The 144179-nt window shown below is 42.3% G+C and overlaps 2 protein-coding genes across 4 annotated transcripts; one reads left to right on the top strand and one right to left on the bottom strand.

The window, feature by feature from the left end:
* Positions 1-41419: 41419 nt before the first annotated feature.
* FTSHI1 (FtsH extracellular protease family) lies at positions 41420-122587 on the bottom strand. Of its 3 annotated transcripts, none has more exons than XM_087671847.1 (16): positions 122227-122583; positions 121360-122137; positions 121194-121278; positions 93620-94078; positions 93485-93538; positions 93321-93386; positions 64097-64192; positions 63650-63778; positions 63477-63529; positions 63097-63289; positions 62839-62953; positions 61812-62086; positions 61181-61264; positions 60984-61096; positions 42681-42930; positions 41420-42544 (listed from the first exon to the last, which is right to left on the bottom strand). In XM_087671847.1, exons 1-16 carry the CDS (start codon positions 122309-122311, stop codon positions 42296-42298), a joined length of 3084 nt encoding a protein of 1027 aa, XP_087527973.1. In that variant the 5' UTR covers positions 122312-122583; the 3' UTR covers positions 41420-42295. The 3 variants fall into 3 exon arrangements, 2 of the variants coding, with proteins under 2 accessions (XP_087527973.1, XP_087527974.1); XR_015689525.1 differs by lacking the exons at positions 41420-42544; positions 42681-42930 and adding exons at positions 60295-60435; positions 60524-60706 and having other exon boundaries at positions 122227-122587; XM_087671848.1 differs by lacking the exons at positions 41420-42544; positions 42681-42930 and adding an exon at positions 60353-60706 and having other exon boundaries at positions 122227-122587.
* On the top strand, positions 97960-99141 carry LOC148010546 (oxysterol-binding protein-related protein 1C-like). Its single transcript, XM_087671030.1, has one exon. The coding sequence runs from the start codon at positions 97960-97962 to the stop codon at positions 99139-99141; it is 1182 nt and encodes a 393-aa protein (XP_087527156.1).
* Positions 122588-144179: the final 21592 nt, after the last annotated feature.

Genomic DNA, 144179 nt, shown 5'->3' with positions numbered 1-144179 from the left:
AAATTGAAGACAGCACATCCTTTCCAATAGGACCAGGTATCTGCTAGGCAAACAAAGGGCATGAAAATACAATATATCCAGCTGTTGGGAATCAATGCTCACATTGACATTCATGCACAACTTTGGAATAGGCTTGGAATCATTATGAGAGTGCCTATGCATATACGCCAGCTACCAAGCAAAGTGAGCAGTTAATCTCACTGAGGGATCTGCAGACTGTGAATACTGTTGAGCAAAATGAACATAGTTCTGATAAGCTTGACTGGCATTTGTCCATTCTCCTGGAATTACTGGCCAATTGATCTGAGGTCCTGTAAGGGAATCATGCGAACTCCATCCCCTTCTTCTGGAAATCTGATTATCAAACCCGTCATAGTCACTAACCAACTGAGGTGGTTGAGATATAGAAGTGTTAGGAGAGGGTAGTGGAGTAAGGAAAAGTGGATGAAGTGAGGGATAGGCAAAATCATAAAAGGAAGAATGATTTAAAGAAGGAGTGGCAGAAATTTGTAGGGAATCACTAAGAAAGGGTGTTAACTGATAAATAGGAAATGTGGAAGATACATGAATGGATGGAGAAGGACATGGTGGAGAAGGGAAAAATACCCTATCCTCAATAAAGGAACAGTATGTAAAAACGGGAATTTGAGGGAAAGATGAAGGTTGGAAAAGAAGGGGTAAAATAGTGGTGGAATTAGATTGACAAAGGGAAATATATATATCATATCGGTGAGCCATTTGTTGGTAATAGAGGAGGGTAGGAACAGAAGGTCCTAAGAGAGATCGTCTATGATAGGCATCAAAGAAGGTAGAATCAAACAGATTATGTTTTGAAAGATAAGCTAAGAGATCCATCCTCAGTTGATTAGTACTCTGGGCAGAGGTAGGAGTTGTGTTTTGTCTTTGATTCAGAACCACAGAAGCAATCATGGGATGCCAAGAATTATCATGACAATCAGCCACTTTGGAGGAGTAACTCGGGAACATGTCAGCTATGCGTAACTCCAAATGGTTGACATACAAAACAGCCTGTAGGACCACATTCCCCACATACCATGCCATATCCACCTCATCTGGAATTAACAAGTCTCCCCGTAGATACATGTATGACATCAACATGGTATCTGGCGTGATAGAATCCTCAAACACCATCCTTACTACCTGTGTCAACAACTCAACAGACCAAGCCCCACTCCATCGATCCTCTGGAAGAGGTAAATCCATCGTGGAAAGCTTCATGTAGAAGACCAATTTCTGTAAGTGGTAGTGGACGAAGAAAGAATGGTTTGGTGGAACATATTCCTGAAACTGCTCAAATGTAGACCATAACAAGTCCATTCTGGATTGCAATCTTTCCACTTTATCTTGGAATAGAGGACACAAAGTAGCATGTCTCTGAAGAGCAGCCAAGTCCTGCGGTGAAAGAGAAGGAATCAAAGGAACATTAGGGCTTGGAGGAATAGACCGTGACTTTGCCAGTTGATCTTGCAATTGCTGAATTTGGGAGGCTTGGGAGGCCACTGTGTCATTAGCAGTCTGTAAAGCTGAAAGTTTGCCATCTAAGAGAGCTTGGAAATCCTACGCTTCACTGGACATCCTCTCCTTCTCCTCTAAAAGGCTAGTAACCTGGGATTGAACCTCTAGTAAAACTGGAGCTTCAAAGAAGAGATCTCATCGCTTTGGGTGGCAACCAGTTGGGTTTGTTGTTCCATTTGCTTAAACAAATCTGCTAGGGTAGCCTTAGCAGAAGCTAACTCGGATGTTGCCTTATGCAACTGGTCCTTAGACTGCATGAGCTCTTCATAAAAAGACGCGTACAGCTGTTGAACACAGGCTGTCACTGACAATTCAATGGAGCTTTGAATGTCTTTACAGAGGAAAGGAATTGCATCCCCCGAGACTAGACTGTGCAGTGAGGGAACTAATATGTCCAATGATCCTTCTCGATGTACTCTGAACAGGTTATTACAAGTGAGATACCCAGGGAGATCACTGCCAGAGGTAGCAGGAATGGGCACTGAAGGAAGTACTGAAGGAGCTTTATCAGCTACCCGCTTCAAGCGTTTGCGCTGGATAACCAAGGGAGGCGGAGAATCATCATCCTCTATGTCAATAGGTTCTGACTCATCTGAAGGTGGAGGAGGAGGTACTGGATCTGATGGAGGAGGTGGAGGCACAGTCTTCTGTAAACCTGAATAGGTTAAGAAGGTAGACAAATATGATCTATATGTGACATTGGTAACATTACCCCTGGTGACTTTGACGAAATGTTGATCCATTTTAGTGAGGAGGTAAGTGCTCCAATCAATAGCAACTCCTTTCAACACCATCCTGGAAGCTGTGAAAAGCTCTTTGTACAAATACTGGGATGGCGTTTTGGCAGGCATAAACCTGTCCTGGAGAAACTGACAGACCATCTTCCATACAGGATCAGTGATCATAGAAAAGGAAACTCCTGAAGAGTTGATTACCTTCTTAACATCCAGCATTTCCCTTGTCTGCTTTTGCAACAGCTTCAAAATCTCTTCATTAGAGAAAAGCTGACGAGTGGTAACAAAAGGTTCACCTTTGGAGGGAAGAGATAGAGCCTTCCCTAAGCCTCGAGGTGTCAAAGTCATAGAAATTCCCTGGACTAATCCTATCTTCTTGCTGTAGGAGGCCAGAAACTCATCACATAACGACGGATCCTTTGGAAGCAATGGAAAGGAAGTAGCCACAAAAGCAGCGAGTCCCGCTTTTGTGAGAGGCTCAAAAGTGAGGAGGGAAGAGTAATCCCTACTAACTAATGGGATGTACTGGATAGGGGGAGGAGCATGAGAAGGCGCCGTTCAGATGGTTACTTACATACCACAAACATAGACAATCAAGGAGAATGCCTGCAAAGCAACATACAAAAATCCAAGGATAAGAGAACAACCAAAACAATAAAACATGACTCGACCAACTAACCCCAAGCAAACCACAGCCTAGAAAAAAATTCGACATGACCTTGAGACATATGCGACCGAAAGCTTCATGCTATGCATCAGACAAACACCCAGAACCCCGTATCAGGCAATAAAAGAAAAAACTACACACCGTACCCTTAACCGTAACAAAGACAGGAAACCAAAACATCACCACATCCGACACATATCAAGACTACATCGTTGATAAACCAGTGTTGGACCATGGAAATAACTCCAATGACTGCGCATACCCATCCCACGAAACGGTTCGTTAAAAAGGGGAATTAAGTGCAGTGAGGGGGGATTAATTTAATGAAGGGTTTATTTTAAGAAATTATTAAGAATGGGTGAATTTTTATTAAGTGATAAACCTTAGCAAGAAAACAGCGGTTCCTTCTTAAAAATTTAATTACCAATTATTAGGTGAAAACGGTGCTTTAATTCGAACCCCGGACTGCGATACCCAGACTGGGTCTCTAAATGCAAGTTCATTGATTAGAAATTAAGGTGATGTGGAGCGCTTTTTTGCCAGCGCGTGCTCTTGTGACGGCTGGTTCATTTTAATTAAAAATATTAAAGTGCCTCTTTAGCGCACGTAGCGCGTGCTAAGTGAACGACAGATTTATTTTTATTAAAAAAATGGTGTGTTTAGCGCGAATGCGCGTGGAAACTGTGGGTGAATAAATAGGGCATTTTAACAATTAATTGGTGATTAAGGGGGAAATGAAAATAAATAAAGCACATAAAATAAATACCTGGAAGGGGTGTGTATGTAATGGCCTAAATGCGCATGGAAGAGTCCCCCAAAAGGAGTGAATCCAGTAAAAGAAAAGTAAAGGCCACTGACGAAACAACAAAGATAAGACCTTAGTGAGTTTGTTGATTGTTATTATTTGTGAGTATTGCATGACGAGTTATTAGTATGCTTTGTGTTGGTGTTTTTTGTGTGGTTAAAAAAAAGTGGTTAAGGTGATATTTGAGGGGTATTATGTGTGGAGTTATGTGTGGTTGTCTGGATGTGTTTTTTAATAAATTGTATGTGGTTGTGTACTTATTTTATTGTTTATTTTCAAAAGGAAGAAGAATTAAAATTGGATATGGGATGAAGGAAAAAGAAAATTTCAGCCAGTTAGGAAATATCCACAATTTAGTATATGAAAATAAGATGGAGATTTTTAGGGTGAAGTGGTGTGTGTTGGTCGTCTCTTTGTTTTTCATGGTGTTTTGTTTTTCTTTTGTGTGTTTTTTTTGTTTTGTTTTTTTTAAAAAAAATAGGGGTTTCATGTATGAAAATATTTTAAAGTGAAAAATGAATGAAAAAAGGTCAAGGGGGACGGGTGGAAAATTTTAGAAATTTTTGGGTATTTTTTACTAATTTTAAATAAAAATTTTACATTTGTTGGGAATTTTGGGATAAATTGGGAAATATTGAATTTTCAGAAAATTTGGGGGTGGAAATTTCCAGCTGACAAATTTCCAAAAATTTGCAAAAAGTGAAGGGAATTTTTAGAAAGTTTTCTGACATTTTTTGGAGTGGAAATTAATTTATAAATTAATTAAATCAGTTAAATCAGGACAATCAGCTTAGTTTGGTAAGTGAGGTCAAAGTAAGTCAGCTAAGGCATGGTAGTCTGTGTGAATCAGGTAAGTCAAATGAAGTCAAGTCAAGTTAATCAAATGGAACTAAGGTAGGTTAGGTTATGCAAAGTCAGGTAAGTCAACTAAGTCAGATTCTAACTAACTGAGGGTAAACTAACTAACCTAGGGTTAGTTAGGTTAAGGTAGGTTAGTGGAACTAGGCTAAAGTTAGTGTGACTAAGGTAGGGTTAGTTGACTTAGGTTTGGGTAATTAATTAGGGGGTGGGGTTAGTTAACTTAGGGTAGGTTAATTAATTAGGGGGTGGGGTTAGTTAACTGCAGTTGGGTTAGATGAACTAATTTAGGTTAATGAATGTAATTCAAGTTAGGTTAACTAACCTGAAGGTTAGTTAGGAGGAGGAGGGAGAGGGGGGGAAGGAGGAGGAAATGGCAGTGGCGAGGGCGACTGGCGTCCCGGCACTGGTGGCGACGGCGTATCCGCACCAGGCGGTGACTTCGGGCCCAGGCGGCGGCGGCTTCGGGGCCAAGTGGCAACTGCGGAGCTGGCGGCGGTGGCGAATTTGGGGCCAGGTGGCGACTGCGCAGGACGAAGGGCGGGCGGAGGGCGACAGGGGCTGGAGCAGGAGGCGGCGACTTAGCTGACGGCAGCGTCGAACAACACTAGGGCGGGGCGGAGACGGCTGCGCAGGACGTGGAGGCCGGGGCAGAAGAGGGAGAGGAAGGAGGGGAAGGAGAGGGGAGGGAGGAGGAGAAGGAGGGCGAAGGGGGAAGAAGGGGTGATGGAGGGTGGAAGCGATGGGGGAAGGAGCCGCGATGGGGGAAGAAGGGGCAATGGAGGGTGGAAGCCGGGAGGTGGAGGGAGGAAGAGAAGGGATCAGCAGGTGGGGGAGATGGAGGGGAGAATCGGGGAGAGAGAAAGAGGGGAGATGAAGAAGAAGAAGAGAGAGGAAAGAGAGAGAGGGATGGTGGTTGGGATTCGGTGGGGGGAGAGGGTGTCCATTGGGGGGAGGGGTGTGTGAAAATAAATTTAAAAAAATAAATAAATTAATTAATTAAAAGGAAAAAAGAGAGGGAAAGGTGAGACGCCCTTGTCCCGCGTGCATGCGCGGGGCGGGGGTAAATTTTTTTTTTTTTTTGCGGTAACGGCAGGGAAAGGGCGCCTGGATGCGGGGACGGAGCATGCGGACATGACCGAGGCTTGTTAAGACGCGTAAAATTGAAAAAGGGCGCGTTCATGCGCGGGACAGAGCGCGTAAAAACTCATAAAAATAAAGAAAAATTAATAACTCCCAATCCGGACGTCAAAACGAAATGACGTAAAAACAAAAAGTGGGTAGGACGGCAGGGGGAAGACAAGAAAAATATGCAATGGAGGTTCCGGGAGGGGTAAAGGGCGGTCACGTGCAAAAACACAAAAAATGGATCAAAAAACCGCAATTAAAAATTAATATCGAAAGATCCGTGCATCAGAATGAGGTGCAAAAAAAAGGAAAACTGTGCAAAAAGACGTGCCCGACAATTCTATCACATCAAAACATAGTTTTGACTAAGATAAGACGCGTTCACGTGGGAAAAACCCAAAAAACAAACCCAAAAATGGGATCGAAAATTAATATTGGACGAACCGTTCACCGGAATGATATACAGTAAGAAGGAAAAATGTTTGCAGGAAGGAATGGCACAGGATTGTCACGTTAAACCGCAATTTCGGTGGAAGTAGGAAGGGTTCACATGTGAAAAACACCAAAAATATGCCTGAAAACTCATTTAAAATTAATAATTAAAAATTCGAAAGTCGAAAAAGGGGGGAGAAAAAAGGAAAAAGGTAGGGGAAGGCGCGCAGGACATGGCTGTCAAATCAAATTGGAATTCCGATGCAAACAAGGCAGGTTCACATGGAAAAATGTCAAAAAGACGCACGAAAAAGTCTTAGAAAACCGGAAAATTAATATTGGACAAACTGTGCATCAGAATGACTCGGAGTAAAAAGGAAAAATATCAGGGGAAAAGTGGTTGTCAGGGCTATGAGTCAGATCACGGTTCCGAAGCAAGAAAAGTGAGTTCTTATGGAAAATCGGCTAATTTACGCAAAATGCATCAAAAATTAATAACTCGAAAATCATGCATCGGAACAGGGGTAGGTAAAAAGGAAAAATGGTCAGTTCAAAGGGAGAAACAGGGCTATAAGGTTGGATTTGGACTTCGGTGAACGTAGGATGCATTCACATGGCAGGACCTCAAAATCAGGGAATGAAGGAAAACTGCAAGGGAACAGCCCCAAGGGTGGGTGAAAAATGAACGGTCGGGTGGGAAGGGACCCTATCAGGGTAACAACAAGTCATGGCATATATGCATGAGCAGGTTGAGGCATATGCAAAAGAGTATGCAATGTAGACGCGCAGGGACGCGTCCCCACACTTAAGACCTTAATGGATAAGGTTAACCGAGCAACAGGGACCTAGAACCACGCCACAGACCATCCACTAACTTCCCCACACTTAAAACATGACCGTCACGGAGAAACAAAAGTGGTAGGGTTAGAAAAACTTGGCCCATTTTGTCAAGAATCAAGGTTGATTGTCGATGGCACATCCGGTGTCGTTGTCGGCTGCAGGAGGTACCAAGGCATCTTCTCGGCACACGTCCGTCATGGCAGGGACCATGTGGCAATACTCAGGGAGGTAGCTGGTTAAAGGAATCGCAGGAAATTCGTCGATGATGATGGATATTGCACTCAACTCACAGTCACTCAAATGGAATGAAAGAACAGTCACTCACCCCATGACTAATATCACTCGAGGAAGAATGATGGAAACCCATATCTCGTACCCAGTTGAGGAATCGATAAGGGGGAATGGTGCAGAAGGAGTATGCCAGGGTGGACAATTGATGGTGCATTGGTGCGTCGAACCCATCTGGCATAGGTGCAAGGAGGAAGGCAAGGGAGCCTTACAATGCAGTGTACAGAACAGGGTGACGTGTCCTGTGATGATGATAAAGACCCATCCCGTGGATGCATAGGGAAACGGGAACATACCTGACTCCAAGTGTCGTAACGTCCCTCAATCTCACCTCTCGGCAATTGATTGAAGAAACTCCAGTCATACTCAACCCACCCTTTGTCTCACGCTCGATTGATAGATACAGGAGGGCAACCATGTCCTGAAACCCATTGATGTAATCCTCACAGTCATGTGTGCAAAGGTTATATGCCTTGTGCGCATTTGATGGTGCAACTGTGCATCCCGCCCTATGCCGGCATACGGTGCGAGAAGAAAGGCCAGGGAGCCTTATAGTGCACTGCACAGAAACAAATTGTGCTTTGTGCATTGAGAGGCCCGTCCCGTGCATGCAACACTTCATTCACACTACTCACCTCTCATTTGATTTGAAGGGAAAAGACTGGTCTCTCGCCCCACCCTCTGTCTCACTCTCTGTTGAAAGTTACAGAGGGCAACCCATACTCACGTCCCCATCCGGTTAGGATGAAAGCTCACGTCACTCGATTGTGTGTCGATGAAGATCGCGTCGTCAGTTGTTGAAGAGGCGTACCCAGGGAGATAGCCATCAAATCGAATGTTGTGTTGGACAGGAACATGTCGTCTGCTAGAGGACATGTAGACACATTACAGAGAGACCCAAGACACAGCGTACCAAGGGAGGTAGCTTCGGAATTGGATCCTGGGGATATCAATTAATGAATCCGCTTTCTGGACTGCTGGGTGTTGCCACCTTTTCCACAGCCAGCTTCTCGCCGAAGGGTGTTTACCACCTTTTCTTGGAACGAGGCCTGCTATGACAGGGAATTGCTTCCTTTTCTCTCATAACAGATTGGTTTTTCTTATTATTATTATTTTCTTTTTTTTTTCTCTTTAAAAAAAAATATTTTTTTGTTTGTTTTCCCTTATTCCCGAGGGTGTTTCCACCTTTTCTCGAAGAATAGGTCGGCATGACAGGGACCTAAGTCCTTTTCTCCCATGACCGATATATATATATATATATATATATATATATATATATATATATATATATATATATATTCTCGAATTAAGCAAGGGAATGGTAGAAAGACCATGTATTAGAACCAACCTCGCCACTGTCGCTGGTGGAAAATAGAGGATAAGAGATCAAGGTTGGAAGGTGGAGTTGAGGGGACAGAGGGTTGCGTCCATCTCATCAGAAGTGACTGAAGAACGGCTATCAGAAGTAGCATCATAAGAAGTACAGTGCCGCGCCAACGAGGGAAAGGATCAAGTGACCGTAATTGTCAAGATCCCCAAGGAGGGAAGTACTTCTTCAGGCGATATCCATTGATCAGGAAGGGATCATCAGAGGCATCAACGGTCTGCACTTGGACATGCACTTGGACAGAGCCATTAGGGTTGACAGCAAGTACCTTATATGGGCCCATCCACCATTGTTGGAGTTTGCCAGGAAACTTGCCAAATCGTGAATCATAGGCTAGGACCAAATCACCTTCTTTGAACTCCTTGTGCTTGATAAAGCTGTCATGGTAAGCCTTACGTCGAGCTTGCGTGGCTTCCATGCAATGTAGAGCCATCCTACGAATTTCGTCCAAACATTCCAGGTGTAGGAGACGGTGTTGTAGTGAATCATCGTCCCCCCAAACGCTCTTTGATAGCCACTCTCAAAGGGGGTAATTCCAGTTCAACAGGGAAAACAACTTCTGTACCATACACCAGCTGGAAGGGTGTCTGTCCTGTTGCGGCTTTATGGGAGGTTATGTACGCCCAGAGGGCCTCTGTAAGTCGATCGTCCCAATCATGATGATGTGCGGCAATTGTTCTTGTCAGAATCGAGCAGAGGATGCGATTCGTGACTTCAACTTGGCCATTGGCTCTGGGGTAATACGGAGTGGATTTGCGATGGCGGATCTTATACAACTCTGTCAATTCTTCCATGACTTTATTAATGAAATGAGTGCCTCTGTCACTTACCAGCTCCAAAGGACTGCCAAAACGGGTAATGATATTCTCGTACATGAACAGGGCCACACTGTTACCATCGTCCCGCTTTAGGGCTTTAGCCTCACACCACTTTGTGACATAATCCGTACATACGAGGATGTATCTGTTCTGCTTCCTTTTGGTGGGAGGATCGATTGGGCCTACGAAGTCGATGCCCCACTTCTCAAACGGCTTTAAAGGAAGGATAGGTTGCAGTGGCATGGCACTTGTCTTGGTGGGTTTCCCCATTCTCTGACAAGCATCACATCTTTTACAGTAATCATAGGCATCCTTATGAATGGTAGGCCACCAGTAACCTGCTAGCAGAGCCTTCCTGGCTGTAGCTTCTCCTGCAAAGTGACCTCCACATGGCTCGTCATGGCAAGCCTTCAGAACAATCCCAATCTCATCTCCTGCAACACATCTTTTAAGCACTTCATCTTTGCCTTTCTTGTACAGTGCACCACCTAGCAGGGTGTAGGGGACTGATTCTAGCATAAGCTTCTTCCTTTCCTGACTAGAGATACCAGGAGGATACTGTTGGGTTGCCAGCAGATTGGCAATGTCTGCATACTAGGGAGTTATAGTTTCTACCAAGAATAGGGAAGCATCAGGGAGGTCTGGATCATCTTGCTCCTCGTCTGCAGTTTGTGGGATACGCGACAGATGATCAGCCAAAACATGGGAACGACCAGGCTTAGTAATCACCTCAAAGTCGAATTCCTGAAATAGAAGGAGCCATCTCATCATTCGTCCTTTCACGTCTGCTTTGTTCATCAGGAAGGATAGGGCCTCGTGATCCACATAAAATTTAAAGTGGGTAGATAGGAGGTAGTGGCGAAACTTCTCTAGGGCAAACACCATTGCCAAGCACTCCAGCTCTATCACTGTATAGTTCCATTCCCTATCAGTGACTTTTCGGCTTGCATAATAGATCGGTTGATCCAGCTTCAAGGAACCCTTTTGGCAGAGGACAACACCTAAGCCTTCAATAGATGCATCAGTGTGTACATGGAACTCTTTCGTCCAATCAAGAGGTTGCAGAATGGGTGCCTCAATCAGACACTGCTTCAGAGTGTGGAAGGCTTTGTCACATTCTTCCGTCCAAGTAAACTCTGCATCTTTCCTCAGAAGCTTGTGCAAGGAGGTTGCTTTTGTTGCAAAATGGGCTATGAATCTTCTGTAGTAACCCACATGGCCTAGGAATCCCCTCAACTGTTTGAGGTTGGTGGGTGCTGTCAAAGCTGCAATCTTTTCGATATTTGCAGGGTCTGTTGATATCCCTTGTGCAGAGACAATGTGGCCCAACAAAACTCCAGAAGAGACCCCAAAGATGCATTTGTCGGGGTCGAGGGAAATCCCATACTCCCGGCATCGATCAAAGCATTGTTCCAAGTGTCCCAGTATTCATGGATCAAACTATAGACACAGAAGTCATCCAAATATACCTCACTAAAGTTGTGCAAATGATTTTGGAATGCGGCCATCATGACTCGTTGGAAAGTAGCAGGGGCATTGCAGAGCCCAAACGGCATCACTCGGTAAGCGTAGGTCCCCCATTCTGTGGTGAAGGTTGTTTTGGATTGGTCCTCTTCTGTGATTTGGACTTGGTTGTATCCACTGAATCCATCCAGAAGGGAATAAAGCTCATGTCCAGCCATTGTGTCCAACAGTTGGTCTGTGAAAGGGATAGGAAAGTGATCCTTCTTCGTCTTGGAATTGAGCTTGCGGAAGTCAACACATATTTGCAATTTGCCATTCTTCTTGGGTACAACCACGATGGGTGAAACCCATTCACTATTTGCCACTGGATAGATGAACTCGGCTTCCAGAAGCTTCAACAGCTCTACTTTTACCAATGTGGAATAATTCGGGTTCATTCGCCTCTGTCGTTGCCGTACTGGCTTGGCATCAGGCTCCAAGTCAATGTGATGTTGACATATTGCGGGATCAATCCCCTTTAGGTCTTTGTAGGACTATGCAAACACGTCCAAATTTTCTTTCAACATGTACAAGGTTGACAACTCCTCTTCTGGGAGGCTGCTACCCACCTTCAAGTGGCGTTCAGTGCCATCTGCATCCACAAAAGTTAACTGCCTTTCACCTTCTACTTCACGGATGAAGGTCCCACGGACTGCTTCTGGATACAGATCCAACTCCTTCAAGGAAGTGATATCCTCTTCTGATGTCCCACTAGAACCAACTTCTTCTTTTGATAGAGACTTAAGTTGCCTCTTGAGATGTTGGAATGGGATTAGAGCCATTTCGGGTTTGGTTTCAAAATTAATTACCTCTTGGCTTGAAGCCTCATCTTCTAATGACACATCCAGGAACGTCACATAACAGGGACCCTCCGATTTCTGTTGGGTTTGTGGGACTGGTGCTTGTTGGCACGGTGCATCATCATCATCTTTTCTTGGCAAAGATGGGTTAGGACGGCATGAGCCACTGCTGAAAGACGGCTTGTTCTTCTTAACCCATGTCTTATAGAGATTTTGCATATGAGAAGATCCATTTACCAGACCAAATGGTACCATCACCATTTTGTCCCATAGCATGAGCTCGTCTGCTTTTGATGCTTTTGAAACTTCCTCTCCAAATGTATCCTCTGCAGGTGGGATAGATTCTTCTGGCTCACTTTCATAACCTTCTTCGTCCATATCATATTCATCCTCTTCTGTCTCTGTCTTTGCTTCTGCTTCTGCTTCTATCGCTACTTCTGTCTCTGCTTCTGTCTTTGCTTCTGTCTCTGTAGGAGCTCTGTAACAGAAGAACAGATTCTCTGTTTCCTCTTCTGCCTCTGTCTCTGTCTCTGCTATGGCCATGTAACAGGGAGAGCAGTACATCCATGCTTCTATCTCACTGTCAGAAGTGATTTCGGAAATCGTTTCTGGTTCAGGCAGGAAGTATTCACCCATTGATAATGGCTTTGCATCTTTTGGAAGTCGGCTTACAGTATCCACTGTTAAGGAACGTGCCACTGTTTTCTTGGGAAGGATCTATTTGACAGCATCTTCGTCTGCTGATGTTCCATCTATAGTCTCATTAGGGGAGTCAGAAGATAATTCCAAGGAGGTGGATCCATGTCCTTTTTGAGAACCATATAGCTTCAGCACCACTTTATTGGGCCCTCTACCCAAGGTCAAGGTTCCTTTGAACCAATCCGTCCTTGCTCGGGCTTCAAAAAGCCATGGTCTGCCCAGTAGCAGAGGGTAGGATGTACCATAAGAGTTTGGCTTCACCACCAGATAGGTTAGCCAATAATCTTTTCCAGCCACTGTAGTCTTCACATATGGGAGAATGCCCAAAGGCTTGATTCTGCTTTGATCCGCTAATCTGATGAGCCATTGGGTGGGTTGCACACCTTGTAGGCCTAGATCCTTCATTGTCACATCCGTCATAATGTTCACTGATGAACCTCCATCAATCTGTGCTTTTGCAATGAAGTCGCCTTCTATCCACATGCCAGTCTCTGGGGTACCCGGATCTAGGAAGGCGTTAGCTATGTCCACTTCTTTGATAGGCTCTGGAGCTTTATTGGACTTTGTTGCTGTTGAGGGAGCAATCGTTAATCCACGTCTTCTTGTCAGTATACTTTTGAACCTTTTTCGGCAATTGGGAGACAACATCAATAATTGTCAGAATGTGAGGTTTGGTTTAAAGGTATCTAGATCTCTAACCAGATCGTATTCCTTAATAGGATCCACTGGCTTCTCTAACCGGTTAGGGAATGGGGCAACACCCATTTTCATTTTCCCTCTTTCTTCCAACAGGGGAATCATGGGAACTTCTTCTGCCACTTGTGGCACTTCCTCCTCTTCTGTCTCCTGAACCTCTGGTCCTATCTCTGGAATTGTCTCTGTGACTCTCTGTGGCACTGTGGTGCTTTGTTCTGTTCTGTTCTTCTGGTGGAAGATTGAACTTTACTGTTTTGGCAGGAGGATTATTTTCTTTCTGGATAGGTGGTTCCTTCTTCTTTGCACACGTGATGGTAGCAACTTCCAATTCCACTAAATTGGAGGTAGGCTCTTGGGCCTTGGTCGGACTATCAGTAGATCTGTTTTTCACTGGGGTTGGACTTGGACAGTCTTTTGCAGTGTGGCCTTCTCCCTTGCATCGACTGCATAAGGGCTTGTAATCCACTGACCTTCTGGGATTTGGACAATTTGGTGAGATGTGTTCCTTTTCTCCACATCTATAACACTCCACTTCTGATCTCTGACCACCGCCAGACTATCTTCCCCTGTCACTTTGGGAAGGAAATCTTCTGGGTCCAAAATTAGGACCAAACTCTCTAGGCTTGGGTCCAATATCCTGTGTTGTCATTTTGGATTCCAGCAAGTTGAATCTTGCGTCTTCTTCCTTCCTTCTCCTATCATGCATCTCTTTCAGAGAGCAAATGTCCTCTGTATGGTTCTTCCACAAACAATAGGAACAAAAAGTGCCAGGGATGGTTGGTTTGCGTGTACATTCGGTGGCTAAATGTCCTGCTTGATGACACTTACCACACCAAGTATTTGACCGCATCACATCTCTTCCTGCTCCTGCAACGTTGGATATGCTAGTGGTGTTCACTTTCAGCGTCTGTAGCTGCTCTGTAATCACATCCATCAACTCCTTTTTGATGTTTGCAACTGAGTTGGATAAGTAGTCCTTCAAGCTTTCTCCTCCTGAGGCACTAGTAGGAGGGTTTTGAGGGTCTATGTAATCACTACATAAACAGGTTGGGCTGGTGCAGAGGAATCTCTGTTTTGGTTCTGATTCAGAGCTCCTGTTTGAACTGTTGGCTGTTGACTCCAGTTGGTAGGATTCCATTATTGCTGCTGATTTGGCATTGAGGAAATTGGTTGGGACCATTGTTGTTGTGGTTGAACCATCATTTGAGGCATGGATTGTGGCCACTGTGGATTTGGTGCACTGTACTGTGATACCGAGGGCATCTGTTGGTAGGGGTAGGGGACTGTCCCTGGGACTGCATTTGGTGGGTACATCATTCCTGGCATCAGAGGAGATAGGACTCCTCTTCTTGGATTCATCGCCAATCTAGTTTTCACTTCATCGTACAACCTTGCACCTTCTGTTGCAGCTTGCAGTGTAGCTGGTCTTTGCAGCTCCACAAACTTACGGACTTCTGGTTGTAATCCTCTGAGAAACACCCCCTTCTGAATGCTATCATCTAGATTATGGTTAGTCCATCTCTTCAGGATGGATTCCATTCGTGAGACATAAGCTTCTACTCTTTCTCTAGAGGACTGACTTAAATTCATAAATTCCTCTCGCATCCACTCTTCAAAACCTTCACGCCTGAATTTAGTGAGGAAGGCTCCATGTGCCAAAAGTTCCTGCTGCTTGTCTCTCATACCACTGAAACGCCGCGCCCTTGAAAGTGGCGGGGAATATTGCTAACCAATGCTTAGGGGTTCTGGCATTGTTAGCCACACATGCTACCATAAACTCTGCTACATGAAGATCGGGGTCTTCATTGTACTCTCCCTTAAAAACTGGCAATGGAACTACATTCGCTGGCCTGTGTCATCAATATTTCCAGGATGGATCTGGCTTGGAAGTGGACCTCCAGCAGGAGGAGGAAGGGCTTGATGTGCCATTGGGACTTCTGTAAAGAGTTCTACAAGGGCATCAAAGGCGGCTTCTGCTGCGAGCTCGTTCTCAGCCTTGATTTTTGCTTTCTCTCTTCTCATGTACCTTTGGACTCATTCTAACGCTTGCCTCTTTATTGCGTCATTCATTAGGGGGTTGGCTCCACTATGTTGTTAGTGCTCCACAGATGGTTAACAGAAGGCTTCATTCTCTAGAGGACTCTCTTGCCAACATTTCTTCTACTTCTTTCTTTTCAACGTCCCTGAATTCTACTTTCATTCCACTGCACAGAGGAAGGTATTGGGTTCTGAAGGTGTCAAAATGCATACGTCTGAGCATTGTGGTGGTGCCATCATCATAGTAATGCCAGCTTCTGATGGTTTCAACAGTGTATGTTGTGAAAAACACTCTATCTACCAACTTCCAGTGGGTTGCTAATTGAACAAACAAAAGATTATTAGTACACCAAGCATCCCATGTATCTCGCTGTTGAGCATCCACGAACAAATTCCAACTCTTTTCCTTCTTGTCTTTGTGAACCTCTACAGACCAAGACTCCTGAAGCTTCTTCACAATCTCCCACTTGATGTTGTTTGGAAACTTCTCAATGAATGCCAAATCTTCCATGGATGGTCATTCTCTCTGTTTTTGCTCTTCAGTTTATTCCCAAACAGTTTGCCACCAAGATGCAAGTTTCTGCTGCTTCAACAGGAAGAGGAAACTGTCCACCACATAGAGCATACATCATGATGGTGATGTGTTTCCGCCATTGTGGGATGAACTTCTTGTGGAAAGTGGCTTTGATTATGAGAAATTCCAACTCTTCAGTGGAAGAAGGAATTTTACAAACATCCATTGAATTCTTCTCTTCTTGACAATGCTATTTCCTTCATTTTCAGCCTCTTTTAGTGCTTGTTGATGGAAAGTTTCCTCTTAGATCGTGGATACCCCTCCCAAGAGGTATTTCTGATATGAAGAGTCACTAGAGCCACTACAATGTCCTTTCATAGCTCACTACTGTCACTTCACTTCAGTCTTCACTTGAGTCTTCAGCAGCTACTTCTTTCACTTCTTTCAGATCTTTTGTACTTGTATTCACCTCTTTCCAAGGCTAGAAAAATTTCCCAAGCTACACTCTCATCCATCAGAACACATACAGAAGCATACAGAATAGTCACAGAACAGTACTAGAACAGCTATAGTATAGAACAGAACAGAACAGAGACAGAGACTCTACAGAAGGCCTATAGAAGGTCATCAAAACCACTTAACTCATACTCAAACCATTCCAAACTCTCACAAACCATTCAATAAACTTTCACAAGATCTCAATCTTCATCAATTAATACTCCATCCCTCCTTACAGAAGACAATCATAACAAAACAGAACAAAACAAAAGCTATACAGAGCCAATCAAAACCTATCAGAACATCACAGAACCACTAATAAACATCATGAACTTCCAAAACACAATCAATATCATCCAAAAAACTCTCAAAACACTTCTAAACCAATCAATCATCTCATAAAATCAACCATTCAGCTCTCAAAAACAACAAAAATCAACCAAAAAACAAGTCATTTCAATACTCAACATTAGCACAATTTACGTTGTAGATTTTGGGGAAGTCGTATGATTGTGGACATTGGGGTCAAAATCCACTCCCATTCTTCGGGGGTATGGCATGAATATCCGCTGGTTGTTGCATTTGAATGGGAGGGTGTTGCAGAAAGCCACCCAAGTGTCCATATTTACATCATAGAGACGCCTTCTCCATGGAGGCTGGCAGTCATAGCATGGCACTGATCTCGGGACCTCAAAAACCTTGTTTTGCCAAAATTTTGCATCCTCTATGCCTCAGAGGGTGGGGTTTTGTTCTCTCTTAGTCAACCATTTCTTCCCGAGCAGAACCTTGTGCAAATTGGTGGGGGAATTGGAAGTTCAGTTTGATGGGGCTTCTGGAAGTTTTATGTTGTTTCCAAATTACCAAATACGCATGGAAGCTCACCTTGAAACTATCCTAGCTCGGTGGAAAGTTTTCTGTTGTTCCCAAATTACCAAATCAGTGTGGAAGCTCATTGGGAAACTATCCTAGCTCGGTGGAATAGGCATGGGTGGCATTGTACAAGTCTAGCATTTAATCTTCTCCTTGCTTCCTCAACCATTTGTTTTTTTTTCCCTTAAGTGTGGCCCTTCTTTTTTCAAATGTGTCCACTTGTTGTTGGTCTTTTGGCCGTGGTGGAAAATGAGGCTGTGGGGCTAGCTCTTCTTCACGGGGCCCCATATCAAAGCTTGGGCGAGTCTCGTCTCCTTGCTGGATTTCCTGTTGTACCCCTTTCGTGAACCCTACTACATCTATTTCCTGTGGGGTCAAGCCTGCCAATAGTAGATATCTTTGTTACTCTTCAAGGGCCAAGCTAACTCGCACAGGTTGCGGTGGCATCTACAGGCCTACTCTCAAGGTCCTGCGTGCAATCTGTAGCTTCTTCTTGATGGTTTCAACAGCCTTCCCTTCCTTCGTGTGGGTGACATCAAGCAGTGTATTGAGGAAGACACGCTGATGGGTTTTGAAGCCCAATTGGGTGGCCTCTGCTCGGCTTTCAGCTAGTACTTTATCTTTTTCAACCTGAGCTAGACGGCGTGCCAAGGTTTTGACTCTTCTTTCATTATGAGCTGCCCACTTGTTTGCTCTCTTCGTCATCTCCTCGAGGCTTTCCCCTGAGCTAGCATTGTTAGCCTCTGTTCTTGATCTTCCATTTCTTTTTTCAATCTCTATTTCTCTTCCTGTGTTGAGGTTGCTTCTTGTGTCAATTTCTCCACTTCTTTTTCATATCTGCGTGCTCTTTCCTTCCTCAGTGCCTCTAGTTCCTCTGTGGATTTATTGATCTTCTCCATCCCTGCTTGCAAGTCCTCATAAAGCCCTACGATCTCTTCATTGTGTCTTTGCAATCGCACCATGGCTTCAGTTTCTTCATCCAATCTTGCTTGCCATTCGGCTTCTGCTTCCTCTTTAGCTTGTAGCCATTCTTTGAGTAGCTTTGCCAATGCTATCTTTTTCTCTTCCTTGGCTTTCTCTAGTTGAGAGAGAAGCTCCTTGACATATTCATCGTACTCCACAGGTGGCATCTCTGTTGCGGGGATGGAGGTTGTAGAGGTTGCCACCTTTTTCTTCTTCGGGTCTTGTCTAGACTTCGGCATCTACTGTTGTCGATCTTTTGGTTCCTGCCAGAGGGATCCCTTCTCCTGCTCCTTGTCTCATTTCCTTGTTCACACAAAGTCCTCTTCATCCTCACTCATCACCATTTCACTAGATTGTGCCTCTTTTTCCTGGTGAGGTGGCAACTTGCTCGGCTTTTCATCAACTCCTTCTCCTTCTCCTTGCCCTTGCCCCAAGGCTTCTCTGATGATGGTGGTAAGGACCCCACCGAATCCAATGGTTGAGGCCTTTGAAGATGAAGCTTTCCTTTTAGCCTTGGTGGTAGGGGACTCTCCTCCGACGGGCTTTCCTCTTGTTGCCAAAGCCTTTGCCGAGGACTTGATGCTCTTTCTCACAAAACCGTTGAGGTTCACCTCATCCAATGATTGTGCTGCAATGCTCTCTAGTAAGGGGACATTAATGTGGCTCATGATTGTGTTATGTCTTTGCTGAAATATCTGCCAAGCTGATGCCATCATTGGTGTGGACCTTCACCTTGTCCATCCCCAACATGGTGTATACATCTCTCTTCGGTTTTCTCTCCACTTTGTTTGCTAGGACCAATGCTCTTTCTACCAACTCTGGGTCAATTCAATCTGCACTTGGATGAGTTTCCTCTACCTCCCGCATGGTCACGGTGCCGTGGTTCTTGTGAAGAGTTTGTAAGAACTCCACACAATGGATGTAATCAACCCCTTGGCCCAATGCTTCCATGTATTTCTGTAGATTGCACTGCCCAATAATCTACCTCACGGCCTGTTCTTCGATGACTACATCTTCTAGGTTGAAGACATGCCGAAATTTAAACTGGTTGAAGGCCCTCATCTCTACTGAGAGGGCGTATTTCACTTGTTCTTCTTCTGAGAAAGGCAACTTGCCAGTCTTTTCTTGGCCTACCATGATGGGTGCCTGTCATAAATCCATATCCACAATTAGTGTTCTTCAAAAGAATTACTCGCAGAAGGAAAGACATGCTTGCTTACCTGAAATGTTTAAGCACAATAGTAGACTTTTCCTTCAAGCAGTCCGTTTATTCCAAAAATTTATGACATTTTTCCTCAATTCACAACTTAATTTTTAATCTATTTTGGAAATTTATTGAGGCTTTTTAGTTTTCCTTGCACATTTTATTCACATTAATTGCATGTGTGATTTTACCTTTTGATTTCACCTTACCCCCTCTCCCCTTGAGAATGAGAAGGATCCTTCCTAGGATTAGAGGTTAAAGGGTTAAGGACATTCAGTGTGGCTGTGCACGGTGCTTCACGTCCACATAAGCCAAAGCATAGAAGTTTGGATTATATTCCATTTTAGCATACTGGTCCATGTCGATAGGTTGAATGCCTACATGAGTGATGTAGGTAAGGACATCCATTAGGAAGTCACTGGAATTGATTCTGGCTAGCAATATGTAACTCCTCCTCAGTTAGAATACAATCTAAAGATGGATGGGTCAGGAGGTGCTCTTCCAAGGGTCTGTTACGAATTGCTTTCAAAACCCTATAGGAGGTTGGAGCTACATAAGTAGGGTCATACTTTGAGGTTTTGATATCATGTCTCTTTTCAGCATTAGTTATGATTTGACAACCCTCAAATTCCCACTGAATTCGGAGAGTGTACAATTTCCTCAAGAAGAAAGAGTCATTGTCAGCAAGCTACTTCAATTCTTCGATTTCTTAGTCAATGGCATATACAGTGCACTTGCCATATGATGTGATGAGGCATCGTTTCTGTGCTTGCTCGCGGGAAATCTCGATGGCGATTAACTCCTCACCTGTTTCAGCAGCCTTAATGAATACAAATTTAGATTCTTCCCATGAGCAAGGTAGCATACGCACCTACATTGCTAAAGGCTCTTCCAAAAGGTCTAAGTCCAAGCAGTCATAGCTTTTAGCAAGCGACTAGAAGGTTGCATCTAAGCGTCTAAGGCAAGCAACCAAGTCATCCCCCATGTTCTCAGTGAAGACCGCGGCCAAGACTAGACTTGATCTTTGCTCATAAGAGGGTCTAAGGCATGTAGGTGACTGGTGGGGCTTGACTGAACTAGAGAGTTCAACAGTAGCTGATTGTTGCGGCTCGAGTTGCTTGTGAGGTTGTGGCTTGGCCTCTTGTTCAATAGGCTGGGGGCGACTGCTAATGGTGCTTTTGAGGTTTGAGGGGAATTAGTAGGCCCAGGTTGAGACAGTTTGTTAGTAGTCGGATGTTGTTTTGGCCTATAGGTTGTTTTAGATTTTGCAGGGCTAGGCTTTGGAGGTTCTCTAGATTTATCAACCTAAGTCTCTTGTTGCATGAGTGCCTGATCTGTTGTCGTGATGTTTTGTGTGATCGAGCTTGAGGGTGGCGTTTGAGTAGGGCCTTTGGCCATTTTGTCTTTAGGTACCCAGATCCAAGTGTTACCTACATAGTATCGTTGCGCTTGCAATAAGGTCTTGGGGACCCATCGCGGCTTGACCATATGTCAATATTTATGGTTTCGTCTTGGCCTCATAGGTTTTGAGTATGGGTCTTTAGCCTTGCAGGGTCAGGGATATGTGGTCTTAGGTGGCGGGTTTTGATATTTAAGTATCCATTGAAGGCTTGGTTTAGGGGTCATAGTTTTGGCTTCAAAGGTTTGCAAGTCTTTAGGTTTGGCAGGTGGTGGTGAGTCACGACCTCCCTCCTTAGACTTGGCAGTGGGTCTCTTGACCGGTGGCTTTGTGGACTTTGAAGGAGTCATGCACCCTTTGTTGAAAGCGGTGACTATATGTAGATTGCTGTGGCGAGGTGAATACGCTGGGACTCGTAGTTGACATTGCAATGAGTTTGCTTTTTAAATGTGCATCCTAATAGCGATTATGTACCATCATCTTTGGTGTTTGGCAACACATAGAAGATCAGTGGTATTCTTTCAAACTCGATAGAGACTGCAGCCTTGCACTTGCCCAAGAGTGCATATGATCGGCCCCCATATGGGCTGAGTTTGGCATTGGTGGGTTGCAAGTATGGTCCTGCCAATGTGAGTCCAATGATGAGTTAAGACATTAAAGTCAGCTCCCTCATTGATCAATGCATTGAAGGTGTGTGTTTGCTTGGCAGTGACCATTATGCTTAGGTAGGTTAGTTCTACTACTTCCTGATCCTCATCGTCAATCTCTATGATAGTGGCCACTTGCACATTGATAGGGGATCCCAGCATTGGTGGCTCATGCCGTGGGTGCGCGGGAGGGTGTTACTTCTTCATCCGTCTGCCACCATTGAAGAAGCTTATGCCCTCACCCTCTAGGGTTTTGAGTTCCACATTGCCTGTTCGACTGATGGTGTGAACTCGAAAAAAGGCCCTAGCCCTCTAAACTTCATTTTCTGCTTGTGTCCCTTGACTGAGCATATCAGTACTACTAAGTCTCCCTGTTCGAAATTGCGTTGCTTGATGTGCTTGTCAAACTAGCTTTTGCGTCTTGCCTTCTCGCATATTAGCACGTGGGTGGCTAGAAGTCGAGATTCCGATAGGCATTCTAGCTCAACTAGGTGCTCTGTCCATGCCTCCTTTCCATCTCATCTCTCTTGATGAGCGATTCTCAGGCTAGCAACAAAGAACTCTACAAGTAGAATTGCTTTAGTCCCTTAGGTCAACCTGAAGGGAGTCTATTCCATAGCGGTTTTATAAGCTGTGCAGTAGGCCCATAAGCCTGCAGTGAGTTTGTTATCCCAGTCACTGTGCGAAGCAGAGACTACCTTGGTCATGATGTTTACTAGAATTTTATTCGTAGACTTAGCCTGGACATTAGCCTGAGGATAGTATGGTGAGGATTTCTGATGGCCAATTATAAAGGTGGATAGAAGATGAGTGATCACTTAATTGATGAAGTGTGTGCCTTGGTCGCTAATGAGTTCAATGGGGCGACCAAATCTTGAGATTACCTACTCCTAAAGGAACTTGGTAGTGGTTCTAGTGTCATTCTTGCTTGTAGCTCGTGCTTCCACCCACTTTGTGAGATAGTTTGTTGTGACAATGATGTATTTTGCTTGTGAGTATTGTGCTGTGGGATTGATTGGCCCAATGAAGCCGATTCCCCATTTCTCAAAAAATGGTTGCCTTGCAATGATTGGACTCAACTCCATTTTGTCCTTGCGAACTGGTACCTTGGTCCTTTGGCACTCATCACAGTGCTTTACGAATTGTGTTGCATATTGAAAAAGAGTAGGCCACCATAGCTGAGACTGTAGCACCTAGCAGGATGTTGTGTCTCTACTGAAATGCCCTCCTGCTATTCCATCGTGTGCCTCTGCAAGTGCATCATTCATTTCATGCTCTCTCACACACACATGCGTAGTAATCTATCATGCCCTAGCTGATAGAGTTGGCTTGCTATCAATTGATAAGGTTAGATTTTGAGAATGAGTCAACTAAGTCGGGCTTTTTCTATTAGTCATTCAGGGAGTCCTTGCTCAAGCACTTGGACTATGTCATATACCCAATAAGGCATCAAATAAGCTCTAAACAAATGTCTTTTGCTGGCTAGGCTGAATAGATGGACATCAAGTAGTTCGTTTGCAATGCCTTGTCCAACGGCTTCTCCCATGGGGATGTGAGACATATGGTGAGTCATATAATGCTGTTTCCCTTACACATAACCATGGAGAAGTTGAATTCTAAAAGTAGAAGTAACATTGAGCTATGTGTCCAGTAGTGCATGATTTATTAACAAGGTAAAGCAAGGCCACCATGGCTAAACTCTCTCTCTCCATTGTCAAATAATTCATTCCATATTTGTGAGTTGTCTGCTAGAAAAGCTCACATGATAGTCTAAGATGTGTTCACCAGGATGGTAGAACACTGCTCTTATAGCAAACGTAGAAGTGTCAATGTGAACATGAAAAGTGATTGTCCAATTTGGGGCTTGTAGAATTGGTGCAGTGGTGGTTAGAGCACTTTTCAACTCCTCATACGCATGTTGGCATTCCTCGGTCCACTCGAATATAATCAACAAGTTGTATAGAGGTTTGGCAATCAATGCATAGTTCAACACAAACCATCGATAATACCATGTATGGCCTAGGAAACACTGAACTCCCTTGTAATCCATTGGTGGTGGAAGATCGACAATGACCCTGACTTTTGAGAAGTCAGTGGCAATACCGTTCTTTGACACCACGTGCCCTAGGATGCATCCATGCTTCACCTAGAACTGGCACTTTAAGGGGTTCAATGAGAGACGATATAATCAACACCGTTCAAAGGCAGCTCGGAGTTTGTCTAAGTGTTCCTTCCAAGTAGAGTGAATGCATAGATTGTCGACGAAAACCTCTAACTCCTTCCTAAGCATATCCTTGAATATAGCACACATGAGCCTCTGGACGGTAGTTGGTGCACTAGTCAACTCGAATGCCATGACTATGTAGGCAAAGACTTTCCACTCAGTGGCAAAGGCAGTGGTCCTGTGCCTATCACTAGGGTGCACTTGCACCTCATTATACCTTGAGAAGTTGTCCAGAAAATTGTAGGCCTCTTTACTAGCCACTCTCTCAAGCATGTGCTCGGTGTACGCGGCAATGGATAATTATCTCTCTTCGTAGTAGCGTTTACCTTTTTGTAGTTGATGCACACTTTGATCTTCTTGTTCTTCTTCAGTTACGATGATAATGGGTGAAACCCAGTCCACATGCTCAATCTCGTAGACAAATCCTACTCTCATCAGCCTATCAATTTCTTCCTTGATAGCGTGAGCATACTTTGGATTCATGGGATACGGTCGCTGCTTGATCGGCATTGCATCGGGTGTCATGGGAATATTGTGAGTCACTACTCTTGGATCTACCCCTTTGAGTTCCTCCAGGGACCAAGCAAAGACATCTATATACTCTCGCAAGAGAGCAATGAGACTTGCTTCCTCCTTCTCAATCAAGTCATTGGCTATAAAGACAGGTCAAGGTGTCTCCCCCTCCCTGGCTAAATTGACCTCCTTGACCTTGGCGAGTGCTTCTATTGGTTCGCTTGCTTGCCCCTGGTGTTCGGCCCCAACAAGATCACTACCCGATCGCCTTTCTTGAACTTAGTGAATCTCCTTGGTATGTCTTGTGGTGTTCTTTGCTCCTCTGCCCCTACGCTTCCTTAGGCTGCTTCCTTATTTCCTCCTTTAACCTTCGATGCCTGAGGTGGATGGATAAGTCCCCTTTGGTGCGTCTAGTCTTAGAAGGTTAAGATATTTCAGGATCACTATTTGAGCTTACTTCCGATTCGGAATCAAACTCTTCGTCTTCCCTAGGGAGAGAGTTTCTCCTGGTGGTTGGAGCTTTGATGGTGAATTTGTCCCAAGCAATGGCATGACACTTGGTTGGGCTAGGCCTTCTTGCTCAAAGTCTATTGAACCTATGTGCTCCAACCAGGTGCGATCACAATCCATGCATATGACTCCCCTTTCGATTCTAAAGGCATTTCCTTTGCATGGTTCGGAGTCTTCTCGTATTTGCTCTATCACCCATCCCTCAATGTTGTATTCTCTTACGTCAATTTCCCCTTCACTCTCGTCTCATTGAAGGAACATCAGTCCTCATATTCGTCATTAGAGCTATCTTCATCCAACTACTCGTCATCTCCTATGTCTTGATATGCCTCATCCTTCTTGTTTGTGACTAAAGCCCAATTGTACATCAAGTTTAAGTCGTGCACTTTGGCCCTGTCGCCACTTAGATTTGTTCAAAAGATATTCGAGTGGTTTAAGGTTTGTTTATGGATTACTAGCAAACTTGTCAGTTAGGTACTCTAAGATGCTTTCACTTGTTGTTTGGTACTTGGAATATGACGGGATTGGGTTTTCTCTGCACGGCTTCTAGCCATCGTGTAGATTGGCACCAATGAGGGCTCTCCTGAGTCTTGCCAACTACCTTAACAGCTTGCTTGCATTCTTCGTTATCCAAGAACGGTAGGTCGATTGTAGCAAGGATATGCATCCAGTCCCGCTCGTCCTCAAGACAAGGGATATACTTAATCAATGGCCTGTAAGATTTTCTATTCTGGTCGTCACCCTTCAGCATAGTGGAGATGGCATCTAGGTCTACTAGTGTGGTCTTCCAAGTGTCCATCTCTATTCTTATGACTTTTGTTCTATTGCCTAGGAAGACTAGATTGTTGCCCCAGTCTTCTATGACTCTCTCTTTCTCCATTGACCCTTCAACCCATTGTTTTAGCTCTCTTGCCACAATGGCAAATGTTGCCTAAGCAGATCTTCTAGGCTTAGCATCACAAGAGTGGTCACCAGTGTGGTGAGGAGATTGCTAGTTGCTTTTTGCTCTATTGTCCTTGCATTTCTTGGCCAATGGCTTGGACTCATTCGCTGGCCCATGGCGTTTAGGCTTTATCTATGCAGCACTACTTGTGGTGGAGCCGCATCTCTCAATTTTGGTCATGGAGGTGACACTAGTATGCTCATGCTTGAGAGATCATCGATCTCGTCCTCCAATATGGGCTCAGGTATTCTTGGGCTTCTTTCACCTACTCCTTCACCTTTTCGATGGCTTCGAGTTGGCGCTTTGGGTTGGGGTACTCCTACACCTTCACACTTCCCTTATCAACTGTCCTTGGAGCTAATGTTTCTGCTTTTGCATCTATCACTTTCTTTCTAGCAGGCTTTGTAGCACTTTCTGTTTTCAACGTGATCTTTGCATTTGGTTTCTTTTTTCTTCTCATGCGGCTTTTCTTTTCGATTGAGGTTGTGTGTCCAAGTTGCTAGGCCCTTGCAATGATATGTCAGTCTGCTTTGTCTGCGTGCGGGTTATGACATGCAATGGGATAGGTGTGGTCTGCCCGTCGAGTGTCTCGACACCGAACAACCCCAATGGGGCTGATGGCTCATTTGTTGAATTAGAGGATGGCTTCCATCTAGGGCAATCAACGAAGAGATGTGTCCGGGGGGTGACCGCAAGTCCAACATGTGATTGGCTCTTGGGTCTACCCTCCTAAGCCTCTACCTTTTCCTCTACCTAATTCCATCACTGGTACTGGTCGGTAGTCCATAAGGATTGCATTACCCTCTTCATCATACGAGACATAAGGGTGCATGTAAGGCTCTTTGTCGTTTGACTCCTCCACATCGTGGACTGGAGCATCACTCGGGGGATGGGTCACATAGGGTCCAGGTGGTCTTGGGATGCTCATAGGATTTATCTCCATTCTAGGAATGGTTGGCTTGGCATCATTGGGTGTCGGGAGAGCCAATGGGGCTCCCCTTCCAAAGAAGTTTGGTGGCCTATTCGCTAGGTAAGGTTGATTGTATGGTTGCTGATATGAAAGTCTCCTCAGCAGTCTACACAATGCATGGCATCGTGGCAGAACCTACCACAATTGGCACAAGGTCAAGACCAAAGGTCGTGACACTCAACTGGCAAGTGGTTTCCACCACAATACACGCATTGGACATGACGGCATGTTGGTCGTCTCATCATCTGTTGTAATCTAGCTAGCTCCATCTTCAGCTTTGCTAGCTCCTGGCTTGAGTCATTGCCCTTACCCTTATCTTGAGTACTTGGGCCTGATCTTTTGCTTGTTGTTGAAGCTCTCTCAAAATTCCTAGAGGTAGTCTCCTCTGAATTGGAGCTCTTGGAGTTCCTCTCCTTGAGCTGGTCACCCACTCTAATAGCCTCTTCAAAGACCCTAGCCAGCATGTCTCACTGCAAGCTTGAATTGCCTACCAAGGCCTTGTAGAGTTCCTCACTGTGTACCCCCGCACATGGGTGACATAGTCTCTTATGTCCTCCTTGTCTTTTTGCTTGACGTTCCCATTAGGTGCGCTAGAAGGTTATTGGAGTACCCAGGCTCAAAGAATCTCTTAATGAAGAGATTTTTAAGGCTATCGAAGTTGGCTCACTCAGCAACATCTAGACTTGTATAGCAAGTCCTTCCCTTATCGCTTGAGTAGGGTCAATGAGGCCGTTGGCCTTGTAAACCTACTCGAACTACTCCACAAAGTTGTATGGGTCGTCATTCAACTAGTATTTATCCAACTATTTTGCGAGACAACGGGGATTTTTTATTGGCTCTTGGAACCTTGGTTAACTCCTAGTCCTGCGAGTAGCGTCATTGCTAGTGCTGCAATACTCTCCTCTGCTACCATATTATCTAGTAATCGCTTCGCTCAGGGTAAGGTCTCCTTCTAGCGTGCTCTCTCTCTCTCTCTTTGTGTCTGATCTTGTCTGATTTTTGCTTGCTAGGGCTAGCACTCGCTAGATCTCTCGCATTTCCATGTTCTAATGTAAACTCCTAGTCAGCTGATCCTGGTTATAAGCCACTATGCCCTACAAAGTCTTGTGTGCTAGCTTTTTTTCCTCTTCGAGATCTACTATGACAGTCTCCATAGGTCTGTCATTGTGAGCGTCATATTCATTCACCATTTGTTGGATCTTCTCTAGAAAACCTCATAGATCAAGCTCCTTGTTATGTCTATCATCTGAGATGGTCTTGGCCATATTTGTGGTCTCGCACTCCAGCACATTGTTGATGAGATTGATTAGGTCGGGTAGATCCACTTCTCCGATGGAGACTATCCCTGCTACACCTGGCTTCTCTGTTGCATTTTTAGCTTGGTCCTATGCTTGGGGTTTCAATCACCCAACTATGCCTCAGGGTCTTCTCCTACACTGGTGGGTTCCTTCAGGTTATTATGTCTCAGTAAGTTCCTTGTTAATTAGAAGCTATTTTCAATTTACAGTCACTCAATGTGTGTGTGTGTGTGTGTGTGTGTGTGTGTGTACTCTTTTCCGTGCACCATGCACAATCAGGATTTTTGCTTTTCTTAAGTGCACTTTAAGTGTTGGAAAACAATACGAGTGCGAAAATAAGATGACCATTTAGCTTTCGCACTCCGCTTGTGTTCGTGGCCTAAATGGGCTCTAAGCTCATATCCTAGCCTTTCTTACTACTTGCTAAGGTCTCAATTGTATTGTTCAGTTTGTTTAGGGTCAATTTAGGGTTCGTTGGTCAGCCTATGGCTCTAAGCGTGTCAAATTTGGCGCTAAGTATGTTAGCACTATTCCCGGTAGCTCAGCTATAATTTCTAGGTCTAGAACTGCCTATAAGGCGTTCGGTGAATTCTCTTGGTGCGGGTTGCACTCTACGTCGTTCAAGATGTGTCAGATTTTCAAATTTATCTATCAATGTGTGTCCAATTGTGCAGGGTCTGATTTTGAAAATTAGACATTCGATTTACCTGTGCTTTGATTTGGTCTGGGTCCAATTCAGGTATGTCCAATTATCAAAACCAAATAGGTGGTGTTCGGTTGTCAAAATTGGACCGAGTGTGTCCGATTTTTGGGATCGGCCAGGCAGTGAGTCCGATTCTCACATGTCCGATTCTCGGAATCAGACAGGATAGGGTGGTCCGAGTGGTGATGTGGCAGCAATGTCTAATTTTAGTAGTCTGATTTTCAAAATCAAACAAGGCCTTTGGTCCGAGTGCCCGATTTTGGGAATCAAACATTGGTAACCCGTCTGATTCGAATGGCTGAAATGTGTGTTTGACTATGATTTGGTCAAAATCTACAAGTTCAAGCTATGATCATTGGCAAGACTTTCCAAAAATCAAATACGAGTGTAGGGCATACCTAAATCCCGCAAAAAACTCTGGCATGCTCTAATCAATCTGATGTAAGCTCATGGCATGCAAGCTCTCTCTCTCTCTCTCTCTCTCTCTCTCTCTCTCTCTCTCTCTCTCTCTCTCTCTCTCTCTCTCTCTCTCTCTCTCTCTCTCTCTCTCAAAGCTCAGATTGCGAATGAGGCTTTCCCTTGCCTCCTGGGGTCTTAAACCCTTGCTGGGCACAACCTTAATCTTCTTGATCACTCCCCTTGCAATTCCAACACATTTAAGCACTCATTTTTTCAAAAATTTCCCTGTTTATGCCTTGTTTGGGCTTGTTTTACAGTAGCAAACCCTAAGCTTTCCACTCCGATTTCTCGATCCTAACCTACTCTAAATGCAACAAAAATCAAAAGCAAAGTAGTGAAATGATTTCTCCTTTTTTACATGACTGGCCATGGCCTAGGCCCTCTTTTCCATTGTCCTCCTATCTTCCTAGCTTCCTTTCTATCGCCCATCTACCTTTACAATTTGCACAGTAGGAGGGACCTGTCGTTCTTTTACAAAAAATTTTAGGAGTGCCTTGCACTTAAGAATGTGCTTTTACCTTTGACTTAGCTTTTGAGGCTGCCCTTGCACTTTTGGCCATTTTCCTTCTTGCTTTTTCCATTGTCTGATTTCCTCTTGGGCCACCTCTTTTAGGTCCCAACTTGTGCTTGTCCACTTTTTTCGGTTTCTTCTTGTGCTGAGGTTAACATTATCTGTCAAATCATCTCGTTGAGTAGAGCATGAAAGGAACCATGCTAGATGAGGGAAGCACGTTGGATGACGATGGCGACACTAACTTGATGCACATGATGTAATGATGTCATGATCACGATGATGGCTCATGAAGGATCACAATCTCAACCAGTTTGATATATAAGCTCTCAACCAAAAATTTCAAAACAATAAAAGTACAAATCGATGTTTCCTCGTTTGCTTAATGGAAAAAGCACAAATTATCGTTTATTCATTTGTGTTTTCCTTTGTCATTGCATGAAGAACATGGAAAAATAGATTGTGTGACGAAGATGAAAAAATCAAAAAATAATTTTAAAAATTGATTAAATGAGAAAATAGATAAAAGAAAAACCTCCCTTAGCTACACATGCATGAATATGGGGCCTATAGTTAAGACTTAAGTGCTTGAAAAGCCATATCAACATCAAAGTTTCACATAACTTTATATTTTCTAATTATACGAAATTTAACTAACCTTTAGCAAAAGTTAATATAAGTTTTTGAATCCCCAAGGAGCATTATACATCTTTGATTGATCTTGCCATGCATCCTCAATAATGGAGCCGAACCTACAATACCACCACCTATTGAGGTCGAAGGACACCTAGAGTATGAATTTGAGACTATCCTTGATTCTCAAATCTCTCATGAAAGACTCAAATACCTTGATCATTTAAAGGGCTATGATGCTAATAAGAAAACATTGAAACCAAATTTTAACCTTTATTAAGTACCTGCTAAAGTGAATAACTTTCACCAATGACATCCATTAAAGACAAGAGTCATACTAAGAAATCCCACCACTCCTTCTTGAATTCATTGTTAAAGGAGGGAATAGTATCATGAACATAAAAAAAATCTAGTATCTTCTAGAAATTTCTAAATGATTCTAGAAGCTTCTTTGAAGAGTTCTAATAAAGCATTTATATCAAGATTGTTTATATTACCTCATATTAATGATGATTATGTCATTGATTATGTCATCATGCTTAGTCATCGTATACTTATGTCAATTGACATCTCAACAATTTTTGGTATTATGCTTAAGAAAACTAGGTTTCAAATATGCAAAATGACAAAGCTAGAGTTTAAAAGTGAACAAGTATGTCAAATTATCTTCTATACCCAGCTCTACAATCGAGATTCATAAAGATGACCATTTGAAAAAGTAGAGCAAGAATATTTTTATATACATGTGCACGTGTGTGTGTGTGTGTGTTTTTTTTTTCAAAAAATAGAGCAAGAAATATTTTTATATACATGTGTGTGTGTGTGTTTCAAATGTTAGAAGAATGGATTAGAGGAGGTTTACAATGAGGGTATATTCATGATACAATACAAGATCTTGATATAAGACTAGATGGAATATAAGAAAATACGAGAATTGGAGATACATGACTTGGAACTAAAACTAGAGAGGACTTACCTTGTAGGAGCCTCACAACTAGTGTTGGCAAGACTAAAGGTCTTGTAGCCTAACTCGTATTTATACTAAGTTAAGGAGGTTTAGAAGAAGCTTACTCTACGTGAGCTAATATCCACTACATATCTTAGTGATATGGCATGATATTATTTATTAACATGTTAGGTGATCGACATGAGGATGCATCAGTGATTTTACAGTCGGACTCCACCCACATAGTGTCAAGATTGTGGGAGAGAAGGAAGGAGTCTCACTTGTAGCTTTCTTGGTTGCACAATGGGGGAATACACACAAAGGTGGAGGCTGAAAAACAGTTTTTCTCTTCTTAGTTGTGTAAGCCAGAAAGAACTCAAGTACATAGAAATAGAAGAACCCTATATATGGGTCTCAAACCAAACTCAACTAACTAAGGTGGCATACTAATTGAGCCACGAACTAGAGTAGATAAGGATAGCTGTCATCTAGCTATTATTCATGGGCGGTGTACCAACCACATCTGCAACTGACAAGTTGGTGACATAAATGCATAACGGTCACCCTAGCATATCACGAGTGAAGCTCGATATCTCAACACTCCCCCTCGAGCTCAATCCCAATTCCTGCACACCAAGTAGGTCTCTGAACTTGCGCAGCTTCTCTGCGCCCAATGCCTTCATAAATATGTCAACTACCTGATCCTCTATGCTGACATAAACTAGATCAATAAGACCTAATAAAACCCTCTCCCGCACATAGTGATAATGCACCTCAATGTGCTTTGTTCTAGCATGATAGACTGGGTTATTTGCCAAGTGTATACTACTCATGTTGTCACAATAAATGACAACTGGCCCATCTGTAGGCTGATGCATATCATAAAGTAGCTTATGCAACCAAGCTACCTCACATGCAGCCATTGATGTGCCCCTGTACTCAGCCTCTATGCTCGACAAGGCAACTGTAGGCTATTTCTTGCTGCTCCAAATGATTGCAGCACTCTCAAAAGAGAACACATATCCATTGGTAGATCGTCTATCAGAAATACTACCAGCCCAATCAGCATCAGTGTATCCACGCAACTGTATCTGAACTCCAGTCTCATAAAGTAGTCAATACTGCAATGTGGACTTCACATACTTGAGTATGCGTCTAGCCGCATCCAAATGCGGTTTCCTTGGAGCCTGCATAAACTGACTTACCAATCCAACAGCATAGCTCCAATCTGGCCTGGTAATAGTCATATAAATCAAACTTCCTACTATGCATCTGTACATAGTAGGGTCTTCCAGAAGCTCACCTGCATCTACGCTCAGCTTCACATTCTGCTCCAAAGGAACTGAAATAGGCTTACAGCTTGTCATCCCATATTTGGACAGCATGTCCAATCCATACTGCCTCTGCAAGAGCCGTATCCCACTTGGTGATCTAATCACCTCAATGCCCAAGAAATAACACAGCTCTCCCAAATCCTTCATCTCAAACTTCTGCTTCAATAGCATTTTCACATGAAGGATATCTTTATCACTGTCACCTGTGATAATCAAATCATCAACATAAATGACAAGTAGCATAATATCTTTCTCTGTTTTTCTCACATAAAGTGAGAAATCTGCCTTGGAAATCTGAAAGCCAATAGTGACAAGATACTGTCCTATCTTGTCAGACCATGCTCTAGGTGCTTGCTTCAAGCCATACAATGCTTTCTTCAACCTGCAAACAAACTCAGGATGAATAGCATGCACATAACCTGGTGGCTACTCCATATATACCTCTTCTTGCAAATCACCATGCAAGAAGGCATTCTTTACATCCATCTGATGTAAAGACCATTCCTTTGATGCAGCCATAGCAATGACTACTCTTACGGTTTCCATCCTTGCAACCGGACTGAATGTTTCTTCATAATGAATGCCATATGTTTGTGCATACCCCTTGACTACTAATCTTGCCTTGTATCTGTTCACAGAACCATCTGCATTGTGCTTCACCTTATAAACCCACTTACAGCCAATTGCATTCTTACCTTTAGGCAAAGGTACCAATTCCCATGTAGCATTTGCTTCCAAGGCATCCATTTCTTCATCCATGGCTTGCTCAAAAGAAGTGGGTTCTGGTTCCTGTATCACTTTGACCATATAGGCATAGTGAATGGCTATAAATCCATCATATTTCAGCCTATCCACAGGATACCTAGCTCTGGTAGACCTGCGCAAAGTAGGTTCACTCCCAGGTGCTCTCAAAACATCCCTGGTCTTCCTTACTCGAGGTGTAACAATAGAAGAAATACCCAACTCATCATCAATGCTCTGTTCTGAGCCACTGGATTCACCATCCACGTAAGAGTGACCTGCATTCATATCAAACATGAGCTGATCTACCTTCTCTTTTCCTTTTCGTGATACCTAAATACCACTATCTGTGTTGCTTTGAGAAGATTCTCTTGATCTCAATCTGCCTATCCATGGCGAAGAATGTGAACCGCTGCAAGAGGACGTTCCAGGTCCACTAATATTTTGTGGCTGCTGCTGTGAATTCTGTACAGCATTACCATTTTGTGCATCTACATCATCAATCACATTTACTAGTTTATACCAGGTACTCATCTAATAAAAAACAACATCTCTGCTCACTGTAAACTTACGAGTAGAAGGGTTATAGCATCTATACCCTTTCTGCCTACAGAGAGTAACCAATAAAGATGCACTTCTCAGCTTTTGGATCCAACTTGGATCTCAACTCATCTGGCACATGAACATAGGCAATGCAACAAAAAATCTTCAAATGAGAAATATCTGGTTTCCTACCAGTATACCTCTCTGGAGTCATCCCATGTATTGCTGTAGTGGGAGTCCTGTTCATTATGTAGACTACTGTAGCAACTGCTTCAGCCCAGTAAAAATCTGGCAAGTCTTTTTCGTTGAGTATGGCAGGAGATAACCTCTCCAATATGCCTATTTTTCATTTATGCAATTCCATTTTGTTGTGGGGTATGACTGCATGAATATTGCTGCTTTATGCCATGCTCTTGCAGGAACCTTGCAAACTCATTTGAGAGGTACTCTCCCCCTCCATCTGACCTTAGGCAATTATTTGCAGGCATGTTTCTTTTTCAACCATAGCTTTAAGAGTTTTGAAATGCCCAAAAACTTCACTTTTCTTTTTCATAAAATACACCCAAACTTTTCTGCTATAGTCATCAATAAAAGTGACAAAATAATGACAGCCTCTAAGAGATGCAGCTTTAGTAGTCCACACATCAGAGTGGATTAATTCCAATGGCTTCTTACTCTCTTGAACATGTCTAGGAAATGGTTCCCTTGCCTGTTTTCCAAATTGGCAGGCTTCACATACCTTATGCATTTCTGCAACCTTGAATTTAGGCAATCCTGCAACAATATTTTGAGCATGCATTGATTTAAGTCGCTGTATATTAACACGACCAATGTGTTTATGCCAGATATCAATATCTGCAACTATACCGGTCCCATGTGCAAACATTGCTGCACTCAATTCAGACATGTCTGCATCCAACGTAAACATTCTGCCCTTCTTCTTTCCTTTTGCTATCAAGCGACCTTTATTTTTCATATCCTCAACAAAGCATCCATGAGGATTAAATCTAACCTACAAGCCCTGCTCAACCATTTGACCAACAAAAACCAGATTCTTGGTGATATTCGGGACATGAAATACATCGGACATGTATTTCTTTTTCCCATCCTGCATAGACAAATGAATTTTTCCAATCTGCACAATAGGATGTACAGTATCATCACCATCTCCATAAATCCTGGTTTTTCCATTTTCCTTGCATCCTCCATCCATTCTGCATGACATGTCATGTGGTTTGATGTACCTGAGTCAACATACCATACATCGTTGCTTTCTTTTACACTTATCACAGAATTGTTCATGTGCTGCACCATAAACAAATGCTCATTTCTATCATCACCTTGTCTACTAGAAGATGCATAATTCCCTTGTTGCAATTTTCCATTCATGATGTCATTCTGCTTTTTATAGCAGTCTTTAGCCATATTACCCATTTTACCACAGTAGTAGCATTCAACATTGCTATTTGCATTTTGGCCTCTTTGCCATCCACCACGACCTCTTTGGCTCCCCCTGCCTCTAGAGTTACCGTGTCCTCCTCCATAGGACTGGTTTTCTTGAGTTTGCTGCATATTCTGATTTCTACCACGGCCTCCAGATCGGCCTCCTCTACCTCTGCCTTTACCTCTTCTAGCATTTGAGTAGAAGACAGCTTCTTTTGAAGTTCCTCCTGAAGAAGATCATCCACCATTTCTTTGCTCCTCAGAAATTAGAAGAGAAATCAACTCCTCAAAATCATGAAATCTTTCACGGACGGAAATGGATGTTCGGAACTGTGCATAATCCTTTCCTAGACCATTCAAGGTCACAGAAACTAAATCATCATCTTCCACTGGCGACCCAATGGAAGCAAGTGTATCTGCAATCTTCTTCACTTTCATGTGGTAGTCATTGACGCTCATATTTTCTCTTTGCACATAATGCAACTCTTGCTTGAGCTGCATCTTCCTGGCTTGCGTATTTGTGCTATACATTTTTGACAAAGTATCCCATGCCTCCTTTGGCATACTTGCATCTTGAATATGCACAATCATAGAGTCTGAAATGCTGATAGACAGCCAGTACATAACTTTCCTGGCTCTCTCATGCCATGCTTTAAATGCCTGCATTTGCTATTGATTGGGAACATCAGGAAGAACTGGTTCTTCTTCATTTCCTGCAACAAATTCCCAATATCCTTTTCCCATAAGGAAATTCGTCATTCTAAACTTCCATGCTTGGAAGTTGTTATTGTCAAGCTTTTCAGTACAATCTGTGAAAGAGAATCAGACGCCATTACAGAACACTGCAAAAAATTCTGTCACTGCAAAGAACACAACTTCAGCCTCACAAGGGCAAATCTGCAAAACTAACGAAAGTGGTATTTGACCACACAGTCACTTTCTAGTGACGATTTTGCATCAACAGGCAACAAGGATGATTCTGTAACTCCCAATGTCTCTGCGCAGAGGCATACGATGCAATTTCTACAGTAACTTTTCACCGACCTATAGAACAGTGGTCGCACAGCATAAAACTGGGCCTTTTCTTGAGTGTGTGCAAAAAACTTCCGCCTCCAAAACAGGCCCCGAAATGGCCTCAAATCGAAAAAACAGAGCAACCAAGGGCTAAATCCCTTACCCGCAGCATATACTGCTCTCTTGCTACACCACGAAGGGCGTCTCAATCTGAGACAATGCACTCTTGCATGTTCCGGCTGTGCTACCTGTAGAGACTTTGCTCCCAAAACAGAAAAATGAATGCAACACTGGTCCTCTTACTAGAACATTGCGAACTTGGTTTGCTTTCTTGAGCTCCTTACCACGAACAAGGCTCTGATACCATGTCAAGATTGTGGGAGAGAAGGAAGGAGTCTCACTTGTAGCTTTCTTGCTTGCACAATGGGGGAATACACACAAAGGTGGAGGCTGAAAAACAGTTTTTCTCTTCTTAGTTGTGTAAGCCAGAAAGAACTCAAGTACATAGAAATAGAAGAACCCTATATATGGGTCTCAAACCAAACTCAACTAACTAAGGTGGCATACTAACTGAGCCACGAACTAGAGTAGATAAGGATAGCTATCATCTAGCTATTATTCATGGGCGGTGTATCAACCGCATCTGCAAGTGACAAGTCGGTGACATAAATGCACAATGGTCACCTTGGCATATCACGAGTGGAGCTCGATATCTCAACACATAGTCCATCCTTTGTTATGGCACATTCATTATGCCACCTCTTCTTTCCTTAGTTCGTTCACACTTAGTGACCATGTGTACATACATTGTGGTACTTTCATATTAGTATTTTATCATGTTGTAGACTTAGTTCTTTTGCATGGAAGAAAAAGAAGAAAGAATACAAATATTTCACCCCTATCTCTTTGTGCACTAAAGTCTCCATTACTTTTGTGTGTGTGGTCTTGGGTCCTTCACCTCTCTTCCTACTTGTCTATTTTCATGGTATTAGAGTTGTCCCATGGCTGCAAGGAGCTTGATTGAAGGTTGAGGTGAAGTCCTTGAGGCACGAGAGTAAGCAAGTAACGAACGAGTAAGAAGCTATTCCACCTTGCTCGATTTGCCTTGGATTATAGTCGTAGGAGGCTCTTGAGGCTGGAAGGGCTACAGTCTCCGATTGCAGTGAAACTTGGTGAGCATGAAGAATAGTGTGCATATTGCAGATTACAGTCTTTTGGGACTATTTGTTGCGATTTTTGACATCTGAGGTAATTTCAGCCTTCATTTTGGACCTATTAGTGGTCTTGACAGCAGTTCTTGGATATTTTGTAGTTTCGGTTCTATTGGCCATTTACAGGTGCAGACACAAAAGGCATCTGGATATAGATTGTAGATTTCAGGTGTAGACACAAACCATTTACAGGTGCAACACATAAGGCATTTGCATATAGATTGCAAATCGCAATTATTGTTGTGCATTCATCAGTGAAAAAGGCTATGTTTTTAGTTGTGGTGTGTCTTGTATCAACTTGCTTATAGATTGTACTCTTTTGCAAGTTGTTTATTTTATCAAAATGTATAATAACTTCAACCAAATTGTTAGCAAGAAGCTTGATGGAAGCACTTAACTTGCATAGAAGTTCAAGATGACAAATTTCTTGAAGGGCAAGGGTGTTTGGAATTACATTGAAGGAGACATGGAAATAGCACCTAAAGGTCTTGTACAAAATGCTACTATAGAATAGGTAAAGGCTAAGAAAGATTGGGAGCAAACACAAAGTAAATTCATATATTGGTTGTCTAATATCAGTGTCATAGATAGCATGATGGACTATTTGTATGAATTTGATATTCTTGCTATTGCATGGAAGAATTTGGCAAGGTTGTTTGAAGTGAACACAAAGATGAGAAAGCTGTAACTCAAGTCAGAGCTGGAACCAAGTGAAAAGAGAGAACCTATCTATTAATGATTATGTTTTGAAGATTAAGAGTATCATGGTGGAAGCTCTTGGATCTATCAGTGTGGTAGTTGATGATGATGATGTTGTGGGTGCATGCTTAGATGGACTTGGAGATGAACACAAGAGCTTCAAGGCACCTATGAATACGAGGGATAATATCCCTAATTTTGCAAGTATGATTTCTATATTGATACTTGAGGAGAAGAGCCTTGGCTTAGATTCCTCTTCTTCTCAAAGCAAGAATAAATCCAAACATGCATTTTACTTTGCTAGTAGAGGCAGAGGTCGTTGTAGAGACCTAGGTGGTGGTCATGGGTGGTCAAGGTTATGATGCACAACAAAATAGAGGAGGATAGTCTCGAGGAAGGGTGAGTCAAAGAGGGCAAATTGTAGATTCTAATAGGCAATAGAACTCTGGTGATAGCAGAGAGTGTTGACATTGTGGTAAAAAAGGCCACATTTCTCAAACTTGCTTCAAAAAGAAGGCTAAAATAAGAAATGGGAAAAAAGTAAAAGGTGATTAGAGTCTTCTTCTATGCCTGATATAGACACATTCTTCTTATTCTTCTTTTTCTATCGATGCTTGTTGAGGTATACCCATACTATTTTCTTTCTTTGCACCATTACTAAAACCTTGAGACAACAACATTTCTTTACATTTCTAAGGCCCATCGCAAACAAGTTGTTTCCTTCTTCCTTGTGTCTCATTGTCGTCTTTCTTTTTCTTTTGTATCTTATTATTCTTCTTTCTTTTCCTCCTTTCATCTCTCCCTCTTCTTCTTTTTGGAGTGTGCCACTCACTTTTCATTTCACTTCTGCATTAGGATATTGTATCACCAAAGTCTGCCTCAAGTTATATTTGTTGAGATTAACTATTTCCTCGGCTGCATACCAAAATGAAAGCAACCCTCCCATGAACAGAAACAACCACAAAATCGAGGACAAAGCACACAAAATCTATGTGTATGGCTTTGCCATTGATCTCAAAACTGAAAAGAAACCATAAATTTCTCTCTTAATGATAAACAAATTCGTCATCTTCATCATCTTCATCCATAGCTTCAACCATTATGCATAAAAGAAAGAGTGAAAGGGAAAAGAGGAATTTCTGCACAAAAGACAGAGGAGAGATGAGAAAAAAGATTGGCACCATATATAAGGAGAATGTGTGAATCTTGGAAGAAACGAGAGAAAGAGGCACATAATCAATCGTGCACTCCATCCCACCTTTTCTCCAAAAGACACACAACCCTTCATATTTTTTATTAATTCTTTGAATTTTGATACACTTGCATTTAGCCTTCACATTTTAATTCTTTCTAGCTTTTTTCAAATGCATGCACATACACTTTTGTGTGTACCATTTATTAATGATAGATGTGGATGTGGCCCCCTCGTGTAACGGTGTATTTTAGTGATTTTGAAAGTGTGATATATGCATGTATATTTTTATGCACTATTCTTGTGCTTCTTTTGGTGTCATCAATCATTATTGTATATCCTATCACATTGAAATTTTTCTTGTGTTTACTATGGTATGGGACACGATAGGCATTTTAAGAATCCGGATGGTGGCTAATTAATGAACCGTGCAAGAGTGTATAGTTCATTGTATAGATTGCCATGATATGAGAGCCCTACTTCACACTTATTATGGGCATGGGCACTATATTGTGCATTTCATGGGCCTTTTGTGGACACCACATTTAGACCATTGAGTGATCATTTACACTTGACCTAATCGTTTGGAGTCTCGAATTCACTATTCCCTAGTCCTTATATCATCATGTCATTGTCTAGGATCCTTGAAAAGAGAAAGATTGGACTCATTGTGGACGGTCATCAAGGTGCTAGTTACCTCATAGTATTGTACTCATTTTCATACTTTCACAATGGATACTTTTGCTTGTTTATGAGTTCTCTCATAGTTTGTGTTTGTGCCTCAAGTTTATTGCACTTGCTTCCATTGTGCACTCTTACATCTACCACAAGTGATATATACCCTCTTCAAAGTTGATGTAGGTTTGCTTACATATATAAATGTGAGATCTAAGTTAAAACAAGGTGAGCTGTATAGAAAGATACAACACCCCCACTCAAAGGTCTCTTGCCTTGGGGAGTACAAGGAAAAAGCAAAAGCTCCTACATAAATAAATATATAGATTGATTATGAGTGATTGTACAAAGTAAATTTACAATATGATCAAAATTCAAGAATTGCAACAACTCCAAGTCTGATCGCAATAATGTGACACGTGGCTTTTCTTATTGATTCCTAATGTTAAAGAAGGAAACATTTGAATTTAAAAGTTTTGCACAAAGATGTAAGGGCTCTCTCTCTCTCTCTCTCTCTCTCTCTCTCTCTCTCTCTGTGGTAATCTACACAATGTCCATCGTGGGAAAATTGCTCATTTTGCCAAGCACCCTTTAACAAAGATGGTGATGATCGTACAATACAAAGAGTAGGTATAATAGGGAAGGGAGGCTAATGTCAAAGATGAATGAAGAAACTTGTAGATACCCAATGAAGGGTAGAAAACACCTCTCAACCATGGATGTCAATGTCGCAAGAGAAAGAGAGACCAAATGTTGGTCTTGGTGTAGTACAAAGAACCATGAAAAAGAATGAGGATGATGCATCCCAACTAGAAGAGCTATAGAGAAGCAACCACAGTGAAAGCTATCAAGAGATATTGCAAGATCCACCTCGCAAGGGGCAGCCTCAATGCTATGTAGAAGAGTAAGCCTCCAAGCAAGATGAAACCACAAGGGAATGACGAGCAACCCATGTCTCCAGCCCAAGAAGGACCAATGCAAGCCTGCATGTTAGTCCTAAGCTTAAATACAAAACCCTACGAAAGAGACTAGAATTTGCAAATGAAACAAAGTAAAAATAAATGAAGAATAGAAGCACATAGCAGCTGGCATTTCTAGAAAGCTTATTGGCAAGGTGCAAGATTATTGGCAACAAATCAGTTTGGTATGTCGAGAAAGTAAGAGGCAAACACAAGCTTTTGCAACAGTGACACCCACAACAATCACACATACAACTAGACATCATCCACCCAAAAGGTTCTTGGTAAAGAAAGATAAACGAGAGGAGGCAGGAAACAGAGCACTTTTGGAAGGCAAGCCTCTCTCTAAAGACAGATTACTGGCATTACATAACCAGAACTTGGCTTTCCCTAAAACACCCCTTGCAGTCCACTGTTTGTTCTTTGAGTTGCCCTTTTGTACCCTTTGGTGGAGTTTGAAACCGCTTCACTGTTCTATTCAAGTGCAAAGAGTCTAGCTTTTGGAGGAAGAAGATCTAATATTTATAATGATCCATCATCCCATAGCCATATACATAGTTAAAGTTAGGTGTGCCAATAAAATTCTAAAGCTTGGAAATCGATCATTTAAGAACATTTCATATTATCATGTTTGGTGTAACCATAACTCTTTGTGTGTTTGCATATACAGAGAGTAACCATAATTGGTTGGTGTAACCATAACCCTTTGTGTGTTTGCATATACAGAGAGTAACCATAATTGGTTGGTGTAACCAGAACTCTGTGCGTTTGCATATACAGAGAGTAAGAAATGCTTAGAATCCCCTGCTGATATAAGAATCGGGAAATCATCCACTTCGATTTGACTAGATCATGTTGTGGACTTTATTTGTCATATACATCTCAGAGTATACCAGCTGGAGTACAGATGCCCAATTTAGTATTTTCACGTGTATCCATCACCCGGAACCAATAACCTTCTTTGAGCTACAGTAACTCATACTGCTCCATCAAGAGTGCTGTTTTGCCACCATGTATCCATCTGTGGACAGAGTCCAGACTGGGTAGATGCCAAGAATAATGTTACACAACAACTGACCAGTCCCAAGTAGATCAATTGCATCGTAGCGACTGTTGATCCACAAAATACCTGGTCCACTGAATAAGGACAAAATCAATGTAAGTTGTAGGGAGTTGGACTGTAGGCAAAAATTTGCATCCTCAAATTGCAGCTTTGAACACCTTTGAGAGCAATTTAGTCCTGGATGTATCTATGAAAGTGCTAGCAAATCTCCGGTCCAATGTTGATTTTCATGTAGCCTAATATTATTGCCTGAGACTGCTTTGTGATATTCATTTCGTTGTCCATTGGATTACTCGGTATTGCATATCTGCACTGCTTAGCAGAACTTGCCAATCTTAACTTAAAGACCAAGCGACAGCTCTTGTGATTGACCGAGTTAGTACACCAATCAGCCAGCCTCCCCTGCATCCTGTTCTTTCCTAATATTATCGAATTCTTCATATGAATTCCCTTGTGTGCCCACCAAAACTGGACTTGCTGATTCCAGCTCATTCCTTCGTCTTGTGAAGCTTTGCTCTGTGGGCAGAGCTGCTGGGTCTGTTTCACCCTCAACAAGCTCAACTAGACTTCCTGCTGGATATTTGTCAAGTATAAGATCAAGCTCCCAGCCATAGAGTTCTTCTTTTTCCAGAATGACCTATGGAAACCAAAGCATAAATACTCATTTTTAAAATAATCATTCAATTTCGACAATAGGAAAAACCAGCATAAACATGGAGACTAGAAGATCAACTACATATTAGTTGTTTTTGTTTGGAAGAAAGAAAACGTACATAGATGGCCTTTCTTAATGCTGCTTGGTGCTGCTGCAGCATGCTCAAAGTCTTTGCATACATTTTGCTCACTAAATTTTCACTGTACTTTACTACCCTGTCGTCCAAATGCGTATTTAGTGTTGGTTCTGTGAACCCATAATCATCATAAAGCCAACCCTCAAAATTTAAAGGAGGACCAGTGTATCGAGATGGACGATCCCATGCAGGTCGCTCTCCATGTACTGTCATTGGTCCTTCTAGATTCCAGCTGTAAATAAACAGCATAGCATCAATTATAAGTAGGACTTCTTGAGTTAAAAGACAGATCAGCCAATAGTTTTCAAGATATTAGGAAACCCCCACTTCAGACAGTTTCCATACAAAAGTACAACAGGAAGTTACAAAGACAAGTGACCCTGACTTAAATATCATATGCATTTCTGATACTTGACTTGTTCTTCCCAGGAAAAGATACACCTGTAGCATTCAGTGACAATGCAAACTCAGAACAACTCACAACTCTGACTTACACCACAAAATGATTGACATATGTCTGCAAACCACTCAAATCACCCCTGCTCAATGTCGAAGGGCGCCAAATAACCAAGCCCCTGCTACTACATATCGGAACTCCTCACCCATCACCAACAGACTACAAGTGTCAGGAGTGCCAACTACCATTAGCTATCTATAGAGCTTTATAAAGATCAAGTCCTCCTCATCAACCTCCTAATGCACACTCGCAACTTGAAGGTATCGACATTTATCTACACAACGCACATAAAGATTGTAAATAATAAATTGTAAAGTATAAAGTTGAAAACAACAAGTTGAAACTTGACTTATCATTTATGGTTAAGTGTTTACTTGCTTGGACTACCCATACCGAGCATGGCCCTCATCATGTGCAACTTAGTGCAGCCATAACACTAGCCTATCTAACTATTGTGTGCTAAGTCAATTCTGAATCTGTGTGAATGAGAGAATAGAAACTCTAGTTTCTATCACATGCACTTGAAGGTTGCATGGCTTTGGCATCCTCTATCTCATGCTCATCTCACTATCTCGCGAAGGGTTGACTAAATCTCATATAAAGTCACTCCAAAAGCAACCATGTGAAAGTGAATAAACTCGAAGAGGGCTTCTTCAACTGGAATGTGCTATGCTCACAATACATTGAAATCACCTTTACGATGAAGAAGGCGACAACTACATAGCTTTAAGCACCACCCTCTTCACCCACATGAGTTTGATGTCCTCCACGAGCAAGTTGCAACAATGACTTGCACATGGAGTCTATATAATCATGGGAAGCTCAACCTCAAGCAAGCATCCCATGCACTAACTATCGGATGCATTGCCAATAATGACTTGCACCACATTTGAGGGGCCCACCTACATTAATACTGCTTTGCTTAGAGAGAGAGAGAGAGAGAGAGAGAGAGAGAGAGAGAGAGAGAGATCATATCAATGTCCTTGGAAGGCCAAAATTGGCCTATAGGACTAATTAGATACATCTATTCTTATAATCCAATTTAGGCATTTTGTCATGTAGGCAAAAGGAAAACAGAAAAAACGATAAAACGATAGTATTGTACTCTTATGACTCATAAGAGTATTACTATAGCAAACATCATTGCATGTGTATAAAACATAGCTATAATCTCTCATAGATTCACGTCTTGGGAGGTGGGGTATGGAAGTCACTAATGATTGCTTTTCCTCCTCTACATACTCTTTACTTGCTATTCTTCCTTGCCTCTCTGACTTTAGCCAATTCTACTAGTTGATTCTTTAGTTAGAGTGAAGTCAGCTCCTCTACTATCCATATCTTCATCCCTTGGAGGGACTTTTTTTGCTTTATAACTGCTCTTTCTCTATCATATCAATATACATTAGTCTTTCCTATGTGCCTTGGGTATTATACCAATGTGCTCCCCCAAGTCTACAAATGAAATTGCTTTACTCAACTCACAATAACAGGGAATGGCCATCCTTGGGCCCCAGAAAGCGAGAACACCATCCCCAACAGATGTGCCAAAATGGGATGCATGACATCCCCTGTCTTGTCCCCAACAGCTATCCCCTATTAGGGGATGTTTTTTTTAAAAGAATGAGCGGGTCTCTTTTGGGGGGTGGTTTCAGGGTTGCATTCCGTGCAGTACCATACCGTACGGACGTTCCATACATTGCAACAGGTGCTGACCGGATATGACCGTTGGAGACTATTTGATTGTGCAATTTTCGAATTTTTGCCTGTTTTCTGCCCATTTTCCTAGCTGTTTTGGCTCATGCCTTATGTGAAGGGTGCAAACTTCTCCTCTTTCTAACTTCTCCTCTCCTCTCCCTCACCTCAGCCCACTATAAAGGGCCGTCCCCCCTTCTTACCTCTTCATCCACAAATCAGCCGCCTCCTTCAATTTTCCCTCTTCGGCTCAAGCCTGATTCTTGAAGCACCCCCAATACCTTCTCTTCCTCTTGAGTCTTCTCCCCTCTCCTATCCCTATCCCTATCCCTTGGTCCTCTACCTCGTGCTCTCCCTTTTCCTATCCCTTTCCCTCACCTTCTCTTCCTCTCCTCTGTTGGAATAACGGCCCTTTTTCACCTCTGTGTATAATACACATGCATTATTTAGTTGTACATGTGAATGCACCCTTACATGGCCATACTCCCTGCCCGTCGCGTCGCGTGAGCTACCCCTACCCCGATTGACTCGCTGCGCCACCATCGCCTGAGCAATCGAGCCCGCCTGATTGTTCCCTCTCCGTCACCTATCCCGTCACCCTTGTCTTCACCATCCGTCACTTGTCCCGTCACCTCCCTTGCATGCACCCGACCTCCCCCCCGCCTATGCTCCATCTCCCACCCCCCCCCCCCCCCCCCCGGGGATCTGCGCCCGCCCACCCCCGTTGCCCCCTTGTGCCTATCCCGCCCACCCTCGCTCCGCCTCTTTACCCTCTGGCCGCCCGTGATCCCCCCCCCCCCCCCCCCCCTTCCAGTTGCTCCCTCCCCCTGCAACAACTTCCCCCACTAATAGCACAGCAGCATGATAGGTAGGTTCTCAGCAAGGATGCGCAATGGAAACCTCTCATCAGACACAAACGCATTCTGCGAGTGGCCCCAGTCAAACACCTTGCGCATCATCCTCTCTGAGGAACAACTCTTAGCCATTCATGCCACAAAAATGGAGTTGAAAGAAACAACGATCTTTGGTAAGGTCGTTGGACACTCCCCATCGAGGGCCCAAGCTACGGGATTGGCTCCACTCCACGTTGCGCATTGGCACAGCGCAGATCGTGGAGGCAATCCTCATGGGCCAAGGGATTTTCATGGTTCGACTCACCTCTGTGGACGCAACTCGTGAGGTAGTAGAGAGCTCGCCCTATGCCCCACGAAGGGGGTCATTTACACGGTTCCCTGGTATAGCGGCTTCATAGCGGAGACATTTGTGCTCCATAACAAACTTCTCAAACATCAAGTCACCTTACTTTTCCCTGTACAGACGGTAGAGTACTGCTAGTTAGTGGAGGACTTTGGACGGCTCTTAGGCACAGTTCTTCCTGTCTCCTTCGCGGATGCAGTGACAGCTGCAGGACTCCCAAAGGTATGAGTGGCCGTGAAAGACACAAAGAGTATACCAAAGTTTCTGGAGATAGAGGCAGGAAGTCACTCCTTTAGGCAGCAAGTCATTGTGGCTCGACAACCAGGGCAGTGCTTGCGCTGCCACGACTTTGGGCATTAAGCAACAGATTGCACACATTTTGGAGCCAAGGCGGCTTCGCAAATAGGCCCGCATGTGGATGCTGACAGCTTCACATGGATCCAAAGATGGCAGAGAGGGAAACAGCAAGGGGGAGCCACAGCCAACTCCTCAGACAGCCTCGACAACAAGGAGCGTGTGGGCGAGCAACTCCCCCTCGGCAAAATACTTCGCAGCCCCCCCCCCCCCCGCCCCGCCGGCCCACCCGACAGGGACGTAGCCCTCCACATCCACCACCACCCGCACCATAGACTATCTCACCTGAGATCCAGCAATCCCCACACCCACCACCCACCTCCCATGGATCCCCCACTGAACCTGGCCCACTAGCCCCCTCCCCTTCCAGGGTCACTAGCCCCCCCCCCCCCCAACACCCACCACGTATCTCCGACCACCCCACCATCCCTCGATCTTCTTCCCCCCCCACCACCTCCCCTGCCGAGCACCCCCCTTGATCCGTACGCGATATAGGTGATCCCCCCCAGACCCACCACCTCTCCTCCCAGAGGAGGTGATGAGCCGTACACGCCTACATCCTCCTCGCAGCTACAGTCTTGCCCTCCCCACACAGCCACCAACTCATCTGCCCCTGCCACCCATCACACTTTCCCGAGATAGGCATAACTATTACCACAGGAGTTCTTCCACAATGGCCTATGGTCCTACCTGAGAGTTGTGGAGTGCATAGAGTTCCCACTACCTCTAGAGATGGGGATCTTCGTGGTTCGTAAGTCAAGGAGGGGCAAGGTCCATCTACTAGCACCACCGGATGGACCAAACTATGCATTTTTCCTTCAGTCCTCTCACACAAAGGATTGGACGACAACAGAGATACAAGAGGAGGTCAAGAGTCAAGTGGCAGACCACATCTCCCAGTGAATGGGAGAAGAAGAACTAGCACTGTTTGCACAACAGTGGCCAGATTGCATGATGGACATTAACTGGTAGGCTGGTGCCAAGGTCCCACACTTGAGCATTATCTTTCGAGCCCCTCCACAGTGGACAGCTCCGATGGATGTGATTGAGTGGCCCTTGGCATAAGCGGCTCGTTTCTACCACTGTACAGAGTCACGACTCTTGGCATGGTTGATAGATACATTGGTAGCACCACCTGGAGCATCTATCACCCCTATGGTCCGCCCCCCAGGGCCACCATGGGGGACTAGAGTTCGCCGTCTAAAGCATACTTGCATGCCCCATAGTTCTTCCTCCTCATCAGCAGCTTCCACACCGAACAGATGCTTGTTTGGTCAGTCATAGGTTTCCCCATGAGCTAGGCGTATGTCGAGCCTTACCGCCTGTGTACGGGATCATGGGGCGATTGTGGCAGGGAGGTTTCTATGGGTCACGTTGGATATTGGGGACTCGTGCCTCGGAGTCCTCAATGTCTATGCCCCCACTTAGGTCAAGGCACGCAGCAAGTTCTGGGTGGAGATTGCAGCAAGACTTCTAGAGGTGGACTCTTGAATTGTTGGAGGAGACTTCAACAACTTGGAGGCCTTAGAGACCAGCAGGGTAGAGGCAGAAACTTGGCATGGTTGGGGAGGAGCAAGAGACATGGGAGGTCTTCTTACTGGTAGTAGGAGCTCGCGATGCTTGGAGAGATCCAGCTTTCCATTGGAGGGAAAGGTCCTTGGACTTCTTGTGGGGATACACGAGGCTAGACGGAATCTTGCTGGAGTGGTTGGACAAGTTCTATGTGGGAGAGTGGGGATACTCTTGCGGAGGCCAGATAGGGCAGTTGGCCGGTACCACTATATCCCCGATCACTGCCCAGTTCTCTTGACACTTGATCCCTCAGCATCTTCCCTAGGTACACGATCCTATCGGATCCCTGACTCGATCTACAGGAGAGAGGAGGTGAAGAGACAGATTGAACAGATTTGGACTAGGGAGTGGAGTAGGAGGGACCGGATCGCAAAGGAGGTTGCAAAGGTCCTAGCCGAGTCCAGCAGTATCTGCCAGGAGGCAACCCTACAGGCTAGGCAGCAGTGCTGGAAGGAGGAGAGGGCACTCCGGCGGAACCTAGCAACCACGTACAGATTATTACAAGAGACACCAGGGGATCCCATCCTCCACACACACGAGGTGCGCGTACGAGTAGCCATCGCCCGCCAAGAGAATAGGTGCTCGGAGTTCTCATTCAGCAAATACGCAACCTTCGGTATCAATATGGGAGGATTCACTCTAGCCCAAACGAGGTGATGGAGATTGCCACCAACTACTACAGACGCCTTTTCTAGCAGGAGACAGCCTCAGCCAAAGGACAGCGTTGCAGACAGCAAGTCTGGGATCACATCCCGTGCCTCGTCATAGAGGAGATGGGACGTTCGAGGTAGTGGAGAACCCCTTACTACTAGCTTTCCAAGAGATTTCCAGTTCACGTCGGATGCCAAGGAGTTTATTGGCAAGTCTTATCAGTCTCCTCCCTAAAGGGGGAGACCAGTTGGTGCTATCCCAGTGGAGACCGATCACCCTGTTGCTAGTTGCCTATCAGGCAACGACAAAGATGATTGGTATGCGACTCCGCCCCATGCTTCCAAACATCATTCGTGACACATAGGCAAGCTTTGCCTAGGATAGAAGCATCCTAGACAATGTCTTTACCTTCTTTGAGGCAATAGAGTGGGCCCAACACAGTGGTCAAGGATTGGTTGTACTACTACTAGATTTTGAGAAAGCCTATGATAGGGTGGACTGGGACTTCTTGGAGGGCACCATGGAGAGGTTGGGCTTCCCTCGGACATGGATCCATGGGGTCTCTGCACTCTACAGATTGGCTACCAGCAAGGTTCTCATAGGTGGCAGGAGAGGGGAGGAGTTTCGGCTAGAGAGATCGGTATGGCAAGGCTACCCACTGGCCCCGTATTTGTTCCTACTCTTTGCAGAGGCCATGTCTCACTTCCTCAGATCACAAGTGAGTGGGTTACGTGGCCTCCGACTTCCAGTGAGAGAGGAGACGGAGCTATTACACTCAAAGTATACAAATGACACAACACTTTACATAGAGGACGATGAGTTGATGCTGGAGAGAGTGAGACTAGCTCTCGAGGTGTTCTGTACTACAGCAGGAGAGAAAATCAACTTGCGGAAGTTGATTAGTTTCCTTGCAGATGTGGACTCTAGTACGGAGTGGAGCGTCCATTTGGGATTTAGATGGGTGTGCAGAGGACAGACCGTTCGCTACCTAGGGTTCCAGGTTGGACTCAACATTACCCCCGCCTAGCAGTTTCTCCCACTCCTCGACTCTATTCAGCAGAGAAAGCTGACCTATTGGAGTACTGCTCGTTTCTCCCTAGCAGGCCGAGCCTTGGTTGTCAACCAGATTCTCCTAGCAACGGCTTGGTACATCGCCTCATGTTGGTGCTTCTCCTCGTCCTGTGTTGCTCAGCTTCGCTGCCTAGTGCGGAATATCCTCTGGGCCAGGTCAAATGGTTCGGGGACTTGGGCCAAGGTGGCGTAGGTAACCATCATCCGACATCGGTCAAAGGGAGGGCTTTTGATCATTGACCCAGACTATCAGAGTATGGCCCTTTTGGGCAAGCGTGTAGTCAGCGGTCTCACACTAGGAGGGCAAACCTAGAAGATCCTACTGCAGAAGGGTCTCCAAGAGTGCAAACCAAGGCTTGTTGGTGGGGATTGGAAACCGTCCTTGAGATGGATTTTCACGACGGCCTAGATTACACCCCCCACATTCCCCTTCCTACGTAGCTTACTTCGTGTGTGGCAAGGCCTCTGTAAGGCCCTAATTTAGAGCCCCCCAGGTTGCCAAGAGGAAATAAACCGTCAGCCGGTGATCTTAAACCCCCAGGTCAAAGATCAAGAGGCGGTATAGATCGGTGAGCGCCCCCACATCTAATGGGCTGGTTGGGAGGCTGGCCTAGCTCGCACCATTAGGACTTGGCAGGAGGTGTACAGGTTGGTGGACGAGGTGGTGTTGCAGCAGGCATCAAGTTGCCAAAGAGGAGTCGAGTTGAGGAGAAGAAAGATTGACGCAACAATACCTCAGGAGTGGCTTGGTCCCCCAGTACAAGAGCCAGTAGAGGTCGGTGAGGTATGGGCCGCTAAGTTTTTACCGATAGGTATCCCCCTATAGGTGGCAAATAGAGTAGGTGGCGCGCCGCATGGGACATTCTTCACCGTTCAGGAGGGGAAGGTCTAGCCCTTGATAGAGACTAGTAGGATGAGGGGATAGCTGTCCTTTCGTGGAGGAGGATTCGGGTGGTGGGTCTTCACAGGAAGACATAGCGATTGTACCCCTATGTTTTCTGGGAGAAGCTTCGGGAGTGGCGCATCTAGATTTGGGAGGGCAAACCACTTGATGAGCTGGAGTGGGATCTAGGAGAGTAGCTATGGCCGGTCACTATGGTCGCCAAGAAGCCACCAAGGTTCCTGGAGTACACAACTAGGATTGGCAGACACGTGCTGATGCAGGAGGACATGGAATGGGTGCCGTCGTGTAGCAGGTACTAGGCGGAGCATAGCATCACAGATGCTTTCCGACGAACTTTCTGGTGCCGCCTATGGGCTAGCTCTCATGGGGAGCTTTCTACTGGTAGGCAGTCAGCCAGGGTCATTACCTTCTGTATGAGGCTGAGATGCAGGACACGATCTTCCTTATTAAGGCTTGATCATGCGCAGTAGCCGGCTTGGAGGCTCTATCCATCCGCCAAGTACTGGAGCCCACAACAGACCGCTCTGAGGTGTGGGAGATCGTAGGGAGTCTCACTTGATGGCATATTTGAAAGGCGCGGTGTTAGGAGGTTTTTGGAGTAGAGAGACTTTCCGTACAGGCGACTTTGGCAGAGCTCTAGATCTCCATCATCCACTCCCTTCGCGGCTGATGGGATCAGGTGCAAGGCAAGTCTCGAGCTTGTTAGGAGCCCCATCTTCACTTGATGCCAATTGGGGCTATTAGGACTTGTTTTTCGTGATGTAGGCAAGCAGCCCCAAATGGCAATACACCCCCCCTCCACGGCTTCTTGCCCCCATCCCCCCTAGATCGCCCTGAGAGGCCTGTATATTTGATATTTCTGTGACTCTATATATCAACTCTAGCTAGTTTGTTGAGCAGGAGCACTTCTTTGTATTTCAAGGTTTTTTTGAAGTAATATAATTAGCCATACTTTATTTGAAAAAATATATATACCCTTACGTGCCCCAAGTATAAATACATTTTATTCTTTGTGTAGCAACACATTATTGGTACACCTAAAATCAAATCGTACTTTCACACTCTCTCTTTGTTACTCTCACTTACCTACTCACTCCTCGATCTACTGCTCACTCTTCCAGCTGCTAACTTCGCCAAAAACTGGTATCAGAGCATCAAGTTCTATATGCTTCCCAAGACCAGAGGGCAGTTGACAGCAAAGGCAGCTTGCAGATAGGTCGAGGAACAGGGCGTCCAGCACGCAACCAGTTGGCAGGTGCTTGTGACTGAGCAGCAGGTGAAGACCAAGATCTAAGGCAGATGTTGAGCGTGTGGCATGCAGGCGACTGGGTTGTGTGGTGACGGGCAGCAGCGGGCGTGCAATAGGTGAAACGACCAAGCGACGCCACAGCGATGTAACGGCCATCACCAACAAGCAACGCCAGCGGGTAGGGAGTGATGGGTCGCCGGTAAGCAGGCCACGTGATGCCTTGGCGGGTCAATGGATCTCCCTCCCTCCGCCGCTCCTCCGTTTTTTTTAATCAAATTTTTTTTTAATTTCTAAATTTTCCCTTGCCTTAACAGGGATTCGCGCATTGGAAGCACAGTCTTCAAATTTGTGCAAATTGGAGCCCGAAAATTTGGAGCTTTTTCCAGATTTTATTCCGTCTATGCCTGGCAGTGACATTTGTGTCAGAAATTGCAGACATTGTGTGTGTTGACCTCAATCAAATTGGGGATTTTGCCAAATTTTTCAAAATTTCACTCTTTCGAGTAAATTTTCCTGACATTGGACCTCGAAAAATTGGGGCTTTTCATATTTTGATGAAATTTTGCTCAATTGGGTCAAATTGGCTGACATTTATGTCTTGTTGGACTTGGATTTTGGGAATTTGTGGAGAATTTGGTAAATTTCTGCAGCATTTGCCCGTGTGGTAACTGGTTTATGTAGAAACAACAGAGAATGATTACTTTTCGGGGAAGAACAGCAGTGCATTTGATGGTTCAGCTTGTGCTTCTACAGTTCAGTGCATTTACTCGTGTTCATGATAAAAATGGCTGCAACTTATTTCACTTTAGACATTAAGAGTTTGATGGAAATCAAACGGTTTGCTGGTCATGGCTTTGACCTTTGGAAAGACTGTATGCATGACATATTGTTCTTAAAGGATTGTGAGGATGCTTTGCAGGAAGATAAACCCGCACAAATGTCTCATGCAGATTGCGCTAGAGTTAACAAAAATGTTATGGCTTACATAAAGATGGGTGTCATTGATGACATTTTGACAGACATTAAGGGTAGATACAGGTTATGCAATATGGGAGAAGCTGAAAACTACTTATGAGATAACCACACCTGTTAATTAGGTGCATTTAATGCACAAGGTAGTGAATATGTGTCACAAGACTGTGACAACTATTACCTTTTTGTTGATTTCTTTATTACATATTTTATTTGGTTTTTCTTTTTGGAAGGATCCCTCTTGAAATCTAAACGCCTGAGTTGCATGGCCAGTTTGTGAAACGGACAGGAATGTCTAGTGAGTCAAGATTGGACAGTTAAGGTCCAGTATAAGTCTGGAAGAGATTGATGGCATTGTAGATTGACAAGCCTAGAAGAGACTTGTGAAAGTGTATATGGACAAGTGTGTTGAAGAACTAGCCTGGAAGAGACTAGTTCAAAGTGAAGATGGACAAATCTTCAAGAGATTAGTCCATGTGGGGTCATCAGTGGAAATTCACTTTCAGTTGAGCTACATTACAGATTTGGATGTAGCCATAGTCTGCAAAGATGGTCAGAAGACTAGTGGAGATGCAATGAAAGCAACTCCTAAAATTTAGGGAGTTACTATTTTTGGACCCCAGAATCTGTTCGCGTCATTATCTTCGTTTTTGTACGAGGATTAATCCTCTCGTCTGTGCCGAGGTCAAATTTTGAACCGAGGATGGAGAATTTTAGACCGAAAGGTTTAAACAGGAAAATTGTTACATGTATGCCATGTGTCACAATTTGGGCATAAATTCCCAAAAGAGAGAGAGAGGGCAGCACAAAAACGAGTTTCAATGCATGGGGGGCTCAATTTTGTGAAAGGGAGATGGATTGCTGCAGATGGAGAGCTCTTGAGAGCTGGTCTACCTTGTCTATGATGCACAGAGGGCTGAGCTTGCTTCCTACTCTCTCTTTTTCTCTCCTTGACAGTATGGTTATGCTGCAGAATCAAGGGCCTTTCTTTTGATTCAGGTACAACTGTGTGGAATATGCTGTTTTTGCATGAGGCAAGAGCCTCTTTTCTTCAGGAACAAGAGCAGTTGTTTGCAGTTCCCAGCAGGGACAAGTGAGGGTGGTAACCTCACCAAGCAAGTGCCTGAAACGGCACTAAACCAGAACTGATTCTGGACTGTTCAGAGGGTATTTCAGAGCCCAATTGATGTCAGAATCAAGGGGCACTTGGCCCAAATGATGCAAGACAGTGCGGGGGACAGTATGAGCTGAAAATAGGTCTCAGAACAGGTCTGAACCAGTAATTACAGTGGGCAGAACAGTGCAGGGAACAGTATGTGTTGTAAACAGGTCTCAGAACAGGTCTGAACCAGTAATTACAGCAGACTGAAATGGTCAAATCTGCACTCCAACCATAAGTTTCAAACTTGGGCGAGTTTCCCCTCCTAGTCAACTTGTTTTGGGTCAGTAATTGTACTGTTATGCTGCCAAATTTCACCTAGAATAGGGAAAGACAGCCCATTGTACTTTCTCTTTTTTTTTAAATAAAGAAATACCACAAGGGGCGCCTAACTTAGGGGCCAACAGGGTGTCTATGTCACAACAGGAGCATTCTAGCTCCCTGTATGTCTTCTTGATTCTGTGTCTTTAAGTTCAAGTAAAGCGGGCAACTGTTAAATTGGGTGAAAGCATTTATATATTTTGGTTGTACACTACCGCCCTTCCCAGTGAGCAGGCCAGTTCCAATATGCGACTGGATGAGTCCAAGCCTACAATTGAGCACTTGAGTGCATTTGCTGGCATAATAAATCAGCTCAAGGATGCAAATTTGGATTTTGATGATAAGTTGAGTCGACCTTTTTTATCATGACACTACCTGATTCTTGGGAGACCTTGATGGTTTCTCTCAACAAGCAGTAACCCCAATCTCTCATATGATGGTGTGAGGGGTTCAATCTTGAATGAAGAAAGAAGTATGTCTAGTCGAGAAGACAACGACTCAACTTATAATGTAAGAGGTAGGGCTGAAAAAACAGAGAAACATAAGCAAGAGCAAAGGAAAGGAAAAGAGTAACATTACTTGCTATTAGTGTGGTCGGAAGGGCCACAAGAAGCCTGATTGCAGATACTACAAGAAGGAACAAAAGAGAAAGAAGAATGCAGGAGACAAAAAGAAGAAAGAGGATAAGACAGATGTATCTGAGGCAACCAAAGGCAAGGAAAAGGCCAATGTGGCCTCCAATGTAGTCATAGAGGAGCTTTTGGATATAGAGGCTGATGTATTTTGTGTAGTTGATTTGATACCCTTGTATGTCACATGCACGATATGCAAATTACCAAGACTGATATGATTGATACACTTTTGTCAGTTGATGATGGTGTCACTCAAACTTGGATTGTAGACTCTGGTGCCTCTTTCCATGTAACTCCTTGCTTGGAGTGTTTTACTACGTTCAATGCACGCAATTATAAAAAAGTATACCTTGGAAATAACCATGCTTGTAGCATTAATAGGATTGGCACTGTTGAGAAACCCTTCACCCGCAGTTTGCGTTTTTGTGTTTTGCATTTAGGGTTTGCAGCTCCAAAAAGGGGCACCATCCTAGACTGACTGTGCCTATATATAGGCCACTCTCTCACTCATTCTTTACAACTGATTCATTCAGTCCGTCACCTCTTCTCTCCAGCCTTTCCCTTACCCTCACACTCCTTCAGGAGGACATTGCGGTTCATGGTTCGTGGCTGTCCTCATCATCTTCCTTGTGTTACGGCACTCTTTTTCCCTTGTATCACATTCACTCCATGATTCAAATCTTCATCATTCCATGACTCAAATCTTCATCGTTCCATTCATCAGAGTTTCTTCTCTCTTCTCTTCTCTTCTCCATGTTTGTGGAGTTCACTCCGTGTTCCTCCCCACAAACCCTACTGTCTCACTGGTACGTCATCTTTTGATAGACACTATACACTTGTCTTTAGATAATGGGCAAGAGCTTGTGTTGAAAGATGTCAGATATGTGCCTAACATCAAGAAGAGTTTACTATCTATTGGTCAGATATGTTGAAAGATGTCAAATATGTACCTGACATCAAGAAGAGTTTACTATCTGTTGGTTAGCTTGACTTGCATGGTTACACTACACTGTTTGGTGGTGGTTTGTGGAAATTGAAAAAGGGTTCCATACTGATTGCAAAAGGAACCAAAAAGGGCACCTTGTATTGTTTGCACTGTAGAGCTTTGAATGGCAAGTTTCTTGCAGTTGCTGAAATTCGTTGTCATTTGGAGTTATGGCATAAGAGATTAGGCCATATGAGCCAAAAAGAACTTGATGTCTTTACCTCTTTGAAGAGGGTTGATGGAAAAGGCTCTAAACTTGACTTTTGTAATGAGTATCAATTTGGAAAACAAATGAAAATTTCCTTTTACTTTGGTGTCTCTCGTAAGTCCAATGTCTTGGACTTAGTGCATTCTGATGTATGTAGTATGCCCTTGAAATTGTTGGGTGGTGTTGCATATTTTGTTTCTTTTATTGATAATTGTTCTAGGAAGATTTGGGTATATCTGTTGTAAAAGAAAAGTGAAGTGTTTGTTGTTTTTAAAACTTTTCATGTATTTGTGACCACTCAAACAGGTAGAAAGATGAAATGCTTGAGAACTGATAATGGGGGTGAGTTCACATCTACTGAGTTTAAGTCCTTTTGTGACTTGCATGGAATTAAGAGGGAACTTATAGCTCCTTACATCCCTTCTTCAAATGGGATGGCTGAAAGATATAATAGGACTTTATGTGAAAGAGTGCGGTGCATGCTGTCCATTGCTATCTTCCTCATGAATTTTGGGGAGAGGCACTTAAAACTGCGGTTCACATTTACAACCGCTCTCTAAACAGGTCCTTAAATAATGGCATCCCTGAGGAGGTTTGGTCTGGCAAATCGGCCTCATATGACCATTTACGCATATTTGGTTGTGATGCTTTTGTGCATGTTAGAGATGAGCTGAGAAACAAACTTGACCCAAAATCCACCAAAGGCATTTTCATGGGCTATGGTGATGAGGGTGAATTTGGCTACAAAGTGTGGTTACCTCAGTCCAAGAAAATTATTCATCGCCATAATGTTGTGTTTAATGCTGAAATGTACTTTAGCCTCTAATGAAGATATGAAAAATGTCAAATTTCAAAATTTGCAACCACCTATTACTTCAAATGATGAGCCTCATGATGCTGTATCACAAGCTGAAACTGATGATCAGCCGGTTAATTTTGAGCCAGATGATGATGGACAACAAATGGAAGCACAAGGAGGTCATGGACAGCAAGATAGACTTGTTGATTATGAAAATGTAGATGTTGGTAATGGAAATGAAGATGCTGTACAGCATGAACAGCATGCTGAAAATGGCTTACAGCAGCCAATAAATGTTGAAAATAACATATCTCCAGATGTAGACCCAATTCCTGAAAATGTAGATCATTGGATACACAGGTCTACACACATAAGAAGGCAACCACATAGGTATGGCCCCTCCTTGCATTATGTGATGCTTACAGATGAGGGCGAGTCTCTTACATATAAAGAGGCCAAGTCATGCAAATTCAGTAGCAAGTGAGAGCTAGCTATGTAGGAAGAGATTAAATGTCTATATGCTAATGATGCTTGGGATCTTGTGTCGTTGCCCAAAGGAAGAAAGCCTCTTCCAAACAAATAGGTTTACAAAGTAAAGACAGTTGATGGGAAACCCAAGTACAAGGCAAGACCGGTTGCGGAAGGGTATGCACAAAAGGAAGGGATTGACTTCCAAGAGGTCTTCTCACATGTTGTGAAGATGACCACTCTACGTGTGCTTTTTGCTCTCATTGTTGTATTGAACTTAGAGCTGTACCAAATGGATGTAAAAACAGCTTTTTTGCATGGTGGCATTGATGAGGAAATCTATATGAAACAGCCCAAGGGCTTTATAGTTCCTGGAAAAGAGCAGAGGGTGTGTAAACTAAAACGCAGCTTGTATGGGCTGAAGCAAGCACCATGGCAGTGGTACAAAAAGTTTGACACTTTTATGCTCTCTCATGGGTTTACACGCAGCCATGTAGATCATTGTTTGTACATGAAAAAGGATACAGATGGCAGCCCCATCATATTTGTTTTGTATGTGGATGATATGTTGCTAGCTAGGAAAAGAAAAACTAGCTTGGATGCTCTCAAAGATCAGCTGAAATTAGCCTTCTCCATGAAAGATTTGGGAAATACAAAGCATATTTTGGGCATGAGGATTCACAGGGATAGAATGCAAAAATTGCTGCTTTTATCTCAAGAAAAGTACATTGAAAAGGTACTGGACAAATTTAACATGGCTGAAGCTAAGCCTTTTGGGGTGCCCTTACCTCCATATCTTAAGCTTAGTAAAGCCAATAGCTCAAAAGATGATGTGGAAGCAAATGCTATGAAGGGAGTCCCTTGTGCATCTACTTGTGGCTCTCTTATGTATGCTATGGTTGCTACTCATCCAGATATTGCTTATGCATGGGAGTTGTTAATAGGTTTATGTCAAGTTTATATCAAATCCTAGCAAACCACATCGGGAAGCTGTCAAGTGTATTCTTACCTAAAGGGTACACAAAGAAAGTGTATTTGCTATGGGCAGGGTGCACTTAGTTTGCAAGGTTATTGTGACGCAGGCACAGTAGGTGACTTAGACACTCGTAGGTCCACTAGCGGGTATGTCTTTACAGTTGTTGGTGGGGCCGTTTCTTGGTGCTCCAGGTTGCAGAACATCGTACCACTGAGTCCTATTGAAGCTGAATACATATCAGCTACTGAAGCTTCTAAGGAAGCTATATGGTTAAGCAGACTTGCAGAGGATCTAGGCATGTTTATAAGTACAGCAGTGTTGAGATGTGATAGTCAGAGTGCTATGTATCTGGCTAAGAATACCATCTATCATTTACACACAAAGTATATTGATATGTGATATCACTTTATCAAGCAAATTCTGGAAGATGGTCTAATCACATAAACCAAGATCAAAACACAGGACAACCCTGCAAATATTCTCACTAAAAGTCTAAGCAAAACTTAGTATGAGCATTGCATATGACTAGTGGAAGTTGGTTAGAGGTTCACCTTGGACCTTTAAGTGGGAGGTTGTTGGGATAAAGGCAAGGCCCTTTTTCACCTCCGTGTATAGTACACGTGCATTATTTAGTTGTATATGTGAATGCACCATTGCGTGCCCTAAGTATAAATACATTTTATTCTTTATGTACCAACACATTGTTGGTACACCCAAAATCAAATCGTACTTTTCACACACTCTCTCTGTGTCATTCTCGCTTACTTGCTCACCCCTCGATTTGTTGCTCACTCTTCCAGTTACTAACTTCACCAACATCCTCTCCCTCTCCTCTTCTGCTTCTCTCCCTCTCCTATCCCTATCCCTCTTCCTCTTGAGTCTAAACACAAAACTCAAACCCTAAACGCAAAACTCAAAAACTCAAATCCTAAACGCAAAACTCAAAACTCAAACACAAACAAAAGAAGGAAGAGAGAGAACACAACCCTAAAATGAATGAACGATGTAAATGAATGTAAGAGTATACAGTGTGCTCAAGGGCAAAGCAATGTTGGAGTGTGACATCCACCGAAGACGGATCCCAAGTCTGTGACCACCAGTCGGAGTGTAGGAGTGCTGAATAGTGAATGGCAGCCGGCTGGTCACCAAAACGCAGCAATCTGGAGGCTGGAAACTGGTAAACGCAGCAGTGTACCACCAATCGGAGACTGGAAACTATGCACAATCTGCTATAAACAGCAGGCTCAAACAGTGTCTGAGAGTGTCAGGGCCTGCAATGCTGAAAATGTAGACCAGCTGACCCTGGAGATGATGGACATCAGGCTGAACAGCAATCTCGGATAGTCTGGAGCAGTCGCCAACAGCTGAGAGCTGTCACATACAGCAACGGACAGGCTGAAGATAATGTAACTATAGTCGATGATGACTGGACAGCAGGAGGCGGGCTGCAATTTGGAAACTGGGCGCCAACAGCAACAAAGTGTGTGTGGACTGGTGTAACCTGCAAACAAGGATGATTGCTGAATGGGGGCAGCTTGTCTATTTATAGATGTGGAAGGGCACCCCAAAAATTAGGGTTTCCACTCAACTCTCTCGAACCGCTCCCCGTTTTAGGGTTTCCACTGAACTCTCTCAAACTGCTACCCATTTTAGGGTTTTACTCTAAAATAGCATTTTTAGTGTATTTTGGGCTGTTTAAGAGGCTAATTAGCAAGTAATGCATATTTTATCTCAACACATCGTACATAAAAGATATAAAGTCATGGCAAAGAAACAAAGGAGATTGTTGTATGCCAAGGAACTAAACCATCTCTAACCAAGATATCAACATGTTGTAGAAGGTCGAGCGGCCACTAGAGAAGTCCCTTGAGCTTCGCAACATGATGTTGAATGCCCGAGGCAGCATAAAAAATGAATGCATTGTGAGTGACCCAAATATGCCAGCAACCCCAAAATCTGAAGAAGTGAAACAAGATCTTCATATGAGGTTGTGGCAGACCATGGTAATTAGCTTTAGCAAAGACCCAGGCAAGAGGAGGCATCCTTGCCCTACCACCACAAGCCAAATGTCTGAGAGAAAAGCAAAAGGACGAGATGAATCTGTAATGAAAAGGCTCAACCACAGTGGTATACAAGAAACAAATCCCATTAGAAATACCTCTACAGTGAAGAGCTCACACAAGGGGTTGGCCCCCCACCAATGCTCTCCAAATGAATACCTTGCATTTGAATGGCCTCTTATTTATCCATCCCTCCATTAGTGTCAATTTCCACCAGGACTCTCTCTCTCTCTCTCTCTCTCTCTCTCTCTCTCTCTCTCCATGCTGCCCTTCCTCCCTTGCTGCAACAAGCATTTGAAATAGCTGAGAATGGAACAACCAAGCACTAATGAATGCACAGACCATCCACAGCACACAAATCTAACCCATTAAACAACCATAGACTTAAAGTCTCAATGAAATTCTGCCAAGTTACCAAAAGAATTTACCAAATATCTGAGCAGAAGATCCAGCATGCAGTCACTGAAAGTCTTTTCACGAGTATTCTCATTACTGGGCAATTCCGAATGAAAACAAAAGCATGCACACACAATCACCCACAAGAGAAAGATCACATACATTGTAATTATTTTTCGAGCCAACCAAGAGGCATCACGCAGATAAGCCACGGACCAGTTGGATGTATCTCTGCCATAAATTACGTCCTCAGCTGCCCTACCTCCTAAAAACACCTAATTCATAAAGAGAAATACAAGTCACAATACTTCAGTCTCTGTTTATATGTCAGGCAGACAGTATAACCCTGCAAAACAAACCTGCATTCTGTGCAAAAGCTGTGGCCGCCTCTCAAAGAAATATGCTTCATCCTCAAGCCGCTCAAAAATTGTACGTGAAAGAGTCTGCAGATTCAAGGCAAGTAAAAATCTTACTACAGCTCACATACATTTTGGCCCAGGAAAAAGTCAGTGTAGCTTTACTTACAGTAACTTACAGTATGAAAGGTGCTCAAGAGTACCATGTAGTTAATCTATAATATCCGTACACCAAAAGACAAAGAGTCTGCTTATTCAAGATTGCAATTAAAGGTCTAATTACAACTCACACACACTTTGGCTCAGAAATAATCCAGTGTCAGTTCGCATACCATATGAAGGCTACATGGTAGCTCATATCATATGGAAAGTGCTCAAGAGTACTATGCAGTCTCTCTGCAATATTTGTACAACAAAAGGCCAGAGGAATAACAAAAAATATATCTGTTTACACCAGCCCAAGCATACACATGTAACATGACACCGGATCCTAGAAACAATGCAAAGGGCAGGTGACAGGAAAACATGTAGGCTTGGGACTGAGGATGGTTGACTCTATCAAATTTTCAGCATTAATAGGACATTTTTGGCTTAAAACAAAGCATTCAAAACTTCACAAAGGAAATTTTAAAACCTTGCCACGAGGAACAATTGATATTCGCTCGCAATATTCTAGCTTAGCGCCTTCTAGACGGCACAAGAGATGAGTGGTCAATGCTAATCCAATTTCAAGCGTTGCCATCCGCCGATGGACAGGAAGCCCACGGCCAACTCCCAGACGTACAGGTCCAACAGTTATCCGATCCACTGCCTCATCCAAATCTTTCTGAAGAACTGCATTGTGGCCATTTCTCACAGCCATCATAGCACCCTCCTGCATCAACTGAGCTAGCTCTGCTCCTGACCAACCTGTTCACAAAGAAGCCATGTTGGTTCATCAACAAGATCAAAAGCATTTCACAGATGCCATGAAAAAGAAAACAGCTACTTTCAATCTTCTTTGTTTCTTCTAAGCAGGAAATCATGAATTGCAATATTTAAGTTATGAACAAGCATTTTTCATTAGCTCAAAGTGTTAAAATGGCTCAACAATCGCCACACTTGAAATTGAGACAAGTCGTTTCATTTTCATAAACAGTTGAATGCAGAAACCCAGATGAATGCAGTACATACGGATTAGAAAACATAGAATAGCATGTGCTTATCTTCTATTTTAATGCAAGCATATGATACTAGATAAATGGGATGTCTTGTTCTGCTAGTATTGACCATATATCGATGAGGACTCATAAACAAGATAAAGAACAGAAAAATAGTGATTTGTTTTGCTCCCCTCTATACACTCTTGGCACAAGTTATCACGAGTAGTACAATTGAAATGTATTATTGCAAATACTGAGCAGCTGTGAAACACCATCAAAATTCTAAAACAAGTCACTGATAACGAAAAGTGGGCACTGTATCAATACTAGAAAGCATCTTGGATGACCCTTGTTATCAGATTTGGGGGGATCCTTGTGTAGTCATGACTGCTTATAGTGTTCATGATTGTTATTTAGGTGTGTAGAAAATCTCAGCAACCTCGGCATTGTCCCCTTGTACTGCAAATAGCAATTGTAAACAGCTTCTTTGCAAACAATACAATTGGGGCTTTTTAGAACCTGGCAAATTTTTGGCGACGGCCCACAAATCAACTTCAGGAGACAGGTTGACCTTCTTTGAGTGGACTTTGAGAATTTCTAGGCGGCCCTTTGCACGAGGCGGCTTCACTGTTATCTGCAATCAAATGTAACTTGCAAAAGGTAAAACAAGGGCACCAGAGATGAGAAAAACTGGCTGCAGACTAGATGCCTCTTGAATTTTGCAGATGGAAAAAGATAATCAAAATAAGATCCTTGTAAGAGTATGAGCTCATCCACCTTTCGATCAAATCTTCCAGGACGCAGCAAGGCAGGATCCAACATATCCATGCGATTAGTGGCACCAAGAAAGATTACTCCCTTTCCTGTGTCAAAACCATCCAGCTCAATGAGGAGTTGGTTCAAAGTAGTCTCCCTTTCCTGAGATCCTGCATTGTAATCGCCTATGTCATCGCCATCTCCAGCCTGTCGCCTGTAAAATGCACAGAGCTCAATGTGGCTGCTGAGCACAGTTGAACATATGTAAACCTGAACTTCACAGAAAACCTGAAGACTGATCATGCAACCCTTGGTCTATCAAACCTACCCTTCAGTATTCTACTTCAGACCGACAGTGTACTGAAACAAAGAAAACAAGAAAAGACAGATTTCTTCCTCACATTGCACCTAGCGCATCAATCTCATCAATGAACACCACAGATGGTCGATTCACCTGCATATACATGGCCATTTGGCAGCAATCAAAATACAATTGCTTTAACATTCTCTCTAAGTTATTGCATCTGACAAGCCAACCCAAAAATACAATTTCTTCAGAATTGGATGGGCATACCTTTGCTCGTTTGAAGAGATCCCGTACACGAGCAGCTCCAACCCCAACAAGCACCTCCACAAACTCAGACCCTGCCATTTGGTAAAACGGAACTCCAGCCTCTCCTGCTATAGCCTTTGCCAACAGAGTCTATGTACACAAAATACCAATATTAGGAAATAGACAAAGAAAAGAAGATACATATATGTAAGCTAAAGATGAAGTTAGAACCTTTAAGCACTGAAAAGTTTACACGTGTTCAGGTTGTATTTCTGAGTATTCAAATGCTTTTGAGAATATTGCATCTTGAATTTCTCCACATATTCCCATATTTAAGAATCAGACAAGTAGTATAGTATAGCAAGAAATACCAGATATTGACTATGTAAAGCTAATGTACAGATATTGCCAATAATAAATTTTAACAAAAGTAGCAGCATTGTTGATAATCTACTCCAAGGACTGTACCTTCCCACATCCAGGAGGTCCCTCCAAAAGAACACCATGAGGAGGTCTGGTACCCATTTGATTGAAGCGTTCAGGATTCTTCAAGTAATTCACCAACTGACATAAAACACATCTATTTATACATATTCAATGTTCATCACAATACAAAGAGAACTAAACATCAACACAGAACATTAACTGCTAAATTGTTATTGTGTCGCTATCATCATCAAAGTCACATCCTTGGCAAAAATGGTAGAGAGAATGCAGTTTTGAATGTCAAAAATAAGCACCACTCCTGTCTAGAGATTGATTCAAAAATGGTAAAAAATGGTAGAGAGAATGCAGTTTTTGCCAAAATTCAAGAATGTCAAAAATAAGCACCACTCCTGTTTAGAGATTGATTGTCTATGTTTTCTATTTCCTATTTCCTACACTATGCTGGAAATTGCAGACCCAAATTATGTCAACCAGTAGGATTCAGGAAATAGCCACGATTGTACCATCAAACTGAATGTCAACGTGTTTATCATGAAAGGCTGAGTTACCTTTGGTACTCCCATGGAATCCATAGGCACTTAAGGCATCAAAAAACATTTCAAATGTCAAACACACATGTAACAGGAACATCAAATATGCTGTGCCTCACCTTAAATTATCTTTCAGAGTGCCCCAAAACATTTCACAACGTGTGAAAGAAAACATGAAACAACACTCTCTCACTCTCAATCAACACAAGTGAAGGAACAATAACTACTTATGTGATGATGAGAACGCAATGAGGTCCCATAAATAGATCAAACATGGAACGCCATATGAGGATTATCAATGTGCCCAAAATAGTAACTCAAATAGAGCTTTGAAGAACTAAAGTGGGCAAGCAGAAAATACCGATGGACACACTATCTCAACACCCCCTCTCAGTGACATATAGAGAGCCTCTCAAACTGTTAAAGGGGTGCGGATGCAGCTCCAAGCTCAACTCGTGCCAATAGCTACTTACAAGGGTTCCAAGCTGAAGCCTTGGTGCCAACATGAGCACTGTCCAAGCTAGGAACATGCTCCAAATAAATCATCTACTGCTCAACGTGCCTACCAACGAAATGATAATGAGCCCCTACATGCTTCCTCCTAGAATGGAAAACCAGAGTTCCATGCTAATCCTTAATACTCTGACTATTAGTCAAGAGAATAGTAGGCTGCTCTTGTGAACAACCCAAATTATCTAATAGCTGATGAAAATAGAGGATTTTCAAGGTAGCATTATAGACTATTGGCACTCTCCTTTCGTAGATAATCTTGCTTGTCCATGGGAGGGTGCAAAATGGAGGTTTCATTGGAAGGAAAGCGCATTATGCATTGCGTTCTTGGAAGGAGTCATGCGCAAAGGCTGAAAAGACGTGGGTCTTTGGAAAGCATGGAAAGTCATGAGTTGGAAAGTAAGAAATCAATGTAGTCACTAATGAAGACTTAGTACAATCTCTTTACACTATTATACTCTTCTTTGAACTCACAAACTCTGACTCAAGATGAAGACTTAGTACAATCTCTTTACACTATACTACTCTTCTTCAAACTCACAAACTCTGACTCAAGATGATAGCTTGAGCCCAACAAGTCTTAAAACAAATTTGCCCCTTACATTTGCTTGGTGATTGGCCTTCCATTTGCTCCTTGGAAGACAAATTTTGCCCCAAACTCAATGTTGCCTAGCTAGTCTCTTGAAATTTTGGAAAATACCCAAATTTCAGCTGTTGAATTTTGAGCACACTTCCGGAGGTGACTCTCAAACCCTAATTTCTATTTAAGATCAATGTTTACAATAGTAAATCTCCGAATTCTTCACCTACACTAACTCAAATGTCTGAGGCGGAGGGACTTTGAGGTATAGTTGGAGAAGAGAGAATGTTGAAGAGTGAAACAATTCTGATTTTCTTTCATGAGAAGTGGCTTGGGATTGCTGCCAACACCCTTGGGACTGCCTCAATTGTTGTCATCTGCAGCCAACAATGGCCGGAATGCCGTTGACAGCTGCAGATAGGGCCAAGGAGGCAATCGCCTATTGCAAGATGTCCTCCCCCCATTGTCCCTAGGTCTTGGATTATTCTCTATTGGCTGGAAGCCAAACCAACAACCTCTCCACACTCTCTCTCAACTTCTCTCCCCTCTAGAATGGTTGGAATATGCTTCTATCAGCCTCCCACAACCTTTTTCCCACTTGCATGGGAAAGTTTTGCCAAGTGGCAACCTTCCTAATCCATTTTCAGTAATTTTAAGCCAAATTATATTAATTTCCAAAACATTAATTTAAGAGTTAATTCTTACTCACAAAAATAATTCTACCAACCAACAATTCAATTGGCTAGACCAATTTGTCATCCAAGTATTCTTAAACATTTATTAGCCCTTGAATAGGAATTAATTAGCTAATTAATCTCTAGTTCTTAATGCCACCGCTAACATTAATGGCTACTAAGATGATCCAGGCCAAAATCTATTACCAACTACTACCTAATACCTATCAAGTGCAACTTATTATAACTTTTGCCTTTGGCAACCATTGACTTCTTAGGGTTCTTGGTCCATTATTGTGAAATAACTAACACTGAATAGTGATCCCATGATGGACATTGCACCGGTTAGTACACCATGGCAGTCATACTATCAGCAAACACTGCCTTCGATGCATATTGAATACATCTCAGAATCCACTATATACTAGAGTTGTCCATCATTGAAAGAGTGGAAATGCTCTCTCCCCCTTGACAGTCAAGAAATGCTTTGGACTCTTCCTCAACTACACATGACTAAGCTCAATCCAAGGTCAACTCTAACTAAAAAGCATCAAGGTAAAGCTGCAACAATTGAGAGTGGTCTATCAAGTTAGTCTCTTATGTCCATTTAGCATCCATTGGTGAGTAATTCTCGAATTTGACCAAGTATCTCCTAAAAACTTAACCTCTGCTCTCTCTCTCTCTTTATGTGCCAAGATCAACTCAAGTACCAATATCTCATCTAGATCCTCAGCCTCTAGCTAAATTTTAGCAGATACATACTCTAGCACACCCGGCCATGAAAAGACCTCTACAAGCTTCCATGAAAGGTATTATGTATCTGCCAATGTGGAAGCGATTTTAATCTATAAGCAACATTACTAATCTTCTCCAACATCTAGAAGGGCCCATGATCACACATACTCAGCTTTGAATGCAACCTCTCTCTGCCTTTTATCTTTTTTAGCTTGCCTTTTCAAAATGCAAGAATACATAATCGCCCTCTACAAACTAGAAAGCATATATATAGAAATCAATCCCCCATTTTTGCTTTCCCTGTGATTATTGATCTCTAAAACGCATACTTAACATTCATATAGACTACATCCATGCTCTCCACATAATGATCAGCCTCAAAGATCTTGTGCTTAGTGTGTAAAATAGGGGCATGCTCTTGGCACCCTCCAAAACCTCAAATAAAGCCTTACTAGTAAAACTATGCACCATTTTATTATACACAAACTCTACTAAATACAAGTACCACTCCCATAGTGTCTTGTACTCTAACACATAGCACTTTAAGAGATATAAAACTATGGAGTTTGCCTCTTCGAACTAACATCTGTCTACAAATGGAAGGATGAAGAAAATTTCAATGTGGCCAAATTCTCAAACAGCTCTTCAAAACAAATTGGACATTCACAGATCTTGATCACTAATGATCAACTCTAGCCTGCCAAGATACTTAAACACATACTACAAAAGTAATCATGTCATATGACCAATCTTCATCTTCTTTCTCATTGAAATGAAATGGACCTACATATTGAACCTACAAATAATACTCCATATCCCATCATTCCCTGTAGGTGTCCTTTGAATATCAGAGATGAAACCCATATAATGTGCTGCCAAGGATTATCGGCCACATGCAATGTTCCACTACCATAACTAAAGCATCAATGCCTCTATGCCCAACATAAGGAGGAGCATGACTTTGAGTCATCGCCTTTAGCCTCAAGTGCTTTGTAACACACACTCACCCATGAATCCTCACAAAGCCATCTCCAAGTACATAGTGCTCATGGTCTGGCTACTGTAAAGTTGATCATAAACATTAGCAAAGTCCAAATTAGCTGTATACTGATCTTTCATGGCATCCAACTTAGTGTGATAGACCATCGTAATTGCTGAAATCTAAGTCTTTCTTTACAATGCATCAACCACCTCAATCTTTTTGCCATTAATATGCACAATCTAAAAATGAAACATTGAGAGAAAGTTTACCCATCTCGTATGCTTCTCAAATAACTTCATTGGAGTTGAAGAGTAATGCAATGTCTAATGATCTGACTAGACAATGAAATCAGCTCCCCTAGAAGATAGTATTTCCATGTGGAAAAAGCATGAATTACAAGTAATTCCTCCTCCACCATGGAGAACACGGCTTTCACAGGCTGCCACAAGAACCCTCTTGCATTAAACAGTCGCGATTCTATTACAATATGCATCACACTATACTACAAAATACTTTTTGAAATCTCACATTGTAAGTATTGGATCCGAAGTCGTACCAAACATACTTTTTATAGTAAGCACACAGGCTCAAAATCTACCAAGCTTCATGGACATTTCGCAAGTGTGGCCATGACAATATTGCCCTAATGTTTACAAGATCCATGGGTACCCCATCAACCGATACGATATGTCCAAGAAAGTAGATTCTATGCAAAAAGGACTCACTCTTCGTGTCGTTGATTACTAATCGATGCTAACATAGCTCATTAAACACCAAGTCCAAGTGTTTTCTATATTTCTCCTCAATCTTTGAGTGCACTATCATGTCATCAAAGAATGTACCCACAAATGCTCTATGTGCTCTAAAGATTCAATCCATCGTTCCATTGAATGCGGCACAAGCATTCATAAGCTCCTAAGGCTATAACAAGAAACTCATGAAGCCCAAAAGATTTCCTAAATGTTGTCTTTGATTCATCTACTTTTCAAATCAATACGGCTGAAAATAGCTTACCCCTACAATCTATCCATAACATCATGGATCCTAGGGATTTTCAAATCAATACGATTGAAAATGGCTCATCCCTGCAATCTATTCATAACGATCAATCCTAGGGATCCGAAACTGATTCTCGATCAAGATCTTGTTCAAAACACGGCAGTCAATGCACATACACCGCAAGACATTCTTGTTTTGGACCAAAAGCATTGGTGGACAAAACTAAGGAGAGTTAGGCTGAGTCAGCCCCTTTTTCAACATCTCACTAGCTTGGCTTATAGTCTCCTCCTGCTGGGCTGCGCTCACTATATGGTGGTTTACTAAGAAAAGAAACCAACATGCATTTTCATAAGTGAAATATGATCTTTATCCAGCTTGACACGTTCCCAACATTGTCATTATCTTCTTTATCCTTATTAGTAAAAACATAAAAACCAATTATGTTGACAAATGATTGTTCAATACTCTTGAAATGGTAGAAGCTCATACAATAGAAACAGATTCCCCTTTCAATTTTACATCCAAGATACAGGCCTTAGTCTTATGCATAGTAATGAGTTTGTCACGGGAGTCAATCACTACATGCATATGAAGGTACCAACGCATACTAAGCAATACATCACAAACCTCAAAGTGGTGCAATGAAGAACTCTTTGCTACCCACGTAGCTCTATATATGCAAGTGAAGATTTCATTGCATGCCATATCAATTTCTCCCATGGGTCCCATCCATTAGCCTACCACTTTTAGTGTTGTCAGTCTGTCATTGCTCGATTGTGAGCTCGGTTTACACCTCTTGTTAGTGCCTACCTACTTCCAAACTTTCCAGTACGCCACCTCATTATTTGTCGAATTTTCCTATGCAATCCGTCATTTTATCATTTTCTTAGTGATGTGGGGTGACTGAGAAACAAGATTTTCTCCACAAAATTTTTACTAAAGCTGCATTTATTGCAGCCCCTAGACTATTTGTAACAAGTCAACCAAATTCAAGGCCCTTTTCTGTAGGTCGGCTAGATTAGGTGAACTTTAACTATTTATAGCTGGTCTGGCCATCATCTTTTGCAGGTTTCTCCTCTGGAACTTAAGATACCCCTGATGGCACCCTCTGTACAAGTACCCGTGTTTCCTTCCTTTGCCCAAGGAGGACCGCTTGGATGGTTTCAACTATTCTTAGTGGTCATATAAGGTGGAGTGCATCCTCAACACCTTGACCTTTGGGAGTTTGTTTCTCATCCCATAACCCATCCTATGAAAAATCCTATTTTTAGATCGGTGTGTTGCCTTATGGAATCCGTTTAACTCTCGAGCTAGATCCTTTCTTTTCATGAGCTTATAGGATTCTATCCTAGTGCATGTTCGCAAGTTGAAGATTGCTACGAAGGTTAGAAAGAAGCTCACATCTCCCTATCATCAAAAGACATTTGCTCATTACATACCTCTTGAGAAGAAACTCCAGATGCTCACTGTTGACGATTCTCCTTCCATGAAGGATCACATCAACAAACTGAAAGACATGAGATAAGAGCTTGTATCTCTCAAATGAACTATATCTTTAGAGAACATGGCCATGATTTTTCTAACTCAACTACCATCTCACAAGTTCAATGTATTTTACACTAGTCTCCTTACATTAAGAACCCAAGATACGCTTCTTTGGAAGGATCTTGTCCCACTAGTCTTGGAACATGATGAGCGGCTCAAAGACATAGGTACACATGGATCCAGCTCCATTAAGGCTTTTACAATAGGTTCGGAGGAAGGGAAGAAGGGAAAACCCCATGCTAAGAAATAAGAGGATAAGAAGGATGATTCCAAGGATGAGAAGAAGAAGAAGCCCAAGTGTCCACACTGTGGGAAGCGCACTCATCTTCAAGAGAAAGTGCTAGCAGAATTGCCCCCATTTGAAGCCCAAGGAGAGGTCCAAGGATTCAAAGGCTACACCTGCTACCACTCAATCTATCTTCATATACTTGTCTAAGGTGGAGGATATGGCACTTGCTTCTTCGGAGGAGAAGCCCTGGCTCATGGATAGTGGGGTCTCTTTACACATGACCTACCGCAAAGATTGGCTTCAAGTCATGAGACCTAGAGGGGGATCCATCAGCATTGGTGACAACTCTTCCGTCCCTGTAAGTGAAGTAGGGACCATTTCCTTGTTGTCCAATAGGGACTCTTCTTCGGCCAAAGTCCTATATGTACCGGATTTGGGCTTTAACCTCTTGTCTATTTACCATCTTACACAACTAGGTATCCGAGTCATCTTTATCCATGATCTAGTCACAATGGAGGATGCATCTTCCAGTATTGCTCTATGGATAGATACACGAGGGTGGACTTTACACACTCATGGCCCTTGTTATGCAATCTTCCCACGAGCTTCAATTACTCTTGCATGCTTGTTATGGGCATTTGAACCTTGCAAATTTTCCTCCCATTCACACCCTATACCCTACCTACTTGAGGGGCAAGCAACATAGCCAACCTCATCCACATGTTGCTACTCAAAAGCCATCTACTACGCTAGAGTTGGTTCATACTGACCTTAGCCGACATATGGGCATGGCTAAAGAGGTACACTTGTCATTGTACCCACAAGTCATGCTCACTCTCACTCTTAACTTTGCAATCTCTCTCTCTGTCTCTCTGCTGCTAGCAAGCACTGCGTGTCTCGATTCTTGCACCTCTGAGCTCAACAAACTAGTATCAGAGCAGGTTACGAGCATGAGGTAACTAGCATCAAGCAGGCATCAACTAGACGAGACCGTGGTCAGCTGCGAAGGCCAAGTGGCGTGACCAGCATTTGCGGTCAAAGGCAGCTCGTGACCTTCGGCAAACAGGAGACAACATGGCACCACCAAGCGCCAGCTAAATCAGCTATTGCGAGTCAAACGGATAGGTTGACCACGGGTTTCCTGCGTCACGCTACCTAACGTGATAGCCAAGCGCCAGTGCAACCATCATCGGCGTGTGTGGCAAGTGATAGGACTCCGTGGCATGTGTGGCGTGCGTGGCGGGCGACAGGGCTACAACGATGTGCTGACGAGGGAACCAACTAGCGACGGCCAACGGGGCAATTGACGATGAACATGGCAGCTGACGTGACAGGATCCGCGCGGCACGAACGGGCGTTGTCAGCCCTGATGGGTCAACAAACCCGTCATCCAACACATTTTTTTTCTATTCAAAATTTTTGAAACTCCTCCCTCTAACCAGGATTCGCACACATAACACGCAGAGTACAAGTTTGTGCAATCTTGGCCCGAAATTTTGGGGCTTTTCTCGGATTTGGGGATTGTGATACAGCACAAAATAATTTATCTCAAAAATTGCACGAATCTATGACATTTTGCCTCCGACATTTGGGGTTTTTTCATCTACATGCAAAATTGGGCTGAAATTTACCCAATTTCTCGACATTGATGCAGATTGGACCCCGTGCAATTTAGGGTTTTTGCCGTTTGGGCAAAATTTCTGCGCTATTTCGTCATTTTATGTACATGCGGGTTTAATTCAATGCAATTTGGACACCTAGCACTTGGAAAATTTTAGGGATTTTGCTGAAATTTCTCTATTTTGGTAAAATTGGTTTGTTCTATGCATGCTAGAGACAGTGCAGATGTATGGTTGATGCTTTGAGCACAAAACTTTTAAGGCTTTTGACCATGCGTGTCAAATTTTATGCCCATGACTACATGTACAATAGAAATTGCAGATGAAATTTGGGACTTCTCATGTAATGTGATGTATTTGCCCTTAGAACAACTGTAATTAGTTGTGGAATGCTGTAGCACATGGTTTGGTGCTTCTGAAAATTTACTTACAGATCTGAAATTTCTGCTTCTACGTGGTCATTTATTGCTGGTTGGTACTTGTTTATACCTTAGTCACTTGTGTGACAGTTTGGGCCTGCATTTGCTGAATTTTTTGGTCACATTTGGGCTGAAAATCATGGCTAGCAGCAGTGACAGTAGTAATCTCATGCACATAAAGAAGCTTGATGGAGCACATAACTTTGCAGTTTGGCAAAAACAGTGCTATACTATCCTGTTGCAAAAGAAGCAGGCAAAGCCGATTAAGACCCAAGGGGCAAAGCCCACAGATATGGAACAGGACGATTGGGATGAGTTAAATGAGCTTGCACGCTCAACCATCGAGCTATCGATTTCTGATGCCTTGTTGTTCAACATTGAAGGTTTGGGTTCTGCATATGCTATATGGACTCCATTGGAAGAAGTGTATGCACAAAGGAGTGCCGTAAGTAAAGTGTATTGGCTGAAAAAGCTTATGGATTTGCGTATGAAAGAGGGTACATCAATGTCTACTCAGTTGAGTGAGTTTACTCCATTTTCAGCCAGCTAGTTGCCTTGAAGTTCTTGATTGATGAAGAATTTAAGGCTGCGTTCTTGCTTTGAACTCTTCTAGAGAGTTGGGATACATTCAGAACTACTATGAGCAATTCCAATGCGATTCTTTTGTATGCCGATGTAGAGAGTGCTCTACTCATGGAAGAAATGAATCGGCATAACAATGCATCCAGTAAGTCTTCCAGTGCTTTGCATACTAGGGGCGGATCACAGCAGAAAGGCAAATCTAATAGCAAGAGATGCAGTAAATCACGTGGCAAGGATGTTGAATGCCATCATTGTGGAAAGAAAGGTCACTTGAAACATGACTACTACAAATGGAAGAAAGAGAAAGGAAAGGGCAAGAAGACATATGATAGCAAGGAAGAGAAGAAAGAGGGTCAACCCAAGAAGAGCAGTGTCAAAATTGAAGAGGTAAATATAGTCACTCATGATAGTAACAGTGGGAATGACATACTCTTGGTCTCTTCACACTTCGGTGCACATGCTTTACTTGCACATACACATGATAACATGCATACCTAGATTCTCGAGTCAGGTGCTTCCTTTCATATCACCCCTCATCATGAGTAGTTCTCTGCCTATACAGGGGGTCGACACGGTGTTGTCCATCTTGGGGACAACTATGCATGTGACATTGCAGGTATTGGCAGTGTACAGTTGCAGTTTCAGCATGGTTCTATTTTCACATTTTAGCATGTACGGCATGTGCCTCAGCTCAAGAAGAGCTTGATTAGCACAAGGCAACTAGATGATGATGGATTTCATACCACTTTTGGTGATGGGAAATAGAAGATCTATAAGGGATCTAGAGTAATTGCCAGAGCTTGTAAAAGTGATACCTTGTATCCTCTCCATGTATCTAGTGTGAGTGATCATGTTGTTGCCATGACTGAGCAGCCAAGTGTTTCTTTGTGACATGGCTGGTTGGGACACATGAGTCAAACTGGAATGAAAGTGCTTTCTCATTTGGGTTACTTGCCTTGTCTTCGTTAGCATTGTGATCATTGTGTTTATGGTAAACATGCACAGACGTCTCATAAGAAGTTTCTTTCGCTGAAGTCTTCTCCTCTAGAATTAGTACATTTCAATGTCTGTTATAGAATATTTTGTCACCTTTGTCAATGATGCTACACGAAAGGTATGGGTTTATCCTATTCGTAGCAAGAATGAAGTTCTTGACAAGTTTAAAAAATTATTGACATTGGTTGAAAATCAAACTAATAAGACACTTAAGTGTCTTCACTCTGACAATGGTGGGGAATATGTGTCCAAGGCCTTTCAAGAATTCTATGACAACAAAGGGATAAAGAGGAAGCTCACCGCCCCTCATAATTTACCCCAAAATGGAGTTGTAGAGCGTATGAATCGGACCATTCAGGATAAGGTCCGTACGATGCTGTCTCATACTGCAGTACCCCATGGTTTTTGGGCAGAAGCTGTAATGACAACCGTACACTTGATTAATGGGTCACCAAACAAGTCTTTGGGAGGGTGAGTTCCCCAAGAAGCGTGGTTGGGCAAGCCACCTTCATATGCTCACTTGAAAGTGTTTGGCTACGAGACTTTTGTGCACATTCATAAAGAAAAACGCAGCAAACTTGAGTCAAAGTCTTGTAAATGCATTTTCCTAGGATATGGTGACAAGGGTGAAATGGGGTATAGATTATGGGATCCCGAGAAAAGGAAAGTAGTACGCAGCAATGATGTTATCTTCCGGGAAGATCGCATGCACAAACAGCCCGAAAGGACTGAGGAGGTCCGTAGGGTTGTATTCCGGGAAGAAATACCTTTTGGACAGCAAAATGTACCCATTGTACAGCAACAAATACCTGCTGTAAATGAACTTGTAAATGCAAAAAATAATGTTGGAAATGATCAGCCAGCTATTGCCCATGATAATGAGCCACTACATGTGCAGGAACAGCTAGGACAACAAGCTGTTAATGCTGATTTGCACGCTAAAATGCCACGATAGCAAGCTGAAAATGCTCAACAGCCAGCAAACAATGGTCATTGGGTTAGCAGATCATCTAGGGCTACTAGAGAACCTAATAGATTCATTCCTAGTGTAAACAATGTGGCTGATTATGTCATGTTGACAGACTCTGGTGAACCGTCTTGGTTCAAGGAAGCAATGGACAGACACGACAGCAAGAAATGGTATAAAGCCATGTTGTCAGAGATGGAATCTCTTGAGAAAAATCACACTTGGGACTTGGTGCAGTTGCCTGAAGGGCAGAAAACCCTTCCATGTAAATGGGTTTACAAGATGAAGGTAACTTCTCGTTCCACGCTAAAATACAAAGCAAGATTGGTTGCGAAGGGATACAAGCAGAAACATGGAGTTGACTTCGATGAGATCTTCTCTCCTGTAGTCAAGATGACTACATTGAGAACCATTTTGGGCTTGGTTGCAGCTTAAGATATGGAGCTCATACAGATGGATCTAAAGACTGCATTCTTACATGGTGATCTACATGAAGACATATATATACAGGAGCCTGAAGGGTTTGTAGAAAAAGGGAAAGAGAAGACGGTATGTAAACTCAAAAGGAGTTTGTATGGGCTGAAACAAGCACCAAAAGAATGGTATCATAAGTTTGATACGTTGATGCAGTCTCAAGGTTTCCATAGAAGCCAAGTGGATCACGGCTTGTACACCAAGAAGGCAGTAGATGGCAACCTGATTATCTTGGTTCTGTATGTTGATGACATGCTGATTGCTAGCAGGGATACTTCTGCCTTGGACTCATTGAAGCAAAGTCTTCATGGCAGCTTTGACATGAAGGATCTTGGTGATACAAATCACATTTTTGGCATGCGAATACTCAGAGATAGGTCAAAAGGATTACTCTATCTATCTCAGCAACAAGAGTATATCTCCAAGGTTTTACAATGTTTTAATATGGAGGGGGGGAAAATAATTGGGGTTCCATTGCCTCCATATGTGAAACTCAGTGCAGAGGACAACCCTACATCTGATGATGAGAAGGCTGAAATGGCCAAGATACCATATGCTTCAGCTATTGGCAATTTGATGTATACTATGGTTGCTACACGTCCTCACATGGCCTTTGCAATGGGAGTGGTTAGTAAATACATGGCAAACCCTAGTAAAAAGCATTGGGAAGCAGTGAAAGGTATTATGAGATACCTCAAAAGCACAAAGGAGTTGTGCATCTGCTTTGGAAAGCAGAAAGCATCTGTTGCTGGCTTTACAAATGCAGACTATGCTGGTCATGCGAATTGTAGAAAGTCCACTTCTGGGTATGTGTTTACCTTCATAGGAGGAGCAGTCTCTTGGATCTCTAGGCTACAAAAGTGTGTTGCATTGTCCACTATAAAGGCAGAGTATGTGGCTGCCACTGAGGCATGCAAGGAGACTTTATGGCTTTTACGTCTGGTAGGAGAGCTTGACATTACAAAGTTACATGTTCTCCATTGTGATAGTCAGAGTGCTATCATGCTAGCACGGAATCCCATCTTTCATGCAAAGATGAAGCACATACAGGTAAAGTACTACTTCATTAGAGATGTATTTGACAGCAAGAGCATTGAGCTTGTCAAAGTGCATACAGATGATAATCTTGCAAACCTTCTACAACAATTGATGAGGCTCTTGCACAAGATGTTTGTGCACAGTGCTATGCAAGCTAAGCTTGGTTCTATCGAGTGAAACCAAACTTGGAAGTTGGTTCCTTGTCCAAAGAAGCGGAAGGTGATTGGTGTAAAGTGAGCCTATAAGACCAAGTATCTTGCAAATGGGACCTTGGACAAGCATAAGGCATGGCTTGTTGCGAAGGGATTCTCTTAGTGGCGGGCACGTTTGGATCATTTTGAGACTTTCACACTGATAGCTCAAATATCCACTATTCGAGCTATCTTGGCTTTAGCCACTCATCACCAATGGCCGGCTTATCGAATGGATATGAAGTTGGCCTTTATGAATGGTGTCTTGAAGGAGGAGATTTATGTCTCACAGCCTCTTGTTTTTTTTGTGTGCACGGAAAGGAGGACCATGTTTATGGGTTGTGAAAGGTCCTCTATAGCCTGAAGCAAGCTCCTAGGACTTAGTATCGGCAGAATGATCGTTCTTCTTGGATAGTGGCTTTCATCAATCAGATCATGACTCCAACTTTTATTACAAGGTTACAAAGAACAAGTCTGTCTTGGTCATCTTGTATGTTGATGACCTCACTATCATTGGGAGCAACACACATAAGGTCAATCAGACACGGATGATATTGGGCCGGGGAAACTTCAACATGACGAATCTTGGGATCCTACATTTCTTTCTTGGATTACAGATCTATCAAATGGCACATGGCATTTTTATTTCCCAGCACAAGTACATCTCTGAGCTTCTTTCGGAATTTGGTGTGGCCATATGTCGGCCTATTTCTTGGCCCATAGACCTTGATTCTAAGTTATTGGCAACATGTGATCCCCTTCCCAATGCTACCCGCTATAGGTGCCTTGTTGGCTCCTTGATCTGGCTAATCCACACTCAACCGGATATCTCTTTTGTCGTGGCTTTGTTGTCTTCTTATATTAAGGCTCCTACTGAAACTCACTCGAGAGCCGCTTTGCGCATTCTGCGTTATCTATAGGGGACTCCATCCTACGAGATCATGTATGGAGAGGGGGCCACTCTTTCTGGATGGAGTGACTCCGATTGGGCAAGTGATATGGATTTAAGATGGCACACTACATGTTATGCCTTTTTCCTTGGATTGGGAGCTATCTCTTGGAGTAGTAAGAAGCAGCCTACTGTGGCCGTTTCTTCTACAGAGGCTAAGTATCGTGCTCTCTCCTCTCTAGAATGGCTGGAATCCGCTTCCATCAGCCTCCCACAACGTAGTTACAAATGTTTGGTCATTCCAAGGGAGTTTCGAATAATAGTCACCTTGATTATCTCTTGATAGACTACCAAAATACATGCCATCATTATTCGTTAGACAGGCATGTTACACCGAGCCTTAGCTGCCATGCATGGTACATATCCCCATTCTATGTGTTGATTTCTATTTGTATCCAATCACACATGGTAGCATACTATGCAGTCCCTAATGTGTCTCTAAGTGGAAGATGATATCCCAATCTCTGAAAGTCTCCTCCAATACACATAAGTGTTTCAATCACACATCGTAGCATACTATGTGGTCCCTAATGTGTCTCTAAGTAGAAGATGATATCCCAATCTCTAAAAGTCTCCTCCAATGCACATCCAACTATAGTGATCAATTACAATTCCATATTGCTAGCTTTAGGCTAGTCCCATAGGTCTCACACCATCATTTGGTCCATTTTTCCAAGATCACTACTCTACCTCCCTTATAGAAGGTCATCTTGCCTTCCTCCCTAGCTGCCCAAATTTTGGGCATACACTCTCTCATGTGGGCTAGCTAAGTGGAGGTGAGGTCTATTGAGCCAAGAAATGCATTCCATGCTGATTAGCCACTTAAACAGCCCCAAAACAAGCTTAATTCAATGAAAAATCCTAAAACAAGAAGCGGTTCGAGAGAGTTCTCTAAAACCCTAATTTGGGAGGGTCTATCCTTGTCTATAAATAGACAGGCTGCCCCCATTCAATCCTATCTCTTCTGTGCAGGTTTCTCACCCTTGTGTACAAATCTGAGCCATCAGTCTCCCACCACTTGGCTGTCCAACCTCGCAATTGCTACCATCACCTCATTCTACTACGGCATTCTACTATTGCATTTTACTACTGTGTTTTACTATAGCGTTCTGATGCGGCATTTTACTACCGCATTTTACTTCGATGTTCTACTAGGGCATTCTACTGCTACGTTTTGCTGCTTCATCCACATCATCAGGCATCACCCTCTATAGTCGTCTCAATCTCCTCACACTCTAGTGATCAACGTTTGGTGTTTCTCTCACTCAGTCACTCAGACTAGTGGTCACAACACTTGGGATCTATCTCTGGTGGACATCACTCTCTGACACATTGCTCTCCCCCTTGGGCACACTATATACTCTTACATTCATTACAGTATTCATTCACTTCAGAGTTGTGTTCTTTCTATCCCTTCTTCTGTTTGTGTTTGAGTTTTGAGTTTTGCTTTCTGTGTCTGTGTTTGTCTCATTGTACTTCTATCGTGGTCGTACACTATGTTTCCTCAGTTCAAACCCTAGCAGTGCCTCTACACTCTTCTTCACATGGTATCACAGTTGGTGCTCTTATAAAGAGTATTCTGCAGATATTGTGGAGTGCTAGTCTTTGCACGAGACACACAATATGAGTCGTAACCAAATCATAATGTCACATACACCTTGCTCTCGTGACCCCATGATGTCTTATCAGGCTTCTCCATCACTGGAGGCCTTGAGAAGGCATTATGGACTCCGCAAGGAAGACAACGCTCTATATTCACCCTCATCATCACCCTCTATATTTACACCCATGACAAATATTCCAAATTTCATTAACCTCACAGAGGAGGAGTTTGAGGAGCATCTATGCAACAAATATGGACCAAAAGACATCCCTTCTAGTTTTGCTACTTCTTCCGAACCGGTTGGTGATGCTGGCCACCTTTCTGATCATGGAGGCAATACGACATTTGGGATGACTAGCGATCCATCTTCATCATCTTTGCCAAGCCCTATGTTAGGTTCGTACAACCCTTTTGAGCCGTTCAAATCAAAACCCTCTCTTGTTTTGCCTTTTAGTGTGCAAGATCTGGATGGTCAAATGTATATAAATCTTAATAGAGGGGGCTCAAGAAACAAACATTCATCATCAAGTATACCTACATCTTCTCTTTCATTTGAGCAAGTCAATTACTCTTCTTCTCTCCCTCCCATCCCCTCCTCTTCTCTTGAAGCCATATCACACTCATTTCAAAACCTCGGCTTACATTCCATATCTACCTCTACCACACTGGGAGTTGGACCTTCTGTCTCCACTCCTAGCACATTCTCCTTCTCTATTCCATATTTACATCACAATGCCTCATTAGGGGGCACTCCACCTCTTAACACTATCACATACCCTTTTCCACAAGCCATTCCGCACTATGGGACTTCATTACAAGGAATGCCACCCTCTAACAAAGTTTCCTCTACCTTTCCTCACATCGGCACATCTTTTCCTGCTGGGATGGCCGTGATGGATATCCCCCTCACTACCCCCAGCTACACATATCCCATGACCTCTCTAATGCAGGGATTTCGTTCCTCTGCTTATGGTGCATCGTCTTACTTTCCATGGATCACTCGTATGCAGGGATTTCCATCCTCTGATCCATGTGCCCCTATCCCTCCACCGTGGGATCCTCATGTGGCGACAATGTCCATGCCTAGTCATCCCATGCACACATTTGGATCCATCGTGCACACTTCACAAATGCCTGGTGGGCACTATGGGACCCATTCTCAAGTGTACTCCTTTCCACCACACTACCCACCCTATCCACCTTATCAGAGCACTACTACTCCTATTGCCTTGGCCAAGAATGCCTTCACGGATAAGACTCATTTCAGCGGGTCGAATTTCACTACTGGGTCGAACTATATACAATAAGTGCTCGAGTCTCAAGGTCATTGGGACCTTGTTATTGGTCTTGAGCCTATGCCTAATTCTCATCTAGCCCACCTTGATTACATCTATCTATGGAGAGCTCGCATTGCCATAGCCAATGTCAAGCTGATGCACGGTTTGCTTCCTGAGTTTCACTCTTAGTTACAACATTTCCCTCTTGCATCGGAACATTGGAGTCATCTCATCAACCGCTATGCAGCCAAGGATCGTACTCGGTGTATAAACATTGACTTTGAGCTTCAAGAATTTTCCATTAAGAAAGGGGATAATCTAAAAGTCAAGTTGGCCAAATATCAGAGGTTACTAGCTGAGTTTGCCACCGTTGGCTCTCCGAAGTCAAAAGACAATTAGCTCACGTTCTTCTTGAACAACTTGCCTAACAAATACTTCCATTTTATCCAGCACATTATCTCACTGCCTAGATTGCCAACCTTATATGAGTTTGAGTGTCAATTCTTGCGTTACGTGGTGCTACATGATCAGTCCACAAGTTCCTCCACTTACATCTATTCAGAGTAGTGCGGATTGGTTGCCTCTTCTTCAAGAGGGAAAACCAACAGTAGCAAGAACTTGCAAGATGCGAAGGCAAGCCAAAACAAGGGTGACACCACTTCTCCGACGGAAACAAAGAACCTCAACCCTTTTGGCAACAAATTTCTAAGAAAAATAAATTTTGCACTCACTGCCAGAGGTCGGGAGCCATGTGGATGAGCAGTGTCATACCAAGGCCCAAGGTCTTCCTTCTAAAAAACCACAACAAACTACTACAACTACACAATCTAGTGGGACTACGCCTCCCGCTACTGCCCCATCTACTCCTTCAACCCCTACGGCTACTGGACATGTGGCACACGGACAACCTCAATGGCCAACCTACTCTACTCCTGAGGGATTGACTAATTGGTCTGCCAGCACCGATCCTATTGCACTTTACGCATCCCTTCCTAGGAACTCCACTACACCTTCTAGGCCTTCTTCCCCACCTCACCATATGCCATGGTGGCCACACACTTAGCCTTTCATTTTCAAGTTTTCGGCTACATTTACACATACATACACATTTGCATTATTGCACTTATTCATTCAATTCATTTTTCATTTCAATTTTGCTTTTGTTTTTAGAGCATCTCACCACTGACCTCTATGATTGCAAATCTTACTCTCTTTTGCAGACTTTGTTTTCAACATAAGGCTAATATACAGGTTTGTCTAGTCCTAGCTGGGCTAGAGACATGGAATGCGCACCATTCCCTTCATGGTTTCATCTTTCTAGGAATTTTACTCTTCTCCCAAAATGTAGGCTTCCACTCTCGAGGCAGATCGTACAGCATCTCTCTTGATCCTATCATGGTGGTGACATCTACCTCGCTCTTCCAGTCGAGATGCTTCTTCTTATCGTGGTTCTTGGCACTACATGAAGACTAACATTTGGCTCCTCTTCCTCCTTCGGCGTCGTCATTCCAGGCTGAGAGGGGATTCCTACCCTTCTTGGTATTCTACAAGTTTCAGCACTTGTCTTCGACATTGGCGCCCCCCCTCCTCTCCCCCCTGTTGTACCTTCACTCTTTACATTGCATGATTTCATCATCTTTGTAATAGGGTGCTTGGGCAAGTGAACAATTTCCCCACGAGGGACACTGTCCAAGTGGCATCTGCTACATCAGCATTTCACAGCATGTAGCATACTCATTGTGCAGAGCACCACTAGATGGATCCTAAGTTGTTTTCACCAGCGGTTTGTACACCACACCACCATTACTACCTCACTATTCCCTCATCATCGATATCCTCGAGTGGATGGGTAGTTTGTCTATTTTGTCAAGGGTTGGACCTAACCATCCCTTCTCATTCTCTCGTCTTCTACTCAATTGACCGCAAACCATCTCTTACTTTTTTAAAATCCCCGAAAAAGAAAAAAAAATATCATATTCATTATAGTTCCATCTGCCTTTTGTTGAGCTAAAAATGCCTAAGCTTCACTTAAACAACCCCAAAGCATGCTTAATTAAGGAAGAAACCTTGTTTATTTGAAAAGAAATGCATTCCTAGAGAGTGTCTGTATCCCATAAGCATAAACCCACTTGGGAGGGCCCAAACTTTCTATAAATAGGTATGCTGCCCTCCATTCAGCCTCAATCTCCTTTTTGCAAATTTCAAGTATTTCATCTTGCTGCCCACACTCTAGACGCGGAGGACATCGCAGTCCAAGCTGGCCATTCCTGTCTATAACAGTCTAGCGCCTCTTTCCAACCTACCACACACTGTTCAACGCTAATTTCAGCATGCTAACTGTTGTTGCTGGTTCTCCCTGCGTTTTTAGTCTCTCTCCTGCAACCTGCGCTTGTTGTTCTCTCTCTCTCTTGCAACTTGCGTTTTTAGCCTTTCTCCTCACCTATGTTTTTAGTCTTCCTCTCTCCTCACCTACGTTTTTAGTCTTTCTCACTTCTGCACTACCATCTGCATCAGATTCAAGCTTCCTTGGTTGTGTTTGCTAGTGTTCGACATTCAGAGGCTACCTTGCTCCAATTCAAAATGCATTCAGAGTACGACACACTCTCTAGCTCATTACCCCTACCCTAATCCTTGAGATACAGGAGTTCGAGGTATAGTATTCATTCACTACATAGTGTGTTTGTTGCATGAGCATTGTATATTCAATAGTCATATCATTTCATTCATTCTCTGTGTTCATTGTCTCTAAGTTACCCTAACCCTAATTGTGTTCTTCTATCAATCTGTGCTTTGTTGTACGGTGTTATTTGTGTTTTTGTGCTAGGGTATTTCTTTACATGGCATCAAAGTCGAGTTCTCTTAGAGAAACTTAGGCCATGATCTAAAAGCTCTATACAAGAAATAGGAACAACAAAAGGGCAAATCACTTCGAACACTACTTCCACACCACTTCTCACATCCAAGCTAAATCCATCAAGAAAAGAATTCGAGCGGGCGTCACAGCTTGCTTCACAAGCTCCCAACATGGCCGGATATACATTGGGATATACAATGGACTGCTATGGAGTTCCACGACTGTACGAGATCACTGCAACTGAGTACGATCTCATTTTGATGCATAGAGCCTAGTAGTAGACAGAAGGTAAGTCTGAATTTCACCCTTTAGATTCGGTGCACCGATCTACTGACCATGCAGAAAAGCCACAATCTCCACTTAGGACTGGCCATCTGCAAGTGGAAATTGCAATAGAGTACACTTCATTGCCTTCATACCTATTCTCTCTAGTGCCAGGTATGTCTACAATTTCAAATTCCAGTAATGATGGTTCCCCTTCTCCTATTGTATGGATGATTTTCATAATCAAGGATGTATGTAAAATAATTTCCGGTTTATGAGTAATGAGGAAGACAAATATTTCTTTATGAACTCAAGACCAGGTAAGCAGTTGAAACAAGAAATTGTGAATTCTCCTTCCTCTTATTTTCCTTCAAACAATTTTGTTTTCAAAGGTCAAAATAAAGTAGATGCATCTTCATCATCATTATTTCAATTTGATGCATTTAATGGACAAAAGGAACCCACATTATTTCCCATATCTACATCCATCACAAATCCATTAAAACTCCCTTCCATCCCACCCTCTTATTCTGCTGCCACATCCTTTTAACCTCCAATAAGTGCACCACATGTTGCATCTCATGTAGGATCACATGTGTTTTCATTCACCACACCGGGGGGTTCTTCAAACTTAGGCACAACCATTAGGGTCTCATCTCTTCTTCAACTATTGGTATTCCACCTTTTCCTCACACTCTTTCAATATCATTGCAACCTAGGTATTCCGACATTTGGATAGGGCTTACATATCCCAGTGCCTCCACCTCAACCGGCACTGTATGGAAACATTCATATTCCAGTGCCTTCACATTAATCGACACTCGTACACTCACAACCTATTTTTGCCTACCCACCTTCTCTCTCTTTCTTATCAGACATCTCCACCACTACTACCACTACTATCTTATCCTCCACATCCACTTACCCCACATTCTCGAAATCTCATGGTTCTATCTCATCTTCCGCCAAGCATGCATTCAATGGCAAGACTCGTTTTAACAGGTTGAACTTGATGAGAGACTTGACTCATAGAATCTATGGGATCTTGTCCAAGGGTTGGAACCCTGACCCAATCCTGCACTTGTTCCATACGAGGTTGACCACTCATGGAAGGCTAGGAATGCCTCCGCTATTGTCAAGCTAATGCAGGGCTTATTGCCTGAGTTTCATTCTCAACTTCGACATTTTCACTTAGCATCAAAGTGATGGACACGCTTGACTAACCACTATGCAGCTCGAGATAGAACCTGTCGAATAAATCTTGACCATGAGGTTCAAAATTTCGAAATCTTTGACTAGGATGACTTGAAAGCCAAGTTGGCTGAGTATCGGCATCTCCTTGCCGAATTCTCCACTACATGAACTCCTAAGTCCTCTAACAATCAAGTCACATTGTTTCTTAACAAGCTACCGTATAAATACTTCAATTTTGTGCAACAAATGGTTTCTCTACTCGATTTACCCACATTCTATGAATTTAAATGTCAGCCATTACGTTATGCACAGCTGTTCAATCAGTTTCATATGAATAATCCCTTAAAGGGGGCTCTTGTTGCTCATTCTCAGAAGGGGCAGCAAGGTAAGGGTAAACCAAATCAAAATCAAAACCAAGCAAAGGAATCACAAGAAAACTCCCAGTCTCAACTCAAACCCGGATAGCAAAATGTACCTAAGAAGAATAGGTATTGTCAACATTGTCAAAAGGCTGGCCATTTTGACGAGGAGTGTCGATCAAAGGCAAGAGGCACAACATCAAAACCCAAGTCACAGACCCCTGCTCCTTAGTCGAGCAACCCCTCTCAGGGGAGACACGGTGATGGCAAGGGACAGTGGAAAGGTCAGACCCACACTGCCACCGGTCAGTCATCTCAATCGACAACATTCTCAACTCAAGAGGGCTTGTCTAATTGGTCTATTGAGGCCCACATCATCTCCGTAGAGACATCCAATGCAAATCTCGTCAACATCTATGAGTTGCGTCCCAATGAGGTTACTGCAAAGGCCCACTCATCACAACCGAGCACATCAACACCTGTTTGGATTGTGGACAGTGGAGCTACACATCACATGACTTCTATAGAGGACATCTTCTGTACCCGAGCCCCCGCAGCCGAACAAGTCCGCGTAGGAAACAACTCCTCTACCAAGATCTAGACTCAAGGTTGCGTCAGTTTTGCCACTAACAAGGGTCCGGATTTGGCTTCGCTGGACAATGTATACCATGTCCCTCAGCTTGGGATGAACTTGTTATCTATTCAATAGCTTTGCCAATTGGAGCGAGCAGTTTTCTTTACAACGACCACAATCGAGGTCCTTAACTCTCAAACTCATTTAGTGATTGCTCGGGGTGAGCTACAGCCTAATGGCCTATACTACATGACCCGTTTTCTTACTGAGCTAATAGCGGCGAGGGCTCCGTGTTCCATAGCTTTCAAGCATTAGCCACATCTCGAGAGCCTGCATACAATGGGCGTCTTTGGCATTTCCGCCTAGGGCATCTTGACTATGACTCTCTTTATGAGTTGTCTTGCCATGAGATGGTTGAGGGCCTTCCTCGCTTGATGCTAACTCAAGATGTCTATAGAACATGTCAACTCAAGAAGCAACATCATAACCCATTTCCTCCGCAGTCTACACATAGAGGTGAGATGCCTCTTAGATTGATTCACATTGATCTTTGTGGGCCCATATCCATTGCTTCCTTGAACGGTGCATTGTACTTCTTTTTGACAGTGAATGATCATTCGAGATGCATATGGGTGTACTTCCTCAAGCATAAGTCCGATGCTTTTCTATATTTCTCTACTTGGATGCTGTTGGTTCATAACCAGACAAGTCGTCGTGTTGGTTGCATGAGGAGTGATAGCAGTGGTGAGTTCATCTGCCATGGGTTTTTCGAGTTTCTACAAGAGCATGGCATCTCTTGCCAGGTCACCTCTACCAACTCCCCCTCTCAAAATGGAGTCGTAGAGCGTGGGAACCGAATAGTCATGGAAATGGCACGCTCTATGTTATTTGCAAAGAGCTCCCTGAGTGCCTTTGGGTTGAGGCTAACACTGCAATGTACATCGTCAGCCAGTGTGTGGTTACCACTCTTCCTCAAAAGATCTCGTATGAGGCATTCTTTGGCTCTCGGCCTGTCATATCCCACCTTAGAGACACACATACCTATAGGTCTGTTGTTATAGGGAAACTTCTTTGGTTAATTCACACTAGGCCAAGCTAGCTTACTCAGTCAGTATTTCACAGCACCCTGGATGTCACATTGAATTACATGTCTTTGTGTGTTGCATTATTTATGGTATACTTATTCTTATGGCCTCACTTATGCTTCTAGTTTATGTTTGTAGGGGTACACTGATTCTGATTGGACAAGAGATCCTGGCACCCAGTGTTCCCATGGCGCCTACCTCTTTACCTTGGGCACGTCTCCCATTTCTTGGTCCAACCATAAGCAAGAGACGGTGGCGGCTTCCACGGCCGAACCTAGTATAGGGCTCTCTTTGATGGCGCTACTAAGGCCATCTACCTGAGGAGCTTACTGCCGGCGCTTCACTTTCCTTGTGACTCTCCCATCATTGTCTATTGCGACAACCAAAGTGCCATTGCCCTTGCAAGCAATCTGATCATCACACCACCAACGCAGCATGTGGGAGTCCCCTTTCACTTTTCAAGAGAGCAAGTTGAGCTAGACACTATCCGCCTAGAGTTTGTGCCTTTATCAAATAATTTTGCAGACATTTTGACCAAAGCAATCAACTGGTCGGTTCTTTAGTATCTTTTACCTAGGACCAGCTTGGGTACACCCTCCCCTACTTCTTCAAATTGACAGGGAGAGAGTGCTTCCCTCTTGCTTTCCCTTCCAGTTTGAGAGGGGGCGACTATTTCTCTTGATAGTGACAATGATGATGCTTATAGTTTTTTAGACATTCATTCATTCATTTATTCTTTTGTATTATACTTATGGACATTTGTAACTTCATCCGCATTGTCAAGATGACATGATTGTAAAAGGGCACTTGGACAAGTGAACAATTCCCCTGCGAGAGCACTGTCCAAGTGGCACCATTGCATTGCATTTTGCATAAGCATGACATCTTGCATCCCCCTTTGCATTACCACATGCATTAACATTCTATTTATATAAACATGTATTTGTGCGTATTTATCCATTTTCAGCCTTTTGGAATGGTCGACTCTGAATCCACCATATTCGTGGCATTGCATATGGCAATCTCCAAGGCTTTTGGAATGGTCGACTCTGAATCCACCATATTCGTGGCATTGCATATGGCAATCTCCAAGGCGGTTCCCCTAACTTGCATGCTTGTCTTGCTTGTTTCATATCTTTGCTATATTTATGTTACCCATACCTTAGCCATTTTCCTTCTTATCAACACCCAGTACTGATAGGGATAGTATGCTTGTTTTGTGAAGGTCTTGGGTCTAATTATCCCTTATCACTCCCCTATTTGGACACAGATACTCAATAGAACAAAAACTGATTTGAAAACCTCACTTAATGTTAAATCTATCAAAACTACAAAGCCCTCCACAAAAAAAAGTCCATAGCTAATTCCATCCGCCTTCGCAGGACTTGGTAGGCCACTGGGCAATCAACGTGCACCCTTTGTCCGATGCCCTAGCCTCTCAAGTAATCAGTTGGGCTCCCTTGATAAGATAACCATCGCCTCTATAGTCTTAGTAGACCACTAGGCATCCAACGTGCACCCTTTGTTCAATGCTCTGGCTGCTTTGGGATGGGACGTCTTAGGGTAAAAGATAAAGAAAAAAAAAGGGGCTTAACTAGCCTATTTCTCGTAGCACCATTGTTGGACCTGAGAGGGGATGTTAAGCTAAAAATGCATTAGCTTCACTTCAACAATCCCAAAACATGCTTAATTAATAAAGAAACCTTGTTTATTTAAAAAGAAATGCATTCCTAGATAGTGTTTGTATCCTATAAGCACAAACCCACTTAGGAGAGCCCAAACTTTCTATAAATAGGTATGTTGCCTTCCATTCAGTCTCAATCTCGTTTTTGCAAACTTGAGGTATTTCAACTTGCTGCCCACACCCCGAACACAAAGGACATCGTGATCCAAGCTGGCCATTGCTATCTACAATAGTCTGCCACCTATTTCTAGCCTACCACACACTGTTCGGAGATAATTTCAGCATGTTGACTGCTGCTGCTAGTTTTCCTTCGTTTTTAGTCTCTCCCTCTCCTCACCTGCGTTTTTAGTCTTTCTCTCTCCTCACCTACGTTTTTTAGTCTTTTGCTCTCTTAAGAGCACTATCATCTACATCGGATTCAGCCTTCCTTGGCTACGTTTGCTGGTGTTCGACATCCGAGGGCTGCCTTATTGCAATTTAGGATCCGTTCAGAGTACGACACACTCTCTAACTCATTACTCCTGCCCTGATCCTTGAGATACAGGAGTTCGAGGTACATTATTATAAACGCCCCGAACAACGTAGTATGCTTAACAATTATGATATTCACTTGTTTTCGAGATTTAATATTAAAGAGAATGAACACTTAAAGCTGAAAATGAAAATTACTCACAAAATTACAGCCATGAAAATGTAAAAGTAATGGAGACAAGATTGAGGGTTGAAGATGGGCAACCCCTCCCTTCCCCCCCTCCCCGAAGGAATGTATTTCTGCTCAACCCAAGTTCCTTAGGGAAGAGCTCTATTACAATCAACCTGAGAGTGAGGAGAAGTAATTCTCACTCTCACAAGCTCATGCAAAGATGTACAAACACACATGCATTATCTAGTATGCAATGATAAGAACTGATTTCTTTACAGTATGAGAAAAGAAAGAGGGGAAATCAGCCTTTCTCCATCGTTGATCAACAGTACATGGATAGGGCTTGCTTCTTGTTGCTAAAATGGAAGAAAGAGCTCGAGAAGGAGGTACTGTAATGAATTTATAGGCTTGTTGTCCTGTAAAACAGCAGTGATAGAAGAGGGAATATGGAGGAATTTGATAATGGAGAAGTGGGAGATGATGATGGGGATGGATGGGGCCAGTTTTTGGCTATCTGTGGGTGTTGTACATGAGTTTACCGCAAAGAAAAAGATGCTGAATGAAGAAAAACGAGCTCTTATTTATAGGAGAGAAAAGAGCTAGTACAAAAGGGGAAAGTGGAGTAGCACAAGACAAGTGTCCAGCCACATGTCATGAGATGTGACAAGTGGTGGGACACTTGGAAACTTGTGTGACAAGTGTCTTGACACTTGTCTCTTCTCTATAGCCTTCCTTTTTAGGTTGAATACTGTCAAGAATAGAAACAACCAAATTTAGTAAGCACAGTCAGAGTACAGAATTTACTATTTTTAGAATGACATCCCTATTTTTTAGGACTAGCATTTTTAAGCTAATTCAAGGCTCCTAAAAGTTAGGGACCTCCTAAAAATTAAGGGACCCCCCAATATGGGTGTCATATGAAAATTTTTTCCGTGTACATCGCAAAAACGGTATCAGAATCTTCATGTGACTTTCCTATGCAAAGAAATGTGCATTTCAAGCTTTCAGCCCACACATGCACATTATATAAGCATTTCATGATCATGCCATCTTGTTGATTGTAACTGTCTGTTCTGGCAGATCTAGCCCACACTTCAAGGCATCAATCCTTTTTGTGTGCGAGTCTAACCCTGATATGCGTGAGTTCTGGTCACAGGCGCCCAATTGGGCCATATAGGTGGAAGTGTGAACTATCTTTTCTCTAACCCACCGCATGGGTCCACCATAACCTGGGACCACTTATTAGTGGCCAGCTCCAATGCACTTTTCTTTATATCTAATTAGTGCAAAGGAAACAAATTTAATAAATCATTATATAGACAAATTAATGAAAAAGGATACAAATTCTATTTCTATAGATTTGTGACAATTATTCATTCACTACATAGTGTGTTTGCTGCATGAACATCATATATTCAATAGTCATATCATTTCATTCATTCTCTATGTTCATTGTCTCTAAGTTACTCTAACCCTAACTATGTTCTTCTATCAGTCTATGTTGTCATACTATGTTATTTGTGTTTCTGTATTAGGGTATTTCTTCACACATTTGTAGGGCTTGGTAGGCCACTAGGCAGCTAACGAGCACCCTTTGTCCGATGCCCTAGCTGATTTGGGATGGCACACCTTGGGCAAACCAGGTTGGCCTTCTCCTCACCTTGTTTTGGGCCTAAGAGAGGGTGTTGAGCTAAGAAATGCATTCCATATTGATTAGCCACTTAAACAGCCCCAAAACAAACTTACTTTAATGAAAAACCCTAAAAGGGAGAGCGGTTCAAGAGATTTCTACGAAACCCTGATTTGGGAGGGTCCATCCTCATCTATAAATAGACAGGCTACCCCCATTCAATCCTATCTCTTCCGTGCAAATTTCTCACCCTTGTGTGCAAATCTCAACCATTTGTCTCCTACCACATGGTGGTTCAGCCTTCGCGACTACTGCCATCACCTCGTTCTACTGCAGCATTCTACTACTGTGTTTTATTGCCGCGTTTTACTGCGGCCTTCTATTGTGGTGTTCTACTGTTGCGTTTTACTGTCACGTTTTACTGCGGCATTCTACTACTACATTTTGCTGCTTATATCATCATGCATCATCCTCTGCAATCGCCTCAATCTCCTCACACTCTGGTGATTAGCGTTTGATGTTTCTCTCACTCTATCACTCCAACTGGTGGTCACAACACTTGAGATCTATCTCCAGTGGACATCACTCTCCGACACATTGCTTTCCCCTTGGGCACACTATATACTCTTACATTCATTTACAACATTCATTCACTTTAGAGTTGTGTTCTTTCTATCCCTTCTCTTTGTGTTTGAGTTTTGAGTTTTGCGTTTAGCGTTTGGGTTTTGCTTTTTGTGTTTGTGTTTGTCTCATTGTGCTTCTATCGTGGTCATACACTCTGTGTTTCCTTGGTGCAAAACCTAGCAGTGCCTCCAACCTCTTCTTCACAAGGTCAACTCCCAAGAATACTCCTATTCCCTTTAGAGCCATGCGCTTCACAAGAAAATCCTTCCTAGTGGAAAGCACATAATGAGGGCTGGCTCTGTTGAGCTTTCCCCAATTCGAATATATTTATTTGGCTTCTTGCCTAACCTCCAAGCTGATGTATACATTGTTTCCTTGATACTCATCTTCACATATAACTCGGTAGTGTCTTCCTCCACCATGCCAGGAGCTTTTAGTCCCACCACTTGCACATACTTTTTTGCACTATTCTTCCTCCAAGGTATCATTTATGATGGTAGTGATTGGAGTAGGGGGCATTGTTTCCCTTTTTATACTACTTATATCCATTGTTTTTTTACTACTTATATCCATTTTTTAGCTTCTTCTACCTACTTTTGCATCTTCTTGAGTACTTTTACCCAAGAAGTCACCTCCTTTTTTGTTTCCTCCTCTTTCTCCTGCAAATGGTGAACTTCCTCTCTGATTTTGGTGAGTTTCTCAACGATTTGGGTGAATCTCGCCTTCCTCTAGCATCGGGCCTTCTTCTAACATGTTTCCAAGTCTGGGGATCACTTCAACTTGTGCTGCCACTTTGGCATGGAGCAACATGCACTCTGTTTCCGGCTTCTTAATTCACTCAGCAAGCTATCTATTTACTTACTCAAGGCACTGTCATTTTCCCTCTTCTGCTCAATTTCAACGTGTTTCATTCCTGCTGGACTAAGATAGCTCCTGTTTTACTGCTCTGTGTGTGCGCGTGCGCATGCCCACACATGTATGAGATTTTTATCAAGGATACAAGGAAAAGTCCTTCTACTAAGTTGTCACATATTTCCTAACACCTATATCCTTCCATAATAAATGCATATTCAACAAAAATATTAAAGTGTAACATCCTATTGAGTTGTCATGACTCATATCAGACATAGGACTATAGAACTTTCTTTGTCCCACAAGTTTTGTGACCTTTTGAAGATGTTAATACAAATTTTTTGGTTTGTTTGTCTGTCCCTCTTTGATTTCGATAAGATGAGAGTGTTCCATATGTGTGGCTCAAAAACTGTATTTGGAGTTTAACAATGATGACAACTATGTGTTATTGATGCAAAAACCAAGTCCTATTGATGCAAAGCAAATAAGGTTTTTCACCAGTCCTAACCTGAAATTCACAAATAACAACGAATACAAATGGCATCTGTAAGAGTTGCAGAGACACATCACACAACATTATTACCTCCTGGAGTTCATCCACCGCATCATCAATTCCAGCAATATCCGCAAAAAGGACACCAGTTGAGCCCTGAATAGAAAGCAATGAAAACATTCAATAGCAAAACACTTCCGATGAAGGAGATGCAGAGGTATGGACAGGTCAAATAACATTGAGAAATGGGTTACCTCTACCCTGGCCTGTGGTTTGGACTGCCCAAACTCAATAGCTTGCCAGAGATCCTGAAATTCCCAGAGCTTACAATTAAAAGAAGGCTTCTTTCCAAATGGTAGAAACAATTTAGATCATAAGTGGGAGCAAACCCATTTAGTGAAGTCTTTGGGCCTCCTTGTGAGAGTAAACTTTGCAAGCATTGCCATAAATCCACCAACAAATACAATTACTCCCAAAAGTCGGATATTTGAGAAAAGAAATCCTGAACCAACAAACTCGTATATGTTTGAAATGAGACGAGGCAGGCCACTCCTGCCAATATCACTGCCTGTTCGACCACCAAGAAGGAAGAACACCAATGCTTCCATAAATTTCCAAAGCAGTATTTTGAAAGGCCAAAGCAGTGGTGCAAGAAGAGGTGATATAACTGTAACCAGTAACACCGTTGCAACACTAACACTCATCAATAATACTGCAGCAGCAGCACCTCCAATGGTGTAAGCCATGGTAGCTATAAGCCCACTGGCAACAGCAAGCTCCAGCACCACTTTACCAGACATGGATGAGGCTACAGGATTTGGACTTGCTGGTGGTGACACCACATGGGGCTGCATATCATTTCAAAAGATGCCTTAGATGAGAAGGCTGCATCATATTCAAAATTTTTAAAACCAACTTGAGGGTGCTTACATAATAAAAACAAAACAATATTCAGTGAGGAAACAAATGGAAGGATGTAAAACTGAAGGAGACAGCTTTGAAATAAGGGAAAACAGGAAGACGAATCCGACTGTTGTGCAAGAGAAAGGACCAAGCCTTCAAAACAAAAAGCAACACAAATATAATGTCTTATCCTAAGATCTTCTGATGTGGGTGACACCAAGCACCACATGCTCTCTTGCGAATATCATGGCTGAAAAAAATTAGTGAGAATACTTACTTTGCACTTTTCTGCATCATTCTTTGGTCAATAACAGCTAAGCCAAGCATGAGAATTGAAATCCAAATATATGATCAAAAGTAAGCACCTACAGCAGGTATTAACAATGAAATTCTTTTGCAAATGCAGGAGACTGAAGTCTATAGAAGGACATGGAATTCAGACACACTTCTTTTTATATGAAGGACTGCTCTGTGAATGCATAGAAGCCTGTGTATGACAGCAACTCCTGTAACTTTACAGTCAAAAACAGTGTGAAAACAGATTAATCTGATGTTAATAAACATCCTATGCTCCAACAAGAGAGATCCCCATAACGATTGACTAAAGTAAGTGTACTTGTTGGTCTTTCAAACATCCGGAAAACGCTTCTGATAGTCAAAAAGCAATCCCAAGAGGTATTTCTGCACAGAAGGCCTAAAGAACATATAGTGACTAATAAAAAAATCAGCAAAGATACTCAAAAAACTCTTAGCGACTGTGTAAAAACACAACAAATTTACTATGTCAATAAACGATCAAAGAGGGATTGTTGCCAAAAGGAAGCCATTGGTATCAACAGAAACATCACCAAAAAGCGATGATTGCAGGTTTTCCAAGTAGTCCCTATTTTCCACTAGTGCAACCAAGCAAAAGACTGAGTGTACTTGAGGACCAAAAGAAAAATGTAACCATATAACAAGAAATGTTTCCAGCAACATTGTCAGGGATGATAATTAATCAAGAAGAGTACAAGCATAAGGACAATGTCAAATGTAATACACCCTTTTCGCCCAGATTTCGTATTTATTTTCAAACAGCTATCCAGTCTGACTGGCAGTTGTTGGCCCAACCTCATTTATTTCTTCCAGGTAAATTTTGAACAACAAAACTTCAATGTTCCCTTCAACTCAGTCCTCGTCTGTCTCTCAGCCACACACCCAACTCAAATTCTCAGCACAAATGTACCTCCACATGTGGGCAGCTAGTAATAATTGGTATAAGGGCAGTTCTAAGCATCAGATCGAGTGGGATTCTCTTGCATCCCAGCCTGTATACCAATATAAGGGCAAGCTGCTGCAGCAACAAACTGGACAGCAGCCAGCATCAAGCAATTACAGATGCGTTCACCACCTTGAAACCTCTAAATTGTTGTGTTTCACTTCGTCTCCAATACCTACTGGATGCTCCCCACAAGAGTGGCTCATGTGCTATCTTCTGGAGCTGATCTGTTGCCATCTTGATTCAGCTGGCAGTTGCCCAACCTGTGTTTTCAGCCTGGGGACCTGTTCTTCATCATTTCCACTGCTGCATTTGCTGGTTTACTCCTCCCTGGACTGGCACAGCAGATAATCTTCAATATTATTGTCTTTCCAGCTCCTACTGCCACCCAAGCATAGTATCCCAAAACGCCATTTCGGCAGCTCCGAAACAGACTGGCCATTTCAGACTGGAATCGAAATGGCAGACCACCGTTTCGCAATCCTGCGGCCCGTTTCGGTGCTGGTTATCCAATGCACGGATTTGTCATTTGGGTCTGGTCAGCGCTCACGAATCACTCCAGTTCGCGACAGTCTCCAGCTCCCGCCGCCGCCGCCGCCGCCTCCTCCTCCTCCTCCTCCTCCTCCTCCTCCTCCTCCTCCTCCTCCTCCTCCTCCTCCTCCTCCTCCTCCTCTTCTTCTTCTTCTTCTTCTTCCCATAATCCATTACTTTCTTCTTCCTCTTCCTCTTCCTCTTCTTCTTCCCATAATCCATTACCTAAAGGCTAATCATCATATCATGGCACCGGATCCATATTGGAGGCACATCACTCCAATCAAGGGATACGAGGGCTCCGGCGGATCGAAGAAGTGGCAGTGCAACTATTGTTGATTGAAGAAATCGGGGAGTGTAACACGCGTGAAAGATCACTCGGCATGCGTTCCCAACAAAGACATCGGGCCTTGCACAAATGTGCCGGCAAAAGTAACGGTAAGTCTCCATCTTTGGTGCCGAACGCGTATGGGTATTGAGTAAGAAGAGGATGAATCCTCTCATCCAACACCACATCAAGCTAATAAAGCACATGTGGGGCAAGGAGAGGCTAGTGGGCGTAGTGGCGCTAGCTAAATTGGAGGTGCCAGTGGCCCATCAAAAAGAAGTGCATCTATATCCGTATCGGGTCGAAGTGCAAAAAGGACCCCGTTGCCATCTTCTAGTGGTGGTGGACAAAACGGCTCCTTGCATGGTGCAAGTGTCCATACAAGACTTCAAAGGCAGCCAATTGTGAAGTAAACTAGGGGACTCACACGCTTATTTATTCGGTGTGCTATCTGTTTCAATGTCGCCAATACACATCAATGGAAAAAGATAATCAGGGCAGTAAGTCGCATAAGTGTGAGTGGGAAGGCCCATCCGCAAATGCATTACGCACACGAGAGCTTCAAAAGGAGAAAGCATCCATGGAGGCTCAATTGGAGCCCTTGAAGGAGACATGGGTGAAATATGGATGCACAATATTATGCGATGGATGGTCAAATATGCGCCGAAGGAATGTTTACAATGTTTTGGTATCTTCATGTAAAGGCACCATGTTCATTAAGGCCATCGATGCCTCTACATCAGGTCTTACCGTCATAGGAGCTTTCATTTGGCAGCATATGCAACAAGTCATCATGGACGTAGGAGTCCAAAATGCGGTACAGGTAGTGACAGATAATGGAAGCAATTGTGTGTCTATCAAGCATATGCTTGAGGAGGAGTTTCCTAGCATAGTACGGACTCCATGTGCATCCCATTGCCTTGAATTACTTATTGAAGATGTTGGGCAAATATCTTAGATGGATGACATTTTCAAGACAGCAACAAGCACGATAAGATTTGTGAAGAAAAGGCCATCCGTCACAAGCATATTTCGAGCTACACACTTGAGCTATTGAAGCCCTCTAGCACTAGATTTGCTTATATGTTTTTTGTATTGGAGAGGTTGATACGAGTCCGTCCAAATTTGATACGGACCATTACATACCAGGAATGGCTCACTGTTGAGATATTTGTAATCACACCTACAGTGGCCTCTTTGTATGAGGCAGTTCTAGGATTAGGACATGTAGGCAAACTGAATCCCATATGCACAGAAAGAGAAACTGCTACCCATCCAACAACTATAAAGCATTGTACTTGACTACCACTTTTACACACATATGATCAATGCAATATCATGATGCTTTACCATTTCAATTAGTGTCTTGGTCACTGTCAATCTTATACACAAGATTGTGTTTATGAGTCCAAGTCTCAATCTTGGAACCTACTTCACTTGTGTAACGCGTCAAGTCGTATCTATGTCATCATGAGCTCAATCTTCCTCTTCGATCCACCATAGCCACTGCCATGCTCTAGATCCCTCGTGTTTTTCAACATGGTATCAGAACCCAGTCGAGCATGACTCAACTCGGCTTAGCTCTTCTCTGCTCTCTCTCTCTCTCTTTTATGCCAAACTTGCTATTGCCTCCGCAGCCCCTCTGCGCGATCAGCAACCTCCGTCTGCAAGAAAGGCATGTAACGGCAATGCAACACTATGCCAATTGAATGCATCCGCTCTGCTTCACTGCACATGTTCCATTTGAAGGAGAGGGATCTTCTGTACCTGCTGAAGGCCCACACAAGATGGCCATTGAATCGGACATAAGCAAACCTTCCAAGAACTTTGTGTCAAGCAAAAGCGTTCCTCTCACCTTCCCTGCGACGGCACATCACAGACATAGTGCTCCTTCCTTTAATGCACTGCAAGAGATAGGTCTTGATCACAATAATCACACGTCTCCAGTTTGCTCTATGAATGGGAAATTGAAAGGTACCACTCCTGAGGTATCGTTCAAGACAACGCAGTTTTCAGGTGAAATTGTAGACAGCAAGGAGAATAGGGTCGCAGAAAAGGATAACCGTACTACGTGCACTATTGGATCAAACATGGCTAGGATCTTGGACAAGTGGGTCAACTTTGAAAAAGGTTGGAGGCCACGATGGTTTGTATTGCAAGATGGAGTTCTATCTTATTACAAGGTGTACGGGCCTAACAAGATCACAATGAACCATGAAGAGCAAAAAGGCTGGCGAGTTGTTGGAGATGAATCTCAGAGGTTTCTAAAAAAGCGCAGAAATGACACTCGACAACAGAAAATATCAAGAGAACTTCATCTAAAGATATCTTCGATAAGGAAAAGCAAATCAAATGACAATAAGTTTTACATATTCACTGGCACAAAGACATTGCATTTGCGGACAGAGACCAGGGATGATCGTGCAATTTGGTTAGATTCTCTTCAAGCTGCCACGGGCATGTTTCCCAAGGCTCCACTAGCAAATAGTCTCCTGCTACCCTTTGAAGAGATAACCTTGTCAACAGATAAATTAAGATCCCGGCTTTTAGAAAAAGGTGTTAGGGATGATGTTGTGAAGGACTATGAAAATATCATGATGTCACAGTTTATGGTCCTACAAGACCAACTGAAAGCTTTGCAACAGAACCATGTCAGCCTAATTGACAGACTAAGAATCCTTGAGGCTAAGAAAGTGGAGCTGGAAACTACAATAGTTGATGAAGTCCAGCAGCCAAACAAAGAAGATACTAGAAGACTTGGGCATGAGAAGGATTGCGGGAAACATGGGGTTGTGAGCATTCAAGTCCCATCCACGTTTTCATTTGAAGAACTTGAAGACATGCTTGCTACCTTGGAGATAGTGCAAGAATTTGAAGTCTGTTGGGAATAAAGGCCCTCGTGCCTTTTAATGTGCTCGAGTGTGAACACATTCTTAGCACTTGTACTTACATATATATATATCTACCTAAAAACTTGAAGTGGTACACTCGTCATTGTACCCAAAAATCGTGCACACTCACTACTCTGCTCTCTCTCTTACTCTCTATCTCGCTGCAGCAACAACATTGATTGTCTCGATCTTCGTGCCTCCCGGTCACTACAAACTCCTATCAGAGCGGGCAAGAGACAACTCAGGTGTTGCAAAAGTCCCAGGTGGACTCAACGATCGACAGTCGACAGTTAACTAGTGCAAAAGCGAGTGCCGTTGAAGAACAGCCAAGGTAACTAGTAGGGAGCAGGCGAAGTAACTTGCAGCCGACAAATGTTCAGCGGGACAACTGACGGGACAATCGGGTGCAAGCGTAACAGGCCATGCGACTAGTCGGGGGTCCAACGTGGACCACAGCGGCAGCAGGCTTTGCTAACGGGCGACCACGCGACTGTCGACTAGCGGACAGGACGACTTCAACAGGCGAAGTGTCACGGGCCTGAATAGACATTGACCTGCCATCTTTCTCCTCTTTTTCAAAAATATTTGAGATTATTTTTACCTCCTCTCCTCCGAGTGTTCGCGCACGCAAGCACGGTGTGCAAATCTGTGTAGGTTTAGACCTAGAAACTTAGGGCTTTTCCCGGATTTGGGGACCTTAACGCAGAACTAGACAATCTAACTCAGAAATTTGGGGCTTTTCACATTTTAGTGAAATTCTTTCAATTTCACTGAAATTAGTGTACATTGGACTTGAGAAATTTGAGGATTGGTCCAGATTTGGTGTGAGCAAGTCACAACAGTAATATCTGTCTCAGAAATTGCAAGAATTTGTGACATTTTGTCTCCAACATTTGGGGTTTTTCATGTACATGCAAAATTGGGCTGACTTGAAAATTTTGGGGGTTTTGCTAAAATTACTCTATTTTGGCAAAATTGGCATGTTCTATGCATGACAGAGAAAATGCAGATGTGTGGTTGAAACTTTGAGCACAAAAATTTTGGGACTTTTGACTGTGCATGTCAAATTTATGCCCGTGGGTACATGTACAACAGAAATTGCAGCTAAAATTTGGGATTTCTCGTGTAATGTGATGTATATGCCCTTGGAACAGCTGTAATTAGTTGTGGAATGCTGTAGCACATGGTTTGGTGCTTCTGAAAATTTACTTACAGATCTGAAATTTCTGCTTCTACGTGGTCATTTATTGCTGGTTGGTACTTGTTTATACCTTAGTCACTTGTGTGACAGTTTGGGCCTGCATTTGCTGAATTTTTTGGTCACATTTGGGCTGAAAATCATGGCTAGCAGCAGTGACAGTAGTAATCTCATGCACATAAAGAAGCTTGATGGAGCACATAACTTTGCAGTTTGGCAAAAACAGTGCTATACTATCCTGTTGCAAAAGAAGCAGGCAAAGCCGATTAAGACCCAAGGGGCAAAGCCCACAGATATGGAACAGGACGATTGGGATGAGTTAAATGAGCTTGCACGCTCAACCATCGAGCTATCGATTTCTGATGCCTTGTTGTTCAACATTGAAGGTTTGGGTTCTGCATATGCTATATGGACTCCATTGGAAGAAGTGTATGCACAAAGGAGTGCCGTAAGTAAAGTGTATTGGCTGAAAAAGCTTATGGATTTGCGTATGAAAGAGGGTACATCAATGTCTACTCAGTTGAGTGAGTTTACTCCATTTTCAGCCAGCTAGTTGCCTTGAAGTTCTTGATTGATGAAGAATTTAAGGCTGCGTTCTTGCTTTGAACTCTTCTAGAGAGTTGGGATACATTCAAAACTGCTATGAGCAATTCCAATGCGATTCTTTTGTATGCCGATGTAGAGAGTGCTCTACTCATGGAAGAAATGAATCGGCATAACAATGCATCCAGTAAGTCTTCCAGTGCTTTGCATACTAGGGGCAGATCACAGCAGAAAGGCAAATCTAATAGCAAGGGACGCAGTAAATCACGTGGCAAGGATGTTGAATGCCATCATTGTGGAAAGAAAGGTCACTTGAAACATGACTGCTACAAATGGAAGAAAGAGAAAAGAAAGGGTAAGAAGACATATGATAGCAAGGAAGAGAAGAAAGAGGTTCAACCCAAGAAGAGCAGTGTCAAAATTAAAGAGGTGAATATAGTCACTCATGACAGTGACAGTGGGAATGACATACTCTTGGCCTCTTCACACTTTGGTGCACATACTCTACTTGCAGATACAGATGATGACATACATACCTAGATTCTTGATTCAGGTGCTTCCTTTCAAATCACCCCTCATCATGAGTGGTTCTCTGCCTATACAGGGGGTCGACATGGTGTTGTCCATCTTGGGGACAACTATGCATGTGACATTGCAGGTATTGGTACTGTACAGTTGCAGTTTCAGCATGGTTCTGTCTTCATACTTTAGTATGTACAGCATGTACCTCAGCTCAAGAAGAGCTTGATTAGCACAAGGCAACTAGATGATGATGGATTTCACACCACCTTTGGTGATGGGAAATGAAGAATCTATAAGGAATCTAGAGTGATTGCCAAAGGTTGTAAGAGTGATACCTTGTATCCTCTCCATGTATCTAGTGTGAGTGATCATGTTGTTGTCGTGACCGAGCAGCCAAATGTTTCTTTATGGCATGGCCAGTTGGGACACATGAGTCAAACTAGCATGAAAGTGCTTTCTCGTTTGGGTTACTTGCCTTGTCTTCGTTATGCTGATTTTGAGCATTGTGATCATTGTGTTTATAGTAAACATGCACAAATGTCTCATAAAAAGTCTCTTTCGCTGAAATCTTCTCCTCTAGATTTGGTACATTCAGATGTATGTCAAATGCCAGGATTATCTTTAGGGGGAAAGAAATATTTTGTCACCTTTGTTGATGATGCTACACGGAAGGTATGGGTTTATCATATTCATAGCAAGGATGAAGTGCTTGACAAATTTAAAAAATTATTGACATTGGTTGAAAATCAGACTGATAAGACACTTAAGTGTATTCACTCTGACAATGGTAGGGAATATGTGTCCAAGGCCTTTCAGGCATTTTGTGACAACAAAGGAATCAAGAGGGAGCTCACTATCCCTCATAATCCACCCCGAAATGGAGCTGCAGAGCGTATGAATAGGACCATACAGAATAAGGTTCGTACGATGTTGTCTCATGCTGCATTACCCCATGGTTTTTGGGCAGAGGCTATTATGACAGGCGTACACTTAATTAATCGGTCACCAAATAGGTCTTTTTGGGGGGGGGGAGTTCCCCAAGAAGCGTGGTTGGGCAAGCCACCTTCATATGCTCACCTAAAAGTGTTTGGCTACAAGGTTTTTGTGCACATTCGTAAAGAAAAACGCAACAAACTTGAACCAAAGTCCTGTAAATGCATTTTCCTAGGATATGGTGATGAGGGTGAAATGGGATATAGATTATGGGATCCCAAGAAAAGGAAAGTAGTACGCATCAATGATGTTATCTTCCGGGAAGATCGCATGCACAAACAGCTCGAAAGAATGGAGCAAGTCCATCGGGTTGTATTCTGAGAAGAAATACATGCCCGTTGTACATCAGCAAATACCTGCTGTAAATAAACATGTAAATGCAAAAAATAATGCTGAAAATGATCAGCCAGCTATTGTCCATGATAATGAGCCACTACATGTGCAGGAATAGCCAAGACAGCAAGCTGTTAATGCTGATTTGCAGGCTGGAATGCCAGGACAGCATGCTGAAAATTGAAATTTGTAGGAACAGCCAGCAAACAATGATCATTGGGTTAGGAGATCATCTAGGGCTACTAGACAACCTAACAAATTAATTCCTCGTGCAAACAATGTGGCTGATTATGTCATGTTGACAGACGTGGTGAACCGTCTTGCTTCAAGGAAGCAATGGACAGACAGGACAGCAAGAAATGATATAAAGCCATGTTGTCAGAGATGGAATCTCTTGAGAAAAATCGCACTTGGGACTTGGTGCAATTGCCTAAAGGGCAAAAAACACTTCCATGTAAATGGGTTTACAAGATGAAGGTAGCTTCTCGTTCCTCGCCAAAGTACAAAGCAAGATTGGTTGCGAAAGAGTACAACCAGGAACATGGAATTGACTTCAATGAGATATTCTCTCATGTAGTCAAGATGACTACATTGAGAACCATTTTGGGCTTGGTTGCAGCTGAAGATATGGAGCTCATACATATGGATATAAAGGCTGCGGTCTTACATGGTGACCTGCATGAAGACATATATATGCAGCAGCCTAAAAGGTTTGTTAAAAAAGGGAAAGAAAAGATGGTATGTAAACTCAAAAGGAGTTTGTATGGGCTAAAATAAGCACCAAAAGAATGGTATCATAAGGTTGATATATTCATGCGGTCTCAGGGTTTCCATAGAAGTCCAGTGGATCACTGCTTGTACACTAAGAAGGTAGTAGACGGCAACCTAATTATCTTGGTTCTGTATGTTGATGAGATGCTGATTACTGGCAAGGATACTCATGCTTTGGACTCACTAAAGCAAAGTCTTCATGGCAGCTTTAACATGAAGGATCTTGGTGATGCAAATCACATTCTTGGCATGCGAATACTCAGAGATAAATCAAAAGGATTACTCTATCTATCTCAGCAGGAGTATATCTCCAAGGTTTTGTAATGTTTCAATATGGAGGGGGGGCAAACAATTGGGATTCCATTGCCTCCATATGTGAAACTCAATGCACAGGAGAGCCCTATATCTGATGATGAGAAGGCTGAAATGGCGAAGATACCATATGCTTTAGCTGTTGGCAGTTTGATGTATGTTGTGGTTGCTACACGTCCTGACATTGCCTTTGCAGTGGGAGTGGTTAGCAAATACATGGCAAACCCTGGCAAAAAGCATTGGGAAGCAGTGAAAGGTATTATGAGAGATAACTCAAAGGCACAAAGGAGTTGTGCATCTGCTTTGGAAAGCTGAAGACATCTGTCGTTGGCTTTACACATGCAGACTATGCTGGTCATGCGGATTGCAGAAAGTCCACTTCTGGGTATGTGTCTACTTTCACAGGAGGAGCAATCTCTTGGATCTCCAGGCTACAAAAGTGTGTTACATTGTCTACTACAAAGGCAAAGTATGTGGCTGTCACTGAGGCATGCAAGGAGGCTTTATGGCTTTCACGTCTGGTGGGAGAGCTTGGCATTACAGAGTTACCTATTCTCCATTGTGACAGTCAGAGTGCTATCATATTAGCACGGAATCCTGGTCTTTCATGAGAAGACAGAGCACATGCAAATGAAGTACCACTTCATTAGAGATGTACTTAATAGCAAGAGCATTGAGCTTGTCAAAGTGCATACAGATGATAATTCTATAGACCTTCTCACGAAAGGTCTTCCAGCAATGCAGTTTGCTCATTGCCAACAGGTGATGGGAGTGGGATAGATATATGTATTTCAGCTTTGTACATACCTAGACTTAGCTAATTCTTTTCTCCTATTAAGGCACAATACCTTTAGGTAGGAGGTTGTTGGGAATAAAGGCCCTCATGCCTTTTAATGTGCTCGGGTGTGAACACACCCTTAGCACTTGTACTTACATATATATATCTATCTAAAAACCTAAAGTGGTACACTCGTCATTGTACCTCAAAATCGTGCACACTCACTACTCTACTCTCTCTCTCACTCTCTCTCACTACTACTAACGAACACTCACTGTCTCCATCTTCGTGCCTCCCAGTTACTACAAAGTCATTTCTGCTACCTCAAAGATAATAATATCTTTGCTTGAGGGGGACATGAACATGAAGATTGATGCAACTGTTGCAAGCAAAGAGGACCTAGAAGAAGAGAACCAAAAGATCAAAGCAGTGGACACTGAAGTTGCAAGCAAAGTGAAAAACAAGTGCAAGATCAAAAAGAGCAAGCTAGACTACATCAACAAGAAGACCTATAATAAATTGAAGATCTATGTGAAAAGAAATGCTGAAAACTGCAAGGGCTTGACGATCCTTGACCCAAGTTTTTACTGACTTTTTTAGCCTTGTATTACCTAGCCCAAAATGCTCCTGTCATAAGCTTGTAAACTCCTCATATAGCCTTGTACTACAACCTCTGTACACTTTGTAAGGCCCCTGTTACAACCTCTGGATGTCCACTATGTTTGTGGTACCCACACTTAGCCTTTTCTGCAACAGCCTCTAGTGTTTTGCCATGTTTATGGTGTGCCCACACTTTGTAGGTATTGCTCTCACTAAAGCCTCTACACACTTTGTACCTTTTGGTTGTGATTGAGGAGGGGTGTTGAGATATATGCAATCACACCTTTTGTGACCTCTTTTTATGAGGCAATTCTGGGCTTAGAACATGCAGGCAAATTGAATCTCATATGCACAGAAAGGGAAAATGCTACCCATCCAACAACTATAAAGCATTGTACTTGACTATCACTTTTACACACATATGATCAATGCAATATCATGATGCTTTACCATTTCAGTTAGTGTCTTGGTCATTGTCAGTCTTATACACAAGATTGTGTTTATGAGTCCAAGTCTCAATCTTGGAACCTAATTCACTTGTGTAACACGTCAAGTCGTATCTATGTCATCATGAGCTTAATCTTCCTCTTCGATCCACCATAGCCAATGCCATGCTCTAGATCCCGCGTGTTTTTTAACACTCACATAAGAGTGAGAAAGAGTCTCTTGTTTTTAGATGCAATACTTTAAATGAGAGTTGGTGGATTGAGGCAGAGGCATTGGTGAAAAGTCTCACTTCTATTTACATTGTATTGCGCATCACTGATATGGAGGGGAGTACTTTGGGGCTTCTATATGAGTATATGGATAAATTTTACGGAGCCTTGCTTTGCAACAACTTTTTACCCCAAGACAAGTAAGTTTTTATTTAACTTTTACACATGTAATTATTTGGTATTAACGACTCCTTGATGATTGATCATTATTCTAACTTATAAGTTTTTAACTTATTTTATCTATGATCCATCATCCTTTGCTCTAAAGGGTTGATGACATTCGTGCAGTGTGGAATACACAATGGGATTGGTTCCATAAAACAATCCATGCTGTCGCACATATATTGCATTCCCTTTGGTGCAGCAAGGAGCAGTACATTAGCGAGAAGTTAGAGGAAGGCTTCATGGAGTACATGAGGTACCTCACAAGGGATGATATAGATATGAGACTAGAGGATGATTTGCTAGCATTCCACAATCATTCTCTTCATTTTGGCCGACCCACAGCTAGATTTCGAGAGAGACAGCTCCAGCCTGTCTCTTAGTGGGAGAAATATAGCGATCGTGCTCCTACTTTGGTATGTGACTGGTGACTTTTATATTTTGAATCTTAATTATCTAATGCATTATGCAACCTAGGTAACATGTTCTATAATCTATTGTCCACTCAAATGTTGATTTTGTGGCTTGCATATTAACAATTGTCAATTACTTAACCTCAATCTTTTAAATTTGAATAGAAACGAATTGCCATTTGGGTCCTCTCACAAGATTGTAATTCAAGGCCTGTTGAGAGGAACTGAAGCACATGAGCCCTATTCCACACCAAAAAGAGAAACAAGCTCACAACTGCCCAGCTGGAGCGTCTAGTGTTTTTGCCATTGCAATCTCCAGCTTCTTAAGAGAACCGCTTTATCCCCTCAGCCTTTGCATTTTTACTAGCTCCTGTGTCTCATTTTCGAGCTACTATCTCCAGTGCTCCTCCCTCTCATCCTTAGCCTTCATTTCTTGTTTGAGATCCGCAATCTCCCTCTGCTGCATGGCTATCATTCTCGTTTTATCCAGCTGGAAGGCGGCCACTGATTCCTTCTCTGCTGCCAACTCAGCCACGGCTATCTTGCGTTCCTCCTTAGCTTTCTCCAATTGGGAGAGCAGCTCGGCGACATATTCGTCGTAATTAGCCGATGGTGTCATCATTGTTTGGATGGGCAAGGTTAACATTTTAACCTTGAGTCCTTGACACTTAACATTGCTAATTTGCTTGAAAGTTGGATTGTAAATTGAGATATGTATGAATATTGAACATGTTGAATCTTCTCTCATATGATATATCTCTGTCTCATTCACCTTTACAGGTGAATGTTGACAAGATTGATATAGAGAAGATGCGTAACATCCCACAAATACCATAGGAGCGGAATATCTACTCGATGCTCTATGAGGAGCTATCGGCACCGGTGCATGAGACTTGTGCACGAAGGAGGGTTAGAGTAAGGGCCACATGTGGTCGTGCATCACAGGCAAAGTCTAAGCCAAAGTCTGAGACTGAGGTTGAGGCTGAGGCTGCTTCATCAACTTCTCGATCAGGGTCCTCGGAGTCAGACAAGGAGATGGTGCACAGATCCTCAGAGTCCAAATGAGTCATAAGTCATGACTCGTGAGTCATGATATATAGGAGTTAGTTTAGCAGTGCAAAGTCCAGAGTCCAAACTACATTTGCTAGTTGTTCATTGATGTTGATACTTAAAGCCTCACTAGACTTTGGAGTTTTAACAAATTATTCACATGACGTAGTTACATATATCATTGTATCTTGATTTTACTTATTATGCATCTTGATTCTTGTTTCATTGTTCTTAATGTCCGTCTTCAATGTTCACTGCTCTTTAGATCATAAATTATTCACGAGTCATAAATTCTAATTCATTTTGTTGCCTTAAGTTTTGAAAATTCAATCTTAATTGTGTTAAGTTGTCTTAAGTTTCAACCATTGAGTCCTCAGTCTTGAGTCTTGACTCCTCAATCTTCAAAGTTCACTCGTGAGTCATGACATGACACGTGTAATGAATCATGATTTCAATCATATGACATAAAGACTCAAAGTTTTGTATGAAATTTGGGTACATGTTGTTGTAGGCATTGATATATTTACATACCCACATAATACTGTATTTATTTTAGAGTACAATCCGAAACGTCGTTTTCCCGTTTTCAAAATTTAGCTGAAACTCCGGTTTTTCCCGTTTCCGTTTCCCTCATTTTCGAAAGTCCCCCGTGCTATGCACCCAAGTACCCAAACGATAGTTCCCAGCCATCAATCACTTTAGGAGGCTGTGTTTGCAGCAGATTCAGGTTGTCTGCAAAGCAGGATACACCCTCTTTATCAGCCCTGTATCAGATACCTGCATTTTCTGTGTTTTCTTCACTCCTGAGCAGTGGCTTGTCTAGAGCCACTTACATGGAGAGAGCTTCATTATATATTCTTGTGTTTTCCTCTCTGGTTGGCTGCCTAGCAATGACCTTGATAGTGATCATCATCTCAAAGAGATTTCAACATATCCTTCATCTTTGACGACAATTCAAAATTGTGTTTCACTCCCTCTACTGCTCTCCTTCATCATCCAATGTCTACTCCAGCATTCCACTATCTAGAGGACCGCATGTTGCTCCCTCCATAGAGCATCCCTTTTCCTTGTCACCAACACCTCTACCCGAAGGATTGTGTTTCACTCCCTTCGTAGTGTAGATCCCTTCTAGGTGCTACCACTTGATCAGCCAAGATAGTGCAGTCATCTCTGAGCTCCACTCCAATGTATCAACATGATTCATTTAACATGACTCCGTGTCTATCATTCATAATTCTTCTTCTTCTTCAATGTTTCTGAGTTTCTTTGTCTCAATGTTTGGCATACACACTATGTTTCTCCCTGCAAACCTACCATCTATCAACATTGTATCAAAGCATACTGCTCTCTCTCCCGACATGCTATTAGAGTAGAGATGCTCCAAGAGACAACGATCCTCATGCTTAGTTTGTTAGAGATTGGCATTCCTTGGACAAGCAATTCCATTCATGAGCAGTTTGTTGCAATCACACGTAGCATTACAGTCCGCAAGTGTGCCATGTCAGCACGCAGAGTGCCACGTGGCAGCGCAGAGCTGACTGCCATGTCAGCAGGTCCAATCACACAGTACATTCGGCCGCATTAAATGCAGCCAACAGCTTTTTTTTTCTTTTTTTCGCAGGCTATTTATTGCTTGTCCTCAGCACACACTTTTACAGTTTCTGACCATACGTTTGCAAATTGCTAATCATGGAGACTGCCCTCGGGGTTCACAGAGTACGAGATCTTCAAGGTGGAGACATACGTAGACATACACTCTGCGCCTATGTACATATTTGTTTCCTTATACAGCATTCTTCATTGCAGATTTTCTGTGTTCCTCTCTCTCTCTCTCTCTCTCTCTCTCTCTCTCTCTCTCTCTCTCTCTCTCTCTGTGTCATATGCTTCTGCACTACTTCACTCTGACATAGTTGAGGTCAAGAAAGTTTCCGGGATCAGTGTTACTCTCAAAGTCCAGATCATTTAATCCCATAGCATCATACATAGTATTATCTCCTTCTCCCTCCCATTCTCCCTTTACACGCTTGACACACCATTGCTATGACTTCTCCAAAGACAAAAGGAAAAACCATAAGGTGCTCCTACTATGGCAAGGACAATCACTTCCCTACAAATTGTTGTTATCAATCTTTGCTCCCTACCCCACTACAATATATGCATCTAGCTCCTGACACTCCTTGCACTTCCTTACCATTCTAGGCAATAAAGATCGTTTTGCATCGGCTATCAAAGTTTTATGCTCAAGGCAATAAGATGCATATGACGTACACTAAGCCCTCACGAGCAAAAGAAGGTTCTAAGACCTCACGAAGTGATAATCCCTCCTAGAGACCAGTGCAATACATTATAGAGGTTCCCTAACCTACTTTAGTGTTCAATGGCTTCCACGGCCCGTAACTCTACAATCCACTCCACCAAGAGATAGAGGTTGTTGGTTACTGCCTTTCAGCAATCCACTCCATGGAGAGAAAGAGGTTATTCAACTCTCGCCTTTGCAGTCCACTCCACCAAGAGATGAAGGTTGTTGCTCCCCTGTGGTTCCACAAGAGCCGTGAGTTTTCAAATTCCCTCTCTTATCAGAGGGGAATTCAAAGGGGGCTTGAGAGGGGGATCTTATTTCTACGTTTTCAAAGGGTGTGACTACTTATCATGCAGTCCTTTGCTCACAGTCCTTTGCTCACCTTGGTGAAAAGCCTTTGCATTCTTCACGTTCCCTTGGATGGGGTGGTCAACATCAAGTTGCCATCTCACCTATTGATACCCAAGATCTACAAGTTCTACCTAGGTCAATTCCAAAGTCACTAAGTGCATTTTATTCCATTAATTCCTATTTTGGTTTCCATTTACAATACCAAAAAGCTTTATTTGTATCATTTATTAGTGTATGGACACCACTCGAGAGAACTAAAGTGCCACCCTATATAGTTCAATGATTCATGTACCTATAAATACTAAATAGAGCATGGGTATTCATCCATTCACTCCTCACTCTCCCATTCTTCAATCAGTCTCCATCTTCACTTAATTACCTTCACCTCTCTAACACCTAGTGGATGTTGAGATTAAAAATGCATTATAAACTGATTAGCTCTTTAAAACGGCCCCAAAACATATAAATTACCAATAGTTTCATTAAATGGTGCGTAGTTCCAGAGAGTTTGCGTCCCATATGCAAAACCCTAATTTGGGAGGATCCTTCTACATCTATAATAGACAAGCTGCCCACCTTTCAGCCCATCCCTTGTCTTGCAAATTTCAGCCATCGGCTCTCTCTCCATTGGATGTCCAACCCATTGCGATTGCTACCACATCATCGCCAACTCCTAACACTCTTATCCATTGTTGTCACCCTACTGTCCAAGCCTCTTCCCAAGTATCAAACAACTTGTGTTTACTACAATGAAAGCCCAATCAACACTATCTTAACCTTTCTTTTCTATCACCCAACTTCCTACGATCTCCAGTGACCAACTCCTATCATCTTCAAGCGGTTACATTGTTGTGTTCATCAGTTCCAATCGTCTAGATTGCTGCGTCTTGGTTTCCATCCTCCTACCCTTCCACTTTCAGCCTCACCTCAGCTCCAATTGGTGGCTACAACACTCTAGATCCATCTCTAGTGTGTGAAGCTATGCTAGGGTTTGTGTGGACAAAACACAAAATATGCGACCACGACAAAACACTAACTCGGATAGTAACGCAATAAAGCAAACCCTAATATCAAAATGCAAAACGCGAAACACCAATGCAAATAGAGAAGAAAGAGAACTCTGAAGTGAATGAATCAATGCTATAAATGAATGAGAGAATGTACAAAATGCTTAAGGGCAAAGTGTGGTGTCCTACGCGCAGTGAACATTCAACGTTCTGCAATGGCAATGGCAATGGCGGGGGGGGGGGGGGGGGGGGAGAGAGAGAGAGAGAGAGAGAGAGAGCAGCACTAGAGAGTGAGAGAGAGTGAGATGCACGATGTGTGGGTACGAAGAGTGTACCTCTTTTTTGTTGTTTTTGTGATAGTGATATGTAAAGTATTAAAGTACAAGTACTAAGGGTGTGTTCACACCTGAGCACATATAAAAGGCATGATGGCCCTTTATTCCCAACAACCTCCCACCTAAAGGCAACGTGCTTGAAGGTTGAGAAAAGAATCAGCAAAGTCTAAGTATGTAGAAGACAGGAATATGTATACTATCCGACTCCCATCATTTGTCGCCAATGAGTAAACCGCTCTGCTAGAAGTCCCATCGTGAGAAGATCTATAGGATTATCATCTATATACACCTTGAAAAGCTCAATGCTTTTGTTGTCAAGTACATCCCTGATAAAGTGATACTTCACTTGTATGTGCTTCGTCTTTGCATGAAAGATCGCATTCCGTACTAGCATGATAGCACTTTGACTATCACAGTGGAGGACAGGAGTCTGAGTAATGCCAACCTCTCCCACTAGAAATGAAAGCCATAAAGCCTCCTTGCATGCCTTAGACTGGTGGCAGTCATATACTCTGCCTCTGTAGTAGACAATGCAATACACTTTTGTAGCCTGGAGATCCAAGGAAAAACTCCCCCTGTGAAGATGAATGCATACCCTGAAGTAGACTTCCTGCAATCAAAATGACCAGCATAATCTACATTCGTAAATCCAACGACACATGCCTTTTGCCTTCCAAAGCAGATGCACAAATCCTTTGTGCCCTTATGATATCTCATGATACCTTCCACTACTTCCAAATGCTTTCTACCACAATGTGCCATGTACCTACTAACCACTCCCACTACAAATGCTATGTCACGACATGTAGCTACCCACAGCTGAAGCATATGGGATCTTGGCCATTTCAATAGCCTATTCATCATCAAATGTAGGACTATCCTCTACATTGAGTTTCACATTTGGAGGCAATGGTACACCAATTGCTTTTCCCCCTCAATATTGAAACACTACAAAATCTTGGATACATACTCCTGCTGTGACAAATAAAGAAGACCTTTCGATTTGTCCCTGAGTATACTCATTCCAAGAATATGATTTACTTCACTAAGATCCTTCATATCAAAGTTGCTATGTAGGTTCTACTTGAATGTGTCTAAATCATGAACATCCCTACCACCAATCAACATGTCATCCACATATAAAACCACTACAATAAGGCTGTCATCTACCACCTTCTTGGTGTACAAGCAGTGATCCACTTAGCTTCTCTTAAATCCTTGAGATTACATGAATGTATCAAACTTATGATACCATTCACACAGTGTCTGTTTCAGCCCATACAAGCTTTGGTTGAGTTTACATACCATCTTTTCTTGCCCCTTACCGACAAAACCTTCTGGCTATTGCATATATATGTCCTTATGCAAATCACCATGTAAGAAAGCAGTCTTTATATCCATCTATATGAGTTCCATCCTCACATGCAATCAAACCCAATATGGTTCGTAAAGTAGCCATTTTGACTACAAGAGAAAAGATCTTATCAAAGTCAATCCCATGTTCCTACTTGTACCCTTTGGCAACAAGTAGTGCTTTGTGCTTTGGTGAGAAACCAAAGGTGATCTTCATCTTGTAAACCCATTTGCATGGTAGGATTTTCTACCCCTTAGGCAAATGCACCGGATCCAAAGTACCATTTTTCTTTAGAGATTCCTTTTCTAACAGCATACATTTATGCCATTTCTTGTTGTCCTCTCTGTCCATTGCTTCCTTGAAGCATCACGGTTCACGACAATCTATCAACATGACATAATCAGCAACATAATTCGAACCAAGAACAAACCTATCTAGCTGTTTGGTATTTCTGATCAACCTACGGACCCAATGATCAGTGTTTGCTGCCTATTCAGCCTGCAAATCTGCATTAACAGCTTGTTGTTCAAAAGGTTCACCATACTATCCTACCTATTCAATATGTTCCAATGGCACATTTTCTTACTGAAACTGTCATGTATCATAGGCAACTTCTTTTGCTGATTAATTTCCGCATCATTTCCTGCATTTACAGGGACATTTACAACAAGTATTTGCTGTTGTACAATAGGCACTCTTTGCTGTCCTACAAGTATTTCTTCTCAAAACACAACCCTTGTCACTTTCTCTATCTTTTCGGGTTGCTTATGCATGCGATCTTCCCAACATAGTTGTCAAGTACGAAAGATATGATACAATACAGTACGATAAAATACGATACTAAATGGTATCTTAAGGTTTTATAAGGTACGGTACGATATTAGTATGGAAAAAAAATAACTTGACTATTTTGGACTAAAGATAATAGAATAGATGTTTCATATCTAAATAACAATGCTATTAGAGTATATAAGATGAATACTTAAGGGTAGAATGCCAAAACCTAATGTTACATGCGCAACATGTGCTATTGCTACCTACAACTTACAACTACATAGATGGGAGTGGATACTCATACATGAATGATCATACAAATAAGAGAAGTGTGGGCTTGAGAGAGAGAGAAAGAGAGATGAGAGGCTTGAGAGAAAAGGAGGATGTGAGAAGCTTGAGAGATAGAGAGAGAGGCTTGGGGACAAAAGAAATAAGAAAAAATAAATAAATAAATAAAGGAAAAAGAAAAAAAGAAAGTTGTAGCTTGAAGGAGAATGGCCAAAAGTGCCTATTTTTTTGTACTAAATTATACAAATACATACCGTACCGTATGGATTAGTCTATGCTGTTGAGAAACCATTTCTTCAGTTCATCTCCTTCAGTTAGGATTTCTCACTGACAGCCCCAAAAAGGGTTGGCGCCCTTATTCTGGGCACTTTATCAGTGGTGGGTGCCCACATCATTGGTGCGTCACTCTAGACTGTGCATGCCTATTTATAGGCCACCTCTTCACATATTCAGTACACTCACTATTCATTCTTCACCTCTCTCCTATCATCAAACACCCCTCCACTCTCTCTCCAACCTCTCCATTGCCCCCACACCCCTTACAGGATGACATCGTGGTTCATGGTTGGTGGCTTCTTCCTCATCATCTGCTGGAGTCATCTACACATCTTGGCAACAGCTCACACACCCTGGTGACCATCCCTATCTGCTGGCATCAATTTTTCTCTATCATCTTGGCATTCCTTGCTTGCATTTCGGCTTCTAGAGGCCTTCTCCCAGTCAGGCATCACTTCTCCACAGTTGGCATCTTCCACAACAAGCCCTACACCTTGTGTTTTGGGCCGCCGGTCATCTAGCATCATCATCCTCAGCTGGCGTCATCTTCCTCAAGCTCTGCACATGATCATCCTGATGGCTTCAGCTCACATTGGCGACCTCCTTCACAGCTGGTGTCATCATTTGAGGCTATTGGAGTTTGCGTTTGGCATCCTGGCCCCCACTTCCCTCATCTGGCATCTGCATTTTGCAGCCCAGTGAAACCGGCTATGACTCACATAAAGCAGTAGTTCCTTCAATTAACACCTGGTCTTTTCACACACACACAGACAAACAAAGACCTCACTTTCTCGCTCAACACCAGATTGGCTCCGAAGACCGGTGCCCCTCTCGGTATTTCTTTATCAATTAAAAGAAAGAAAATTACAAAAATGAAATGTTCCAAAATACATAACCTATGAACACTTGGTTTTCATCTTTTCTGAGTAAATCCCAACTGCATAAGGACAGCTCAGCATGACCAGATCAACATCCCTATTAGCAAAAGCATTTTCCGGAACCATAACTCAATGATTCATGTGCAGAATTGCAGTCTGCAGATCTCTGAATTCACTATTCTTATTGTCCAGCATGTCCAAAACAACATCCCTTTTAGGAAAGCATTTTCTGTAACCAAAATTCAATGATTCGTGTGCAAAATTACAATCTCCAAATCTTTGAATTCACTGTTCTTACTGTCCAACATGTCGAGAACAACATCCCTTTTAGCAAAGTATCATTCCAGCATTAAAACAGTCCCACAAAAAGCACTAAATCAGACCTGAAAAACCCTTCGATGGAATAACCCATCATGCAGAGCATTTCCTCTGAGAATAGAGAGAGAGTTAACCAGAGGGAGTAAGCTCTACCTCCGTACACAAGTCTGAGTCGAAGAAGTACTCTCTGTAGCTGATGAACTTATAGCAATCTGCCCTTAGCTCCTCCAAACTTCATTCTCAGATCTACCTCTTATGCCTATTACGTTTTTTTTAAATGCTCTCTCTCTCTCTTTTGGGAATTTGTGCCACATGGCATACATGTAACAATTTTCTCGTTTAAACCTTCTAGTCTAAAATTCTCCATGACCGGTGCAAAATTTGACCTCGACACAAACCAGAGAATTAATCCTCGTGCAAACACAAAGATAATGACACGAACAGATTCTAGGGTCCAAAAATAGTAATTCTCTAAATTTTAGGCATGGTGACTAATGTCAGATTTTGGTATAGACCAATTTATTGGCCACTAATGTCAATGGTGACATTAGAGACTACACATTAATGAATTAATTAATGTCGGTCTATGTTGAGAAACCCTTCACCTGCAGTTTGCGCTTTTTTGCATTTAGGGTTTGCAGCCCCAAAAAGGGGCGCCACCCTAGACTGCTGACTATGCCTATTTATAGGCCACTCTCTCACTCATTCTTTACGGCAGATTCATTCAATCCATCACCTCTTCTCTCCAGCTTCTCCACCGCCTTCACACCCCTTTAGGAGGACATTGTGGTTCGTGGTTCGTGGTTGTCTTCATCATCTTCCTTGTGCTACAGTACCCTTGTTCCCTTGTATCACTTTCACTCCATGATTCAGAACTTCATTATTTCATTCATTAGAGTTTCTTCTCTCTTCTCTTCTCTTCTCTATGTTTGTCGAGTTTACTTCGTGTTCCTCCCCGCAAACCCTATTGTCTCATTGTTACGTCTTCTTTTGACATGATATCAGAGCTGGATCTGCTCAAACAGCGGCAAAGATCCTCCACTCCAATGATGGCAAAGACCGGTGGCGGGTTTGGCATCCACTTCTCTTCTTCTTCCACTGCATCAAAATCTCGTTTTTGCGGGTTTCGGGTGTTTTCAGCTTGCTGCCCACACCCCTTTCGCAGAGGACACCGTAGTCTCAGCTGTCCCTTGCTATCATCTACAGTCTAGCGCCTGTTTCCAGCCTTCCACCCGTAGTTTGCAACTGTTTACAGCAAAGCGACTGATGCTGATCACTCTCCATTTTGAAAACAATCTTGTTTTTGCAAATTTCAGGTATTTCAGCTTGTTGCCCACACCCCGGATGCGGACATTGCGGTCCAAGCTGGCCATTGCTGTCTACAACAGTTTGGCGCTTGTTTCCAACCTACCACACACTGTTCGGAGCTTATTTCAGCATATTGACTACTGCTGTTGGTTTTTCTTGCGTTTTTCGTCCTTCTCTCTCCTACAACCTGCGTTTTTAGTCTTTCTCTCTCCTCACCTACGTTTTTCTAATGGTTGCAACCTCACTACTAGTCGCATCCTCCTCCCACTAGCAGCTTGCTTCCAACCCTTCCACTACCCTCCTAGCCCTTGAGACGAACATGGTGGTTCATGGTTTGTGGCTAACCTCTTCCTTCTTCAACAAGGCACACTGGTATCCATGGCTTCTTTACCAACAAATGACCAGACTACTAGGTGCTCCTACTGTGGCATCACTGAACCCACCACCAATGCTTGCCGACTTCAACCTTTGCTTCCCACGCCCTCAAAGTATATGCGTCTTCCACCAGGCACTCCTTGTGCCACCTCTCCTTTTTGGCCACAGAGATCGTTCTACATCGGCTATCAAAGTGCTATGCTCAAGACAATAAGATGTATCCGATGCACACTAAGTCCTTTCGAGCACATGGAGGATCGATTGGTGCTATGACCTCCTAGAGATCATCGCAATGCCAGCGGCAAACTTCACACCTATTTTCGGGTATAGTGGCTACCACGGCCCGCGGTTCTACAGTCTACTCCATTGAGAGACAGCAATTATTTGATACCGTCTCCTCATCAATCCGCTCCTTCGAGAGACAATGGTTGCTCGACTCCTTCCTCTTCTTCGGCTTCCCAGTCTGCTCCATTGAGAAGTAGCGATTGTTGCCCACTCGTTGCTCAATCTGAGCGCCACCCTTCACCCTCACCTACTCAAATTCGAGAGGCCACCTCTCTGGGAAAACTTCACCACCCCAGATACCTTTTTCAGCACAACTGGTGGCACTTCCTTCATCCTCACACATTTCGAAGTCTGTGATCCATGAGTTTTTGGATTCCCTATCTACCTCAGAGGGGGATTCAAAGGGCAAAGGGGAATAATCTTTCTTTGCCCTCTGAGGGGGCATCTATATCTATTGCAACTTCAAAGGGGACTCCTATTCCTTCAATTTCAAAGGGGATCCCCACCCCCCGCTCAATCCTTCACACACCTTGGCGAAGGCCTTTTACCTTCTTCTTCTACCCTTGGATGGGGCGGCTTCCTTCCAACGGTCATCTCACCTATTGATACCCAGGATTTTGAGGATCTACCTAGATCGGGTCCTTGGAGGTTAAACCGCAACTTGGTAACGAGGCCTTCGTATTCCTTCTTGCATGGATGCACGGAGCTAGTGGCTTCTCTCCCGAGGTTGGGTTTTAGGTTCTCCAGTTCAATCCGACTACTATTCTTTACTACAGGTTACCTTTCAGATGGAAATCTTGGATCTTAGGGATCCTCTACATCTTCCTCCCCCTCTCCATTTCACGAGGGACATTGTCCAAGTGGCACCTGCTGCATAAGCATTCTTCAACATGTAGGATTCCATCTCCACCTGACTCTTCTCTTCTTCCCCTTTTTGGGCTTGAAAGGGAGCGTTGAGAAACCCTTCACCCACAATTTGCGTTTTTTTGCGTTTCTACGTTTTGCGTTCAGGGTTTGCAGCCCCAAAAGGGACACCACCCTAGACTGACTGCGCCTATTTATAGGCCACTCTCTCACTCATTCTTTACGACCAATTCATTCAGTCCGTCACCTCTTCTCTCCAGCCTCTCCACCACCCTCACACCCCTTGTGCTATCTTCCTTGTGGTTCGTGGTTCGTGGCTATCTTCATCATCTTCCTTGTGCTATGGCACCCCTGTTCCCTTGTATCACTTTCACTCCATAATTCAGAACTTCATCATTCCATTCATTAGAGTTTCTTCTCTCTTCCTTGTGCTATGGCACCCTTGTTCCCTTGTATCACTTTCACTCCATGATTCAAAACTTCATCATTCCATTCATTAGAGTTTCTTTTCTCTTCTCTTCTCTTCTCCATGTTTGCCGTTCTCCCGCAAACCCTACTATCTTGCTGGTACGTCATCTTTTGACAGTCTAAGGGGCACTCAACCCATCCCTATTTCGCAAATTGTTGGCAACCTATCTCTACTGTTCACACCTTGTCTTCCAAAGGACATCTCAATTCGAGTTGCTGCCTACAACCACGCTCTGCTTCCAACCCCATTATCAACCATAATGCGTCAATTCCCTACAGTCCAAGCCTACATTTACGACTGGCATTTGTTGTTCAGCCTTCAAGCAATAGATCCCAACCATCTCCTACTACTTGGCGACTACAGACAACTGCATTTTGCTATCACATCACCATTCAACCTGCATTTTGCTATTCCACTGTGCTTACTTCTCCTTCCACCATCCAACAATGAGAGGGTGTTGTCTTCTACTCTTGGTGTCTACAAGATTTTGATACTTTAGAGACATTATGATTATACTTTGTAGCATTATCCGTATCAACCATCATGCGTCAATTTGCTCCTGTCCAGGCTTGCATTTACAATTGGCGTTTGTTGTTCAATCTTTAGACGACAAATCCCAACCATCTCCTACTGCTTGGCGACTACAAACAACTACGTTTTATTGCCACCCCACCATCAAGCTTACATTTGTTGTTCCACTTTGCTTCCTTCTTCTTCCACCATTCGACGGGAAGAAGGGACAGTCTTCTACTCTTGGTGTCTACTAGATTTTGATTACTTCAAAGACATTATTTTAATACTTTGTCTCTTTATCCATATCATCAAGATGATCACGACTGTAAATTGGCACTTACGACAAGTGAACAATTCCCCTACAAGAGCACTATCCAAGAGGCACAGTTACTAGCATGAGCATGACATCTTACATTGCCCTTTGCATTACCCCATGCATTGGCATTCTATTCTTGTAAATACGCACCTATATGCATTTACCTCTTCTCAGTCAGAGAGTGATTAGGTCTCAATCCACCATATCCGCAGTAGCTCCCATGGCAATCTCCCAAAGCAATCTTCTTTCTTACATTACCATATATCCCCCATAGCTTCCTTCTTCATCAACAACCATAGCTGATGGATAGCTTTTCTGTTTTGTGATGCATTAGGTCTAACCCATTCTTTTTATTTTCCCCTAGGGACACAAATTACTCAATAGAATAAAAACTATGATTTAAAACACTCAACCCACCGACTCAATAGGATGAAAACTATGATTTGAAACACTCAACCCACCCATACCCAAAAAAGAAATCAGTTAATTAATTATCAAAGTTCAATCACCGATGTGGTTCCATTTGCCTTTATATGTCTGAATAAGCTCCTAAACAGCCTTCATGCCACAAATCCCAGCCATCTCCTCTTGCCTTGGTGACTGAAAACAACTACATTTTGCTACCACATCCCATCCAACTTGCATTTGTTATTCCACTGTGCTTACTTCTCCTTTCGCCATCCGAGAATGAGAGGGGATAGTCTTCTACTCTTGGTGTCTACATGATTTTAATTTTTTATTATTTCAAAGACATTATTTTTGTACTTTGTATCATTATCCATATCAATCATCCCAAGTTGCTATTGTCCAAACCTACGTTTACAATTGATGTTTGTTGTTCAACCTTCAAATAACAAATCCCAACCATCTCCTACTACCTAGTGATTGTAGCCAACTACATTTTGCTGCCACATCACCATCTAGCCTACATTTGCTATTCCACTATGTTTACTTCTCCTTCCACCATCCAATGATGAGTGAGAGTGGTCTTCTAATTGAAAGATAAAGCCCAAGTGGAAATACACAAGTGGAAGCAAGAGCAAAACAAGAGCTATGGTAGATGGAGCAAAAGAGCAAGAGAGAGAGACCCCATATGTGAAAACTCCAACAATCATAAAGTGTGACTAGCATTTTCTTATTTAATAGTCACTAAAAGAATAAAGAATAAAATAACAATGATGGGCGCCAGCCAACTGCAATGTACAAGTGTGCAATCACGGTGTGTGAAGTAAATACAAGGCAACATAGGCACGGACACCTTTACCCCCAACAACCTCCCACTTAAAGACGAATGTGCCTCAAGTGAGGAGAGAACAAGAAAAAAGTGACACAGTACAAATATACATAAAGTACAACAAGATGAGGAATAGATCTCATCTCATCCTATACCCATCATCTTCCTAAGGAAGGCCAAACATTCAGCTAAGAGACTTCTAATGAGCAGATCTACAAACAAACATTCAAGCCGAATGCTTCTGAAATATGCAACTTCTAATGTATCATTTAATCATTTAAGAAATGTAGTAAGAAAACCAGAAATATAATAAAATAGAAAACCAGAAATATAAGAAAATGCAGCAACATTGCAAAAAAAGAGGTTGCCATCATGTTGCCATAACCTCCATCTAAACACTCCACAAACAAAACACACCGTATATTGCGCCTCAATCTCCACTTGTGGTCCTGAATACCCTTTGAGAGCAATTTGTGCTTCATGATCTGTCAGATGCAGAGCCCTGCAAAGCTTAAGAATGTTAATCACTTAACTTTTAAGATGAAACAATTGCTGGGACAAGTATAAATTGTCAGGATGGTACCATTTTGTCCTGTGAAAATCCTGGTCCCCTGGAATATTTTTGAGTTCAACAATGAAATCATTATATATATATTTCTTTGCAATTAGAACTCCCCTTGAGGTTAGCAACTTGACTTGGTTTGCTTTTACAGCCTTCAAAAACTCCTCAAGTGTCATTTTTGGCAATGTCATCACACTTTTGTGAAAAGAGTCTAGTTCAGACAACTGCTCATTGAAGGCCTCCTCTGGGACATACAGTTCACCTTTGTATTCTCGCAGCAGATCTGCCAAGTAAACTGGCTTTGCTGGCTTGGTAAAATGCTGTTCATTGTCCGGGGTCTTAGGCTCTTCTATGTGGTCCAACTGCTCCTCTGGTGCTTGTACCTTGTCTCTTGCCACCTCAGTTTTCTTGTGGAAATCTAGAGCAAGTGCTATCTTTTGCCATAGAGGAGCTTTTGAAAGCTCTTTTTCCCTTAAGGTGTACAGTTTACCACCAATCAGATACTTTGATTCCACCTGACTAGGCTGCTCGCTCAATATCCGGGCTGCGAAATCAGGACCACCTTCGTCCTCTTCCAATAACATTTGGACAGACTTGTCGCCCGACAAGCCTTCTCTCCTACTTGATATATCATTATCTGAACCGCGTGCACTCCGTGCCCTAACTAACAAGCTATACGAGGACTGACACCTTGCACTGCGAAAAAACAAATGAGATAATGGATCGAAAGGCCTGGATACTTTTAAACTTGAGCATAATCTTGCAGCAAAATCCGGTTTGGGGAAGATGAAGCATTTCCCTGCATCGGAGCCAGTGGCATTGCAATCAAACTGTGTCTGAGGCTTCAAATAAGAGATAAAGCATCAAAAAATCTAGCTCAACGCATACCTTCGGTTCCAATTTGACGATGAGAGATGCCCGATGCACTGGTGTAATAAATGATGCCCTTCAAGCTGTGGCCAGAGAGAGCCATGGCTGAGTCTTAGTGGTCTTTTGGCAGAGGCATGGTGAATTGCTGCTGCAGAGTTGAGCAATTTCAGAGCGAGAAGCCAATCCTTGTAATGTATAGAAAGACCATTCGATAGGGAGTTACTGCAGCGTCGAGCAATTTCAGAGCGAGAAACCAATCCTTGTATTGTTTGTGCAGAGATACTTCTCTGCTTGTGTTCTGCTCGATAGGTCCTATTGAGAATGAGACCCGCATCAATCCGCTTACGTCCTTTTGGAAATTCTTAATACTTAACACCGTGTGACTTGGGTCATATGGTTTATGGCCTCTTCTTAACACATTTTAAAGAGTTAGGGTAAAGGGGCCAATAAAGTAGCACCCTTTGAAAGGAAAACACAACCCACCCCAATTGAGTGACAGCTTTACAAGAAAGATATGGTTTTTTCAGTCACTTAACAATATAATATGAATTTTTTTAAATTACAAATGAGCTTAACTTAAATCTAACAATTGAGCCATGTAAACTTTTTTATATTTTAGATTTTGTAAAACCCTAAAGTAATGCATCCTCGAGTGTCACTCTATTGGCCCCTCACTATCCATCTTTTATAAACCTTTCATTTGTAACTAAGGCCACTTGATAAAAATATCAAAATGTCCTATTATTTTTTCTTTGAGCTCTATATAATATAAATAGTTCGACCATTAAAAAATATTTATGCAACTCACTTGGAAGAAAAAAATTATAATGGAAGATTGTTAGATGACAATCTATTGGCCCCTTTACCCTACCCCTAGAGCGGCAACTCAATCGATAAGGACACTATGTTCCAATTACATGTAAGCCGATCACTAACGCGAGTGTGTGAGTTTGATGAGGTCTTAAGTTCAAGCCCTAGGGGAACTATGCTCCAACAGCATGTAGGGCAATCGCGACAACATGAGTGTGTGAGTTTGATGAGACTTAAGTTCGAGCCCTAAGGACAGCTCAAGGCTTGCCTACTCGTATGGGGCATTATGTGGGACCTCCAATCATGTGAAAACGCATTTCAACAAAAAAAAATGTTGGGTAGGGTTGTGTCATGTGTTACAAGTCCAAATCGTGCTTCAAAGGCTTTTATAAGATATAACATCTACATGTGTGCTTGACATTCGAGTAAAGATCACTTAGGCTTGGTTCTCTGAGTAAACTGCCTTACCAATTTAGTTTGTACATGACTCTCTTAATCATCTTCACATGTCTCATAGAAGAGGAGTTTAGAGTCTTTACTACATAAAGAGTGTCTAATATGGGTTTCGATATATGAGCACAACTCTCTCAATGGAGCAATCCGATTGGATTTGCATATGACTCATATATTCATATTGGGTGTCTCATAAAACAATGAAAAGAGGAGAGAGAGAGAGAGAGAGAGAGAGAGAATCTTTACTACATAAAGGGTGTGGAGCTAGAAGGTGCGTGTGCAAGGTGATCAAGCATTTCAAGCTAATTGGCTAAATTTTAGGTGTTTTATAACCAAGCTAGTAGTATCATAGCAACTTTGGAAGTTTCATAGAAGTAGGGCTTTCAAAGGCTCAAGATTTGGTCGGTTAGTTAAGAATAAGGACTTTCATAGTCTAGAAGTATAGAATGAGAGCAATGGCTTGCTATTAAGTATTTACCAATCTACAATTGCCGGAAAAAATAGTTTTCTTGATTTCCTTATGGAGATAATCCTTTTATGAAATTGCTTGTGAATCTCTCGTTTCTCTATCCCTCTCCTCTTTTTTTCTTATCTCTCTCCCCTCTTTTTTCTCTCTCCCCTCTTTTTTCTCTCTCCTCTCTTCCCCTCTCTCTCTCTCTCTCTCCTTCCTCTCCCACCCCCTCTCTCTCTTCCCCATGTGTCTTTCGTGCTTCTCTCTTTTTTCTTTCATAGAAGGTTTCCCCCCCCCCCTTTCTCTCTCTCTCTCTCTCTCTCTCTCTCTCTCTCTCTCTCTCTCTCTCTCTCTCTCTCTCTCTCTCTCTCTCTCTCTCTCTCTCTCTCTCTCTCTCTCTCTCTCTCTCTCTCTCTCTCTCTCTCTCTCCCCCTTGCACTCTCCTCTATTTGCCCTACTCTCCCCTCCCCCCCCCCCCCCCACACACACACATTCTATCTCTCTCCTCCCCCCCCCCCACACACACACACACACATTCTACCTCTCTCTCTCTTTTTCTTCCTCTCCCACCCCATAGGCCCATGGAAAATAGTTGCACCCATAGAGAATAAGGATGAATAGTCTAAAGGTTCACAAGAGCAAATAGAGATACCTATGTGCATCCAGGAGTGCTACATAAGGATGAATAGTCTAAAGGTCCACAATAGCAAATAGAGATACCTATGTGCATCCAAGAGTGCTACAATAGGATCATCAAAGTTCTATGGGAAACCTAAGAAATATGACCTTCCATCAACTTAAGGAATGGGTAGAAGATCCCAAAGAGGTTCTCTCTCTCTTTCTTCTCTCTCCTCTCTTTTCTTCCTTTCCCATCCCCTCTCTCTCTTCCACCCCTTATGTCTCTCTCTCTCTCTCTCTCTCTCTCTCTCTCTCTCTCTCTCTCTCTCAATTTTCTTTATTATCTATATATTTTTTATCTATAAAATTTTATTCCCTCCCTCCCTCCCTCCCTCCCTCTCTCTCTCTCTCTCTCTCTCTCTCTCTCTCTCTCTCTCTCTCTCTCTCTCTCTCTCTCTCTATTTTCTTTATTATCTATATATTTTTTATCTATAAAATTTTATTCCCTCTCTCTCTCCCTCCCTCCCTCCCACATTGAGCAGCTCACTTCAGGGATGTATGACTGATATGGATCAGAGATCATTTGGCCGTTTTTTGGGAGAGGCATGGCATATCAGAGAGCAGAGCACACAGCAGGTCCCAGTCAGAGAGGGGCCCACCCAGACGACTATTACACAGTTCTTTCAGATAGACAGAGTGAGAGCTACTGTACCAACCTCCAACCAGACCTCCGGGCTCACACTACAACACGCTGAGGACCAGCATACCCAACGCCGCACGAGGATCCGTGGGTTTCGGACCCCACAGCCACACCGACAGGAGATCCGGAGGATTCTTGATCTACATCGACAGCAGACTGAGATCCGACGACACTCGACACATTGGATCTCAGATCTCCAGTTTGCTCTTTCTCCACCGCCGATGTACCATATCTTGCATCCAGGAGGGATCACCTGCTATTAGCGACTTCGACGACTGCTACTACATCCCAGGATAGTATATCTCCCTGCATTTGTTACATATACACATCGCACCACTTTATCACAGCCGACATTTGTTTCCCTATCACAGCCGACATTTGTTCCCCTTTTGTAGCCATTATCTGGAGTACCAGAGCTACATACGCACATACACATACACGACACTTATCACACTCACAGCACCGTATTTTCAGTTTCCAATTTTTAGCTTTTCATTCAGCACTTTTATTTTGGATAGCTGGACCTCATCAGTTGTATCGCAGTTTGTCTCATAGGCTAGTTTTGGTCTTTAGAAGACGTTAATATAACTTTCTTTCTTTCTCTCTCTCTTTGTACATCGACTGTGTCACTGTAGTTGGCCCTATGTCTATTGTTGTCATTGCATCTCTACCCCCATTGCAGCATTGCTATGCTACCTCCACCTATGTCTTTGTGGCTAGTGCTATTGTGTTGCCTAGGCATCTCTGTCATGCCACTTGTAATATTACCGTTGCGTGCTGCATTTGACCCTCTATCTATATGTGTCACCACCACTCCTACCACTCCTATTATAACTTCCTAGATGCGTGTATTGTTGCTAGCACTCTTGCTACCACCATGCGGGAAGGAGAGAGCATATATGCATATGCTTTTGTGTGTGTGTGTGTGTGTGTGTGAGAGAGAGAGAGAGAGAGCTATTGCAACCACAACCCAAAGGGAGAGGGCATACGTGCACATGCTTTGGGGCAGAAGAGAGAGACATTCCTACCTATTGCATGTGTTTGCCATAATCATAGATAGGGAGAGAGCTCTGCCAAGAAACAGGTGAAAAGGTGAGAAGGATCGAAGCTTGGACTCGAGAGCTATGGCAGGAGAGCAAGAGCAAGTAAGAGAGAGACAAGAAATGGGAACTCCAACAGTCACAATGTGTGACCAAGCCTTCCTTTATTCAAACTGTCACTAAAAGAATAAAGAATAAAGTGACCGTGACGGGCGCCCACCACCTGCAGTGGCTAAGTATACTTGCACTCATAAGCATACAGTGAACCAAGACATATAAACCATGCATCATCCCAAAGGGTAAGAAATCCCAAAGTCTCAAGTGTCTGTAACTGCTCAATAGCATGTAACTGCTCAATACATAAAGGCACTGCCTGCTCAATGTCTGATAAGCATTCAAGAATGCTCCCACTGGCACAAAAGCAGTATGTACGAGCTCAAGAGCTCAAACCAAGGCAAGACATAGTGCCAACGACATAAGTCCAAGAAAATACATCAATAGTACATCCCGAACATGTAGGCGGCAGAGCATCCGTATGTAGCATCCATAAGCATGTAAGACATCAAGTACATCCCAATCCAAACTCTAACAAGCCAAGTAACATCCAAGGCAACTCGAGATAATCCAAGATGCATCCAAGGTAGAGCTTCAATGAGTACTCAAGCTCAACGTATGCATAGGGTAATTAACCGGGACATGAGCATCAAGTTGTAGGCAACGGGTATGCATAAACCCAAGGAGCATCACTGTCAAAGCAAATACCACTGTCAAGCATGAACCATGTCAATGAGTGCGTAATGTCAAAGCTTTTCCAAAAGCATCCGGAATGAAATCCAAGCTCAAAGTCGTACCCCGAAGATCAATACTTCATGGCATATATCCAAGACATAGGCCGGAACCAATAGGCATAACCCAAGGCATGTGTAATAGCTTCAGCCCATTGTATTACAACAGTGATTCACTACTCAAAACTGAGTATTTGTAGACCCAAATGAGTGCCAAACTGATGGCAAACCATCAACATAGCATCCACCAACAATATGTAGGCATCCAATGGCATACGAGCATCATCAAGCTATCACCACTCACCATAGGCATGAGATGCAAGAGGGCTGCTCTGTATTATAGCAGGTATACCTGTAAATAGTGTGAAGCTCAGCTAAGATCTAAATGTAGGGAGCTTAAAGCTCAATGCCAAGTGAAGGGGACCCACACAAGGAGTCAAAGGGTAATGCCCAATAGATAGAAGGCTACCCAAGAGCCTACAACAAAGCCAAGGGATAAAAACATGTTGTGGGAATGGCCAAGATTGGTGGCGCAAACTGTTCAGCCAATGTGGGCAGATTTTGCGGCCCTCTTGGGCTCAAGGGGCAGGTAGGGTTGGCCTTAAGGAGCCCAAAGGGGCCAATGAAGGGCTTGAATCAAGCCTAAGTGGTAGAGAGAGCTTCAACTCCAATGAGAGGCTCAACCAAAAGCTGCCCTTTTCCTGCTGTCCACTGTTTGACTTGTGAACTCAATGACACCCTGAAGAAAATGAAGTAATACCTCTGATGTAATGCCCTGAAGGTGCCCAACAATGCCGAGAAGAAGTTTGCAGGAAGAAGTTTGGGAAGTCGGGGAGTGACAGGAGCTCGAGAGAGTCGGCTACGGCTGCCGGGAAGGAGACCCAATGCTATAGGCATTCGAATGAATGAGAATGGAGTCACGAACCAAGTCGGAATGCTAAAGCACCCATTCTCTGATACCAATTGAAAAGGTGAGAATGATCGAAGCTTGGACTCGAGAGCTATGGCGGGAGAGCAAGAGCAAGTAAGAGAGAGACAAGAAATGGGAACTCCAATAGTCACAATGTGTGATCGGGCCTTCCTTTATTCAAACTGTCACTAAAAGAATAAAGAATAAAGCGACAGTGACGGGCGCCCGTTACCTGTAGTGTGCAGTGGTGGTGACTGTCAATGTAGTAATACATGGGCAGCTAGGCAGAGGCGCCTTCACCCCCAACAACAGGAGTGAGGGAGGAAGAGAGAGTGAGAGGAGAGTGAGAGAAGGGGCCTTTTGACATTAAAACAACTAACACTAGAAAATACCAACTTTTTTAACATTAATATTATCACATTAGCAATAATGTGTCTTAGCTAATACATAAACTTGAATTCATGCAATCCATGTTATCACCAATGTGTATGAATATCACTAAGGCATCATTGTACACAATTAGGTCACACCAATAACAACTATGATATGTAACATATAGCTTAGATCTTGCTTAAAGAAAACTAGCATTGTATCACGAGGAGTGTTTAGAAATAAAACCCACACACAACACAAGACACAAGAGGAAAAGGAGCACCGATATAGATTTGCGGCATGGTACTATCCTTTGAGAGTCTCAATTTGACTTTGTCAAACCAAAAAACTATCTTTAAAATGTTAGAGTGCCCAACAATCTAAACCTCTTCCCCTAACACCACCACCTAGCAAAAAAATCAAGATATACCAACCATAGACATGAATCCACAACCCTTGAAGCAGTCATGGCCAAAAGAAGCTCTTACAAATTGTTTCCTGTCTAGAAGCTTGCATCTAACAGTATACACAGTCACTTCAAAAGCACGTATTGAAGTAAGCAAGTTATTTATACTTTAATGCTACTAGTAGAACAAAAAACTTATTCAATATCACAATATATTCTAGCACGATGGCCAACACTAAACTCTTCTTACACCCAATCATAGACCATCATTATAAACCATGCATGTTGGTTAGACACGCTCCCTCCACCACAGCAACTAATCCAAAAGATGGCATTATCTCAATTGAAACCCTAAATCATAACCACCTTTTGTCAATCCATTCTTCATGGCCTCTAGTCCAAATAATATTTCTGCAATTTACGCCAACTTCGACAGCTAACCTATGATCTTTATGCTAAACACTCTTGGCCTTGGTGACTAGTGAGAAGTTTTGAAAATCATGATCTCGAAACCAATATTGCTAACAAATTCTTGTACTATCAAATCTAAAATATGAGGAGTATAAGTATCTTCAATGAACGTATTCATATGAGCCTTCATTCCATGCAAATATCAAGATCAATATGCAATCTTTGCTCCTCCTTCTGCCCATAATTCCACACTCTTCATGCGTCATTCTCTCTGCCACCCTCCTCCCTCAAGCATGCAGCCTTAGGAAAATATAGCCTCCTTCAAAACGCAATCGGCCTTCCCAGAGTTGACCTTTGAGATAGCAGACTTGGGAAGAAGAATGCCTCCTCCAAAGAGACAATATCAATGCTTTGTTGGCGTTAGCCACATAGTGCAATAGGCAAGAAAAGGTGAAGTTGTCGAAAAAGAAGCCCTCAAATGTCAACAAAGACGATTTATGAGTTGATCGAAAGCTCTCTCTCCACCAAGAATTCATTGACCCACCACCTAACAATAATATGGATATAAGAAATAAATTTCAATCCTTCTTCCTCCCCCTCGCATCACTGCTGCCATGCTTTTAAACCTCTCACAAAACACCATCAGTGTTTTCATTTTCCTCATCTCATCCCCACTTTTGACCCTCCCTACTCCGTTTTTCAATAAGCTTTCTTAAGGCTTAATAGCCTTTGCCATCTTAAACCATGTTTTTTCACCCCTTTTTTCCTTTATGTTGTTCATCAGCGTTTCCTTTTCTAATATCATGAATTACATTGAATTGAACTATGGTGTTTTTTAAAATCAAAACTTAAGGCCTTGAGTATGCTCTCATGCCCAATCAATCTTTGAGACATTAGAACATGTCTTTGTTAGAATTGCCTAATCAAAATTTGCACGATGATCAACATCATGTCTTTCGAAAAATGTCATCCACATCTTTAATCCATCTCTTGGGGCTACTAAAACTCTTGGGCTATGCCAATGTAAATTAGTTCCATTTACTAGAGGTAGTTTCCACACTCTATTAGAACAATTAAATTTTGTAAAAAATATATCGATAGCATTTCTTGCGCACTTCACGTGCGTGGAATGCTATCCCACTTGACACAAAGCATGTGCAAGGAAAGCAAAGTTGCGTGGGATACTTCCCAATCACATTACAACTTTTCTTCTCTCACTTCTTCCTCATACACTATATTTCACTTTTCTCATTCTCTCCCCTCACTTCTTGTCGCACACATTGTTTTCACTTTCCTAGACTTCATACAACAACTTCGCTTACTCATCTCTCTCTCTCTCTCTCTCTCTCTCTCTCTCTACAATACCACCACTGCCACCTACCAACTGAGAGAGAGAGAGAGAGAGAGTGTGTGTGTGTGGAATGCTATGTTACTTCGTGGTTGCAAGGGAAGTGAAGTTACCATGCTATCATATAGTAACTTCCCTTCCCTATCACACAATAACTTTGCACTACAAGGATATAGGAGTATAGCGACGGTCATTTTCGACACAAATTAGCGGCGTCACTATTTTCGAGCAAATAGTGACAATACTTAGGTGAAAAAAGCGTGCCGAAACCCGAGTGTGGCATTTTATGCGAAAGAGCGAAAGAGGGAGCGAAAGGGAGAGCTAACTGCATCTTGCGTTTGAGAGGGAGAGGGAGAGAAAGAGAGAAAGCGGGAGAAGGAGAGCTTCTCACCGCCACCACCACCGGTGTCGTTTGTGAAGAAGAGGAGGAAGTGCATAGAGGGCAAAGAGGAGCCGCTGTCACAAGAGGAGTCACCGAATCTATCCTCGGGCCTTTGTAGTGAGTGCATTGTTCCCTCTTGGTTTGTTTTTGTTTTTTCTCCTTTTCTTTTGCTTGTTTTTGTTAAAAATGATGTGTATTGAGAGAGAAAGAGAGGAAATGAGAGAGGGAGTGATGCCAGGAGACATACTCCACAGTGGATTGCGTGAGGTTTTGTGGTGGATTCTGTAAAATTATATTTATTGCTAGGGCTCGTACACAAGGTGGATTCCTTGTGCGAAAAGTCGATGGGGACGCTTGTCCTTTTCGGGCATTTCGTTAATTTAATGTGCAAGTAGGTGATTCCATAGCGGGTGATTCCGCAAAATACATATTTAAATTAATGGACATTTATGAGTTAGAGTGCACACTCGTAATAAATTAAGGTTAGGACTGAATTTCAACCTTTTTTTTTTGTAGCTAAACACTGCTAGGTATTCACTTTTGTCGATTTAATTTTATTATTTTCTAACAATTGTGAATGCTTCAATTGATGTGTAGAGCAGGTGGCGGTGGCACTGGGAAGCACTAGATGATTGCGTGTATTCAAGTTATTTAGAAGAAATTATCATTTTTGATGGACACGCATCTTAGGCGTGGCGTCAATATTTATTTTGACGCGCTTATTTATTAAAGCGCTTGACATATATTTATTATTTTGTATATGTATCGGCACACGATGTAAATATTCGTTATTGGACATTGTAATTTGGGCACAACCCGACTCTTTGGGCGCCCAATCGCTTTATTCTTTATTTGGACAAAAGCAAACACAAAAGCTAAAGCGTGTTAATTGTAAATTTGGGCTATTTTTAAGCTTAGAGATAAATAATATATTAAATACATGCTTTGTGGAGCGCTCACGCAAGGTATGGGGGGAGATTGTACCCAATTAGTCTTCTTGCTTCATCTCGTGCAAAATTTCTCTCTTGGTTTTTGAGCAAAAAGTAGAGTTTTTTATTCTTGGGGACCTTCCGGTGCTCACTACGTACGCATATAGTATCCCATTTGCGCACCAGTGGTATCGGCGACAGTATGTATTGAAGGTCATCATCGTCGTCAAAAGCTGCCACCGTCCTCATGCAGTCAATTAGATTAAGTAAAGTTTTTTTTAAATTTACTAAAGCTTAAAGTTTTAAAGCTACTAAGGCTTAAAGTTACAAAGCTTCAATCTCTCCCAGAGTAGGAGTTCATACACAGCAACTCGTGAACCGGTTTTCGACCTCCCTATAAGCTCCCATTCACACTTGCGCTTTGACAGAGCTAAGTTCTAGCACACAGATTGCTATACGCAATCTACACGTACAACATATCCTTTTGGAAGAAGGCCGACATCAATTTCCATAGCTATGAAGAAGAAAGATCACCAAAAGCCACTCTTAAAAAAAAAAGCATTGTAATCCCGAACTTGAGCTACGCTTATCCTGCTAACAAGATTTTGAGTGTGTGAGGTTGTTTGATATTTTGTAGGATGACCGATCAAAATATGAAAGATTTTATGGCTAAAGGTGATTTACCGGAACCAATGATGGAGCAAAATCTGGAACTTCAAGAGGAACAAAGAGCACGTCAAACTTTGCAAGCTCAATTGGCCAGTCTGCAACGATCTACTGCCAATCAAGATGGACTACAATTTGAAGATATTATAGGATATACAATCGATGTGACACTTGAAACGCAATCTATTCGGAAAGAAACAAAGATAAGTAAAAGAAATTTCAAATTTCGTACTTTTAATGGGTCGCGCGATGGCAAGACTGTACTTGCTTTTATCAGCAAGTTTGATTGATTGTCCTACTACTTGGAAGACTTTCTAGAAGTTTCTTCCACCCCAATTCCACGAAAAAGCAATCAAATAGTGGGATCTTTTGCAACAAAGAGATTGCGAGCCTATTTCCCAATATACCGAATGTTTTTGGAATGCTTTATTGCAACTACGAATGCTTGAATATGTACCTAAGGCGACTCATAAGCGGAAGTTTATGTCTGGGTTACTTGGTCACTTCTATGTGGAAGTGAACATGTTTAAGCCAACGACTCTCGATGATGCAATTTCCTTGACCCATGATACTGAAGATAAGATTTGAGGATGAGAGAAGTGACCACAACAATTTTCAAACAATGGTAACTTCAGTACAAAACAATTCAATTCTAATTTTCGAAGATTCAATCAAAATCGTTTCCTTCCATCTTCATTCCATTGTCGTGCCGTTACAAGCACACCGTGTAAAAAAATCTAGAGTGTGGCTTCCTTTTAGATTTAGAGAGCCAATGCCACTTTAGGCATTAGTATTAGTGTCCATGGTTCAAAATATTAGATTTTTTTTGGACAAGTTTTTAGTCAATTTTTGATATTCTAGATATTATCTCTTGTAAAAATCCATAAAACTATAGATAACTTCTAGATTAGGAGGACATGTAAAAGAGAGCATAAAGCTTTCAGCCAATTTGAGAGGATTTTATGTAAGAAAAGAGATTAGCGAAATCACGCGATGCGCGATCACTGTTTTCAGGCAGTGAACAGCACTCCGAAAGTGGGAGATGAAGAGAGAGTGATCTGGCAAGATTTTGGCCAGGTGTCCTAGTATTTAACCCCCCTTTTAGAGCCATTGAAAGTATCAGATTGGTGATCTAAGTAGCATAGAGGAAGGTATTATTTTGTATACATTTTTATCTATTAGAGTTATATTTTCTCATAATGCTGAAAGAAATTGATAGACTTCATCTCTGTTAGTATTCTTCTACATTTTCTAATTCTTTTTGGGAGTATTCTTCTACATCTTTAATCTCTTCGAACCCCTTCTCTTCGTCTACTCCTCTCCTTGAATCTACCTACACCTTGCTGTCTCTTATCTTCAAGAACTTGGCTTGAAACCTTCAACCCTTCTCTTATCTCTACCGAAGTCTAATCTCTTGAACCCCCATATATTCTTCTCTTGCCAAATCCTTGTGGTGACCTTCAACCCTACGTGCTATGACATTGGTGAACCGGACGTGAAGGTCGATGTAAGAGAACTCCAAGATGGGGGATTCTTCAAGAGATACTCTATAACAAGTGGTGTGCATACTACAATAGACTCAGCAACAACAAATCCAAATGTTACAACAACAACAACAAAGGCAAGACGAAGAGAAGATTGATTCCACAGCTATCAAGGCCCTAAAGGAAGTTGGGCATGAATTAAAAAAATTTAATGGTCAAAATGTCTCTGTTTTCATTTGCTAATATGTTGAAAAAATGCTATTCTTTGGTGTACCACAACATGCATGGAGTTATTTTGCTAGACTAGCCAAGCATGGTCTTCAAGAAAGAATACATGGCCTTTTTCAACAAGATGTGGATTGGGCTGCATTCAAAAAATCCCTACGCAAAGAATTCTTCTTAGAAGACTCTGGCCTAATGACAAAGAAAAGTTTCACTGAATGGGTTGAAAAACCCAATAAAGATTTAGCTGCAATAGCTCTATACCATGAGTTTGAAAGTAAATTTGGACAACTGATGGAACTAAGATTGGGCTCTACTTCAACTTCAACAACTCCATTGATGGAGCTTGTTCCATCTTCAAAATCCCCTATTCCTACTAATCAACCAACTCTTTCTTCTTCTGTTCCTTCTAAAAATGATGTAATGGATGAACTCATTAAAAGCATGCGTGACCTTCATCTGAATCTTATAGAAATTAGTTCCAAAGTAGAGAAGCTGGATGTCAAAGTCGAAGAGCGAGGACGAGCATCAACTCAAAGACCCATGAGAGAAGGCTTTAAGAGGCACTATATTTGGTGTGACAGCCAACAACATGACAAGAGGGAGTGTTCAGCCTTCCGTGAGGCTAAAGCACAGAAGCTCGTCTTTTGGAAAGATAGAAAAACTCATGCGGCTGAAACTGGTCTTCCACTGGAGCCAAATTTTGGCAATGGTGGAATGAAGCGAAATTCTTGGAATTGCCAAACATGAATTCCATGATGTAATTATTCATGTAATCAAAAGAAAAAGACAATATGTTGGTGATGAAGTTGAAGAAGCAGTGCATGCTTTTTTGCAAGTTCTTCGAGTTTTTGTGCAGGATAAAGAGAAGCTGACTTCACAAGGAATTCAACTTGAAGCAGTTAAAGAATTAATTGTAGCAATTGAAGTTGAAGATAAAGAAAACATGAATGTAAAAATTAAAGAAGTGAAAGCTGAAAATGTAATGGTTGGATGGTCCAAACCAATTGGGCAATCCATCTCTAAAAAAGAAGGCCATCTACAGCACATGCATGAGGAAGAAGAGGCTCGGTTCATTCCAAGCAGTCACTACTCTTGTACGCATTGGGCAAGAGCAACAACGGAGACAATTGTCAAAATTGGAGAAAAAGAAACACGATGTATTGCACTCTTAGACCATGGCTTGGAGATAAACGTCATGGCAAGGAGTCTCTATGAAAGTGGCAGATGGCCCATAGATGTTGATCCAGGTTGGCAAATGAGAGCTGCAAACAACTCTTTTGGAGAGTTATATGCTACATGTCCTAATGTACATGTAACTATGGGAGATATAAAATACAATTTTCACTTTTTTGTTCAAGACTCTTGTAGTTACCCTATCATTCTTGGGCAACCTTACATTTCTGAAGCCCGCTTGGAAACAAAAGCTCTTGATGATGGTTCTTCCTATGCTCGAATCCGAAGTAAGAATAATGAACGAGCTGTCCAATTTCTTACTGTGTGTGTTAACCATCATCGAAACAGAGATCGACTGCGTGATTATCTTGTGCCTCCTAATGCTCGAGAATTCAAGGGTTTTCGGGCTGCACTACTATAAAGGGAGGCTATGGTAGCGCGTCATGTAAAAAGATTGAACCTCCTTATGCTACAGAAACTGTCTCTCTAGCAAATTTGTATATATGTACAGCCAATAGTATGGGCTGTTATAAGTTTCTTCCGGCCATGACTAAGGCTGAAAGAAAATATTTATGTCATGTAAAAAGGGAGCTGAAAACTTATGACGTGATGGCTGAAAATGAAGATATTTCGGGCATTTTTTTTTGGATTGATTACTACTGACACATTGGCTGAAATATATGCAGCTGCTCATGTAAAAAATCAGGCTAAAGATCAGTCCATAGAAGTATGTACATTGGATTTTTATCAAACAATTTAAGAATTTGTTGAACAGGAAGACAATGGTTTACTCAACAAGGTTGAAGCACAAGTGGAGACAAAATACAAGACAGTGGATAAGAAAGTCAAACCTGTGGTAGTCCCACTACCTCCTGAAAGTGAAGGGCTCGCTGATAGGGCAGCAAATTAGCCAAGTCTTCGTGATCCTTCCAACGTTGGTCACAAGTTCACATATGAAAGTATAAAAGAGCTCAAAATATGTGAAAATTCTTTCCTTTTGCCAGCTGAAAAACACTCTTTTATGCAAATGCTAATGAAACATGGAAAAGCTTTTGCATTTCAACCAAGTGAAATAGGCTGTGTGGATCTAAATATTGTGGCTCCTATGGTCATTTTTACGGTTCCACATGTGCCTTGGAACCTCAAGCCCATTCCCATTCCAAGGGCGCATCTACCCAAATTATTGGAACTTCTAAATGAGAAGATCAGAATGAAGATTTTAGAACCTTCTTCAACACCTTACTTAAACCGATGACTTGTTGTGCTGAAGAAAAATGGATCTTTACGATTCATTCAAGATCTACAGCCTGTCAATCGTGTCACAATCCAAAATGTTGGTTCGGGTCCAATTGTTGATGAGTTTGCTGAAGCTTTTGCAGGTAGAGCAATTTATTTTATGGGTGATCTATATTCAAGATATTACCAATTTCAGCTTTCATTAGAAAGCCGAGAGATTACCACAATGAAGACACCTCTTGGATTGGTCCGCATGTACACTCTACCACAAGGTGCAACGAACTCTGTAGCCCATATGACGAATGCCAATGCACAAAGTCTTAAGGGACTTTATTCCACAACTTACTCTTCCATTTCTTGATGATGTACCTATCAAGGGATGTGAAGTCAATGAAAAGAATGAGGAGCTTGATGAAGATGGTTGCAGGACATTTGTAGTTAACCATATTCATGATTGTGACAGGATTTTGACAAGGCTAGAAGAGGTACATCTTACATTTTTTGGAGCTGAGTCGATTTTTGGAGTAGAAGAAGTCCTAGTGGTTGGTCATCTATGTGGCCAGAGGCACACGTAAACCTTCTCCAATCAAGATAGATGCCATTAGCAAAATGCAAGAAAAATGCACAAATGTTTCAGATGTGAGAAGATGTCTTAGCATATGTGTATTTTATCTCATATGGATACCACATTTTGCTCATGTAGTCGAAAATCTTTATCAATTATTAAGAAAAGGCCAAAGATTCTCTTGGAATAAAGAGCATACTCTCACTATGCGTAAATTAAAGAAGCTATTAATTTCAGCCCCCCTCTCAAAAGGGCTGACTATTCAAATAGTCAACCCATCATCCTTACTGTGGATACAAGTCCCATTGGGATAGGATGGGCTATTGGCCAAGAGGATCTTGAAGGTAATAGGTATGCAATTCGTTTTGGAGCAAAAGTTCTCAATGAATGTCAAAGAAGGTATGCACAAGTAAAAAGGGAATTGTGGGGAGTTGTAACAGCATTAAAGTGTGATCATGAATACTTTATAGGTGCTTCCGTAGTGGTAGAAACTGATTGTCTTCCACTCTTGGGCATGATTGCCAACTGCTCTACACTCGACATTGCTATGCTAAGATGGATTGCATATATTAAGTCTCTCAACCCCGAATTAAAGCATATTATAGGAAATGCGAATCCAGTTGCTGACATGCTATCACGTGCAATATATGACAATGAAGAAGAGCTTATGGAAGAAAATGAAGCTGAAGAATCTATTTCATTCCATGGCTGCTGAAAATACATTTTCAATTACTGCATATACTGGTTCAAAGATGAAAACAACAGGATGCTCAACTAGAAGCCAGCATGCTCATTGCATTGCTCAAGTTCTAGTTCATTTCCTTGAAGAAGATTATGAAGAAGATTGGCTAAAGATTGGCCAATATTTGAGCACAATGAAGAAGAAGGAGACTTGGACTGATGAGGAGTTCAAGCATATCAAGAGAAAAGCTTATGGCTTTTTTCTTAAAGAAAGACATCTATGGAAGCATGCAAAGAAGAAGAAAGGAGCGCCTTTAGGTAACAAAAGATTGCAACAACAGGTAATGAAGGAATTTCATGAAAACCTGGGGGCTGGCCATATAGGCATATGGGGAACCTTTAGTAAAGTCAAAGAAAAATATTGGTGGCAAAACATGTAAATGCTCCGAACAATGTAGTATGCTTAACAATTATGATATTTGCTCGTTTTCGAGATTTAATATAAAAGAGAATGAACACTTAAAGCTGAAAATGAAAATTACTCACAAAATTACAGCCATGAAAATGTAAAAGTAATGGAGACAAGATTGAGGGTTGAAGATGGGCAACCCCCCCCCGAAGGAATGTATTTCTGCTCAACCCAAGTCCCTTAGGGAAGAGCTCAGTTACAATCAACCTGAGAGTGAGAAGAAGTAATTCTCACTCTCACAAGATCATGCAAAGATGTACAAACACACATGCATTATCTATTATGCAATGATAAGAACTGATTTCTTTACAGTATGAGAGAAAAAAAAGGGAAATTTAGCCTTTCTCCATCGTTGATCAACAGTACATGGATAGGGTTTTCTTCTTGTAGCTAAAATGAAAGAAAGAGCTCAAGAAGGAGGTGCTGTAATGAATTTACAGGCTTGTTGTCTTGTAAAACAGCAGTGATAGAAGAGGGAATATGGAGGAATTTGATAATGGAGAAGTGGGGGATGATGATGGGGATGGATGGGGCCAGTTTTTGGCTATCTGTGGATGTTGTACATGAGTTTACAACAAAGAAAAATGACGTTGAATGAAGAAAAACGAGCTCTTATTTATAGGAGAGGGGAGAGCTAGTACAAAAGGGGAAAGTGGAGTAGCACAAGACAAGTGTCCAGCCACATGTCATGAGATGTGACAAGTGGTGGGACACTTGGAAACTTGTGTGACAAGTGTCTTGACACTTGTCTCTTCTCTATGGCCTTCCTTTTTGGGTTGAATACTGTCAAGAATAGAAACAACCAAATTTAGTAAGTACAGTCAGAGTACAGAACTTACTATTTTTAGAATGATATCCCTATTTTTTAGAACTAGCATTTTTAGGCTAATTCGAGGCTCCTAAATTTTAGAGACCTCCTAAAATTTAGGGATCTCCTAAAATTTAGGGACCCCCCCAATATGGGTGTCATATGAAAGCTTTTTCTGTGTACATCGCAAAAATGGTATCCGAATCTTCATGTGACTTTCCTATGCAAAGAAATGTGCATTTCAAGCTTTCAGCCCACACATACACATTATACAAGCAATTCATGATCATGCCATCTTGTTGATTGTAACTGTTTGTTCTGGTGGATCTAGCCCACACGTCACGGCATCAATCCTTTCTGTGTGCGAGTCTAACCCTGATATGCATGAGTTCTAGTCACAGGCGCCCAATCGAGTCATATAGGTGGAAGTGTGAACTATCTTTTCTCTAACCCACCGCGTGGGTCCACCATAACCTGTGAGACCACTCATCAGTGGCCAGCTCCAATGCACTTTTCTTTATATCTAATTAGTGCAAAGGAAATAAATTTAATAAATCATTATATAGACAAATTAATGAAAAAGGATACAAATTCTGTTTCTATAGAGTTGTGACAAAACATGTATTGGGATAGAGCACATTTTGTTGAAACATATTATGTGTGTCTAATGTATTCTATGGTCAAGCATCGAGATGGGTTACAACCAACTTATCCTTTGTCTATACATTATAGATGGGTCATTTATCTTGTAGCCATGCCTATAGAAATATGGAATATGCGGTATTTAGTGCTTGCAAGAGAGGATCTAACCAATCAAGTTGAAGGTAAAGCCTCAACAACCAAATCCACTCAAGCTGTTTGTCTTTTTTTACTTGAAGAGGTGTTTTGTAGATATGGTTGTGTGGGTAAAGTAATTGCAGATAGAGGAGAGTTGGATGCTGATAAGGCACACAATTTCTTTGCTCAATTGGTATTAAGTTGGCTTTAACATGATCCTACAACTGTGAAGGCAATGGAAAGAGTGAGAGAGGTCATCAACCTATTCTCAAAGATCTAGCAAAGTCTTGTAGAGGAAAGATCAAAGAATGGCCTAAAATGCTACCTTTTGCATTATGGGCTAACTGGACTACTCATAGTTTAGTGACTAGCCATATGCAATCTGAACTTATGTATGGACAATAACCAATTATGCCAATTGAAGAATCTATTCTCACATGGAGTCTTCTACCTTTGGAGAAAGGCATCAGTAGAGAAGAGTTGCTGACTTTGCGCATATGGCAGCTAGAAAGAAGGCTTGAAGATGTTCAAGCAGCTATTGAGAAGCTAAAGACAACAAGACTAAAGAACAAAAGAAGATTTGATAAGCAATATCGACTTCAGCCAAGAGCAATTCAAGAAAATGATTGGGTGCTTGTCTATGACAGCAGTCTAGACAATCAATACAGTGCTTCTAGAAAGATGGAAAAGCGTTGGTTTGGCCATATGTGGTAAAGGTCATTCATGACAATGCCACATATTCATTGGCTAAGTTGGATAGAACAAGCATGAAGATACCCATAGCTGGAAAAAGAATCAAGCTCTTCAAATGAAGAGAAAGTTCAACATATATGTTAGAAGACTTGAATATAATTCAAGAGCACGAAGACATAGAGGAAGAAGAAGAGGTAGAAGATGAAGACATTGACATGGCAGAAGATACTTCTTCTAACACTGCATATCCGTAAGACTTTGGCACATGCCAGAGGATGTGCTTGTTAGGAGGGGGTGGATGTCGTGTCGCTACGTGCACAACGTGTAAAAAAATATAGAGTGTGGCTTCCTTTTAGATTTGGAGAGCCAATGCCACTTTAAGCATTAGTATTAGTGTCCATGGTTCAAAATATTCGATTTTTTTTGGGACAAGTTTTTAGTTAATTTTTGATATTCTAGATATTATCTCTTGTGAAAATCCATAAAACTATAGATAACTTCTAGATTAGGAGGACATGTAAAAGAAAGCATGTAGCTTTCAACCAATTTGAGAGGATTTTATGTAAAAAAAGAGATTAGCGAAATCGTGCGACGTGCGATTGTTGTTTTCAGGCAGTGAATAGCACTCCGAAAGTGGGAGATGAAGAGGGAGTGATCTGGCAGGATTCTCGCCAGGTGTTCTGGTATTTAACCCCCCTTTCAAAGCCATTGGAAGCATCAAATTGGCGATCTGAGCAGCATAGAGGAAGGTATTATTTTGTACACGTTTTTATCTATTAGAGTTATATTTTCTCATAATGCTGAAAGAAATTGACAGGCTTCATCTCTGTTAGTATTCTTCTATATTTTCTAATTCTTTTTTGGAGTATTCTTCTACATCTTCAATCTCTTCGAACCCCTTCTCTTCCGTCTACTCCTCTCCTTGAATCTACCTATACCTTGCTGTCTCTTATCTTCAAGAACTTGGCTTGAAACCTTCAACCCTTCTCTTATCTCTACCATCTCCGAAGTCTAAGCTTTTGAACCCCCATACATTCTTCTCTTGCCAAACCCCTGTGGTGACCTTCAACACTACGTGCTGTGACACCGTAAATCTTGGAACGACCCCCTGCTTTACCATCAAACACAAATCCAAATCCTAAGCCATCTCTTCAGCCAAATCCCAACATTTCTAAACTTCCAGCTATTACCAATAATGTGTCTAAAGCCAAATCCATAGTCTGTTACAAATGCCATCAACCTAGACATCTAGCGGTAAATTGTCAATCCAAAAAGCCAACTGTTCACATCAACTATTTGGGAGCGACTGAAGATGAAGACCATGAAGAAATGCCAGATTTCACGGAAGATGATGACGATAACGGCATTATTTCAGATACTTTACCAGGTATACCGAGTCCCCATTCTTTATTAATGATGAAATGTTTTGTGCATGGTAAAGAAAATACTATTTTACATGATGATGAGAGTACACACGACTTTATTTCTGTAAAATTGGTCAAAGAATTGAAATTACATATTATTTTTACTCATTACCATATCAAGGCTGCATTTTTAGGCACTAGATACAATGGAACACAAGAAATGCATGACTTAGAAATTAAAATTGGCAATTATGTTGAACGTAGGAATTTCCTAGTTGTGTTTGCAATCTAGTGACATTATTCTAGGCATGCCTTGGTGTCATCAGTAAAATCTCGATATAGATTATTCTACGCATTCAATGAAGATTCATTCTCACGGAAAACAAATTACATTGCATGGTATGCACACTTTTGATAATTTTCCATTGCTTAGTCATACATAAGCTAAATGTGCATTAAGAAAATGTAGCAAATCTTATTTAATCTAGGCGAATGAAATTGAAATTAAGAAAAATAAGATGCATCCTAGGTACACACAATTTCTTTCATAATTTCAAGACTGTTTTGCTACTGACTTACCACTTGGTTTACCACCCACACGTCCTAAAGATCATAAAATAGACCTAATTCCAAGTTCTCAACCACCATGTAAAACACCTTATCGACATAATCAAATTGAACAGAAATAAATTTAAACTCAAGTTGAAGAATTATTAACCCGAGGACTCATTAGACCCAATAGTTCTCCATTTGGTGCACCTGCCTTATTAGTTAAAAAGAAAAATAACACTTATAAGATGTGCATTGATTATCATGCCCTAAATAAAATCACTATAAAAAATAGATATTCCATTCCTAGGGTAGATGATCTTAATGGACAAACTACAAGGGGCTGCAATATTTAGCAAAATATATCTTAAATCTGGATACCATCAAGTACGATTGGACACATTTGACATTTTTAAAACTGCATTTAGAACTCAATTTGGACATTATGAATTCTTAGTTATGCCTTTTGGTTTAACTAATGCACTAGCCACATTCAATTGTATGATGAATCTCATATTTTTTAAGCATTAGCATTGTGTCATTGTTTTCTTTGATGACATATTGGTTTTTAGTGAGAATGAAAATGAGCATTATGAACATTTATCTTTGGTTTTCAAATTACTGAAAGAGAATCAATTATATGCTAACACTGAAAAGAGTGAAATTTTCCAAACACAAATTGAATACTTAGGACATATTGTTTCATCTGAAGGTATTAAAGTTGACCTTAAAAAGATAAAAGCAATTTCGAATTGGCCGATACCTAAAAATGTGCGTGAATTATGTTCTTTCTTAGGTCTTGCCAGCTTTTATAGAAAATTTGTGAGAAATTTTTCATTGCTTGCATTACCTTTGACAAAATTATTCAAGAAAGGTATTGTGTATTATTGGTCCAAAAATCAGCAAAAGTCCTATGATTTACTAAAACATGTTTTAACTCATGCTCATGGATTGCAACTTCCTGACTTTACTAGACAATTTTTCCTAGTAGTCACTGACGCTAGTGGATCTGGAATAGGAGCTTGTCCTTATGCAAGATTCTTATCCCATAGCTTACTCTACCTGCAAGCTTAAACCCTCTGAACTTAAGTACTCTACTTATGATAAGGAATTGCTAGCTGTAGTACAAGCTTTACGTCAATGGAAACACTATTTAATGGGATCTAAATTCATGATCAAAACTGACCAACAAAATATTAAACATCTCCTTAGTCAGCCACAAATATCTGATGACACATTAAATGGGCTGCATTTATTCAAAGTTTTCATCCACTTATCCAATATCAACCTGGAAAAGAAAATGTTGTTACCGATGCCTTGAGTAGAAGACCAACTATTCATAATATCTCTATGATATGTTTTGATTCTCTTATCACTATGAAAGATACCTATGAGCAAGACCTTAGTTTTCAAGCTGATTGGAATAAATTAATTACCAATAATTGGATTCCAATTGATTCATTGTCTTACACTGATGGATTTATGTTTTATGAGAAAAGATTATGTGTAACTGTTCCATTTAGATCCTTTGTATTGCACGAAATTCATTGCCCCCCATATCAAGGCCATAGAGGTATTACTTCTACTTTACATACTTTGATTGAAGATTTTTATTGGCCATAGATGGAATTTGATGTTTCTAACTTTGTATCTGAGTGTTTAATTT

Source organism: Lygodium microphyllum, chromosome 29 (assembly GCF_053477565.2).
Source record: "Lygodium microphyllum isolate KBCC chromosome 29, Lygodium_microphyllum_v1.1.10, whole genome shotgun sequence".
Lineage (NCBI taxonomy): Eukaryota > Viridiplantae > Streptophyta > Polypodiopsida > Schizaeales > Lygodiaceae > Lygodium > Lygodium microphyllum.
The sequence above is the reverse complement of the archived record's forward strand: the minus strand, read 5'-3'. Positions and strand labels throughout refer to the sequence as shown.

Bases quoted from the DNA above. Each gene is read 5' to 3' on its own strand.
- FTSHI1 (XM_087671847.1), bottom strand. From the start codon at position 122,311: ATGGCTCTCTCTGGCCACAGCTTGAAGGGCATCATTTATTACACCAGT. The intron at 63,779-64,096 runs GTACAGTCCTTG...TTGTGTACATAG, and splicing joins GACCTCCTGGATGTGGGAAG to ACTCTGTTGGCAAAGGCTAT. The intron at 42,545-42,680 runs GTACGTTTTCTT...TGGTTTCCATAG, and splicing joins CATTAAGAAAGGCCATCTAT to GTCATTCTGGAAAAAGAAGA.
- LOC148010546 (XM_087671030.1), top strand. From the start codon at position 97,960: ATGCATCCGCTCTGCTTCACTGCACATGTTCCATTTGAAGGAGAGGGA.